General features: G+C 42.9%; 3 protein-coding genes across 4 annotated transcripts in view; 2 read left to right on the plus strand and 1 right to left on the minus strand.

The window, feature by feature from the left end:
* Window positions 1-38,095: 38,095 nt before the first annotated feature.
* Window positions 38,096-66,396, minus strand: LOC130123224 (uncharacterized). Its single transcript, XM_056292357.1, has 6 exons — window positions 66,368-66,396; window positions 62,410-62,506; window positions 55,659-55,803; window positions 52,655-53,067; window positions 49,357-49,585; window positions 38,096-38,377 (listed from the first exon to the last, which is right to left on the minus strand). The coding sequence occupies exons 2-6, from the start codon at window positions 62,497-62,499 to the stop codon at window positions 38,256-38,258; spliced, it is 999 nt and encodes a 332-aa protein (XP_056148332.1). The 5' UTR covers window positions 62,500-62,506; window positions 66,368-66,396; the 3' UTR covers window positions 38,096-38,255.
* A 324-nt stretch (window positions 66,397-66,720) lies between these two features.
* Window positions 66,721-116,270, plus strand: prkn (parkin RBR E3 ubiquitin protein ligase). Of its 2 annotated transcripts, none has more exons than XM_056292069.1 (12): window positions 66,721-66,940; window positions 76,903-77,066; window positions 90,387-90,654; window positions 90,842-90,960; window positions 91,770-91,853; window positions 92,903-93,018; window positions 93,107-93,243; window positions 98,714-98,775; window positions 110,804-110,953; window positions 111,587-111,673; window positions 115,493-115,610; window positions 115,868-116,270. In XM_056292069.1, exons 1-12 carry the CDS (start codon window positions 66,934-66,936, stop codon window positions 115,975-115,977), a joined length of 1,422 nt encoding a protein of 473 aa, XP_056148044.1. In that variant the 5' UTR covers window positions 66,721-66,933; the 3' UTR covers window positions 115,978-116,270. The 2 variants fall into 2 exon arrangements, with proteins under 2 accessions (XP_056148044.1, XP_056148045.1); XM_056292070.1 differs by having other exon boundaries at window positions 90,387-90,606.
* A 24,269-nt stretch (window positions 116,271-140,539) lies between these two features.
* The window catches only part of ubr2 (ubiquitin protein ligase E3 component n-recognin 2), a 63,794-nt gene continuing 60,154 nt past the window's right edge, over window positions 140,540-144,179 (plus strand). Inside the window, exon 1 of the mRNA XM_056292399.1 lies at window positions 140,540-140,623. Coding sequence (XP_056148374.1) covers window positions 140,540-140,623 — 84 coding nt within the window. The remainder of the gene's footprint in view (window positions 140,624-144,179) is intronic.

Below are 144,179 nucleotides of genomic sequence, written 5' to 3' on the forward strand. Positions count from 1 at the left end.
CAGGCCTCCCCTGCTTAGTAACGGTTACTAACGTAGGATTGGACAGTGGCTGTTCTAGGGCGGGGCTTAGCGAAGGGTCAATTGTGCTATCAAATAATCTTTAAATTAATCCTCAGACAGCATCCTCGCATCCTAAACTGCACCGAGTCGATTTTCCGTTTACCAGAACATTAAGGTCTCCCCCGCCCCGCAAAAAAATTCACCTTTTTAAAGTAATATGCTATCTGTCATTGATATATCTATATCTGTAACAATCTTACTTTTTTATTGGATACAGGCAGTACCCGGATTACTAACGAGTTCCGTTTTTGAGTCTGTAAACCGAATTTGTATGTAAGCCGGAACTTTTATGTTCAGTTCACATCTAGCGTCAATTCGTCAAATGTTTGTCTTAGTATATAGTATATATTTTACCTAAAACATCTAACTATAGTATTGTAGCGAATTAGAGGAGCAACCATAGAAACTGCCGCAGCCGGGACGCGACTCCGTATTTTCTGAACTGCGGGAGACATCGCTAACCGCTCGACTAAAGGGTCCGACTTATTAATCAAGCGCCAACGTGTCTTCTTATCCATGCACGTAACACTACCCCCGTCCTTCGGGAAAGCGCGTCCGCGCGTCCGCGCTTTCCCGAAGGACGGGGGTAGTGTTACGTGCATGGATAAGTAGGTACGTTGGCCATTTTCTAACGGGTCGGTCCCTTTAGTCGAGCGGTTAGCGATGTCTCCCGCAGTTCAGAAAACACGAGTTCACGCCTCGGCTGCGACAGTTCCTGTGGTTTCTCCCTAAAATCGCTACAGTATTGCGGCGAATTCTACTAGAGTGTTTCTGCTCTAGGTTCATTCGCATATTACCCACAATGCAACTGAGGTGTTGATGTTCTGGTTATGTTGTGGGATATTGAACATGTTAAAAACGGACATATCTGTTACAGATAGCGGTGATGTGGCAGAGGGTAATGGGGACGTTATGAGAGAAGTTGTAGAGGAGCTCAAGCAGGAGTCGTGACAACTTTCTCTTTCGGCTACACAACGTGCACCATTTATTCCTTCCACCATTACAACGACAAAAAACCCGCGCAGCGGAAGTGTGTCACTGTAAACCCGAACCGAGGAAACAGCAGCTGTAAACTAACGTTCCTACTAGCTCAATAAGGGGAAATATGTAGCCCCATAACCACTACACACGTCCCCCCAGAATTCGCCTTAATACGAAAAGTCAGTGTGGCGAGAGGGGCGGATCTCTCTGCCCCAACGGCTCCGCTGAACAGGAGCTGGGGGCTGGTTAACCGCAGGCAAATCAGCAGAGTCCTCACAGCTGGACCGGGGAAAGGGAGGGGCTGGGGAAGCAGGGGGCGGCTCGCCGGGGGACGGGGGCAGAGCCGGGGGGCGCCCCCGCCGTGGGGGCAGGGCAAGACCAACAGGGCGGTCTAAGTCCAGGTGAGCAGGCTTGAGTTGAGGCGGTCCACAGAAACCCGCTCCAGCCTGCTGCCAACCTCCACCACAAAGTGCTTATCTCCAGTGTCCTGTACCCGAAATGGGCCGTCGTAGGGTGGCTGCAGGGGCCCGCGTGAGCGTCGTGACGGATGAAAACATACTCCGCCGACCGCAGCTCCGTGGGGACATAGGACTGAGAGCCGCCATGCTGAGAAGTGGGGACCGGTGCAAAAGCCCTGGCTTCCTCCTGCAGCGCAGTCCGTTGGCATCTGGCGGACAAGGGAGCTGTGGCGGTCGGAAGGAAATCCCCCGGGACCCGAAGTGGCTGTCCGTAGACCAGTTCGGCGGATGAGGACTGGAGGTCCTCCTTGGGAGCCGTCCTGAGCCCAAGCATGATTGGCCCAAGGCAGTTTGTCGATCCAGCGGTCGTCCTTGAGGGTAGCCCGCAATGCGGCCTTCATCGAGCGATGGAACCTCTCGACCAATCCATTCGCCTGAGGGTGATATGCTGTGGTGCGATGGAGCCTCCCCCCTAAACCTGCGGCGATCTCCTCCCATAGCGCTGACGTGAACTGCGGCCCTCTGTCCGAGGAGAGGTCAGATGGGGTGCCAAAGCGGGCGACCCAGGTTCCGATCAACGCTCGGGCAACCGCAGACGCTGTCGTGGACGAAAGCGGGACGGCCTCTGGCCATCGCGTGGTCCTGTCGACCATGGTGAGCATGTATGTGAAACCACGGGAGGGGGGTAGGGGGCCCACCAGGTCCACATTCACGTAGTCGAACCTCCTCTCAGGTACCGTGAAAGATATCAGGGGCGCTTTGACGTGCCGGTGCACTTTGGAGCGTTGGCACTCCACACAGGTGTCAGCCCAGTCCCTCACATCCTTTTTGAGTCCATGCCAGACAAAATTTGCTGCCACCAACCTCTGTGAAGGCTTTCTGCCAGGGTGAGACAGCCCACGGACTGCGTCGAAGACCCGTCACCTCCAAGCAGTCGGAACGACTGGTCGGGGCTGACCCGTAGAGACGTCGCACAGGAGCGTGGCGCCGGCGTCGTCGAAAGCCACATCCTCCAACTGCAGCCCTGTGTCGGCGGTCCTGCATGCCTGCACTCCTGAGTCGGCGGCCTGCTCAGCCGCCATCTGGCTGTAGTCGAGTCCCAAATGAGCGGCACCAGCGATGGCCCGGGAGAGACAGTCAGCGACCGGGTTGGACTTCCCAGCGACATGCCTCACGTTGGTGGTAAACTCTGAGATGTAGGCCAACTGTCGCTGCTGGCGGGCTGACCACGGCTCTGCCACCTTGGCCATCGCGAACACCAGCGGTTTGTGATGGACGAAAGCCGTGAACTGACGGCCCTCCAGTAGGAAACGAAAGTGTCTAACAGTGAGGAAAAGGCCAAGCAGCTCACGATCAAAGGTGCTGTATTTGCGCTCTCTCAGGTTCTACTGCCGGCTGAAGAAGGCAAGCGGCTGCCACGCACCGCTCACCCACTGCTCGTAAACCGCGCCGACAGCGTAGTCCGAAGCATCCGTCGTGATGGCAATGGGCGCTCCAGACACAGGGTGTGCCAGCATCGCCGCGTCAGCCAGGGCGGCCTTCACATCCTTAAAAGCCGTGTCCCTCTCTGCAGACCAGTCCACAGCGTGTTTGGGGGCTGTGCCCTTCAGAGCCTCATATAGGGGGCGGAGGAGATCGGCAGCCCGGGGATAAACCGGTGGTAGAATGACACCATGCCAATGAACTCCCGGAGGGACTGGGCCGTGTGTGGGCGTGGAAAGTCTGCGACGGCCTCCACCTTAGATGGAAGGAGGGCCGCCCCGTCCTTGGTGACCCGGTGGTCCAGGAAGTCGATGGTGCTCAGACCAAACTGGCATTTGGCCGGGTTAACTATCAACCCGTGCAGGCTTAGTCTCTCGAAAAGGGCTCTGAGGTGGGACAAGTGCTTGGACACGGAGGTGCTAGCGACCAGGATGTCATCCAGGTACACAAAGAGGAAAGGCAGGTCCCGCAACACTGAGTCCATGAGGCGTTGGAAGGACTGCGCGGCGTTCTTAAGCCCAAACGGCATGCGCAGAAACTCGAACAGTCCGAACGGAGTTGTCACAGCCGTTTTGGGGACATCAGCGGGATGGACGGGCACCTGGTGGTATCCACGGACGAGGTCCACCTTGGAAAAGATCACTTTCCCAGCCAGGTGGGCGGAGAAATCTTGGATATGAGGGACCGGGTAGCGGTCCGGTGTTGTTGCGTCATTGAGCCGACGGTAGTCACCACATGGACGCCACCCACCGCCAGGCTTAGGCACTATGTGGAGGGGTGAAGCCCACGGGCTGCTGGAGCGACGGATGATGCCGAGGCGCTCCATGTTCTCAAACTCCGCCTTGGCGACAGAGAGCTTGGTCGGGTCGAGGCGCCGAGCTCGGGCGTGCACCGGCGGGCCGGTGGTGACGATGTGGTGCTCAACCCCATGTTTGGTCGTAGATGACGAGAATGTGGGCTGAGTGAGGTCAGGGAACTCGGAGAGAAGATGGAGAAACACGTCCTCATTGGAGAACATGCTGGACAGCCTGACGGAGCCTGTATCGCTGAGTGCACACGCGTGTGAAGCAAAGGTGACGGCGTCAATCAGGCGTCGATTCCTGACGTCCACCAGCAGCCCATGAGCACAAAGGAAATCTGCACCGAGGAGGGGAAATGCCACGTCGGCGGTGACAAAATCCCAGCTGAACCGCTATCCGTTAAAACACATGTCAATGTGCCTCGTGCCGTACGTACGGATAGAGCTGCCGTTGGCAGCTTCCATGGGAGGGCCGTGAGCGCCCGACAGGGCGTCCACACTCGATGCAGGTACGACACTCCTCTGCGCCCCAGTGTCGCATAGGAAACGCCGCCCCGAGATGAAGTCTTGCAGGAAAAGTAGCTTGTTGTCCTCCACGCCGACGCCCATGGCCACTAGTGAGCGCCGGCCTTGGCGTTTCCCGACGAGCTGAAATTGCACGGGGAGGTGCACTTTTTCGCCTTGCCCCCGAACTTTGCATAGTAAAAGCACAGGCCGGGCTCCTGTCGCCGACCTGGGGTTGCCGCGGCGACCACCATGGAGTCACCAGGTGGTGGCGTGTGGGGGTGGGCAGGGGTGAGCGCGGACGCGCAGTGCTGCTGTTGGCTGGCCAGGAAGAATTTGTCAGCTTCTTCAGCTAGCTTGCGGCAATCGGTAATGCTGGTGTTAGCCAAAGCGGTCCGCGCCTGAGCAGGCAGTTGTCGCAGAAACAGTTGGACAAAGAGGAAATCAGGTGTGTGCGCCGGTCCCAGCAGATTCAGCATTTTGTCCATGAGCTCGGATGGCTTGCTGTCACCCAAGCCTTGCAGAGAAGAGACGGTGGGCCCTCTTGGCGTCGGAAAGTTCAAAAATCTTCAAGAGGTGGTCTTTGAGCCCCTTGTATTTGTCTGCCGCCGGAGGATTTGTAAGGAGACTCACCACTCTAGTTTCGAGTCGAACATCCGAGCGCCGATACCACGTAGTAGTATTTAGTAGCATCATCCGTTATTTTGCGGATAGCAAACTGCGCTTCCGCCTGGGCGAACCATGTCGTTGCCGATGACTCCCCGAACTCTGTCAATTTGAGAGAAACCGCGTTGATTTCGTCAACCATGTTCGTTCGAAAGATTGTCTCTGATAACTACCAAGAGACAAACGTAGGGGTCACCAGTGTAGAGGAGCTCAAGCAGTAGTCGTGCACCATTTATTCCTTCCACCATTACAACAACAAAAAACCCGCGCAGCGGAAGTGTGTCACTGTAAACCCGAACCGAGGAAACAGCAGCTGTAAACTAACGTTCCTACTAGCTCAATAAGGGGAATTATGTAGCCCCATAACCACTACAAAGTTGTATTAGACAACATGCTATTTACCACCATGAGGGTAAAGAGTAGGCAAATAGATAGGGTCGCTTCGGTGGCCAAGAAAAGGGTGGAGCTAAGATCCATACAAACTTGTGTCTGTTTTGACTTGCTTGACTTGCGGTCATTAAAAGCTTACTTGTTAACTCCGAAAGGTTGGCTAAGACGTCCATTATTTAACCACGTCGCAGTATTTATAATTGAGAGAAAGACATTTCTTACATTTCAAACTCCGCACCTAACATTGTCCCCGGAGCGGGTCGTTTGACGCCAGCAAAGAGCCCGTTCGAGGCTAGCCTCACCAGGTAAGTGAAAAAACTTTCGTTTCAATCGCGATCGTTTTCCTTTTCTTCAATGCATCACCATCCCTTGCATCAGATATACACGTTGAAGCCATAATTACAAGGGTAAACACATGAAAATTGTAATTCAAAACACAACGCACACAACAATGTTTACGCGATTCGACTGAAAATGGCGACGACGGCGTGGCATGGTTCTCCCTCGGGTCGACGAACCGCCTAAAACACGCAGTGTTTTGAGTAGTTTGTCCGTTCGTTAGTACGAACCATTGTGCGTATCTTGATCTTTAAAAATAGCAGGCTTTGCGGAGGTCGGTTTGTAAGTAAGGGCGTTTGTAAGTCGGGCGTTTGTAACCCAGAGACTACCTGTATTTTATGCAAGATGACCTTTTACTTCCTACAGCCACCACTACACTATTTACCATGCTAAACCGGTACCAGTATCTTAACATTTTGTTCCAATGTCACCTGAATATCTATCCCCATGCAGCACATCTGCTTTGAACTTACAGCATCTTTAAGCAGAAACCTGTTGGTCAGTTTCATCAAATTAGAGGAAGGTAGTACACATGACAATACATAGAATATTCTCTAGCGATCACGGATGAATAGGCTCGGTAGCCCTTGGCTAACGGGTCGGACCCTTTAGTCGACTGATTAACATTGTCGCCCGCGGTGCAAGAGATCCAAGTTCGCGTCCCGGCTGTGACGGTCCGGCCGTGACGGTCCGGCCGGGCTGCAACCCCCCCCCCCCCCCCCCGTATTCGCTACATTGATGTCAGAAGTGGGATGGTGAGTGTAATGATCTGTGCCCTCTGGCTATGTTAACTTATAACATTAATAAAGCAAGGACGACTTCTCTCGTGCTGGGTGTTTATTCACCGACCGGATTCCCACTGACGTTGTTACGTACATCACGTGACTTTGTTGTGGCGCTACGGAAAGCCGTAAGGGACATTAGCAAATCAAATATTACTAGCAAATATTACATCTCCCTTTTTCTGAAAAGTGCTGCTTTCTCTGCAGAGATACAGACCACGTTGAGCATGTTTATAAGCGAATACAATCTTAATAAGAAAGAATATGAAAGTGGAACTCTTATATAACTGGACTGCAACAAAGTAGTGTAAAACATTTCCTTCACTGTCTAAATGTGACACCGTAATAACATTTCATCTTTTTTTTTTCATTTCATTACTGGTAACTGCAAACAGCAGGTAGGTACACAAGGTAAGTGAACGCTGTAAATATTTCTTTTCAAAACATAGCAGGTATAGTACAGGTTGGTGTAAAATTCTCTTTTTTAACATTCATAAGTCAAGGATTTGTCTTGGTTTGATCGTGCGACCTGACCTCGTGGTGTAACCAGGCTGTGTGTCTGGTTGTCGCTGATTGTTCGTGTCTGGAGGTTCAGCATGCTCTTGCTGATGGGCTTGTGTGTTGTTGTTAGCGCTGGTAACAGTCTGCTGTGAAGTGTGTGTGTGCGTAGTGTGAGTGTTCACTCTGCTTTGTCGCAGGTGTTGACGGTTGCGTTGGTAGATCTGACCTTCTTTGGTTTGGATGTGGTAGCTCCTGTCTGTGTTCGCTGGTCTTTCCACAGTTGCAGGTCTCCAGGATCCATCCTCCTGCCGGAAGCGGATTGGTGTGCCTGCGGGCAGGTGGGGCAGAGGTTTGGCTGTTCGGTTGTAGTATGCCTGCTGGCGCTGTTGACATACCTCTCTCCTTTTGTGAACATCCTCCTGACTGGCGATCTGTGGCTGCAGGTGTTTTGCTGTTGATGGGAGAATGGACCGCAGCCTCCGACTCATCAGTAGCTGTGCCGGTGATTTCAGGTTGTCCACCGGTGTGTTGCGATACTCCAGTAAGCTCATGTAGGGGTCTTTGTTCTCAGCTTTGGCTTTGTCCAGGATGCGTTTGGCCGTCTGGACAGTCTTCTCGGAGAGGCCGTTGCTCTGTGGGTAGTGGGGGCTTGTGGTGGTGTGTGAGAAACCCCATGTCTGTGAGAAGTTGCGGAACTCACCAGAGCTGTAGCACGGACCGTTGTCGCTGATGATAGTCTCGGGGATTCCGTGTCGAGCCATTGCTGCTTTCAGCTTCATGATGACGGCAGATGAGGTGCAGCTGTAAAGTCTTTCTAGCTCGAAGAATCTGGAGTAGTAGTCCACAGTGACTATGAAGTCCTGTGAGTTCCATGTGAATAGGTCTGTGCCTATCACTTGCCACGGCCGCTCGGGTATGGCGTGTGACATCATTGGTTCCTTTGCATTTGCGCTGCGCCGTTCTTGGCATATGCTGCAGTCTGCTACCGCATCCTCGATCTGTTTCCCCATGCCAGGCCAGAACAGTAAGTCTCTTGCTCGGCATTTGCTTTTTTCCACGCCAAGGTGGCTGGCATGGATGCGCTGTATCATGTCCTTGCGAAGCTTTTGGGGGACAATGATTCTCTCACCTTTGAACAGGATACCGTCCATTTCTGAGATTTCTGCTCTGTGGTTCCAGTATTCCTGGATGCTGGGCGGGCACTTTTTCTTTGTGTCTGGCCAGCCAGTGAGTGTGGCTCGTCTGAGTGCGGTGAGCTGTGGATCTTGCGCTGTTTCCTGCTTGATTTCTGTGAGTCTTGTGTCGCTCACAGGGATGTTGCTGAGGACTGTGTGCACTTGGGCCTCCATCCCTTCCTGTAGGTCACTGTCGTGGTGTTCTATTGACTTGCGTGACAGTGTGTCGGCCACCGGTATGTCCTTACCGGGGCGGTGGATGATTTGGATGTCGTATTTTTGGAGCGCCAGGATCATCCGTTGCAGCCGGGGTGGTGCTGCTGCCAGTGGCTTTTTTAGTATTGCCTCCAGAGGCTTGTGGTCTGACTCCACAATCACTTTTCGTCCATACATGTACTCGTGGAACCTCTTGCAGCCGAAGACCACAGCGTAGAGCTCCTTCTCTATCTGTGCGTAGTTTTCTTCAGTGCTGTTGAGTGACTTGGACGCATAGGCAATTGGTTTGCCATCTTGGAGCATGACAGCCCCAAGGCCACTTTTGGATGCATCCACTTGGAGTCGCAGCTCTTTCTGCGGGTCGAAATATGAGAGTACTGGACCTGGGTGCTGTGTAATGAGATTCTTCATCTCTTGGAACGCCTTGTCGTGGACTGCATCCCACACAAACTCACTGTCCTGTTTCAGAAGCTGTCTGAGGGGTGAGTTTATCTGTGAGAGGTGTGGAGCAAATCTGGCGAGGTAGTTGATCATGCCGAGGACTGTCTCCAGCTCTGCTTTGTTCTGTGGGGGTTGCATGTCCTTGACCGCCTTCACCTTGTGTGGGTCTGGTTTGATGCCTTCGTGTGAGAGCGTGTGGCCGAAGTAGCTTACCTCGGACACGCATATGTGACACTTGTCGGGGTTGAGCCTCACCCCTCGCTCCCTTGTGCGCTTCAGCATCGCTCTGAGACGCTGGTCATGTTCCTCTTTAGTCTTGCCGAACACTAGTATATCGTCCACTATGGCCGTCACACCGTCCAATCCTTCATATGTTTCATCCACGCGTCTCTGGAACTCGTCTTGAGCGGACACGATTCCGAATGGCAGTCTGAGGAAACGATACCTGCCAAACACTGTGTTAAATGTCGTCAACATTGAGGATTCAGTGCTCAGTTTGATGGCCCAATAGCCTGACCGCGCGTCTAACACGCTAAAGTACTCAGCTCCAGCAAGCTTTGTGGTGGCGTCCTCCAGCGTGGGGAGGGGGTAGTGAGGTCGTTGTATCACTTTGTTAAGAGCTCTGGGGTCTAAACACACTCTAAGTTTGCCTGTCTTTGGCTTCTCAACAATGACGAGTGCGTTCACCCATTCTGTGGGTTCTGTTACCTTACAGATTATGCCGCCTTTCTCCATGCTGTCAAGCTCGTCCCTCAGTTTGCTGCGTAGGGCGATGGGGATTCTGCGTGGCGGGCAGACGACCGGCGTTGCATCTGGTGTGACGCGGAAGGTGCACTCGCCTGGGAACTCTCCTATTCCCTGGAAAACATCTGCATACTCATCCATTATGCTCTGTGATGTGACATTGTTTTCCTCGCTCACAGCCATCACTATTTTTACCAAGTTTAGGTCACGGCATGTTTTCATTGCCATGACTGGTGGGGCGTTTGTGTCAATGACGTAAAAGTCCAGCATCATTGCATTGTCTCTGTACTTACATTTGAGTTTGCATGTGCCTTTCACGCTCAGCGCGCCTCCTCCATATTCAGTGAGTCTGTGTATTGCTGGTTTTAGTGTCACATTTTTGAACAGCGCCTGGAACAGGTTGGTGGGAATAGTATTGGCCTGTGCCCCAGTGTCTAGTTTAAACTTTACCTTCTGTGGAGGTGTGCCAATTCCAACCTCTACGTAAGCCTGCTCGTTGCTTTTTCCGTTGTTCTCTATTGAGATGCAGTCTATGTACAGCTCTGTCTGTTCTCCCACAGCGGTGCTCTCCACTGTAATGTTGTCGAAGTACAGTTCTTCCTGTTCTCTGTCAGTGGTGCACTCTTCTGGGTTCTCTCCGACGGCATGTACTGTGCCGCGGTAGTACTTTGTCTGTCCCTGGGAGCTAGACTTGCATACTTTAGCAAAATGATTGAGCTTCTTGCATTTAATGCATTGTTTACCCTTAGCTGGGCAAGTGGCTTTAGCGCCGTGTAGCCCTCCACAATAGCTACACGCCCTAGCGGCGGTGCTAACGTTACCCTCCCTTTGTCTGAAGTTAGCGTTAGCTGCTTTGGGTGCGTTCGGTTTGTAAGTCTTTCTGCCTATTGCGTGCACCGTTTCATGTGTGCTGCCCTGGCCCATAGACTTTAGCTGTTGCTTTGCTAGCTCGTGTGAGCGGGCTACATCTATGGCCTTTTCTAGCGTTAGCTCAGCTCCCTGGCTAAGTAGCTTTTCTCTCACTCTGGGTGAGTTGGTGGCAAACACGATGCGGTCCCTGACCATCTCGTCGGCATTTGGGTAGCCACAGTCTTTGACTAGGAGCTTTAGCTCAGTTACAAATCGTTCGAAGGATTCACTCTCTCCCTGCATCTTTTCATGAAATTTATATCTGGCATAAATCGGGTTTGCTTTGGGGGTGATGTACTCAGTGTACTTATCGTAGTACGTTTCTAGCTTCTTGGCTTGTTCTCCGCTGAGTGTCCAAGTGTTGTGCACATCGCGCCCTTTTTCCCCTATCCAGAGCAGGAGGTAGCTGCATTTCTCCTCTTCATTCTTCCCGCGCAGGGGGCCCGTGAACATTAGCTCCGTTGTTTGTCGAAATCGTCTCCATGCTTCAGGTAAGTTCGCCGATTCCCAGTCCATCCGTGGAGCTGGAACGCCGTACGAATCCATATTGGGTATTTAAACTCCGCTACTCTGACACCATGTAATGATCTGTGCCCTCTGGCTATGTTAACTTATAACATTAATAAAGCAAGGACGACTTCTCTCGTGCTGGGTGTTTATTCACCGACCGGATTCCCACTGACGTTGTTACGTACATCACGTGACTTTGTTGTGGCGCTACGGAAAGCCGTAAGGGACATTAGCAAATCAAATATTACTAGCAAATATTACAGTGAGATCGTGAAGGACCGTGAGGCCATCGGAAGCGTTTCCCGAAGGAGGGGGGTAGTGTAACGTACACGAATAAAAGTAGACACATTAGCCCTTGGCTAACGGTTCGGACCCTTAAGTCGACTGGTTAAAGTTGTCCCCGGCTGTGACGGTCCAGCCGGGGACGCCCTTCCCGAAGGAAGGGGGCAATGTAACGATCACGAATGAATAGGCTCGGTAGCCCGTGGCTAACGGGTCAGACCCTTTAGTCAACTGGTTAACATTGTCGCCTGCAGTGCGGAATACACGAGTTCGCGTCCCAGCTGTGACAGTCCAGCCGGGCTGCCCCCCGAATTCACTACAATACATACACACGTATACCATCATCATCATCATCGGTGATCACTTGTGGTCAAGTATGACTGTCCACCTTCTAGGTCCTTGTGGGTCTTGTCACAGCCGGGCTCGTAGGCTGCGACAAAGATGGAAGACCAGACGAGTTTGCAATTTTGCCCAAGCACATTTATTTACAAAAATTATAGAGAACAACTAAATAAACGTGGTAGTCAGTAATCAGCTCATGAGCAAAAACATGACGAGCCTCCGCCCCGACCAAGAGCCTGCAAGACAAAAATAACACAAAACCACAGGCGCCCCTAGTGGAGCGGAGGGGTCGTCACAGTCTTCAGGTGGGCGTAGAGGCCGATCCTGGAGCAACATATCTTGGAGCAATGTAGGGAAGGGTGTGAAGAAGTGGTTGAGGATATGGTTTGGGTGTCTCTGGTATTTGCTCCTTTCTGAGTCTGGATTTGTTTTCAGCAGCGCGTGTTACGGGTCTAGATAGATCGATGCCATCGGCTATCCACTAGTTTACCTTAGATACATATGACCCGCGCTCAGGAACATGTTACATCACTTTGAATATACTTGGCTGCACTGAGCAACTCGTGTGTGTGTCATTCTTTATAAGATAGCCTACTGAAACATGGTGCCAGAAGTCGGAGAACTTATTTCTTATTTTACTAGCTCGCATGTTTAAGTTTGTAGGCCTGAGTAGGTCACATGTCGGAGGATTCCGATTCAGAGCAAAGTACTTCTGCTGAAGACGTTGTCACAGAGGAGCTAACGCTAGCATTACCGGCGCCGATAGCATCACATACAATGGCAGCTAACGTGAATATTCCACCACCGTCCCCGATGAGCTTCACAGGCGATTGGAGTGTCAATTGGGACATTTTTCGGGCCGAATATGAAGACTACGTCCTCGTCACGGGCATACTTGGCAAGGACAAGAAAATACAAGCGGCTACTCTAAGAAGTGTGATGGGAAGTGAATGCAGGCATATTTACTGCCACAATCTGAACCTCTCAGAAGATGATCAAGGGGATCCTGACGCCATACTGAGAGAGTTGGGGAAATACTTCAAGCCAGCAAAAAACACAATATACGAGAGGTACATTTTCGGGAGTTGCAAGCAGGAGGAAGGAGAATCGTTTGATACCTTTGTGACGAGACTGAGAGAGAGGGCAGCAACCTGTGAGTATGGACAGTTGAAAGATGAAATGATCCGTGATAAGATAGTCCTGGGAGTTGCAAGCGAGGCCGTTAGGCGCAGGCTGTTGAGAGAGAAGGATTTGAACATGGTCACAGCTATTGACATGTGTCGCGCAGCAGAGCAAACTGACATCCGTATGAGAGCAATGGAGTTTGCAACAACACCGCAGCCGGAGGCAGTGCATGCCGTTGCTAGGCAACCCAGACAAAACCAATGGAAACAGAGCAATCCACCCAGAACAGCAGGAGATGCAGGCAATTGCAAATATTGTGGCAGCTCGCATTCAAGGGGCAGAGAGCATTGCCCGGCCTTCGGGAAACAATGTAGGTCATGTGGGACACTTAATCACTTTTCTAAAGTGTGCTTAAAGAGCAAAAAGGGGCATGCTGAGGGCAAGGTAAACTGTGTGGAATACACAGAAGAACCCCCAGAGCATAGTAATGATGCAGATGATCTGTACATGTTTGAGTCAATCGGCGCAGTGCACACCAAAGGAAAGAAGTGGTTTGTGACTCTGAAACTCCACGACAAGCCACAACAATGTCAGCTGGACTCTGGAGCCACCTGCAATGTAATGGGCTTTCAAGACAAGAAAAGGCTGGCCCCAAACACACCTCTCCGCCCGAGTGACACCAGACTGAAGCTGTATTCAGGGGAAACACTGAGCTCTATGGGCACCTTTGAGACTGACTGTACTGTGAGAGGCCAAACACACAAGCTCTCATTCGAAATAGTGAGGACCAGCCAACATCCTCTTCTGTCAGGCTCCACCTGTGAACGCTTAGGGCTCATGCATTTCACAATTCCAGAGGATGTGCTCAAAATGGAACACACACAACCAGGAGCCCTAACTAAAGAACAGCTTATCAACAGATACAGTGACGTGTTCAACTCCCCTGTGGAATCCGTGCCTGGGGAGGTCCATTTTGACCTTGATCCTAGTGTTGCTGCAGTACAGAGTGCCCCTCGCAATGTCCCAATCGCAATGAAAGCAGCAGTCAAAGCCCAGCTGGACAAGTACGAGGCTGACGGCCACCTTGTGCCTGTCACAGATCCTACAGATTGGATCAGCAACATGGTGATTGTTAAAAAACCGGAGAAGCCGAGAATATGCATTGACCCTAAACCATTGAACAAAGCCCTAAAGCGCTCTCACTACATCATGCCTACCTTGGAGGACATTTTGTATAAATTGCCCAAGGCCAGAGTCTTCACGTTAGTGGACGCTCGGGATGCATTCCTGCAATGCAAACTGGACTATGAGAGTAGCCTCATGACCACGTTCTGGACCCCCTGGGGGAGGAAGCGGTGGCTCAAGCTACCATTTGGAGTATCGGTGGCGCCCGAGGTATATCAGCACAAGCAGCACGAGCTCCTCGCCGGTCTGAAGGGCGTTGAGCCCATTGCAGACGATATCCTGGTCGTCGGCTGCGGGGACACAGACAAGGAGGCTGGGGACAACCACGACGTCAAGCTTGCGGCGTTGATGGAACGCTGCCACGAGGTCAAGCTTCGCCTCGGCCTGAAGAAGTTGCAGTTCAAGGTGGCTGAGGTGCAGTTTCATGGCCACATTCTCTCATCTGCTGGACTGAAGCCCGATCCAGAGAAGGTGAGAGCCATTATTGACATGCCGAACCCAACAGATGCCAAGGGCGTGCAGCGTCTCATTGGCTTCGCTAACTATTTAGCCAAGTTCATGCCTCATCTATCTACTGTCTGCGAGCCGTTGCGACGCCTGTTGGACAAGGACACACCCTGGCACTGGCTGCCTAAGCACGAGGCGGCGGTTCATGAGCTTAAGGCGCTGGCGACAGCCATGCCCGTCCTGCGCTACTATGATGTAACTAAGCCAATCGCAATCCAGAGCGACGCCAGCCAGAGTGGTCTCGGTTGTTGTCTCATGCAGGAAGGTCAGCCCATTGCAATTGCCTCGAGGGCTCTTACCCCCACCGAAAAAAACTATGCACAAATTGAGAAGGAGTGTCTCAGTATCGTCTTCGCCTGCCAGAGGTTTCACCATTATCTATATGGCCACGACCCAATCACAGCAGAGACGGACCATAAGCCTCTGATCTCTATTTTCAGCAAGCCACTTCTCAATGCGCCCAAGAGACTCCAGAGCATGCTCATGACTCTGCAGAACTACGACCTGAGGGTAATCTACAAACCAGGCCCAGAGATGTTCATAAGCGACACGCTCAGCAGAGCTACGGCTGGATGCTTCGGCAGAGGGACTGCATATCAGCGACACGCTATCTGCTCTCTGCAACAAGAGCAGGAAGACATACAGCACGTGAACCAGGCAGAGTACCTGAATGTGACTAACCAGCGGCTGGAACAGATCAGACGACACACCGACAGAGATGAATGCTTACAGGCACTGAAGAACACTGTTCTCGTGGGCTGGCCAGATGTAAAGGAGGAAGCGCCCCTCATCGCTAGGGAGTACTGGCCCTTCAGGGATGAAATCAGTGTGCAGAACGGAGTTCTGTTCCGGGGGCAAAAAGTCATCATCCCAAAGTCACTCCGCCCAGAAATGTTGACGCGCATACATTCAAGTCACATAGGGGGTGATGCATGCTACCGACACGCTCAAGAGACATTGTACTGGCCCAACATGCAGTCAGAGATAAAGGACTTTGTAAGCAACTGCTCGACCTGCAATGTGTACGCCCACAATCAGCAAAAGGAGACCATGCTCTCTCACGAAGTACCAACCAGGCCATGGCAGGTCTTGAGCATGGACCTATTCAGCTTCAGATAGGAAGACTATCTCCTAATAGTCGACCACTATTCCGATTTTTGGGAGATTGAGCTTCTACCCGACATGTCTGCAGAGACAGTCATCAAGCGATGTAAGGCACAGTTCGCCCGACATGGTCAGCCAGAGAAGGTTATTACAGACAACGGCCCTCAGTTCACAGCTCAGTTCACACGGTTCGCTTCTGAGTGGGAATTTGAGCACGTGACCTCCTCTCCCAGACACCCGAAAGCGAATGGCAAGGCCGAGTCGGCCGTGAAGATTGTAAAAAATCTTCTGCGCAAGGCCGCGCATGATGGTGAAGACCCCTGGAAAGCCGTGCTTCACTGGAGGAATACACCTACGGAAAACATGGACAGCAGCCCAGCACAACGCCTCATGTCCCGCCGGTTGAAGACGTCCATCCCGGCGGCAAGCAAGCTCCTGGAACCAGCTGTTGTCGTGGGCGTCACTGAAAAGCTGCGCCACAGGAAGCAACTCGCCAAATCCTTCTATGACAGATCTGCCCGTGAATTGCCGGCACTTGAAATTGGGGAAGTCGTACGGATGAAGCCCCTGCCAGGTGATAACACTGGCCGCTGGAGAGTCGGAACTTGTCTCCGCAGGGTTGCGCCGAGGTCTTATCTTGTGGACATTGATGGCTCCCTGTACCGTCGTAACAGGATCGATCTCAGAGTGGCTGAGCCAGCTGCACGAGCCGCGCACGATCCTGTTGAACCCGCTGCGGCACACACACCGGACGGGGATCCAGCTACAGAAACTGTCATTGAGACCCCTCAGACTGTGTTCGAGCCGAGCCCCATCAGGTCCATGCCCAAGGCGCCATCTACTCCTGTTGGCGCTCCGCGTTCGGATGGACACACTTACACAAGGGTTGGACGGCTGTCTAAACCTCCACTGAAACTCACTATGTAATCTGAATAATGTTGATGGTTGCTATGTGGGAGAGAGGGGGAAAAGAGGAGAAATGTTATCATACGCTACTGTGGTTATTACACTGGTATGGGATATGAAGAGATTTACTGCTGTTGCACTGTTATTGGTTGTTCGTATATGAAAGTAATTTTATTTTGCACTAACTTCATGTGTATGTGTTTATACTTGGAAAAGGAGGATGTTACGGGTCTAGATAGATCGATGCCATCGGCTATCCACTAGTTTACCTTAGATACACATGACCTGCGCTCAGGAACATGTTACATCACTTTGAATATACTTGGCTGCACTGAGCAACTCGTGTGTGTGTCATTCTTTATAAGATAGCCTACTGAAACAGCGCGGTGGAGGTCATGGTTGTGGCATGCAGCACCCTCATGGGCAGCCAGTCTCCAGGCCTCCCTGTTTTTTGCTGCTTGTCCTCAGGTGTTAAGGTCGATGCCAAACCTTTTGGTGTGGGAATTGATCTTATCTTTATATCGCTTCTTTTGTCCTCCTGGGGCATGGCATCCTGTCACAAGCTGAGAGTGAAGGACTTGTTTCAGGAGGTGAGATTCAGACATGCGGAGGACATGGCCAGTCCATCTCAGCTGATGTAGTGTGATGGTGGCAGTTATAGTAGGGATGTTGGCCTCCTCAAGAACACTGAAGTTGGTGAGCTTATCGTCCCAGCTGATCTTAAGGATCTTCCTGAGGCACCACTGTTGGCATGCCTTGAGTGCTTTCAGCTGCTTGCTATATGTGGTGCATGTTTGTGACCTATAGAGTAGGATGGGCAGCACTACCGCTTTGTACCCCAGAATTTTTGTTCTGACCTGAAGGTCGCAGTATTCAAAAACCCCTTTTCTCAATATTTAGAAGGCCTGCCTGGCACAACTGAGATGATTGTGTATTTTGATGTCAATGTTGGTTTTAGAAGAGAGAAGGCTGCCATATCAGTTCCCATGTCTATGGGAACTGTCCCACATTTTCAAGTCTGGTGTTGTCTACAAAGATCGATGGGGGCAGAGCAGGCATATTTCTGTTGGGTGGGGGTCAGGTCAAGCTGCTTGTATGCCTTTGAAAAGGTGTCCAGTATGCTCTGTAGTTCCTTTTCTAAGAGGGACACTAAGGCGTTGTTATTGGCATACTGCAGCTCAGTGATGGATGTGGTGGTGGTTTTACTTTTAGCCCTGAATCTGTTAATGTTCAGAAGACTCCCATCAGTTCTGTACATGATTTTGACTCCCTGAGGCAGATTGGGACCCGTGAGGTGGGGGATGGTGGCAATGAAGACGGAAACAGAATTGGGGCAATGACAGCTATGTTTAACTCCAGTGTGGACCTTGAAGGACTAACCCTAACCCTCTCCATAACTGCTGAGTACTTTGGCTAAATATTACCTTGTGGTAGCCATAGTACTCTGATATATTTGTCAGGGCTGCCTATTTTTGACAGAACTAGCCAGAGGGCCTGGACGTTTATGGAATCAAAGGGTTTGGTTATGTCTATAAAGGCCATGTACAATTTTTTTTTTTGGTGTTAGCGAGTGGTAAAAATCCTGTCCATGATGTCTCTGTTAGGACGAAAACCGCTCTGTTGGTCAAGACACTATCCACAGCTTTCCTTGTGGTGGAAAGCAGGGAAATGCCACGGTCGTTTCTGCACTCAGCTTTGTCCCCTTATCCTAGAGGATAAATTCTGAGTCTCATCACCAGCCAGTCAGACTAGCATGGTCTAGTCAGAAAGGCACGAACTGAGGAAGCCTCTTGGATGAGAGGCGAAACGTCTTCATGGATATATACTAAGTCCAGTTGCACTTGATTCAACTCCTTTGGATAACCATGACCTGGATGAATGAGAACATTCACAGACTTTGTCCCCTTTCTTAAAGATAGACACAATGGGTGCATCTCTAAGTTGCGCAGGGGTTTCCTCTTTTTCCCATATTTTAAGTAGCAGGGCATGGATATATCTGAGGAGTGTAGGTCCACCTGGCCTCAGTACTTCTGCCAGTATTCCATCAGGACCAGTAGCTTTGTTGATTTTCATCTTCCTGGTGGCATCCTGGACTGCTCTTAGACTAGGTGGTGCTGCCATGTCCAATTCCCTGACCTTGCACTGGACGGCTGACTTTGCTCTTGCATGGGCAGCTTGTTTATTTTGGCAATTGATGTCATTCTGCGAGATGGTAAAGGCTTGCCTCTTGATGTTGATTAACTGTTAGATTTCCAGGTCATTCTCATCAAACCAATCTTGGCGGTTCTCCATCTTATGTCCAAGAGTGGTTTTACAGGTGCCAGGGATACAGTCCTGACCATATCCCAGTGGCTTTCACTAGATATTGCTTGGGGATTGATGTACTGAGCTTGACCTGGAACTGTTGGAGAGAGGAGGTATCAGTCAGTAAATCGAGGCTGTGCTTTGGGTGGCTGTGCTTTTTCTGCACCCTTCATTTCCAGTGAAGATGGATGGACAGGGTGGAATGGATAGGGTGGTGATCAGTCCAGCAGTCATCTGCACTGATCATCACTCTGGTGTTAAGTACCTCTCTTCGGTCTCTTTGATGGACAATAATGTAGTCAATGAGGTGCTAAATGTTAGAGTGAGGGTGCTTCCAGTTTGTTTTAAATTTGTTCTTCTAGTGGAAGAGTGTGTTGGTGATGGTTAGGCTGTGTTCTGAGCATGTTGTTAACAGTAGGATGTCATTGCAGTTTGTGTTTCCAACTCCTTCCTGGCCAATTATGCCTCTCTGCACGTTGTAATTCCATCCCACTCTGGGATTGAAATCTCCAAACAGGATTAGTTTATCCTCCTTGGGTATTGTCCAGGTTGGCATGGACGATCTGCTTTACTTTATCTTGTGAGTCAACTGCTGGAGTGTATGCACTGATGACAGTGATTCTTTGGTTATTTACAAGCACCAGTCATATTATCAGGCATTCATGGATGCCCAAAGGAAGCTCAGCAAGGTGGCAAATGAGGCTGTTTTTCATGGCAAAGCCAATAACGTGGCTCCTCAGCTCCTCAGCTGCTTTTCCTTTCCAGAAGAAAGTGTAACTACCCTTCTCCTCTTTCAGCTGCCCTTGGTTCGCCAGTCGGGTTTCAGAGAGTGCGGCGATATCAGGTCAAGCCAAGTCAATTTTATTTGTATAAAATAAAATTGTCACATTATCACAAATTTGCCTCAGTGGGCTTTACAGCAATATAACATCCTATCCTTAGACTCTCGCATTGGATAAAGAACAACTCCCTTAAAAAAACCTTTAACAGGGAGAAAAAATAGGAAGAAACCTCAGGGAGAACAACAGAGGTGGGATCTCGCTACCAAGATGGACAGACATGCAATGGATGTTGTGTGTACACAGTTTACAGAATACAACATTGAAAGAGGATAACAGAATTATAATGGAATTATAAGATATATGAAAAATAGGACGAGGAGGATGCCAAGCAGTGTCCAGATGCCACTGGAACGACCAAGGACTTGAACCACGCGACCAACATCACCATGTAGACCTGGTAGAAGGACAGACTACACATGCAAACAGGACAGACCCGCATCACACCTTTCACATACATGGGAGAAGAGACAAGAACAAAGAGTCCCACATCGGAGCGAGAGGAGGATACAACATTGAAACAGGATAACAAAATTATATGGTTTTATAAGATACATAAAAATGTGATGAGGAGGATGCCAAACAGTGTCCAGGTGGTCACCATGGAGATCACGGGAGTAGGACAGACTACACATGCACATTGGGGAGACTCACATCACACCATTCACATACACAGGAGAAGAGAAAGGAGAAGACATCATTCAGAGGGAGAGAAAAAAACATGTGAGAGAACAGTTTGCAATAGTCAATAATCTACTATAATTTCGTCAGGAGAACAGTGCTTGGTAAATTCATTGAGACAGAAATTGATCCACAATGCAGTGCAGGTCGTAAAGTACTCAATTTAAAGGCAGCTAATTGTAGGTTAAGGCAAAAAAGAAAAAAGAAAATAAAAAAAGGCTTGATAGGAAAAGGCCCTGCCACCAGCTGACTTCTTTTTAACTTTGGGTACACAGGAGCCATGTATTTTGAGAATGGAAAGCTCGAGATGGAATGAACGGTTTAAGGAGAACAGACAGATATGTTAGGGCAAGTCCATTTAGGATTTTATAAGTCAGCAGAAGCATCTTGAAGTCTGATCTAACATGGATAGGAAGCCAATTAAGGGAGGCAAGAATTGGTGCAATATGGTCAAATTTTCTAGTTTTAGTTAGGATTCTTGGCTGCAGCAATTTGAACCATCTGAAGACTGTTAGTACTAGCATTGGCAGTCCTGAAAACAGAACATTACAATAATCAATTCTGGATGAAACAAATGCATGTATTAGAGTCTCTGCATCAGCCATAGACAGGAAAGACTGAATTTTAGCTATGTTATGTAAGTGAAAAAAGGCAGTCTTGGTGATTTCTTTAATGCACTTATCAAAGGAAAGGCTAGGATCAAACGTAACACCAAGAAATCTAGTGACATCCAATTTTCACAGCAGCCAAGCAGGCCTCTAAATTAGTCATTTGAATCAGCCCTTATAGGCATATACGGCTGAGTATCATCTGCACAGCATTCGTTCATTCATCTTCAGCCGCTTCTCCGGGGTCGGGTCGCAGTGGCAGCAAGCTAAATAGGGCACTCTAGACGTCCCTCTCCCCAGTAACGTCCTCCAGCTCCTCCTGGGGATCCCAAGGCATTCCACGGCCAGGAACGCCAATATATGATGCAAATGGGATCCGCATAGCAATCAAAATGTGTTCCACAACTGCATATAATTTGGCCAAGAGGTGAAATATAAATAGAGAAAAGTAGAGAACCAAGAACCGAGCCTTGAGATACTCCATATTTAACATCAGAGAATTTCGATGTGATATTATTATACCAAGTCCAGTTGCACTTGATTCAACTCCTTTGGATAACCATGACCTGGATGAATGAGAACATTCACAGACATATTATTATAGCAGACACAATGTGTTCTTCCAGATAAGTAGGACTGAAGTCAAGAGAGAGCTAAGCCAGAGACACCAAAATTACAATTTATTATGTCTAATAGTATACAGTGATCAGTGGTGTCAAAGGTTGCACTGAGGTCCAGCAGTAGAAGCACAGAGGTGGAGTCAGAGTCCATAGCAAGTAGAAGATCGTTAACCACGCTGGCCAGATTAGTTTCAGTGGAGTGACAGGCCCTGAAAGCTGATTGAAAGGGTTCATACTGATAGTTTTCTTCTATATGGATCAGAAGTTGTTGATACACAGCTCTCTTTAGTACTTTAGAAAATAATGGAAGATTAGAGACTGGTCAATCGCTGGATTGATTTTCCATAAGGGTTATTATGTTCTAGTCTCTAGAATATACAAATTTCTGTTGCTAACTGCAAGGTGGTGACGCTGCTGGATGTGGTGGTCCAGACAGGAAGTATGAGGCAGACTATGTTTAGGGCACTGAAACATAGTCTCTCCAACTCAGGTGGGGAGAGAGGATCCTAAATAGGGCTGCTCAGTCATGGGTGCAGCAGCCAAGAAGCCCCTCTGCCTTAGTCCCAGAGCTTAGCAACTGATCATACACCCTCCACTTGTGTGCCATGTTGTGGCTAGGGGCTGCCAAACTTCACTGTCCTGCCCCCGTCACCTCTTCCTGATCACCACAGGGCTTTGACCCATGATGTTTATGGGTTGATTCCCTGGCGGGAGGATGCCTACAAATAACAGCTTTTTACATGGAGAGGCTAATGCGCCTGCAGTTACCACATGATCCTTGGCAGGAGGTTGCCAGAGTCCAATGGCATAGAGAACTAAGACGATTGGGGACCACCCTCTGTTGTAGCCTTCATCTGCCATCACTACCATTGTGACCTGGAGACATCTCCTGCCAGTTCCGCCGTTGAGGTCTTTGTTGGATCGCACTTCATCTGGAACCTCCCCTTTGACCTATCTGCCTTGGGTGACCCTACCAGGAGTCAAGCTCCAGACAGCATAGCTCTTGGGATCATTAATACATGTATGCTTCTCCACCACGGCAAGGTGGCGATCCAGCAGAAGACATGCATACATACATGCAAACATAGATTACATACATACCGACTGTATACTGTGCATACACACATATATTAAAACATATGCATATGCACATACACTATATTCTTACACATACATACACACATACAAACAAACATGCATACATTCATTCATTTCATACATTACATAAATACATACATACATACTTACTTCTATACATATGTACACATGCTTTTGTGTGTGTGTGTGTGTGTGTGTGTGTGTGTGTGTGTGTGTGTGTGTGTGCATTTGCGCGCATTTGTGTATGTGCATGTGTGTTGACATGCGACTTGGGACAGGGTACAGATATAATTTAGGAAGAGTAAGAAGGGTTGGCGTAGGAAGGACAGGGAATAGTATTCATCAAAACATGAACCTGGACCGCCATCTGTGGTTATTGCTCCATTCATATTCATGAAACACCCACTCACACACATTGTCCTTAACAGTAGACTTTAACCTGTGTAACATTTATCTAAAATATGTTTTTATAAACCTGACACACATTCAGATTACTCTTTATACAGCAGCACCTAGTCTTCTGTTATTTTCTATTTAGAGACTAAGAGCTTCAGCTCAAATCATTAACATTATTAAAGATAAACACTCCCCATAGTCTCCTGGATCTTGTCTTGATGCATGCTCAATAATCCAAGTAAGGAAATCAAAGAAAGTTGAATCAGTTACTCTGGACACAACGTTTATTGAGAGAAACGTTTTATCAATCATCTAAGTGATGAAAGTAGCATATTGTTTTCGGTCGTTATGCCACTGTATTGTTTATAAGGGTGAGGATACCTGAAGTCAACTGAGACTGAAGAGGTCACTTAGATGAGTGATGAAACATTTCTCTCAATAAACACAGTGTCCAGATGAACTGATTCAACTTTCTGTGATATCTTAGACCTTCTGTCCTCTCTCTGTCTCTCTTTCACACACACACACACACACACACACGGAACCTCCTAACCAGTCTTCTTGAGTCCCCTGAAAGCTGAAGGGCTAGAGCTCCACCTACTGGTCAAATTGATTTCTGCCTCAGTCAGGCGCTGGCTTTTTAACTGGGGTACACGTGGTCCTCCGGGACTGTAGTCAAGACCACCTAGGTCCGGACCAAGACTTTAATCTCAAACTTTCATATTAACTAATGTCTGTTTCATTACTATCTATCATAGTATCACAGTTTTACCGACTATGACAAAACAGTAATGACTCAGCTGACTTAGTTCATGAAAGCCTTTGCTTCTGAAAACGATTGGATTTCAAAACACGCTGTCGGTACGATTTTACCCGCAAAAAACAAACAAACAAACAAACAAACAAACAAACAAACAAACAAACAAATAATTACCGTGATAGGATCTGACGCTTATCTCTGTCAGCAGTCACTGGTCCTGCGGGGAAGATAAGGCGGAACTTCCTCTCTGCTGGGCCAATCAGAGACAAGCATTAAACCTGCTCAACTAGCGAAAGGCTGTAATCTAACGGATGGTGGAAATCTTTGAGATTGTCATTTTAAGGTTTCGAGTTTATCTTTGACCATTGGGACCAGAACTTGATTAGACTGACACCAGAACAGTATAAGACCAATTAAACAGCATGACTGTGATTGTAGTAGTCTACCATCATAGTAAAATGTATTTATTATTTATTTTGGATTATTTCATTTTTCCTCCAACAAGGAAGGAACGTGTCAGATTCCGATTTTCCTATAGGAGGGTTTCCGTGCAACGTCATCACAGAGATGCGTGCGCAAGTAGGGGGCAGAAAACAGCTACAGCGTAGAGATTTTAACCAAGATAGAGTTCAGATACAGCAGAGATGACGCGCAGTTGTTGTGCAATAAACTGCACAAACCACCAAAAGGATGGGTGGAAAATGTTGAACATTCCAAAGGGGTCGTTGAACATTTTTCATTGTTGAACCGCTTTGGTAGCGCTCAAAAGATTATGCATCTCATAATAATGGAAATCTCAGAATATGTTGAAGGTCTAAGCAAGGAAGACAGAAAGCATTACGAGTCGAAACTTACGCTAAAACACTGGAGAAAAACATCCCGATCCGTTTATGCTGAAGCTCAGTGGAGACGGGATGTCACGAAGTTGCCAAACATCGGCTGGAGGGATGTGACTAAATACCTCATAGACACACCAAGTATATTTACGAAAGAATCAGCGAAGGCATACAAGTCGATTACTTTGTTGGTGGACATGTCTGTAATGTCCAAAAGCAGATCATTACAAGCTACAGTCTGCGACTGTGTTCTAGCCTACGTACGCCCCCTGCTGATAGGAGGATATGGTAGCCAGCTATGTAGTCAGGCACTCATGTTCGTTCAGGAAGCCGCCTGCCGTGTATCCTGTGAGACTTCACTAAAATCATCGTTCACGCCAGTCGTTGTTTGTCCATTTATTGATGTTATGAGAAGCACAAAACATCACACTGGCGACGAGGATCAAACCTGTGCGACGAAGGAAAATTCCGTCGAGAAAAAAAAAATAGAAGAGGAAATCGCCGAGTGAGTTGCTAAGCTAAGCTAACAAGGACACAAGCTAACTCCCAAATAACGTTACCATGTCGCTTGCAGGCAACGTAGCTGTCCTTCCCTTTGATACTGAAAGCGATCCCAGATCTATTGGATGCTAGGCTAAAAGCATTGCTGTTGCACTTAGCAGGAGAACGAGTGCATGATATCTATGAATACTATGGCAGTCGAGGCAGAGAAGTATGCAGATGCAAAACAGAAGCTTACAGGATATTTTTCACCCAAAAAGAATGTTCAGTATCAAGTCTACATATTCAGAAAAGCAGTGCAGCAACCAGGAGAAAATTTGGTTAGCTACCACACCAGGCTACGCATGCTAACAAATAACTGTGAGTTTACAAACATTGATTCTGAAATAAAAGCACAACTAATACAGAGCTGCACACCATCCAGGCTTCGCAGGAAGGTGCTGAGAGAGCCCAACATAACACTAAATGGACTCTGGACCATGGGAGAACTCTAGAACTGTCTGAAATGCAGGCTGCAGACAAAGAACGGGGTACCGTTGCGACAGTGAATGCGGTGCATGAGAAGGCTCAAAACAAGCCATCAGCTGGAAATGTACGCCCAATGAGAGATAAACCAAACAACCGGTGTAGGAATTGTTGAGGCAAATACCCACACGAAGAGGACTGCCCAGCTAAAGGCAAGCTATGCAGAGCATGTGGTAAACAAAACCACTTTGCAAGATAGTGCCGCTCAAAACTCAGAGGTAAGGAAACAAAACAATATAAAGACAACAGTAAACAACAGAACGCGTGTCAGAGAGTACACTATTTGACCAGCACTACTCCCAGTGAAAGTAACAAGCCAGGTTCATCTAGCAGCATTGATGAATGTGTGTTCGTAGTAAACAAAGACTGCAAAACTACCACAGACCAACATTAAGATAAACATCCTCAGTGTGCCAGCCTTGATAGACTCGGGGGCCACAGCAAACATCATCAGTGAAGCAACATTAAACAAATTAAAGCCACGCCCACGACTCAGGATAGCTTACAACCAAGCCCCACCCCTCTACCTGAGAATGGAATTTGGGTTGGCTATCATTTTAGAACATGCCAATTAAAACAAAGGAAAACATAAATTGACATAATGCAGCTAATCAAGTTAGGCTGTTAGACTGACTACACGTGCTTGGTCATGTACATGTTAAGCAAACTACGCTCATTTGCACAAACTCTAACCTTTTAACTGTAAAGATTATGACTTTTCTGTTTTATCCTTCCATATTGTTGACATTGTCATCTCTGAGGGCAGGAATACCAGCTCAACTAGACGCATTTCACGGATAAAAATCGCGCGTGCACGTCATCGGTGTTGCTGTAACCGGAATAGCGGTTTCTTTATTTTGCGCGTGCTCTTTTATAGACCACAGGTCAACACAACAGCGCCCTCTATTGACATCAGTATAAGAGCACATACACATAACCTTGGTTTAGCCAATATTGTAACAACCCCACTTGCTCTATACTGTATACATCAGTCACAAAACATAGACTAGTCACAACACAATATGTCTGGTAGGTTACATACAGTAGGTTACTTTAGACTTTTTTTTCCTTTTGTTCTTGTAGGTTTCAGAGCTGTCTGCATTGTCTTTGATTGCACAAACCCAATGACCCACCACTGCCTTTTTTACCTTCTGGCAGTGTGGTCAGTGTGAAAGTATCATTTTCCATAAGAGAATCGAGTTCCTCCTTCATAGCACCAGCCAACATTTCTGACTTTGTTGAGCTCATGGCTTCTTTGAAGGTTTGTGGTACATTACAGCCCACTGTAGCCCCATATACAAGAATGTTATCCATGAAGACCTCAACACCCTCCAGCCCTTGCAGGGTCTCCATCATCTTCCTCTGGAAGATTTTGGGCGTGCTCGTAATTCCGAATGGTAACTGCTTGACGTTGAATCTGCCAAATGGTGTAATGAAGGTCATGAGCTTACAGCTGCCTGGATGCAGCGGTATCTGGAAGAACCCACCGATGGCATCGAGTGAAGAAAGACTGTGGCCCCGCTTAGTTTTGCTGTAATCTCATCAGTAGTAGGCAGGATATACTGTTCTCTCTTCACAGCCTCCTTCAACCTCTTGAGATCAACACAGATGTGGGCTTTACCTCTGCACGTCTTCAAGACTGGCACCATGGGTGCACACCAGTCGGTGAGGTGTGTCACCCTCTCGATGATTCCATTTCTCTCCATCTTCAGGAGCTCATCCTTTACCTTTTTCAGCAAAGGGAGAGGTACGTGCCGTGCTGTGTGTACAGCATATGGCTGAACATTGTCTTTCAGCTGTATTCTCACAGGTTCAGTCTTTAATGTCCCATGCTCACCATATGCCTGTAGGTGTCCTCTGTTGAGCATCGTTTCAGCCACTCTCCTCACCAGATTCATCTTTACAGACATTGGCCTGCTGAGTAAGTTGTTTACAGTGCGCCTGCAGATGACATATGCTATGAGTGGATGAGTCTTTCCTTTGTTGGACACAGTGCTCTGGATCTGTCCTATGCACTGCAGCTTGCTGCCTGGGCTATCCAGTGGAATATCTGCAGGCTCGAGTGGTCTTTTGGGGATGAGTGAGCGGGTAGGTCTCCTCGTGGATGATGTTAACATCAGCTCCTGTGTCAATTTGAATTCAACTGGTGTGGAGCCCACCAGCAACTCGATGGCCCATTGCTCTGATGACCCATCTGCTTTACTCACAGCTCCAAGAAAGTAAGACTGCAGCTGCTCTGTTTGCTCTGTAACATCACTCACTGCTTTCCTGTTCCTACACACTCTACTCCAATGTCCTACCTTGTTGCACGTATTGCATTTGGATTTTCTAGCCGGGCAGTTTTCAACTTTACTGTGCTGCGGTTTCCCACACTTTCCACATTGTCCAATGTCCATTATTTCCCCCTTTTGGCTTACCGTGGTGTTTGGTGTATTTGCTGCGTTTGTGAGTGACTTCTTGTAACACCCCAGTTGCCTCTCCTTGCATTCTGACTTGCGAAGCAACCTCTTCAGACTGCCTGACCGTCTCTATGGTCAGCGCTAGCGTCGAGTCCTTCGTCAGCTGCAACTTCACAGAGACATCTTTGTTGAGTATTCCAACAACAATTCCGTCACGGATATTCTCATCTCTGCTCGCGCCGAAGTCACAATGCTCCTACAGTTCATACAAAGCCCTGATAAAAGTCTCATCTTTCTCTCCCGGTCTTTGCATGTGCTGATGGAAACATGCACGTTCGTGTATTACATTCCTTCTCGGCACAAAGTACTCATCAAACTTTCCAAGCACCCTATCAAAGTCATTTCTATGTCCCTCATCGGTAAATGCAAACGATTGGTAGATGTTCTCCAACTTGCTGCTGACCTGCAAGGCTGCTAACCTGCAAGACGCCATCTTCTTTGTTTAGCTTAGTGGCGGTTCTGAATTTCACAAAACGCTGTTCCAACCCAGCAAACATGCCTCTTTGGGGCCCATGTGAGGCCACTGCGGGCAGGAACAGAGGGCCCACTGTGGGCAGCCCACTGTGGGCCCCGTTACCGGCATGAAATGCGGGGCACATGTGGGCCCCACACTAAAGGCCCTTGGTGGGGCCCCAGTGGTGTGGGCTGCCCACACTAAGCAGAGTGGGCCCTGAGTGGGACCCATTGTGGGCCTGCAGCATGCCCATAGTATGCCCACACTTTGGGCTGGGAGCAGTGGTCCCACACAGGCCCATAGTGCCCCATGTGTACCTGGTATGCTAGTGACATTTATTGACAGCCAGCTCAAACAAAAAAATTAAGAAAATATAAATTATACGAAGAAAGAATTTATTGAAAATTGGAAACAATTGGAACTGAAAAACAAAGCTATATACCAAATTAAATGCTTTTATAAAACAGAACAACAAACATAGAACCACATTTGAACACAATAAGGACATTAAATCTAAAAAAACAAAACAGACATTAAATCTATTTATTTTTTGCTCCTTCTGCTCCTTCCTCCATCTCTATCCCTGGCATTTCTGAGCCACATTTTGATGGCAGCTGACTTAGTATTGGGACACAGCCACTATCTCATCCCTCATGCACACCTTACACTACTGATTCCAGTGATATCCACACCCCACACCTTGTTAACGTTCAGTTAAGCATTCAATTAATTTGCTTTTGTTAAATAAACTGCTTTTGTCATACCGTTAATATGGTGTCTCCTACATTTTTCATGGCACAGAAACCAGGTTGTGATATTTGATAAATTGTTCAGTTTCCGTTACTTTCTTTCTAGAAAAAGCCAGAAAGATTACAGCAGCACCAAACAGCCCTGCACATACTCAAGAGCCTTGCCGTTTCCTACCATAGCAGCACGGCTGCCATAATGCTTACATTGGAAAAACTGGAGACAAGGGCAACCACTCACTTTCTTAAAGTAGATTTGATGCCTGTGTGTTATCATCTGCTGCCCTATATTACTACCCTTCCCTTTGACACCCCAGCTAAAGTTGAAATGCCAATTTGAATTTTTTTTTTAAATTAATCGGGGCTTGGATCAACCTATACAGGGTTAAAACACTAGTGTTCTTTCTCTTAACTATAATGTGAAACAGCTGCGACAAACCAAAAAGTTGAGACGGTACTTGTCTTGTTGGATGGGCAGTTTTAGTTAAGTATGAGATGGACCGGTTATACCTTGGACAACTTGTTTACATTTTACTGTCATTTTTGCAGAGGTCTGACTATGCAGCATTGGGCATGGACGGTAAATAAAAAGTTTGAGTACCACTTACCCTAAAGCAGTTGTAATCTTAAAACGTTTTAACTGTACTGTCAACAGGGGGTTGACCTCAAAGGTCACTGCTGTGGGCCCCACATGGGCTAACCCACAGAGGGCTCATGTGGGCTTACTGTGGGCAAGACCACAGTGGGTTGCCCACAGAAAACCCTCATGGGGAACTCAAAGAGCAAAACTGCTGTGGGCCCCGCATGGGCTGACCCACATGGGGCACATATGGGCTTACTGTGGGCAAGAGCACAGTTGGGCTTGCCCACAATAAGCCCACATAGGGGCCTCAAAGGGCAAAACTGCTGGGGGCCCCACATGGGGCCCATGTGGGATTAGTGCAGGTTTGCCCCTGCCCACATTGCCCCATAATAAACCCACACCTACCCACAGTGGGCCCACACGGGCATGTTTGCTGGGAATGCGGCTACTCGCCTGGCTTATCGAAGGAAAAGTTTGTCGGGAGATTGAATTTAGCCACGACTCCTCTCGTTGTTTACTTCTGAAACCATGTAAATAATTATGTTGGAGGCTTTATTTAGCTTTTGCCGGTTTGAATGAATCATCATCAGGCAACATACCAACACCCATGTAGCTACATTCTCCCGAAACTCCCCGAGGTCGCTTAGTCCCCGCGTTTTCCTGTATTACGTATATCACACAGTATATGCGCAAGCACATTTGACTACCATATATGACAATCCAAACTAACACATCCATCCATCCATTATCCGAACTGCTTAACATCCAAACTATAAATTTTTTTAAAAAAAAATCACTGTCCAAGGGAACGAACGCCAGCCAGGATGACTGTCGTAACCACCAGTCTGCATGGGCTAGCAAGTAGCTTAGCCTGCCCCACTTCCGCGTCCTGTCAGAATGCCCTTGATGTTTCCTCCTCGGGCGCAACTACAGGCAAGGGCCATGGTCCCCGGGCCCACCGGACGAATTAGACCAAGCTATCCCAGCCGATTCAGTGCCAGCTCTCCCAGGCGGGCGGTGGCCTCGACACACCTCTCTGCACTCCTCACGACGACATCAAAAACACCAGAGTCAACGCCAGACCGCCTTCGGTGTTCTCGGAACTGCCGGTCTGCATGGGCTAGCAGTTACCAGGCACGGCGTTATGGGTGGGCCTGAGGGTCCTAGGCCCGCCCACTTTTCACTAGGCCCACCCTACAATTTTCCTACCCAAAAAAATATATTATTATTTTTTACAAATTTTCATTTAGTCATAAATGATTCGAAATCAGCCAATAATCGCATGATTTTGTGCTAAAAATAGTTTTATAAACACAATTTTATATGTTGATGTTCATGCGTAAGCAAGTTCATGAGACATGTGATGTGATGTTCGACGCCGGCGGGATAGGCTAGGCTAGTTCCAACTGCCATACCATGAAATGCCTTTGCAATGCAGCCGACTTTGTTGCTAGATGGTCTGAGGCTGAGCCATGTAAAAAAGAAAGGCCGATGTTAATTACTACAGGATGCCTACTCGGTGACGACAATAAATTGTTTAATGCATCTTCTCTATGTGCCTTTATGAAATCGAAAAAAAACCCGGTGTTAATGAAATCATCTAGCATAGCCCATTGTCTTGTGATCATAGAGATTTGTAGACTGTGATTGATAGTGATTGATATTGAACTCTAGTAGCATGTCTTTACATGACAGATAACGTTATGAGCGAGTTCTGAATACTGGCTCGCTGCTCTGCTCGCGTTACTCAGGCGTCCCAATTCAATTCATTTAAACCTCCTTCCCAAAGGGGACTTTGCATGCCCTACGCAACGCTGTAATACCAAACTGCACCACTCTAGGTAGCGCGTAGGGTGGGTATTAGGACAGGGCCTTTGATTGGGCTGTGGTTGCTTGGTCGGTCAGTGATATAATTATAGTTAAAAATGGTCACTCACCGGCTTTCAACGTTGGCAAGTGATGGTACTACTGCTGTTCAAGCAATATATATTTTGCACTGAGTAATTTTTAACATTTTGGCTCATTTTGTCAATGTTGCATGAATTATGAGGGTTTTTTTGTGATTACATTTGTTATTCTATCTAGCTCGATTTTGGTCTCAAAATGCACCAAATTGATGCATTTAAATTTTCAATATTGAAAAATTTTCCTCCGGGGGACCATGCCCCCGGACCCCCTTAGGGAATTCCAGGCCCATCCAAAACTGAAATCCTGGAGCCGTGCCTGGTTTAGCCTGTGCCACTTTCCCAGCCGATCCAGCGCCAGTTCTCCCAGTCATCAAACGAAGACAAAACTTAGACGTAGAGTGGAAACAGACACTGCATGGACGCTACTGGGTGATGCCGCCGCAAATGTGATTTCGCGCCGCCGTCTTCCGACATCGGCACTGGGTGAAGCTGCTGCAAACGCGAATTCGATCAGCCATTTTCCCACACCGGAAGCGAGTCCCAAAATTGTTCACAAAAACAAAACAGGCACGAGTATCCTCCCATTTGGGATGGAGATATGTTCTGAAAATTTGTTGGAATGGTGTAACTTTTTGTTTATATATATATATATATATACATATATATATATATATATATATATATATATATATATATATATATATATATATATATGTAGCGCCTCCAGTGCAAACTAGGGGTAGCAGTAAAGGCGCTAACATCTAATTAGGTTCGGTGAGGGGTTTGCATTGACTAACTCACGAGAGGAGTTGATGTGTAGTTGAACAGTTGACAATTTTATTGCCTCACAAAAGCAAAATATACACAACGCAGACTTTTACATAAAAGAATTGAAATAAAACAAAATAGAGCTCTTTAAAGTAAATAAAATGATAAACCAAAGAAAACCTCATTCAAATCACAACCCTCAATTAGTGTTATTGTCACGTATCAGGAAAGAACCCAAAAGCAGACGGGACAACCAGGTAAGGGAAGAATCAAGTCTTTATTGAAGTAACCGATCTCAGGGGTAGAGCAGGAGTCGGCTCAGTGGCAGGTAGGCAGGCAGGCAGGCAGAAGTCCATGAAAGGCGACGTTCCAGCGAAGACTGGACCACAGCGGAGGCTTTTTAAGGGTGATGATCGCGTTGATGTCAAGGGAGAGCGGCTGACTGCTTTGATGGCCAGCTGGTGTCAGGGGCGAACGCTTTGATGTCAAGGGCGAGAGGCTGTGACAGCGAACGCTTTGATGTCAAGGCAAGTCAAGGGAGAGAGGCTGTGACATGGGGGGTCAGCAGGTGTCAGGGGCGAACGCTTTGATGTCAAGGGCGAGAGGCTGTGACAGCGAACGTTTTGATGTCAAGGGAGAGAGGCTGTGACAGGGGGGGGTCAGCAGGTGTCAGGGGCGAACGCTTTGATGTCAAGGACGAGAGGCTATGACCGCGAACGCTCTGATGTCAAGGGCGAGAGGCTGTGACAGTTATAGCAATTTGAGATGAAAGAAAAATTCAGTTCCTGATCCGTGAGTGTATTGAATATACTTCAACGATGTCTATTTCTACCCTGGTAGAGGAAATAGGCTAGTGTGTATGAGTCCTTATCTCGTGTCTGGATGAATGATTCAGGCTTGTCAGGCGTTTCCTGGGACAGATCCTACGGTAGGCCACCGCTTCTATGATCGTCCACAGTCTCACTGGCCTGGGCTCGCCATCACAATCTTCCAAATTCTATCTGGTAGTTATAAAAACCCAATCTACACAAATAGTGCAGAATAGTAAGTATTTCATTCTATATCTGTTTCTAAAATTAGATCTCATTAATTTCTTTTAATTTGGAACATCTTACAATATGCTTTCCATTAATTTGTATATGAACTGCAATATCATTACTTAATCACTACATGTATATAATTCTGTTACACAAAATCAGTGCAATCACAGTGTAGCCTTAATACAAACCATTTAAGTGCTCTAACCACTTAAACCAAATGGCTTTAACGTCAACAGGATAAGTGCCACGCATCTTTAATGCTACACAATTCCCCAATGCTTCATTGACTAAGCTAGCGCTTAGCACTAGCTAACTATTGGTGTGAGCTATCTTCTAAAACATTCAACATGACACAATGATACAGTATGCAGCAAAGTGAGTTCTAAACATTAACATTCTCATAACTATGATACAATACGTACCAAAGTACAGGCTACTCAAACATTAGACATTCTTATCACCCCGACTGGTTTTATGAAGAGTATCTTAACAGCTATATGATCCAGCGTTATCTTTTCCCTTCAGTGGTTAGCAATAAGCTAGCACAAAAACGTGCTTTACTCACCGGAGTTCCAAATACTTAAAACTCGACAGACCTTCGTCTCGTAAGCTCACAGATGAGATTCTGATTATACGTAACACTTTTCAGAATCAAAAAATATAAATACTCTAACTTTCTGAGGCTATGTATAATGAAATTCAGTCGTCGGTTCAAGAGCACAGTTGACCTTTCGCAAAGTACCGCCCCAGAATGGTGCTTGTCCAATCCTACCTTAGTGTAAACTACTAATAAGACACGTTAGCCCCTAGCTAACGGGTCTGACCCTTTAGCCGAGCGGGTTAGTGATGTCGCCTTGTGGCGCAGTACACTCGTATCGAATCCCGCACCGGGCAAAAAAATAACCGGTTACATTGGTGGCAGCGGTGGGATCCGGAAGTGTGCAGATCCTCAGAAGTCTCTTCGGAGCGCGGAATGACAAAGCGCGAGGGCGCGGTTCCGGGGAGGGTGACGACTGTAAACTACTAATAAGACACGTTAGCCCCTAGCTAACGGATCTGACCCTTTAGCCGAACGGTTAGTGATGTCGCCTTGTGGTGCAGTACACCCCGTATCGAATCCTGCACCGGGCAAAAAAATAACCGGTTACATTAGCAACGGTCCGTCAAGCTTTCAAACACACAACAAAATGCTGAAACGGTGTGCCTAGGGGATCTGCAAATCGGATACTAGATATCTGAAAAGTTTGGAGGGGGTGTAATTTTCTTTTCCTTCCCGAAACCCAGAACGCAAGAAGCGCAATGTCGGCAATAGATTTCGCAGTATAGCAGACCCCATGGCCAGCTTAATCCATCCAAAATCAACAAAAATACCTGTCTGCTCCAAGCTAAGCTTGCTACTATCTATTATTGATAGCTAATACAGCTAACGTATTATTACTGTTACTTTTACCCACACAATGCGCTGATTTCTTCCTTCGTGTTTTGGTGTTTTCCGGCTACTTCCTGGATAGTTCTGAAATGCTTGACGGGCATAGCAACAGTAACCAAGGGGGGCGGGACTTTGCGAAAGGTCAATTTCCAGGATGATCACAAAAAAAAAGACGACTGCGTGTAGCAGTCTCTACCCTAGCGAGTTGCATAGTGCGCCCCTTAAGGAGCGGCATATCACTACACTGCTAAATCAATGAATATTAGTAGCCCTATATGTCATATGAGTTACACCTATCTATCTATCTATCTATCTATCTATCTATCTATCTATCTATCTATCTATATATATATATATATATATATATATTGTAACGTGCATGGATAAGTAGACACGCTGGTCCTTAACTTACGGGTCGGACCCTTTAGTCGACTGGTTAACGTTGTCGCATGCGGAGCGGGAGATACGGGTTCGCGTCCCGGCTGTGACGACGGTTCCCGAACTGCCCCCCGAATTCGCTACATTGGTTAGTGTAACGTGCATGGATAAGTAGACACGTTGGTCCTTGGCTAAAGGGTCGGACCCTTTAGTCGACTGGTTAACGTTGTCGCTTGCTGAGTGGGAGATACGGGTTCGCGTCTCACAGACTGTCTCCTGAATTTGCTATAATATCTATATAATCCAGTGAGTCAAGTAAATTATTTATGAGACAGTACAAGCCTGTTTCATGCCATAAGCAATCATCAGCTGTCAATAAAGATACCTCGTTATCTATACATATTCTAGCGGATTGGGGGGGGGGGCAGCTGGGACGCGAACCCGGCTCTCCCGCACCACGAGCGACAACGTTAGCCAGTCGACTGAAGGGTCTGACCTGTTAGCAAAGGGCTACCGAGCCTATTCATCCGTGATCGTTACATGGCCCCCTTCCTTCGAGATTCGCGTCCCCGCGAATCGCCACAGCCAGGACGCGAACCTGGGGCTCCCGCACCGCAGGCGACTACGTTAACCGGTCGGCTAAAGGGTCCGACCCCTTAGTCGACTGGTTAACGTTGTCGCCCCCGGTGTGGGAGATCTGAGTTCGTGTCCCGGCTGTGACGGTCTGGACGAGTTGCCCCCCGAATTCGTTACTATATATATGCATGTGTGTTTGCCTTTGTGTAACATTGGTTTTAAACAATCTAACAGTTGTTTTGAAAAAGTTCGTTTAGTTTTGTTTTTTTTACAGAAATTCAGAATAAGGAAATGTTTTAAGCTTTAGTTGTTTTGACTGGACTGTAACATTTGCGGTGGTTTTGACATTTCATTCACATGTAATTGAAAACTTATTGTGTGTGTGTGTCAAGTCAGCAATATGTGGCAAATTCTCAAACGAATCCAAAATAATAAGTTTCGCACATTTTACATATATCTGACTGTGACCCAAGTATGTATTCCCATAATAATGGAAAAAGAAAACAAAGTGGCACTTTTTAAACAAAGACCGGTTACACTTCATAGTCAAACACGACATCCATTATCATAACAAAATAAAATGAAAAACACAAAAGGCCACATATTGCTGACTTGACACACACACTAAAAGTTTTCAATTACAAGTGAATCAAATTTCAAAAACATATAATTATTTTGGCCAAAGAAAAACATTTAATGAAAAACACTTAATGTTTTTCTTTGTGTTCGAGATGCTACAGCAGTTTGAGGATGCTCTGGTTCAGTACGATGAACTGGATGCTTTCTTTACCCAGTATGTCATTAACTTTGGAGCTGGAGGTACTGAGCCCAGTGTTCTCTGATTCACTCTCTCAATGTATATAATTTACAAATGTGGATCAATACAAGTTAAGAATGGGTGTAGAAAAGAAAAAAAAAATATTTTCTATTGAATTTATCAATGCTGTTCTCACAATGAGGTCTGATTTTAGCTTTTTTTGCTGTTTTACTCTTAAAATCATTATATCATTTGATTGTGTTACAAGAACTAAATGGCCTGTGTGTTGCTGTAAAGCCCACTGAGGGAAATTTGTGATATTGGGCTATACAAATAAAATTGACTTGACTTGACTTAATGCAGTGGAAAGAAAAATGATTATATTCTTGATTAGCTTTTTGTAGGTCTGTGAAACAACACCATTTATTGAACAAACAAATCTGAATTGGCAGAACAAAGAATTAAAGGTGATGACCATTAACATAACAAACTAATATTAGTTGGAACAACAATATAATATTAGTTGGGGTAATCACATGGGACATCAAAGAGAAACCTCAAAAATCTTACTGCGTAAGGTTGCTTTGAAATTATTAATATACTCAACTTTTCTTTTTGTACAGTGTACCGAATAAACTCGTGTAAACATCTTAATCCGACTGTTGTCTTATTTGGAATAAAAGGTTTTAATCAGGTTGTTGTGCTCATTGTTCAAGGCGTTGTGTCACTCAGACATAGTCCACCGCTGTGATTGGATCATCCACAGTGAAGGCAGGGCAATGTCATCCTGGGCCTCCAATCAGAGAGAAGCTTGTGGTTTTGTTCAACCAATGTGATCAACTGGTGTGAATATTCTGGATTGTGAGCCTAAACTTAATTTCTCTCTCTCTCTCTCTCTCTCTCTCTCTCTCTCTCTCTCTCTCTCTCTCTCTCTCTCTCTCTCTCTCTCTCTCTCTCTCTCTCTCTCTCTCTCTCTCTCTCTCTCTCTCTCTCTCTCTCTCTCACACACACACACACACACACACACACAATCAGATAGAAGCTTGTGGTCTTTTTCAATCAATGTGATCAACTGGAGGGATTGTTCTGGATTGTGAACCTAATCTTAAATCTCTCTCTCTCTCTCTCTCTCTCTCTCTCTCTCTCTCTCTCTCTCTCTCTCTCTCTCTCTCTCTCTCTCTCTCTCTCTCTCTCTCTCTCTCTCTCTCTCTCTCTCTCTCTCTCTCTCTCTCTCTCTCTCTCTCACACACACACACACACACACACACAATCAGAGAGAAGCTTGTGGTCTTGTTCAATCAATGATCAACTGGAGGGATTGTTCTGGATTGTGAGCCTAATCTTAAATGTCTCCCCCCCCCTCTCTCTCTCTCACAGACACACACACACACACACACACACACACACACAATAAATGCTAAATACAGGAAATATACGAATCCATAAATGTGTATAATTCTGACAGGTCTGTCATGAGATCATATTAAACTATAATGGGATCTGCCAGTCAGGTCCAGCCCAGTTTGCAAAGTTCTGACAAGGAACCCGGGTCTGGTGGTGGGTGGGGCTGACTGGATGTTAGTCACGGGAACTTGGGCTCACGGTTGGCTCTCCTCATGTGGAAGCGGATCTCCGAGAGTTTCGAGTTTATCCCGGTACCAATCACCCCCTTCCGAGCCAGAGGGAAGCGGGACAGGGTGGCGTCTGCACAGGAGAGAGAGGGGGGGGGGGGTTAGGGCAAAGTAGAGCAATGATTTTATGAATTAATAATAACTCCTTCAAAATGCTGAATTTCTCTCATGAGTAACAGCAAAGTCTCTCTACAGATGCTGGTTCACTCGGCTGCCATCTTGGAAATGCTGCCGGGCAGTAAGCTCTTGAATAAGACAAGACCTCTATCTTTTACAATGGGGAGTTGTCTATATCTTGAAATCTGAGACACAGAGGGGAACAGTCAGGGCCCTCTAGATATATATTAAAAAAATGTTTAAAAAGTCATCAGTTCTCATTTTGATTTTCAAAACTCTAGGAAATAAACCCTTCAAACCTGCATATTCAGCTTGCTTTGGAATGTAAAGGGTTAAATGAAAGAAGTCCCTTTGTCTCACGATCAGAATTTTGCTGCCTCTGCTGTTGCTAGGAGGAAAATGGTATGTTTCTGCTCTGTGATTGGTGGTCCAGCTATAACGTTACAGAGGTCCAAGCAATAGAGTCATTTCAAGTGACATTAAAATTGACAATTATATCTTCCCTCTAAATGGGTGGGCTTTGTTATCGCTTACTGTATGACAAGATCCGCCCGCTGTGGGGGGACACAATTTAAAAAAAAATTTTTATTGACACATTCAAAAAAACATACAATGACTCACAGAGGAAACATAAGCCATATAACACATCACAATATTTCCACCATCAAAACAAATGCTGACAGAATACACGAACAAAACAAAACAAAACGGGATCTACGAAAGGTACATATACAAGTATATAAACAAAATTCATTTCTAAATCACTGGGCAAAGAAGCAAAATGCTTAAACCATGGGGACACGAATCAAAACAACAATAAACAAGATATAGCCCCATAAATCTTGCCATTTTGTTAAAATACATTCTTTTAAGAGATAAGAAAAATAATTTGAAATCATTTATGAACCAAACAAAAGAGGGCTTACTATTTCTCCATTTACTACAATGAATATGATATTTACCCAAAAGAATAATGATATTAATCATATCAGAAATAGAGGAGTTTAGGTTATCCATGTAAAACAAAATATGAGAAATGTCAAAGAAAGGAATGTCATTTACCTTAAGTGATATCCAATTTTTTAAACTGACCCAACATCTTTTAGACACAGAGCAATAGAAGAACATGTGCTCTAAAGTTTCGTCTGTTGCATTACAAAATGTACACGGATCCACTTCAAATTTAAACCTTTTCTTAAGAAAATATGCAACTGGGTAGACCTTATGAATTATTTTAAAGTGAATTTCTTTTACCGTTGGGGAAATGGGCCATTTAATAAATTTAGAATGTGCTTTCACCATAATAGACAAGGTCTCCACATTAGGACCATGTACATATGGTTCTCTATTACAATCACGAAATTCTTTGGATTTCAGAATAGCACCGATCACCTTATTATTACATTTGTTATCACATAAAGTACAATTGTTAATCACTAAATTTGGCAATACCAATTTAACATTTGAGTACATTAAGGTGTTTTGGATTAACTGAATCAGTGGTAAAGGGATTGCTTTGCAAATCCTACTGTACTCCCTGTGAGTACAAGTTAAATTGTATTTATTTAAAAAGGCCATATAGTCCAAAAGGTTGCCATTGCAATCCAATAGATCAGTTACGAACAAAATCCCTTCATCATACCAGTTACTCTTAAAATATTGATATCTTATTTATTGTAACCACTCTATTGTTCCATAAAGTTGAACCATGAGGAGATAAATTATGGCTAAATATCATTTTCCAAAAGTGAAGAATTTGTCTATGGAAATTTAACAACTTGATAGGAATCTTTCCTACCTCAAAATCACATTTTTAAAACAAAATCAAGCCCACCAATTTTTTTAAACAAGGACCTTGGTATGTGAAACCAAATAGAAGTTGGCTGTGTCAAGTATGCTTTTAGCCATTTAAGCTTAAGAGTTCCAACCAGTGATTCAAATTCTAAAGCTTTTATACCACCCTTATCATATTCTTTAACTAGCTGTGATCTTTTATATAATGGGTTTTATTTTTCCATATGAATTGGAATATAACTGAGTTGGCTTTTTTAATATTATTGGAAGAAACATATAGGGAGTGACACGGATAAACTAATTTGGAGACACCTTCAGCTTTAGATAAGATGACTCTGCCAAAAATAGAAAGATCTCTGGTTAGCCAGTGACTGAGAGATTTCTTCATAGCAGTATGCGATTAGAAATATTAATGTCATCTCTTCTAATGATATTTTTTTAGAAATTGTTATTCGTAGATATTTAACTTCAGACTCAACTCTAATTGAAGCAATTTGAGAATCTGTGCATGCATGAATGGGAAGTAGTTCACATGTTTTAATATTAAGGGATAATATCGATGCATTAGAGAATAATGAAATTGTGTAAAGGGCTTTCTTTACAATAGAATCGTTTCTTAAGAAAATTAATGTGTCATCTGCGAATTGACTCATTCAGAATTCCTTGTCAAAAATAGAAAGACCTTGAATTTCGTGATTGTTATTAATAAGAATTGTTAGTAATTGAGTGGTCAAAATAAACAATTTTGGTGATATTGGGCACCCTTGACAAATACCACATTTGACCTTGAATCTAGGGATCATTCCAGGGTTCAAAGATACAGAACTATGTACTATGTCAGTGTAAAACATCTCAATTACATTGCAAAAGTTTTCTCCAAAACCCAGAAAGTGTAGTGCTTCCAGTAAAAATGAATGTTCGATGGTATGAAATGCCTTATAAAAATCAAGAAATAACACAAAACTATCTGTATCTATTAAGTCTCAACAATCAAGCATATCAAGTAAGAGCCTATTATGGTTATGTATACTGCTATCTTTTATAAAGGCTGATAGACATTCATCGACTATTTGTGTTCAGCCCTCGTTTAATCGATTAGCACAAACGTGCCAATAGTTTGTAATCGTTACCTAATAAGGTTATCGGTCTCCAATTGTCTAATGAAAGTTTATCTTTGTTGGGTTTTGGGATTAGGGTGATAATACCTTTCTTCATAGTGGGAGAAAGTTTTTTTTGCTGAAATACATTCTAAAAAGGCATTATAGAGCAGTTCTCTTATATCTCTCCAAAAAAAAAGAGTGTCAAACTCCACGGTTAAACCGTCAAGTCCTGGTGACTTCCCAGTAGACTTCCCAGAATTGCTCTATCCAACTCTTCAATCTTAAGCTTATCCTCCATATGTTGTTTAAATTCATCATTCATCATTTTATCAAATTCTCTTAATTTTTTCAAAAAGCAATGGACAATTGTCCTTGGAAAAGTTGGATTTGTACAGGTTACTATAGAAAGCTCTTATTTCTTCATTTACTTGGTCTTGATTTTCAATAGTAACACCATTTATAAGGAACTTTTGAATTTTCCTTTTGGTTTGTCTTTGTTTTTCCAGACTAAAGAAATATGACGAATTTTTCCCTCTTCTTCAATCCATTGAACTCTTGAACGAATAAATGCCCCCTTTGCATTTTCCAAATATATATTATCCAATTGGGATTGGAGATTGTTTAATTTAGCTTGTTCCTCCAATGACAATTCAGTTTTATAACATGATCTGTTAATATCACTTACAATGTATCGCTGTTTCTGCTTTTTAAGTTTAGAAGAACATTTACTTATTTAATTGCAAGCTGTCTAACTTTAAATTTGAACCACTCCCATTCACTCAAGGAGGACATTTCCAGTTCAGCAATTTATTTAACCAGTTGTTTGGCTTCTGTGCAAAAATCTACATTTTCCAAAAGGTTATAATTTAATTTCCAGATAGAGCTAAGGTTAGACTCATTCCTACACAACAAAAAGGACAACGAGATTATGCAATGATTAATTAGAGGTGAAGCAGAGATTTCACACTTAGAGACCTCATTGACTAAATTATTTGAGATCAACCAATAATCTATCCTTGAACACTGGCCATTATTAGATGCATTAAACCAGGTATATTGTGTAGTCGTGGGATTTTTCATTCTCCAGTCAGTCAAACTTGCTTTTGTGACCAGTTCAACTATGATTTCATCATAATTATGACATTGTCCCCTTGATGGAAGACGGTCAAACCAGAGACCAGGAACCATATTAAAGTCTCCCCCCATTATGATTTTATCAGTTGTGTAAGACACTTTCCATTCCTCCAACAACTTACTAAGGGATGCAAATAAATTTTTGTTCTGGGTTTTTACACATAACCAAATATAGTTTACCTCATTCATTTTCAACACCAGCATTAGCCAATGACTATTAATATCACGTCTGAACTTAATTACACTTCCAGGGAACCGGTTTAACAATATCATTACGCCAGCCGAATGTGATGTCCCATGACTTAAGAAAACTGAGTCTTTCCCATTGCTGTTTCCATAATTTTGCTTCTGTTTCAACTGAATGAGTTTTTTTGCAAGAACACACAATTTGTCCTTTGCTCCTTACAAAAAAGAAAAGTTACCTTACGCTTCACATTATTTTTCAACCCCCTAGTATTTAACGATATAAAAGAAAACATTTAACTAGTCAGGAACCTTTAAGAAATGCGCAAAAGATTTAACGATGCGCAGGAATCAGTAATTTAGTCCTTATCAGACATGTTTAGTGCAATAACCTTAAGTTTCATTTGAACAAAATGAACAATCTAACAATATCAGCATGTACCCGTTTAGAACAAAGGCACCCTAAAAACATTTATTCAGTGTCTACTCGTCGGTTGTCAATCACTGCGTAACCTACCTCCAGGAAAGCTCTTTCCCTTTCTCCTTGCACCCTGAACTAACGGCCACAGTTTGCTACAAGCCTCCCGATCTTCTTTGGAGAAATCTTCTTTGAAGCGTATGTGCATCTCGCTGCAAACTCTCGCATCTCTCGATCTCTTCCAGACGTCATCCCGCACGGTTCTCATCCCGAATTGGACTATAATTGGCCTCGGTGTGTTGTTAGAGGTAGCAGCGCTGCCCTTTGCTCCCGGGCGGTGAACAGTATCCACCGTCTCGCGCAGCCGGTCTGTAGACAACTCTTGTGAAAATCGTAATGACAATTTCTCTTGTGTCTTCTCCATCTTTCTCTGGTAAACCAATCAGCCTCAAATTCCTTCGTCTTATGTAGCGAGCTTGTTCCATACGTGCATTCCTTAGCGTCTTGTTTTCTTTCTGCAGCTCACTGATTTCCTTTCGAAGCACAGCGATTCCCTCCTTGTTCTCTTTAGTTGCCACTGTGTTGGCTTCAATGCGTTTTTCAGAAGTTGTCTTTTCATCCATCTTTTGGGTCAGAGCTTGCGCTGCACGGAGAATCGCTGCGGCTGTACTGTCATCCACCTTCATGTTATCACCTTGCGCTTTGAATTTCTTGGGTTTCGGACTTTTAATTGGCGTGTGAGTCCAATTTATTTTTTCTTCCTTAGAAGTCTCTTCATCCACATAAATTTCTTCTACGTTGCCGTCATCGCGCACCTCGCGAAGAGCTGTTAGGTTGTACTTGTGGTCCGTCATACTAACAAACTCGTTGTTTCCTTTGTTCCAAAGTCTTCGGTACTTCAATATAAATTATTTTTTCAAGGTATTTTGATACTGTTATCTTAGTTAAACAATATTAGGTTACTGCTCGTAAAGGACCATATGACAAAAGGACTCTGACAAAAGTTTCAAGGACTCTATGACAAAAGTTTAGCCGGAGCCTGCAAGAAGTGGGAAGTCGGATGTGGGTATTTGTTCTGGTCGCTGCATTAGCGCCTCCTCTGGACGGTCGGGGAGCTCTCAGGATCGGCAGAGAGGGGGTGGAGCAGCGACTGGGACGGCTCAAAAAGAGTGAGGTAATTGGCCAGGTACAATAGGGGAGAAAAAGGGGGAAAATTGAAAAAAAAAACTGCTACTCACTCCACCATCTTGAATCCTCTGGGGGACACGAATCACAAGCTAGCAAAAAAAAAGAAAAGCCAGTTAACTTGTTAGCTAGCTAGTTAGCCTGTGGGTTCTTGGGTAAGATGGCGGACTGAGCAGGTGTACTTGCCAGAGCTTATGCAAAAGTTCCTCAATAGTATTAAATAATCCCCTCAAAGAAGTTTTGGATTACGAGTCTAAAAATGCCAAACAAAGAAAATGAAGTGAAATCTAGGAAAAAGGATAAAGATATGACAACGAAGCTAGCAACAAGGATGATGTATCGGACGCGCTTCTACTTCATGACTACGTGATGGAGGCTACTAAAGTGTCGACGAGCTAGAAGATTCCCCATTAAGCATACCATCTAAGGGCTCCCATGTTCGGAAATGGGTAAAGCCAAATGAGGAATCTGCACTTGAGCCCGTTCTGACTGCAATAACACCCTGGACACCAGATTTGATAAACAAGAAAAAAAGTTGGAAGATACCAATACTCATAAGGAGAATAGTACAATTGGCAGCCTGGCTACAGCATTGGAATTCAATGCGGCGGAACTCAAAGAATGCAAAATTAAAGTAACTGCTTTAGAAGAGAAAGTGGCAGCTCTGGAAAAAGAAAACACCGGCCTTAAAGAAAGATCGGACGAACACGAAAGGTACAGCAGGCGGTGGAATCTGAGAATAAAAGGCATGAAATAAACGGTAAATTAAAAGACAAGGGAGGAGGTGATTAACCTAGTCAAGAAGGTTGCACCGCAATAGGCACAGAACATGGATGAGATAGTAGAGACTGTTCATCGGGAGAAAGGAGGAGAGAAGAGAACGCGCCAGGTCATTATCAAATTTGTCAAACATCAACACAGAGTTGAGATTTGGAGAATGACGAAGGAGTCGGAAATATGCTGGAAAGCGGGAGTTCGCTTTACTGAAGACTTAGCCATGGCAGATAAACAGGCTAGAGAAGCTCTTTGGCCTCAGATACAAGAAGCGAGAAAGGCTGGGAAGAAAGCATACTATCGCGGACCCTTTGGATTCATTGATGGGCAACGGATCTAGTTGACAGAGTGAACATTGATATATAATCCTACCGGTAAAAACATTAAACAAATGATGGAAGAGGGTGGATTTTTTTTCTTCCCCAGAGGAACTTCTGAGTGGAGGATACATTTAGAAAGGTTGGTTCTTTTCATGTTCTTTTCATTGTTCCTAACAAAGCGTTGTGAGGTTAAACTTGTATTTTTCCCATTCTATATGTTTTCTCTAAAATCAGAGATTTCTTTTCTATCGTTAAATGCAAGAGGTCTTAAGGACAATGTAAAATGCAAGGCTATTTTTTTGTTTTGTGAAGGTCTTAAAGCACACTGCATACACAGTAAAATCCTGAGTGTTAATTTAACATCCTGAGTGTTAATTTAACTCTGAGAGTGTACAAATGGATCCTTTCGGGTCCATTTGTACACTCTCAGAGTTAAATTAACACTCGGTTTTTTTACTGTATATTTTTGCAAGAGACTTATTCATGTGAAGAGGACACTATATTTTGGAAGAACTAGTAGGGAGACGAAGTTCTTTTTTTCTCATGGCAGTAATCGATCTGGGGGTGTGGCCATATGTTTTTTTTTATAGATTCCCTGGGGAGGTAGTAACATTCAAACGTGATAAGGATGGTAATTGGATTGTTGTGGTTGTAAATTTAGAGGGGTAATTTACAATTTTGATTAATATCTATGGATATGATAACATTGGTCAAAACAAAATATTATTAGGCGCTCTCACAGAAATTATTGCTGAATATAAGCAAACTTATGGTATAGGATTTACTTTAATAGGTGGAGATTTTAATATGGCACCGGATGAGTGGTTAGATAGATGTTCATTTTTTCATAATGATTACCATTACACCACTGTATTGAAGGAATTCACGAATGTCAATTATTTTATTGATATTTGGACAGAAAAAACCCCACATAGGAGACAATTCTCTTGGATAAAACCCAATGGGAGATCAAGATCCAGAATAAATCTTTGGCTGGTGACTCCAGAAATCACAAATTCTGTGACTAACGTCACAATGTCTGCTGCTCCATTGACAGACCATTGTGTAATTGAAATAGCTCTGAAACCAGATAGTAATCATAAATGTCGAAAAAATTATTGGAAGTTCAGTGCTGATCTGTTAAATTTAGAAGAATATGTTAAGGAAGTAAAGGCATTAATGGTGGAAATTAAAAGTGATACAGAAATAGATAATGTAGGAAATGGGAATATGTAAAATAAAAGGTCAGGGGTCATCAATTAAACTCAGATGTCAACAGCAAAGGGAATATGAATATAAATTGATTTAAGAAATCAAGGAATGTTGTAGAAAAATTGAGTTATCAGATGAAAACAAAGCAAATATATTGAGTTTACAAGCCAGATTGGATAACTTGTTCATCCAAAAGGCACAAGGAGCTTATGTTAGATCCAGAGCTAAATGGATAGAACAAGGGGAAAAGAACGAGTCTTGTTTTTATGGACTGGAAAGGAGGAGACAAGAAAGAAATACAATAAATGTTTTGATGATCAATAATAGAGAATGTTCTGACACAAAGGTAATTTCTGAAGAAATTCATCAATTCGATTCCAAATTATACTCCTCGTCCTATTTAGCTGAGGATTCATTATAATTTCTTGAAAGTATTAAACATTATATTCCCGAAGTTGATTTGGCATTTAAAGAAGTGTGTAATTCTGAGATTAGAATGAAGGAAGTAGATGAAGCTATTAAGCAAATGTCAGTATAGGTAAAGCTCCTGGTCAAGATGGTCTAACCTCAAACGTTTATAAAATGTTCTGGGAAAATATAAAATAAGTGTTATTTAATGCCCTAAAAGAATGTATTGAAAACAATAATTTAATGTCGACAATGAAGCAAGGCATTATTACTTTGTTACCTAAACCGGGTAAGGACAAAAGATTTATTGATAACCTGAGACCAATAATTTTATTGAATGTGGATTACAAGTTATTTACTCATATTATTGCCAATCGGATTAAAGTAGGTATAGGACAGATAATAAGTGAAACTCAGTTGGGATTTCTTAAAGATAGGTCTGTACATAATAACAACATTAGGCTGGTTCTTGGTTTACTAGATTATAATTATTTGATTGAAGACAATGGTTTCAAAATGTTTTTAGATTTTGACAAAGCCTTTGATTTAGTTGAACATCCATTTATAATAAAGTCTTTAGAATATTTTGGTTATGGGCCAAAATGTATAAAGGTAATTAATATGATGTATAATGGCATTAATAGCTCAGTTTCTCTTCCTAAAGGAACATCTAAAAGATTTGAGGTTAAACAAGGGATTCGACAGGATTGTTCTTGCTCCCCTTTATTCATTTATTTTAGTTGCAGAATTGCTGGCTATTTGTATAAAAAATTTGTCTAGACATTGAGCCTTTAAATGTGCTAGGCAATCATCTGGTCATCATTACTCAGCTGGCAGATGATACTACCATCTTCCCCAAGGGGTCAGAACAGATCCCTCTGATAATCAAGAAAATAGATGAGTTTTCTAAAGCATCTGGACTACATTTAAATTTAAAAAAAATGTGAACTAATTGCTATACATGACCATCCACTAATAGATTTGTATGATATTCCAGTAAAAAATTAAGTAAAATACTTGGGAGTGGCTATAACAAAAGATCGTAAAACTAGAGAAGAACTAAATATATCTTCGGACATATTTTGATTATTAAAATTGAAACATCTATAATTATGTACCCAGCTTTTTCATTAGCCATTCCTGACAATTTAATTAAATCAATTAATTAAACAAATTTCAACTTTATTTGGAAAAACAAACATCATTATATTAGAAAAGAGGATGTGGTAAAACCATTAGAAAGGGGGCTTAAATGTGATTGACTATGAGGCAATGAAAGAAATGATAAAATCAAAATGGTTACAACAATTCAAACAAAATAATAATGGATTCTGGTTTAATATACCTTCTAAAATATTTAATAAGTGCGGTGGGATAGATTTTCTGTTAAGATGTGATTTCTGTATTGCCAAACTACCTATTAAGTTGTCTAGATTTCATCAGCAGGCTCTCTTATCTTGGAAACTGGGTTATAAGCAAAGTTTCATGCCACACGGCTCGCCGATCTGGAATAACAGATGTATCTTATTTAAAAGAAAATCTTTGTTATTATGATTGGGTGGAGAGAGGTATTTGGTCTGTTTTACATTTGATGGATTCAAGAGGAAATCTTCTAGAGTACAATGAATTCAGTGGTAAATTCAATGTGACGTATACAAAAAACAAGAACAATACTCAGTGGTTATCAAGGCAATCCCACAAGTAATGCTGAATAATGATAAAAGGGATGTTGCCTTATGACGTGTTATTACCACAGATGCTGTCACGTTACATAGACAATCTCGATTTTACGGAGAAAAAATGCACAGACAAAATTGTAAGGGGTGCCCTTACGTCCGTACTCTTTCCTCTAACATTAAAAAGAAAACCATTAAAAAAAATCTACTAAAAGATTATCCTAAAGAGATTATAGTGGCCCACATGTATAATAGAAAATATGGCCCGAATATGCCAAATCAAATGTGAGCCTTTTTTTGGCAAAGATGCGGTGCTCTCGGCAACATGTAATCTGGATGTGACCCTGAAGTGGCCTGTGTGGTAAATGGTGAATATGGCCCAAATATCACAAAACAAATGTGGGCCTCCTTTGGCAAATATGTGGCACATGCGGCATTGCTATGGCTTGGTTCAGGCCCAGATCTGGCAAACAGGAGTGGACCACCCAAGAGCCATCATTCCACGCGGTATGTGGGCCGGATGGAAGTGTCAGTGTGGGATGGGTCTGGGCCACAGCAATTTTGCTATCTGGGTTGCGAATGGTGGATTTTCTTGGACTGGACAAAGGTGCCTTATGTTGTTAGTGCTGCCGTCTTTAGTGTTTCAAATTGTCCTATTCTAAACTGATAGTGTACTGTCTCCTTTATAATTTAAACTGTAACACCTCCTCCTGTTGTTATGTGCTACCTACTAAAGATGGCGTTGATTTTGTGGGGGTCCAGGGCGCTGCGTTGTGGATGGAAGGCCGCTCTGCGGCTCCGTCCCCCTCTCAGATTGCTGTTCATCAGGGTGTCCATATCAAACACGCCCAGCAACAGTGTCCGGGCCATGGCGGTGGCAGACTGCGCCTGATTGGCTGCGTTCCAGGAGCGCATGTCACAGAGGACGCCGGAGCCGGGGAAGACCTCGACAAAGTTGACCTGCAGAGAGACAGGGGACGTCATGTATTCACTCAGATTTGGTTGTATAAATGGTTGACCCAGTGGTTATTATCCCGGATATTAGTTTTTGACCGGACATTCCAGTTTTCAAATGATTTCTCCAGGTTCAGTCAGAGAAGTCAACCAGACGTCTAATCGTGTGGTGTTTTTTTTCTCCAAAACCAACAATTAGAATGCTGGTCAGTGTAAGCAAATGTCATTTAAAGTCATCTTTCTTTCATGCAGGTAAGGAGTGAATGATTAGTTATTGATTAGCACACAGATTACCAACAATGATTTCTTTCGGTATATGCGCATTCGAGGCATATGGTGTTCAAACATATCGCAGAAATTGGATCCTGTTTCTGCTGGAATAATTTATGTTATTTTCTAAAAGTGGTGGTTGTTGATAATATTTGGATTAGGGCTGTCACGATATAAGATTTTCACTACATGATTATCATGGCCAAAAGAATTCATGATAACAATATTAGCACGATATCTTTAAAAAAAACTTTAAAAAAAAAAATAATGCTATAAGTCAAATTAATCTTTAACTTCATTGTGAGTTTTGTCTCTTTTTTTGGCAAATGAATTACACTCAAAATACGAGTGTCGAGAAGTGGAGAGAGTCTGTAACCATAACTATACAAAAGTGTACAAAAAGAAAATTTACACTTAATGGATAGTGAAAAGGCAACCAGATGAACTGATGCACAAAAGATCCTGTGTGTGTGTATGTGTGTGTGTGTGTGTGGGGGGGGGGGTGTTGGGAAAGGAAGACAAAGTGAGAACGGAAAGAAACGGAAATGATTTAAGGATGCTTAAATTTACACAGTATTATGTGTATTATTAACATGATATCAGTATTTCATTTTTTATATATCATGGTTATCGTCAATACCAGTATATTGCAACATCCCTAATTTGGATTTGATTCTAATTTTTAGCAGTGCTTAGAAATTAAATATCTGTAATTGTGAGAACACACACACACACACCTTTGAAGTAAAAGTACACACCTCCAGGACATCATGTTGTAAATCTCATGTGATAAGGAACAGTTCCGCTTGGTTGTGCTCCATGACCAATATATCGAAAACAAAATAAATATGAAATTTTGGGATAAAACTACTACTACTACTACTACTACTACTACTACTACTACTTTTGGCTGCTCCCGTTAGGGGTCGCCACAGTGGATCATCCATTTCCATCTCTTCCTGTTCTCTGCATCTTCCTCTTTTCCTCTTCCCTGGCAGCTCCATATTCAGCATCATTCTCCCAATATACACAGCATCTCTCCTCCGCACGTGTCCAAACCATCTCAATCTTGCCTGTCTTGCTTTGTCTCCAAACCGTCCAACCTGTGCTGTCCCTCTAATATAATTGTTCCTAATCCTGTCCTTCTTTGTCACTCCCAATGAAAGTCTTAGCATCTTCAACTCTGCCACCTCCAGCTCCACCTCCTGTCTTTTCGTCAGTACCACTGTCTCCAAACCATACAACATAACTGGTCTCAACAACCATCTTGTAAACCTTCCCTTTAACTCTTGCGGGTACCCTTCTGTCGCAAATCACTCCTGACACTCTTCTCCACCCACTCCACCCTGCCTGCACTCTCTTCTTCACCTCTCTTCTGCACTCCCCATTACTTTGAACAGTTGACCCCAAGTATTTAAACTCATCCACCTTCGTCACCTCTACTCCTTGCATCCTCACCATTCCGCTGTCCTCCCTCTCATTCACACATATGTATTCTGTCTTGCTCCTACTGACTTTCATTCCTCTTCTCTCCAGTGCATACCTCCAACTCTCCAGGCTCCCCTCAACCTGCTCCCTACTCTCACTAAGATCACAATGTCATCCGCAAACAATATAGTCCACGGAGACTCCTGCCTGATCTCATCCGTCAACCTGTCCATCACCATTGCAAACAAGACAGGGATCAGAGCCGATCCTTGATGTAATCCCACCTCCACCTTGAACCCATCCATCATGCCTACCACATAACTCACCACTGTCACATTTTCAAATTTTGTCATTGTCAAATTTTGGGCTAAAACCATTACATAAATTAAATGTAGAACTAGGGATGGGTATCTTTAATATTTTAACGGTACTACTACCCTTACCGATACTGCTTATCGATCCAGTACTTTAACGGTACTCTTATCGATTCTTTTTGTTACTTCTGTAAGAGGAAAAAACAAAACAAATTAAGAACAGAATTACATTGCTTTATTTTCTCATGTCTGGACAGAGTGTTGCTTTTAATCATTAATCCATGTTTGTATAATTTAGTTAACTCTGTGTGGGTTCTAGGCTGCTAGCATACATAACATACCTGAGGTGGATGGGCCAACGAGCGATGGACTACGAGCTAGGCCGTCAAAGACAGCATTTCTCCGCCTGTATTTGATGCACTTTAGCTGGATGTTTCTAAAGATTGCATGTTTCCACTCTTACATGCAAAAGACATGTTGCACTTGTGGCAACCAGCATTGTCAGCATCGACTAGTGTGTGTCTGTGAGAGAGAGAGCAGGAGAGAGCGAGAGAGCTGGCCCCGTCCCTCGGCTCACATATACGACAGGCTCCAAGAAAGAGACCTCTCTTCTGGACTGGGAATAGTGAAAATGCATCATAGACAAATATCTTAATCTTATCGCAAATTAGAAACAGAGTTGGTGAGATAAAAGGTTTAAGACAGTGTTTGTGTAGCCTAAATAAATAAGAAATTTATTTTCTTAATTTCTCCAATACCGATAGCAGAACCGTTAACATCGGAGCGTATCAATGCTATGGTCTAATAAGTTAGCACTGGTGCCTGTTTAATACTGGGTTTCAGTACCCATCCCTATGTAGAACTAATAAAAAATATATTTTATTGTACTGGAATAGCTGTTTGACTAAAGGAAGGGTTTAAATGAATCAACACCACCACCTGGAAGGTGAACGTGAGGGGAAAGGACTACATATAACTAAATGAAAGTGATCTGATTAAAAAAATGGAGACTGTAATCTGCTAAAGTAAACGGAGGAAAAAAACCACATGATTAGCTTATTACATGGGAGTTGGCATCGCCGTTAGCACAGCTGCTCTCTGAGCATCTCCTCCTCATTTCGGCCAGGTCGGTCTGGCTGCACATAGGCACCTCCCCCCCAATATCACCCCCCAGCCCCATGTCTCCTCCTGTCACCTCCTCTTCGCCCGAGCTGATGGGCGCACCGTAGTCTGACATGTCTCCATTCAGGTCCTCGTGTCCCAGTGCTGAGTGGTTGGGCAGGGGGTAGGAGTGGGTGTGGCCAGGGGGGCTGTAGTCCCCACCCTGAGAGGAGTGATTGGTCATGGGTTGATGATGCTGGTAGGAGGTGTAGTCATCTCCTCTCCCTATTGCCATGGAGATGGAGGTTGGAGAGGCATGGGGATGGTTGGCCTGGCCCAGGGTCTGCCACATGGTGGATAGCAGACCAGGGATCTCTTGGAAATGGAGGAAGAATAAGAAAAGAAAGTAAACAGAGTCAGATGTCAAAAGTTGACAGATGGCAGCCTGCCGGTCACTTCGTCCAAACTCCAAACTTTATTTAAACGAGACAAACTCATGTGGTGAGAAGCTGCTGCTTTGCCACCGAACCAGGAAGAACACATGCTGTAATTTTACAATTGTCATTTGATTCACTTTCTGCAATTCTAAGGATGAAATTCACATTTAGGATGAAAGCTTGTGGGGTTTGTGGCTGTGTCAATTTTCATTTGACTGGTTGTCTGTAGGAAGAGATGATTTATCAAATCCACTGATTCCCGTCTACCTTCAGGGAATTACTAGAATGTCACCTGGATTTGTAATTTGGATCACAAACGATCCCATCAGGCCCTTTTCATTCACACTTGCTATTTCTGTGGATACTATGTAATACATAGTATGTAATATGTAATTTCTCTTGCACACTATGTAAAGAAAACCAGCGGTTAGAAAGATGGAAAGTCTTTCTGTTGTCATTGAAAACAATATATACAAAAAAAATCCATCAAAGGCATAATTTTAACAGCTCAGACAGATCAGAACAAGTTATTTGGTCACTGTCATATTGATAACTGTTGTGACATTTTAATGTGATGGGAGAAGTTAACATCAGAGTTTGATGAGTAAAGATCAACCTATAGAATGAGAAACAACACATTTAAAGGATAATGCAGTTTTTTTTAGAGTTAGGCTCTCGGTCCTGTGATCAATATCTACAAAATGAAGCTGGTGAGTAAAATAATATAATTTATATGGAAAAAAATTAAAATAAAGCCGAGTTTATTTAAAAACAGAATTATCCTAGGGCATCCAGGTAGGGTAGCAGTCTAGTCCGTCACCTACTAACACGGGGATCACCGGTTCGAATCCCTGTGTTACCTCCGGCTTGTTCGGGCGTCCCTACATGCACAATTGGCCGTGTCTGCAGGTGGGAAGCCAGATATGGGTATGTGTCCTGGTCGCTGCACTAGTGCCTCCTCTGGTTGGTCAGGGAGGAGAAACTGGGGGGAATAGCATGATCCTCCCATGCGCTACGTCCCTCTGGTGAAACTCCTCACTGTCAGGTGAAAAGAAGCGGCTGGCGACCCAACATCTATCGGAGAAGGCATGTCTGCAGCCCTCCCTGATTCAGTAGAGGGGTTGGAGCAGCGACTGGGATGGCTCAGAAGAGTGGGGTAATTGGCTAGATACAATTGGGGAGAAACGGGGGAAAATCCCCCCAAAAAAAAAAAAAACAGAATTATCCTTTAACTGTTTACTGATGGCAGGATGAGGTTTCTCCCTGGACGGTGCTGTCTAACCGAAGGATTGTCTGTATACTTGGATATTTCTGACTGATGGCCCATCTAATGTAGTTGTAATGTGACTTGTTTACATCTTGTATTAATAAGATTTTCTGATCCAGAAAAGGTATCTGGACAGAAACTCTACGATAATGTCAGGTGTAAATGGGGTCATTCTCCATAAACATGTTATACCTGATTCATTTATTTTTTTATCTATTTAAAAAAAAAATTGGGATTTCCCCCCCCTTTTTCTCCCTAATTGCTTTTTTTCCCTCCCCTGTTGTATCCGGCCAATTACCCCACTCTTCTGAGCTGTCCCAGTAGCTGATCCACCCCCTCTGCTGATCCGGGGTGGGCTGCAGACATGCCTCCTCCGATACATGTGGAGTCGCCAGCCGCTTCTTTTCACCTGACAGTGAGGAGTTTCTTCAAGTGGATGTAGCATGTGGGAGGATCACGCTATTCCCCCCAGTTCCCCCTCTCCCCCGAACAGGCGACCCGACCAACCAGAGGAGGTGCTAGTGCAGTAAGCAGGACACACCCACATCCTGCTTTCCACCCACAGACACAGCCAATTGTGTCTGTAGGGACGCCCGACCAAGCCGAAGGCCACATGGGGTTGTTATCCGGCGATTCTCGTGTTGGCAGGCAATGGAATAGACCAGCAAACCACCTGGATGCCCCTTTCCCCCCAACTGTATCTGGCCAATTACCCCATTCTTCCGAGCTGTCCTGGTTGCTGCTCCACCCCCTTTACCAATCCGAGGAGGGCTGCAGACTACCACATGCCTCCTCCGATACATGTGGAGTTGCCAGTCGCTTCTTTTCACCTGACAGTGAGGAGTTTTGCCAGGGGGACGTAGCGCATGGGAGGATCACGCTATTTCCCTCAGTTCCCCCCCATGAACAGATGCCCCGATTGACCAGAGGAGTCGCTAGTGCAGCGACCAGGACACATACCTACAGCCAGCTTCCCACCCACAGACATGGCCAATTGTGTCTTTAGGGACGCCCGACCAAGCTGGAGGTAACACAGGGATTCGATCCGGTGATCTCCATGTTGGTAGGCAACAGAATAGACCGCCACGCTACCTGGATGCCCCCATACCTAATTTATTTAATCCAGGATTTCTTCTTTTGACTGTCTCTGTGTCTTACTGAGAAAGACCTCAACAGGAAATGACATCACTGATGGACATGAGGGCTGCTGTATGGATCAGTATCAGATCAGTCTAACAAATAAAAATCTGTCTATGGCTCACCATTAACCAGCATGTTTCTCAGCCTCTGGTTCTCGGCTCCCATCACGGCCTTCTCTCTCTCCAGCTCTCGGACTCGTGAGCGGAGGAACTGAAGCTCGGCCGTCTGGGATGAAGTCAGAGAAATGCCGGACTCCACCTTCACCGTCTGAGGACACACCGGAGATTCAGTTAACAGACTGCTTTATTAAAGAGAAACTAAACTAAACCCTAGACCATTTTAGTGACATCTCTAGGTTAAAAACCATGTAAAGGTTAAAAACCTGGCAGGCTCGTCATGGTACTCTGTGATGTTAGCATAGCAGGATAAACACAGCTGCAGCTAATAACATTAATAATGGATCTGTTGTATGTAGGTGTGCCAAAGAACCAGTATTGACAGCTGTTAGTGTCTGTCTACCAATGTTTTTATGTGTGAACACAAGACATGTGGAAAAGATGGTTTTTGGTCCCATCTGGACCACTTCCACGTGTGGTTCTAAATCAGAAACATGTCTGATAGGTGACTTGAGACTGAATGATAAAGTCTGAATTTATGTGGATTTTATGTCACTCTACAGCTCACTGTCATCATCTCTGTGTTGGTGGGTTTAATATGAAGTTCAGTGGTTTGACCAGAATAGAACAAGATGGAGACATCTGAAATCGGTGCTGGAGAAGTCTCTGATTTCGGGTCTCTGTGGAAACTAAACTCGAGGACACATCTCAGTGTTTAGACAGTGGGTTGGTGGCAGTTTTCAGTCTGCAGTGTGAATGCAGTCGGAGTCTGAAAGTGATTCTGAACTGTTTGGTCCACAGTGTGAACAGGACAGGAAGGACAGGGACTGGAAGTGAAGGAGAACGAGGACAAGTATCAGAATACTAACATTAATCTAACACAGACTACAAAACTAAATTATTCAACTACTATTAACTATATTCAATAATATTCATTTGCTCAGGATTTACAATGTGTTAAAAATAAATATAATAAGGATTCAAATCTTGTGTACCGCTCAGTAAATAAAAAAAAATTACAAATGAGACATATTGCATCAGAATGGCATTAAAACGCATTTTCCCCCTATTCCGACTGGAAGTCGAGAAACTAAACGTTCACTGCTGAAAGAACTGGACAGGGAAGGTTGTGGTGTCAAGTCCATCTTGTTAGCATTCATTACAGGTGTATGTGTGTGTGTGTGTATGTGTATGTGTATGTGCAAACGTGCGCGCTGTAAGCACATGTACCAGTGATAGTGCCATGCTTTATTCATTGAGCTACACAGGACTCAGCCCTACATGTCTGATTTTACATAAGTCACCGCCAGCCATTATGAGACGCATTGTCAATGTCATTGAAAGCTTCACTGTGAACTGTGTCATGTCATGTAATCACATGAAAATCTCATTAGAAAAGAATCCACGCCATTCCAACCCTATCATGGAATAGAAATACTTGTTGTTCTCAATGTGGCAGCAAACCCAGACAGCTCATTATGTCACATTTCATGAGGTTTCACCAGCTTACGAAGCTGTCCTGTCAAAATAGCCAGCAGGAATGAGGTGGTCCCTCAGGGAAAGGCAAAAATAGGGCCAGCATTAAATTCTGCCAATTGCTCATTGATATGCTAATTGAATTGGGTTTGGTCAAATGTTTGTCTGCCAGCTGGCTTCCTGAACACTGCGTCCAACTTGAGGAGATGCAGAACCGTAAAGTCGACCTTAATAAATAAAACCCCCTTAATGAAGGTGGAACCCAGTTGAATAACTTACACATTATAACAGCAGTGTAACACGGCTACGACACCACTTATGAACATGTACTGTTCAAAGTTTATACAGACACTGTTTTGGTAGACTGCCTACAGTGTCCCTGTTGAAGATCATGTAGTAGATCATATATATATAAAATAAATATATATATATATATATATATATATATACACACACACACACACACACACACACACACACACACAGAGCGAGAGAGAGAGAGAGAGAGAGAGAGAGAGAGAGAGAGAGAGAGAGAGAGAGAGAGAGAGGATAAAATACTGCATCTCCTTTGTACAGCCTTCTACACGATGTGTACTATAAGCATATATCAATCAAAAACAAAAAACAAGTTTAAAATAGAAAATAATATGAAATAATGATGATGAATGAATGAATGATGATTTATTTTGAACATGTAATAAGCAGGATATAACACAGATAAGCCATTGCCAATAATCTGAAGTGATCAGCAAATCCACACATTAAACTCAGCTAACAAATCTCAGTATGCATCAGATTATTTGTTACATGTTTGAAAAGCAGTAGGAGGAAGTATACACTTATTTTTTCCTACCCCTTCTCTCCTACTCTTAAGTTAATTCAGCTACTATACATTTCAAACTCAATTCCCACTGTACTGTATAGTTCAAATTCAATGCAAGTTGTGCTGCACAATACAAACTCAACTACTGTGAACAAAAAGAGAAAAAAAACATCAAAAACACACGAGAGAAAGAGAAAAAAGAAAAACACATGCTAATGTCATGTATCAGGAATAAATAAATCTCAATGCTACGTACAACCCAAATATCCACTCAGTGTCCTAGGAAAAAAAATGAGAGCTATATAAAACTTAGTTAACACAACTCTTCATCATCCCTATACCTCTTGAAAATCAGACCTTTGAACTCCTTGAACTGCGTAATATTTGTACTTTGTTTGAGTTCCATGCTCAAACTGTTCCACAATTTTACCCAACAGATTGAATTGCCCATAATCTTCAAAGTTGTACGAACACATAATTTCTTAAAGTTTAACTTCTCTCTCAAATTACATTCCCCTTCTCTATCTGAGAATAGTTTTTTGTAATTACTCAGTAGTAGATTGTTTCTTGCTTTGAACATTATTTGTGCTGTGTTAAATTCTACAAAATCCCAGAACTTCAAGGCACTTGATTTTAAAAATAGCTTGTTGGTGTGTTCACGATTATTTTATTAATAATTATACTTAATTAATACGGTATTCTACATCATTAATTATCCTTATGGCTCTTTTTTGTAGTATTCATAAGGGTTGTAGGTTGGTTTTGTAGGTGTTAACCCATACCTCCACACAGTAGCTCAGATATGGTAAAATAAATGCACAATACAGAGTGTGCAATGATTTATGATGCAGAATGTGACTTGCTTTTCCCATGACTGCAATGCTCCTTGCCAGCTTTGCTCGCACATATGTTATGTGAGGTTTCCAGCAGATTTTGTGGTCTAGTATCACATCCCCGCGACCCTATGAGCAGGATAAGTGGTTCGGATAATGGATGGATGGATGGATGGATACTCATATACTTTGGTGTTTATTTTATAATTTCCAAACAACATAAACTTTGTTTTGCCCAGATTTAAGGATAATTTGTTTTTGTCAAACCACCATTTTAATTTTTCCATTTCTATTGTGGTCACCTACAAAAGCTGCTGTAAATTCTCACCAGAACAAAATATATTCATGTCATCCACAAATAAAACAAATTTCAATGTTTTTGATATCTTGCATATATCATTTAAGTACAGAATGAACAGTTCTGGACCTAAAACCGACCCCTGGGGTACACCACAAGTAATATCCATGCATGACGATTTATAATAATAATAATAACAAACTTTATTTGCATAGCACCTTTCATACATAAAATGCAGCTCAAAGTGCATTACATTAAAAACAAGAGAAACAATAAAACTCAACAACAATACAGATAAAACACACACGCACGCACACACGCATGGGATGAGGCTATAATAGCCAGTCTGCTCGCAAGTAGTCTGTTAAGGACTGTTTGTGTCAGCCTCTCTGTCTTAAAAGAAAAAAAGAGAAATGGGGATACATTCATCTGTATGTACAAATTTGTGTATAAATGTATGCAATAATACATACATAATGGTATGTTCGCCTAGCTTTACAAACTGCTGCCTGTTACTTAAATAGCTGCTTAGCCAATTCTGCACCACCCCTCTGATACCATACCTTTCCAATTTATCTATTAGTCTATTGTGATCAGTAGTGTCAAAAGCTTTTTTTTAGGTCTATAAATATTCCCACAGCAAACTTTTTTTGGTCTATGCAATTAGTTATTTCTTCAATGATCACCAGAGATGTCGATCTGCTTGGTCGAAAACAGTACTGGCTATCAGTCATCAGATTGGGTTTCTCAATGAATTTGTCTAGCAGCAAATAGTTTTTCCAATTTTTTGGAGAATTGTGACAATAATGAAATTGGTCTGTAGTTCTTAAATTAATGTCTATCGCTTTTGCTGTTTTCATTTTGCTTGGAACTTTACCAGATTGAAAGGACAGTTTTACAGATGTGGGTTAGTGGTTTTGCAATACCTTCGATTACTTTCTCAGCTATTGTCATATCAATATCATTCTAGTCAGTAGAATTTTTTTGTTCTCACATTTGTTTACAATGTCCATGATTTCCTTCTCTTCTACCACTCTAAGAAAAAACTGAACTTGGATTTCCTTCCCCATAATCACCATCATTCTCCTCTGTGATTGATTGTGTGTCATTGATTTTTTTTTTCCTGCCAGTTTTGGGCCCACATTTACAAAGAATCTGTTGAAGCCATTGACCACATCTTCCATGTTATTCATAATCTTATCACTATCTGTAAAGTATTGAGGGCAGCTTGGGCTTCTAGATCTGTTTCTAATACTGCTGTTCAACACATTCCATATACCTTTGGTGTTGTTTTTATTGGTCTCTAATTCTTTGTTGTAGTATTCCTTCTTGCATAAACTCATAATGTTATTTAGCTTATTTTTATATTTTCTGTATTTTATTTCTGCTTCAATGGTTCTGTGCTTTATGAATTCTTTATAGAGCTCATATTTTTATGAAAAGCGTTACGTAGTCCCTTTGCGATCCATGGACTATCTTTATATTTATGTTTACTGTTGAATTGGTCTATCGGGCAATTTTTGTCAGAAGGATTGAAATATGTTTAGGAATGAATCATAAGCATTGTCAGTGTCTTTTTCTTTGTATACTGTACTCCAGTTTTGTGTTATTAATTCATTTGTGAATGCATTCATGGATTCCTCTGTTCTTACGCTTATATATTTAATGTTGTTGGGAACTTTGTTCTTCCTAAAATTATTGTCATAGACTGTAAAAAATGGTAGATGGTCACTGATTTCATTTAATAAAAGCCCACTCTCAGTGTGGCTGTCTATAATGTTTGTGAATATATTGTCTATTAAGGTGGCACAGTGTGGTGTGATTTTAGGATTTCAACCCAAACTATATATTGTATTATGAACTCTTTAGTCTTTTTGAGCTTATTTGGATTTAAGGGGTCTATATTGAAATCCCCACATATGTACATATTCTTTTGTACTGATTTTGAATACGTTTCTTCTATCCAGTCCTTAAATATTTCAATATTTGATCCTGGTAATCTGTATATACAATTTATGATTACATTCTTCTTTTTTTCCATACAGATTTCAATTGTGATACATTCCAGCACATCATCAACAGCTGTTGACATAACTTCTACCACCATTTAATTGAGGCTGTTGCTCATACAAAGAAACCCCCCCCCTTCCATTTTTGTTCCTCCTGTTCTTGTAAGACAATTCACATCCAGTTACCTCAAAGTCAATGCCTTTCTCAGGGCTAATCTATGTTTCAGACATAGCTATTATGTTGAAGGGATTCTGGAAGGTATTTTGATATTCTTTGATGTTTTGGAAGTTGGCATATAGGCTTCTGCTGTTCACATGGATAATTGAAATTCTATGATCTGAGTTTACCATTGTGTTAAATTGATCATCAGTGTAGTATAGACAGCTGTTGTTGATGTTGAAGAAATTGTTTTCTGGGTTGATATAATTTTCCGTATCCTTTGATTTGTGTTCGGAATATCTTAATGTCTTTAATTCCTTTTTTCATGTTCTCTAATCCTCGCTGTTAGCTGACCATAGATATCTTCAGCTAGAGATGAAAGACTACTGTCTGGTCTTGTCATGGTTGTGTATAATGTTTTCTTTGCATGTTTTTATTGATTGGTGTGTTGAACCCTGTTGTGTTGTTTAGTATATGTATGTAAATATATTTCCCATACAAGTGCTGATCACTGTAAATATATGAATGGTGTTCTAAGTGATGAAACAACAGTGTCATCCCTTTTTCTTAATGCGAGAATTAAAACTGGAGTCATGACGTGTTGTTCTTTTCTAAAGTTTGATCTCAGATTAACGTGTCATTTTGTCTCCCCTCCAAAATAACTGGGCCATGTTTCAGAAACCTTCACCTCATGCATATTGAGAAAATGAATGAATTAATGTGAAAAAAGATGAGAATGCACGGAGCTTTATTCTCCAAGAGGCGAAAAGCTGTTGATGGGGTAAATTAATGTTTGTATCATTAATCCAGACTGTCATGGGGAGGTTGTGCCTGTTTACAGGTTTGGGCCTGCGAGGGGCACCATGTTGGATGAAGCAGTGTTAATGGCAGGTGATAATTTGGATCTTTTCAGGTGATTTGCAGGTGGTGACACGCTGCACATGACAGATGATCGTCTGCTCCCCAGGCTTTAGAGGAGCACGTAGGACACAACAGAATAGAATCCCTTTATCTTTCCAAAAGAAATGTCATTTGTAGTAGCCAGTTTGAAGCAGATAAACAAAATATGACACTAAATTTCCAAATACAATATAGTAAAGTATACTAATACTATTATGCTTGTACACTAAAATGTCTGTATAGTAATTTATACTGTACCACAATTAAACTAATACTTTTCTTCTTCTTCTTCTTTGGGCTTGTTCCCTGTTTCCCAGGGGTCGCCACAGCAGTTTTGATAGTTTCCATCGGTACCCTGTGAGGGCACAGCACCGATGGTGGTCTTGTCAATCCGTATAATGATTTGGCAAAATTTTACATCGGATGCCCTTCCTGACACAACCACTAGCCCTACAAACGGGGGCACAGGTAAATTAAAATAATATTTTTATACTATACAAAATATACACTAATACTTTATTATATTATACAATTACTATTAAATTACACCAATTTACTAGACTATAAATAGAAATGTTATATATATATATATATATAAATATATATATATATATACACTCACTGGCCAATTTATTAGGTACACCTTGCTAGTACCGGGTTGGACCCCCTTTTGCCTTCAGAACCTCCTTAATCCTTCGTGGCATAGATTCAACAAGGTACTGGAAACATTCCTCAGAGAGTTTGGTCCATATTGACATGATAGCATCACGTAGTTGCTGCAGATTTGTCGGCTGCACATCCATGATGCGAATCTCCCGGTCCGCCACATCCCAAAGGTGCTCTATTGGATTGAGATCTGGTGACTGTGGAGGCCATTTGAGTACAGTGAACTCATTGTCATGTTCAAGAAACCAGTCTGAGACGATTCGAGCTTTATGACATGGCGCGTTATCCTGCTGGAAGTAGCCATCAGAAGATGGGAACACTGTGGTCATAAAGGGATGGAAATGGCCAGCAACAATACTCAGGTAGGCTGTGGCGTTGACACGATGCTCAATTGGTACTAAGGGGCCCAAAGTGTGCCAAGAAAATATCCCCCACACCATTACACCACCACCACCAGCCTGAACCGTTGATACAAGGCAGGATGGATCCATGCTTTCATGTTGTTGACGCCAAATTCTGAGCCTACCATCCAAATGTCGCAGCAGAAATCGAGACTCATCAGACCAGGTAACGTTTTTCCAATCTTCTATTGTCCAATTTTGGTGAGCCTGTGCGAATTGTAGCCTCAGTTTCCTGTTCTTAGCTGACAGGAGTGGCACCCGGTGTGGTCTTCTGCTGCTGTAGCCCATCTGCCTCAAGGTTCGACGTGTTGTGTGTTCAGAGATGCTCTTCTGCATACCTCGGTTGTAATGAGTGGTTATTTGAATTACTGTTGCCTTTCTTTCAGCTCGAACCAGTCTGGCCATTCTCCTCTGACCTCTGGCATCAACAAGGCATTTTTGCCCACAGAACTGCCGCTCACTGGATATTTTCTCTTTTTCGGACCATTCTCTGTAAACCCTAGAGATAGTTGTGTGTGAAAATCCCAGTAGATCAGCAGTTTCTGAAATACTCAGACCAGCCCCTCTGGCACCAACAACCATGCCACGTTCAAAGTCACTTAAATCACCTTTCTTCCCCATTCTGATGCTTGGTTTGAACTGCAGCAGATCGTCTTGACCATGTCTACATGCCTAAATGCACTGAGTTGCTGCCATGTGATTGGCTGATTAGAAATTTGCGTTAACGAGCAGTTGGACAGGTGTGCCTAATAAAGTGGCCGGTGAGTGTATATATACACTACCGTTCAAAAGTTTGGGATCACCCAAACAATTTTGTGTTTTCCATGAAAAGTCACATTTATTCACCACCATATGTTGTGAAATGAATAGAAAATAGAGTCAAGACATTGACAAGGTTAGAAATAATGATTTGTATTTGAAATAAGATTTTTTTTACATCAAACTTTGCTTTCGTCAAAGAATCCTCCATTTGCAGCAATTACAGCATTGCAGACCTTTGGCATTCTAGCTGTTAATTTGTTGAGGTAATCTGGAGAAATTGCACCCCACGCTTCCAGAAGCAGCTCCCACAAGTTGGATTGGTTGGATGGGCACTTCTTTGAGCAGATTGAGTTTCTGGAGCATCACATTTGTGGGGTCAATTAAACGCTCAAAATGGCCAGAAAAAGAGAACTTTCATCTGAAACTCGACAGTCTATTCTTGTTCTTAGAAATGAAGGCTATTCCATGCGAGAAATTGCTAAGAAATTGAAGATTTCCTACACCGGTGTGTACTACTCCCTTCAGAGGACAGCACAAACAGGCTCTAACCAGAGTAGAAAAAGAAGTGGGAGGCCGCGTTGCACAACTGAGCAAGAAGATAAGTACATTAGAGTCTCTAGTTTGAGAAACAGACGCCTCACAGGTCCCCAACTGGCATCTTCATTAAATAGTACCTGTTAGAGCCTGTTTGTGCTGTCCTCTGAAGGGAGTAGTACACACCGGTGTAGGAAATCTTCAATTTCTTAGCAATTTCTCGCATGGAATAGCCTTCATTTCTACGAACAAGAATAGACTGTCGAGTTTCAGATGAAAGTTCTCTTTTTCTGGCCATTTTGAGCGTTTAATTGACCCCACAAATGTGATGCTCCAGAAACTCAATCTGCTCAAAGAAGTGCCCATCCAACCAATCCAACTTGTGGGAGCTGCTTCTGGAAGCGTGGGGTGCAATTTCTCCAGATTACCTCAACAAATTAACAGCTAGAATGCCAAAGGTCTGCAATGCTGTAATTGCTGCAAATGGAGGATTCTTTGACGAAAGCAAAGTTTGATGTAAAAAAAATCTTATTTCAAATACAAATCATTATTTCTAACCTTGTCAATGTCTTGACTCTATTTTCTATTCATTTCACAACATATGGTGGTGAATAAGTGTGACTTTTCATGGAAAACACGAAATTGTTTGGGTGATCCCAAACTTTTGAACGGTAGTGTATATATCCACACACACACACACACACACACACACACACACACACACACACACACACACACACACACACACACACACACACACACACACAGATAAATACATCATTTAAGATCATTTGTGTTGTTAGCTGTTAAGCAATTTTTAGTAAGAATAGATAAAAACCTGAAGCATTCGCCCTGATAAAAGTCTCAAAACATGCAGATGGAATTAAACTGGTGGAGTTCTTGTCATTCTTTCTTTTTTTTAAACTGAACAAAGGGACAATATTGATAATACATCATGTACATGCAAATGAGTATATCATTAACTAGTTATACGTATGACTATTATTACACAATCTGGGGTCTGTACACTTCCTTAACGCTGACAGAAAAATATCAATGTTCATCTTAAATTTGAAAATAAAGGTTTTCAGTAACACTTTCTATGAAACTTGCATCTATAACGCCCTATAAACATCTATAACGCCCTATAAGCATCTATTGCATCTATAACGCCCATACTTTCCTATAATGTGTATTACAATAACTAAAGGCTATGGCTGAAGACTGTGAAATAGCACTGAAGTCTCATTATACATCTCTACAAAACTTCAGCAAAACAAGTTGGCTATGATGCATTATGACATTTGACAGATAAACAGGCTAATGATGACAAATTTATAATGCATAAATCCGTTTTAAATTGACATAATGTATCATAAAGGTGATTATGAGGTGTTGTGAGGGCATATACATGGTTATAATGAATCTTATAATGACTTATAGCTATACTTATAGGGCGTTATAGATGCAAGCTTCATAGAAAGTGTTACCAGGTTTTCTTTTAGAGAATGTGTATTCATATATATGCAATATTTGGCTATGTACAAATGAATGACATGGACAATTGTGGGGATCCAGTTAAACTTGGTAAAACCACAAAGATTTTTTTTCCTCGTTTAAGGTGAAGTCAAAAGAAATCTTGCTTTTTAACAAAGCAAATAAAATCAACGTTAAATATTTTCAAGTAGCTGCACTACAAAAAGACCACAGACTCATCCGAATAATGACAAAATGAACATTCGGGTAAAACATTTGCATTATATTTTGATATGACAAGATTAGCAGGATGCACATGTGGGTCATTTTCACAGATATTTAAATAACTGTGCAAACAAAAACAAAAACAATCTTACTCTGTTGGTGTGCTGCAGAAAACACTCCTGCTTCCTCCCTCCTTCACTTTTACTGACCGGCAAATCGGACGTGATGTCTCCCTGCTGCATGGTCCAGAACTACAAACACACACCGGAAACCGGCTACGTTAAAAAATCATGTTATCATTAAAACATCGACCGAAAATGTTACAGTCAGGGTACTGTCACGACTCGAGTCTGGCTGCACAAAACAAAGAAGAACGTAAAGAATTCATTAAAATTTATATACAACTCCATTTCCGGTACTCTGTGTTTAGTTTCCGGTGTAATGTGAAGCCGTGTGTCGCGATATTGTTTCTCCGTTTCTCTTCCGGCTCTTCTATTTCGCTGATGGAAAGACATGGGCCATGTCGGATGAATTAAACTTGTATGTGCGTTTTACCGTCGCTGTCGTCATTAAATAGGAGAAGTGACGTTATCGTGTAAGCGGTTAGGACTTCATTACCCACAATCCCGAGCGCCTTCCAAACGTAAACACATGGACATTTACCCCGGTGACATGACATGAAGCTGCGGTGCTAAAGGACACTGGACAGACAGCCGACATGAGAGGTATGACGACAACTTGCTAAAGACTAAAGACAGATAAGAACGCCACAACGCGCCTGATGTAGCGTCTAGCAAGAAACTGCGTTACCTGTGTGTGTGTGTGCGTGTGTGCGTGTAAATGCAGAATTTTGTTAACGAAAGTCGGAATTAAAGTCGCACTTGGAACAAATCTTTAAAATTACATATTGATAAAATATGTTAAGTGTGATTTATGTAATCTAATGGGCCACTTAAATTTGATAAATTTAAAAAGTATCTTAGGTTAAACTTTATTTATCGTTTATATTTTTTGTTCAGTGTGTGTGTGTGTGTGCATGCGCATATAAACTTTGTTAAAAGAAACAATCAATGGTAGAGAAAGTGGTCAACAAATAAGGCGCAAAATAATCCAGTGAGTCAAGTAAATTCTTTATGAGACAGTACAAGCCTGTTTCAATTTGACAGCTGATGATTGCTTATGGCATGAAACAGGCAACAGCCTCAATTACAAGCTGGTAGAAGTTATGTCAACAGCTGTTGATGATGTGCTGGAAACTATTACAAATGTATGGAAAAAAGAAGAATGTAATCATAACTTGTATATAAAGATCACTGGGGTAAAATATTGAAATATTTAAGGACTGGACAGAAGAAATGTGATCAAAATCACCACGAAAGAACATGTTCATATTGTAGCGAATTCGGGGGACAACGCTACAATATGTTGGGATTTCAATACAGACCCGTTGAATCCAAATAAGCACAAAAAGACAGAACAGTTCATGAGTCAAGTCAAGTTTATTTATATAGCACATTTAAAACAACCATAGTTGAACCAAAGTGCTGCATAAGCTTAAAATGCAACATAAAATAGGTGACACGTGAATATAAAAATTTCTTTAAAGAAAACAATAAAATAAAGAATATAAAATATAAACAATAAAACATAAGAGTAAAGGTATATTTGCACAATAAAATCATGGCGTCAAGCTCAACTTGAATTGAATGCCAGTGAGAAAAGGTAGGTCTTTAACAAAGATTTAAAAGTCTCTAGGGTCTGAGCAGATCTTATGTGTACTGATAGGTTGTTCCAGAGATCAGGGGCAGCCACTGCAAAGGCTCTGTCACCCCTATTCTTACGCCTGGATCTCGGAACATGTAAGAGCATCTGGTTTGTTGACCTGAGTGCTCTGACTGGTGTATGATGACGTATTAGCTCAGCGAAATAAGGTGGTGCCAGCCCATTTAAAGACTTAAAAACAAGTAATAAAATCTTAAACTGGATCCTAAAACAGATAGGAAGCCATTGAAGGGAGGCCAGTGCAGGCGTTATGTGATCACGTCGTTTCTTTCCTGTCAGAATGTGAGCAGCTGCATTTTGTACAAGCTGCAGGCGACAAAGTGACGACTGAGCTACACCAACATACAATGAATTACAATAATCCAAACAAGAGGTAATAAATGCATGAATTACCCTTTCAAGATCATTTGGAGGGAGATAAGCCTTTACTTTTCCAAGAAGTCGTAATTGAAAAAAACTTGTTTCGACGGCTGAGCTTATTTGTTTATCAAAGTTAAAAGAGCTGTCAAAAATCACACCAAGATTCCTAACAGAAGAGTGACTATAGGAAGCTAAAGGGTCAAGAGCGCTATCATAACCATCCAGAAGATCACAATGTATAGTTCGGGTTTATATCCTAAAATCACTAGACCTAGCAGAATCACACCACACTGTGTCACCTTAATAGACAATATATTCACAAACATTATAGAAGGCAATGCTGAAAGTGGCCTTTTGATAAATGACATCAGTGACCCTCTACCAGTTTTTACAGTCTATAACAATGATTTTAGGAAGAACAAAGTTCCCAATAACATTAAATATATTAGAGTAAGAACAGAGGAATCCATGAATGCATTCACAAATGAATTATAACACATAACTGGAATATAGTATATAAAGAAAAACACTGGCAAAGCTTATGATTCATTTCTAAACATATTTCAATCCTTATATGACAAAAATTGCCCAATAGACCGATTCAACAGTAAACAGAAATATGAATATAGTTCATGGATCACAAAGGGACTACGTAACGATTGTCTAAAAAAATAAGCTCTATAAAGAATTCATAAAGCACAGAACCATTGAATCAGAAATAAAATACAAAAAAATATCTAACTACCATTATGAGGATATACAAGAAGGAATACTACAACAAAGAATTAGAGATCAATAAAAAAACACCGAAGGTATATGGAATATGTTGAATAGTAGTATTAGAAATTGATCTAGAAGCCCAAGCTGCCCTCAGGTAATGATAACACTATATAAATAACATGGAAGATGTGGTCAATGGCTTCAACAGATTCTTTGTAAATGTGGGCCCAAAACTGGCAGAAAAAAACAATCAGTGACGCGCAAACAATGACAGAGGGGAATGATAGTGATTATGGGGACAGAAATACAAGTTCAATTTTTTTCTTAGAGCGGTAGAAGAGAAGGAAATCATGGACATTGTAAACAAATGTGAGAACAAAAAAATCTACTGACTGGAATGATATTGATACGACAACAGTTAAGAAGGAAGTAATCGACGGTATTGCAAACCACTAACCCACATCTGTAAAATGTCCTTTCAATCTGGTAAAGTTCCACGCAAAATGAAAATTGTAAAAGTCATGCCCTTATATAAAACTATAGATAGACACCAAAATTTGTGTCTAGCTTATTATTGTGTTAATATTACATTATTATTGTCTTAACAGGACATTATTGCCACATTATTGTGACAATAATGAAATCAGTCTGTAGTTTGAAACTACAAACTACAGACCGATTTCATTATTGTCACAATTCTCCAAAATATTGGAAAAACTATTTGCTGCTAAACTAGACAAATTCATTGAGAAACACAATCTGATGACCAGTAACCGGTACGGGTTTCGACCAAACAGATCCACATATCTGGCACTAATTGAATTAATTGAAGAAATAACTAGTTGCATAGACCAAAAAAAGTTTGCTGTGGGAATATTTATGGATCTAAAAAAAAGAAGCTTTTGACACTATTGATCACAATATGTTGATAGATAAATTGGAAAGGTATGGTATCAGAGGGGTGGTGCAGAATTGACTAAGAAGCTATTTATGTAACAGGCAGCAGTTTGTAAAGATAGATGAACATAAATCGCCATGCATGGATATTACTTGTGGTGTACCCCAGGGGTTGGTTTTAGGTCCAAAACTGTTCATTCTGTACTTAAGTGATATATGCAAGATATCAAAAATATTGAAATTTGTTTTATTTGCAGATGACATGAATATATTTTGTTCTGGCGAGAATTTACAGCAGCTTTTGAAGGTGATGACAATAGAAATGGAAACATTAAAACAGTGGTTTGACAAAAACAAATTATCCTTAAATCTGGACAAAACAACATTAATGTTGTTTGGAAATCATAAAATAAACATCAAAGTAAAAATAGTGATTGACAATGTCCAATTAGAAAGAGTATCCATCCATCCATCCATCCATCCATTATCCAAACTGCTTATCCTGCTCTCAGGGTAGCGAGGATGCTGGAGCCAATCCCAGCAGTCACTGGGTAGCAGGGGGGAGACACCTGGGACAGGCCACCAGTCCATAACAGAGAAAGTATATGAAAATAAATTCCTGTGTGTGATACTAGACCACGAAATCTGCTGGAAACCTCACATAACATATATGTGAGCAAAGCTGGCAAGGAGCATTGTAGTCATCAGAAAAGCAAGACACATTCTGGATCATAAATCATTGTACACTCTGTATTGTTAATTTATTTATTACATTGACTCTCTTTCAACCTTCAAATCCCATCTCAAAACGCACCTTTTCGAACTGGCATATTCAGTCCGAGCCACGCTTCATTTGATTTTTTTTGCAGATGATAGTTTTATACTTATCTGTTGTATTAACTTTTTATTGTCTACCCTGCTTTGTTTTGATTTTATGCTGTCTGATACAGTGCTGCCTGTTTCTTTAACTGTGTTCTGTAAGGTGTCCTTGAGTGCTCTGAAAGGTGCCCACAAATAAAATGTATTATTATTGTTATTTCTTTCACGTTTCCTGTTTTACATCCTGTAGAGCCGGTTCCAAACTATGGACCTGAGGCACTATAGAGCAGATGTCACTTGATTGACAGTACTCATCGTAATATGTGGGCTGTTCCGAGTAGGGCGATCTTCTGGATTGCACAGATGTTGATGTTTCCTGGGATATGGTTGGTGAACTTTTCCATTCCCTTCTTCATGAGTCCTAGAGCTCCGATGACCACAGGTGTTGTTTCGTCTTCATTCCTCACATCCTGTTGATTTCAATCTCCAGGTCTTTGTACTTGGTCAGCTTCTCTTTGACTTTCACTGAGGTGTTTTTTTCAGATGGTATTGCCATGTCGATGAGCATGCACCTCTTTTGCTTCCTGTCCTTGATAACGATGTCAGGCTTGTTGGCTTTTATCTCTCTGTCAGTGTGGATGGGCATGTCCCAGAGGATGGTGACATCATTGTTTTCAGTGACGTGACCATTTTTGGCTGATGTTCGTACCACTTCTCAGATCTTCCAGTGCAGGTATGCTGCTGTGTTGTTGTGCCTCTACATGTACTCGGTTTTGCCAGTTCCGGGCAGCCTGAGACAATGTGTTCGATGGTTTCTTTGTACATTGCACAGATTCTGCATTTTGGGTCTGTTCCATCTTTGATGATGCAATGGTGATAAGATCTGGTTGCCAGGCTCTGGTCTTGTGCAGCGATTATCAGGCCCTCCATCTCTGCTTTCAGCCCGGTACTCCTCAGCCACTGGTGTGTCTTTTGTTGGTCCAGGCTGCGTCTTTCATTCTTTTTGGGTATTTCCCGTACATTGCTTTGTCCTACCAGGTTTTTTGCAGTTGCCACTGGCCATGGTGTTTTGCCTTCTGCTTCACTCGTTTGGCATAGGTGGTAGTTGCCTCATTTTATGTTGGTGGGGTTTCTGGGACATCAAGCTCTTTTCTTGAATTGTGCAGCTTCTTTATTGATGGAGTAGATCTGATGTCAGGTATGCATCTAGCTTGATAGTGGTAGTCTTGCGGGTCAGTTCGAGTTGGACTAGGCCTCATCCTCCTGAAGCTCTTGGTAGGTACAGCCTGTCGACATCTGCTTTTGGGTGGTGCATCTTCTCCATGTTCAGCATCTTTCTTGTTTGGTGTCTAGTCTCTTGATATCGTTCAGTTTCCAGTTGATGATGTTGAAGCTGTACGTCACTACAGGTATCACTAGGGTGTTGATAGCTTCAATTTTGTTAGCCGCATTGAGTTCCTTCTTCAGTACCATACATACTCTCCTGTGGTACTCTTTCCGGATCTTCTCCTTCATGGTTGAGTGTTGTATGCCGTCTCCTTCGTTCACTCCTAGGTACTTGTATGTGCTGTCTTGGTCTAGCTCTTTGATTACTGTGTCAGTGTCAAGGTCTAAGTCTGCATCCTTGGTAAGTCTTCCTTTCTTGAAAGTGGCTTTGGCACATTTGTCGATTCCGAATTCCATCTTGATGTCGTCGCTGAAGGTCTTGACGATGGTGAGTAGACCCTTCTGCTGATTGTCGTCCTTGGTAAACGTCTTGAGGTCGTCAATGTAGAACAGGTGGGTCAGTTTGCCATTCTGTGATTTGTACCCATAGCTGCTGTTGTTCAGTAGATTGCTCAGTGGCGCTAGTGCAAGACAAAAGAGCAGTGGTGATAGTGAGTCCCCTTGGAAGATTCCGCTTCTGATGTTGATCAGTCTCGATGTTAACGACCCCTCTGCATGATGGAGATTCAGGGTGGTCTTCCTTCATGCTCTCCGTGATGAATTTGACAGTTGTTGGGCAGACTCTGTAGATCTTGAGGCTCTTCTCTATCCAGGAGTGTGGCATGCTGTCAAATGCCTTCCTGTAGTCAATCCATGCTGTTGACAAGTTCTTTTTCTTCGATTATTATTATTATTATTATCATGTACTGTGTGGAGGTATGGGGTAACACCTACAAAACCAACCTACAACCATTATGTATACTACAAAAAAACAGCCATAAGGATAGTTCATAATGTAGGATATGGTGAACACACCAACAAGCTACTATGTTTAAAGGAAAGGTACAGTATTCTTTTAAATAGAGATATTAGAGAGAAGAGTTGAGGCAGTGTAAAGAGGAGGTTTGATTTGAGATGCCTCCCAACCTTTTATTGGCTGTTCAGTGGGTGACGCTGGCTGTTGAACAGCTCAGTCTGTGTTACCATGGTTACAAATTAAAGCCCTAGTAAAGCAGGAAAAAGCCGTACTTTGCATAATCTGACAAAATCTGTATGAAATTTGTACTAGTCTCTCTCTAACACACACGCGCGCATGTGTGCGCGCGCACACACGCACACACGCATGCATGGGATGAGGCTATAACAGCCAGTCTGCTCGCAAGTACTCTGTTAAGGACTGTTTGTGTCAGCCTCTCTGTCTTAAAAGAAAAAAGAAATGGGGCCACATTCATCTGTATGTACAAATTTGTATATAAATGTATGCAATAATACGTACATAATGGTATGTATGAATTCACGAATGCCATTATGTATGTATGTATGTATGTATGTATGTATGTATGTATGTATGTATGTATGTATGTATGTATGTATGCATGCATGCATGCATGCATGCATGCATGCATGCATGCATGCATGCATATATAATCAAATTCACACATAGCCTGCAGATAGAAAGATGAATACTTACACACATACAAACATACATACATACATACATAAATAATAGCATGCATGCACACACACGCATACATACATGTATCTTTCACACATAGATACATTTATACATTCAAGAATAGATAGAAAGATAGACACATACATCTGTACATACGTACACACACACACACACACACACACACACACACACACATATATAACTTTGTTAAACAAAACACTCAACGGAAGGGAAAGTGCTCAACAATTAAGGAGCAAAATAAGTCAGTTAGTCACAAGACAGCTGATGATTGCTTGTAGCATGAAACAGGCTTGTACTGTGTCATAGAGAATTTACTTGACTAACTGGATTATACACACACACACACACACACAAACTCACACACGCACACGTTGAAAAGCATGTCGTGCTTTGTACCACTTTGCTTGTTTTTCTGTTTTCGCCACTGTGGTTGTTGTGGTCTTCAATCTTGTATTTCTGCTGAACTTTTCTTTGACAAGATCATTTAATCGTTCACTGCTGCCAAAACACCAAGCAGCTGTTTTTTTATAAACCTTCTCTTGCAAACTGCCAAGTCAAACTCCCAAGGGTGTCTTCCACTCAAATATAGATGGGTGTTTGGGTCTATTCAGTCATCCATGTGGTTTCCATTACTCATTCAGAAGTCAGCTGAAAAGCTTGTCAGTCTCTGTGGAATCTACTTTGAGTTATTTAAAGATGTTGGCTGATCTTTGATATTTGTCATTGCTATTATCTTCAATCAGTCTGCAGATTCATAGCAACCACCTCCACGTCATGGGACCGGGATGTAGTATTTGGTACCTGCATCCCAAGGTGGTTCGAAATTTGAGTACACAGATCCACTGGCAGAAGCGAGTGATGACCGGCCCAGGTTCAAGAATTGATCATGGCCCCATGATCAATATCCATCCATCCATCCATCCATTGTCCAAACCGCTTATCCTCCTCTCAGTGTCACTGGGATGCTGGAGCCTATTCCAATATCTAAATATCAAATATTAATGCAAATTGAATGACTCTTAATTGACTGACTGGCTGAAGGTCTGACATAGTAGTAGTGTAAGAGACAGAGCTGGCAGCAGCTTCTTCTGAATGACAAACCCTCTGTTGACTAAAGCACAAATCCAGTTTTGGAAGCTTATCTCACTCTCTCGTCCACATGCTTTGTTTTCTTTTCTGTGCATCACTTTTGTGTTTGTATCCTGAAGACATCATGCTCCTCCTCACTTACAGAATTTATGGTGTCTCTCACCTTGCTGGCTTACCTTCGCAGCCAAGGCAGCTGATAGAATAAACACTCATGGATGAAGGATCACATGGACAACTCTGGACAACCGGGGGCCCTAGGCAACATTTTCTCCTTACTTTGACTGGAGCCGAAAACTTCCATCCATCCATTATCAAAAATGCTTATCCCGCTCTCAGGGTTGCGGGAATGCTGGAGCCTATTCCAGCAGTCATTGGGCGGGAGGCGGGGAGACACCCTGGACAGGCTGCCAGGCCATCACACCCCCCCCCCCACACACACACACACACACACATTCACACCTAGGGACAATTTAGTATGGCCGATTCACCTGACCTACATATCTTTGGACTGTGGGAGGAAGCCGGAGCACCCGCAGGAAACCCACACAGACATGGGGAGAACATGCAAACTCCACACAGGCTGACCCCCAAGGTTGGACTACCCCGGGGCTCGAATCCAGGACCTTCTTGCTGGGAGGCAACCACACTAACCACTGCGCCACTGTGCCAATAAAGAATATCTGTATCAATTCCTTCATTTACAATGAATGATTCCATGACACATAGAATCCTGACCTCTGCTCTGTCTTCATTTTCTTCATTTTTCTTTTTGCAGTGCTGGAGGAATACGTTCATGATCTTAATGCAAACAGCACTTAACGTCATTGTTTCTCCAATGATGTCTTCTCACCAGAAGTCACCATGCAGCCTAAGCCATCATCAGAGACCCATCAACTGAGAATAGAATAAATTCATTACTTTAATATTTCTATGGAAAATGTTATTTCTTTTCATTATGAGGCCAAAGTCTGCTGGGAAAGTGGCATAACCCCATAGCATTATTCTACTGCTCATCAACTGTCACATGCGTACCCCCCCCCCACACACACACACACTCACACTGAATATGCAATTGCCTAGGGCCCTGCGAATCCTTTTTTTTTTTCAATCAGTTGCTCTGACCCAGTACAAGGGGCCCCCTCCTCACTGGATAGATCATGTCAGTGGATGGATTTGATTGGGACAGGTACTGCAGTAGCTGTGCAATTAGTCATTATGGTGTGAAAGTATGATATATACTAGGTCCCAGACTGCTGCCGCATGAGATAATAATATATACAACTTGTAATGGTACCTTGTAAAGTAGTTGCATGGAGCCAGTGCTCAAAGCTCAACTTGCAGTTTTCACGACTCCCCTACAAGCTGGGGGCCTGGGTGTAACAAAACCACCTGCACCCTCAGAAAATTCACCCCTGCACAGATCCTTCATAGAACCACTACTGGTACTTTTGCTGAGAGTAGATATGTGTTCTGAGGCTATGAGTGTGGTCAATCTTCACAGGACGTCATGGACAGTCTGGCTGTAGAAAGAGGGATTTATCTGTATCTGCTGTCAGGTGGCAGACCTGTGAAACGCTGTCTACTTTGCATTACTGTGTGCTTTGTGTGTGATGGCATACACACATCACTACATGCATTATACAACATATATCATATTCCTACATACATGACACCCTTTTTTTTCTTGTAGAGGGGATGTTCAGACTGGACAGTAGACTCTCTCTCTCTCTCACACACACACACACACACACACACACACACACACACACACACACTTTTGTACTGGGCTCCATATTTCGTATTCCACAGCAAACAATTCATGAATTTTAATATTCTGCCATAGCCAGAGAGAATAGACCAGGCAGATTAGATAAACTCACACACACACACACACACACACACACACACACACACACACACACACACACACACACACACACACACACATATATATGTGCACTGTCGGCATTTTGCAATATCTGTCATTTTGATGTAGACAAATATCAAATCCATCTCTCTGTCTCGCTTTCATTCTGTTGGTCTGTCCGTCTTTTGTCTATCTGTTTTTCCATTTCTCTATCTGTCTTTGTCTGTCTCTCTGTCTTATCTGTCTGTCAGTCAATGTGAAGTTTAACGGTGGTCCAGGTATAGAGGTGGATCTGGTGGAGGAGGCGAGTGTTGCTGATCTGAAGGAGCATGTGGGGAGACAGCATGGCGTCAGCCCCGACCAGCTGAAGGTTTTGTTTGCTGGCCGAGAGCTGCAGAACAACATCACGCTGCAGGTGAGGTCAAAGGTCAACTCCCAGTTGCCTGAATGCACGATAAATGTGATGACACAAAGCAAAGAACATGGCAACCTAATGGCAGTAGAGCAGCAGCTCAGAAACACAACTTTCGCATAAACAGCCAACCATGCCTTAAACGTTTCTTATGAGCTCTCACTATGACAAGTTACCAAGCCAGCTTGCATTTATTTTACATTTACTATCCCTTTAACACACACATCTACTAGAGGTCACAACTATAGTCTCTGTCTCTGTCTGTCTCTCTCTCTCTCTGTCTCTCTCTCTGCACTGCATGCTGGGAGTTTGGTGGTAGAGAGCGTGGTGAGTTTGGCGGGAGAATCTGTGACTTTTACTCGATTTTTTTTCCTACTGTGTTTATTGTATGATTGTTTTGTAGTTGTGGTTGTTCTTATTGTGGTTTGGTGTGCGTTTGGTCATTGTTTTTGGCGAACGGTGAGTCGTGCTTCTTTCCGGGTATGGCGTCCCTTGAGACGCCATCCCTGTCTTTGAGGCGCGGCGTGAGGATAGCACCATGGCCCGGTACCATGGTGGAGCAGGTGCTGTTGGTGGTAGGAGATCAGGTGGGGCATGGAAACATCTCGATTGCCTCATGAATGAATAAAGCGGTGGTTGTGTTTTTGAAGGAACAGGGTTTGGTCAACTGACTGATCGAAAACGGCTTGCTCGTAAACAATGAGTTTATACTCGTTTCCCCACTGGCGGTGCCTTCCACCCGGATCACCATGTCCGGAATCCCTCCTTTTATTTCCAACGAGGCGCTGGCGCAAGAACTGAGCTGCTTCAGGAAGCTTGCAAGTGGATTCCGGACGGTGAATCTTGGTTGTGAAGACACCAGATTGATGCATATTCAGTCTCTGCAGAGACAAGTGTTTATGTATTTGGACTCTCCAACTCAAACATCGAACATCTCTTTCTGTGTTAAGCATGAGGAGGGTTTCTATATGGTATATACTAGCTCCAGGAGTATGAAGTGTTTTGAGTGTGGAGATGTGGGTCACAAGTGGATTGCTTGTCCGTGTAGACAGCATGCAGTGGGGTCTGCTGTGGCTGATGTGTGTGACAGCGGGATTGCCGCCATGTTCCCGGACAGCCAGATTGCAGTGAAATTTACCTGTGGTGAGAACAAGTGTGCCTGTGTCTGTACTTTTGGGCTTGCGCCGCACTTTAAAAGAATCTTACTGTCAGAAGTGTCCCAACAAAAGGCATATGTAGTGCTGTTTGACAAAAGCCTAAACCACCATTTGCAGTCCAAACAAATGGATTTACATGTGAGGCGGTGGGATGGAGCAGAAGTAAAGACTAAAGACGACACGTTGAGTTCCAGACTTTGCATATTCCGTCTCTAGTTTTATGAGTGGAAGTTAATTTTGGAAGATTTATTTAATTTATTTATGTTATGTCTTTTTTTATATTGACAACTCATGTACTGATCAGTAGTTAGCACTGGCATTCCTACCCACCCCAATGCACTATTTCTCTCTGTTTATCTCTGACAGAAAATGTGATGGCATTTTTATCTTTTGAGACATTGACAAAAATGTTAAACCGTTGGAATTACAATATGAGAAAATTCAACTAAGTGTGCCTGTCTGGTGTTTTTTGTTTTTGTTTTAGAGAGGCACCATACATTTCAGATGTAAGCCTAATTTTACTTAGTGTTACGATAATTAGTTTTCGGTGGTCCCATTGAGATAAAATAATTTCTTTTGGTCATGTAAATTCAGTAAAAGGTTTTGGAGAAGTCATGGAAAATCATTGGTGAAAAAGTGTAAGAACCCTGGCCTTAGTAACAGCAGTAAGCAGACATAAAAGACTGGATGTGGTTTTTCTACAAGAAACACACAGTGACGGCACAAATGAAATAGACTGAGGCTTATGGTGGACAGGGCAGCATATCCTTAGCCATGGGACACATTTTAGTGCAGGAGTTGCCATTTTATTTTCTTCTGCCTTAAATACGAACATCTTCTAAGTTTAATTTTTATTAATGTTTATGCACTAAACAATGGCTCTAAGCGTGAAGGACTTTTTAAGATCTTGCAAAACAAATTGAGTGGCATTAATTCAGGAGGGTGTATTGTATTGTGTGGAGACTGGAATTGATGCACTGACTTTACTTTAGATAGGACTGGAGAGGAGCCAAACCTTCAGTCATCCTCTGTCCTATCCCATGTCTTAAAGAAAAGTGATTTGGTTGATGTGTGAAGGATGAAACACCCTTCAGTTAGACAGTACACTTGGGCCAAAATATCAGATGGCAGAGTTAGTGCAGCTAGATTGGAGAGGTCTTACGTGTCTAGCTCATTTATAGCTCGAGTTGTTAATTGTCAGATCCACCCGGTTGCTTTCACAGACCATCATATAGTTTTAATGGAGCTGATCTTATCTCTCACCAGAAAACCCTTTTTTTTGGCATTTTAACATTAAATTATTACATGATCACAATTTATATGAAATTTTCAAATTGTTTTGGAATTGTTGGAGATCTAAGAAAGACGATTTTCTTCCTCTTACTCAATGGTGGGAGGTAGGAAAGACCCAAATCAGGGTTTTTTTTTTGCCAGCAGTACACATATAATTCCACAGCCGACATTAAGAGGGCTGCACAGGAGTTAGAAGATGAGATAAGAGACCTGGAAGATGTTTCCATTTTACAGCTTCATCAGCAGAATAATAATCTCTAACACTAAAAGACAGCAGCCGAACTCCTTCCTGCGAGAGAGAGCTAAAGGAGCTTTAGTCTGTGCACACTTCACCAGACTCCAAGACATGGATGCACCAACTGCTTCTTTAATTTAGAGAAGTCAGTGTTTAAAAAAACAAAACAAAAAAACAAACAAAACACAAAAAACAAATGATGTGTCTTTGTCTCCCTGATGGAAAGGTGACCACGGATTCCGCTGAGATGAGGAAACATGCAGTGGACTTCTTGCAGGTGTGCAGTTCTCTCTCTGCTCTCTAAGAGGGGAGATTTAGCCCTTTTAAAAAACTGGAGACCAGTAGCTCTTTTGTGTACAGACTATAAAATCCTCTTCAGACTTTTATCTAATAGACTGAAATTGGATTGGTGCGGATCAATCCTATTGTGTTCCAAACAGATAGATAATTTGTTTTTAATGAGAGATGTGTTTGATGTATGTAAATTGGGGGGGGGGGGGGGTTCCTGTCCTGGATAAAGCTGTTGTATAGTGGTGCGTGTTGTGTCATGAAGGTGGGAGGAGGGTTAAGCTGTTCTGGGCCAGTAAGGAGAGGGATTAGGTAGGGGTGCCCCATGTCTGGCCAGCTTTACAGCATTGCCATTGAGCCTCTCCTATGTAGGTTGAGGAGCAAGCTGAGGGGTCTCGCTCTGCCAGAGCTAGCTCAACACCCTTCTGCTGTTGTATCAGCATACGCTGATGATGTTAATGTGTTTTTCCAGGGCGAGGGAGATGTCCGGGAATTGAAAGAAAGGCTGGCCTTATGTGAAAAGGCTTCTTCAGCCAAAATTAACTGGGGAAAAAGTGAGGCTTGTTTGGTGGGTCGGTGGGACTTGGGGAGTACTCCTAGTCTTCATGGGAACCTTAGGTGGGGAGAAAGAGGTATTAAAGTCCTAGGAGTATATTTAGGAAGTGAGGACTTTCAGAGGCAGAACTAGGAGGGAGTGCTGAAGAAGGTGGAAGCCAGGTTGTCTAAATGGAATTAGATGCTACGCCAGCTGTCCTACAGGGGAAGAGCTCTGATAGTTAATAACCTGGTCACCTCGTCTCTATGGTACAGACTCATTGTTTTGGTGCCACCACCAGACCTTGCAGAAGAGATGCAGAAGCTCCTGGTGAATTTTTTTCTGATCTGGTCAGCACTGGTTGAGAGCATTAGCCCTGTGTCTCCCTGTGGCAGAGGGAGGACAAGGACTTATAGACATTCGATCCAGAAGTGTGGCCTTCAGACTACAGATGGCACAGAAGCTGCTCTATGGCTGTGGTCACTGCTGGTTTGCTCCTTCTTGGCTGCTTCTTCAGAAAGCTGGTCAGGTTGGGTTGGATAAACAGCTTTTTTTACTGAGAACATCTGAAGCTGACCTAACTGGACTCATACCTTTTTATAACTCGGCGGTTGAAGACTGGCAGATGCTGAAGGTCACACGAACTCCTGACCCTAGACCAGGAATGTGGCTTTTTGAAGAGCGGCTGTTTCACAATGACTTCCTTGCGAATACTACCTTCTCCTCTGCTACAGTATGGACTAAGTTTGTTGAGGCTGGCATTACCAAACTGGGCCTTCTCACAAAAACATCCTTGGAAGCACTTGGTGTTATCATCAACATCAGGTACTCCAGAGTGCTGAAGAGGGTTGTGGAGGAAGTCTGGGAGTCCCTGTCTGGGCCACTGAGGGCGTTTGCCGAAAATTGCGCTCTAGCTGACCAATGGGATGATGACAATGAGTATGGTTTTCCCTCCCTGATCATCAGTCCTGCCTTTTAAGTGTGGTGAGGGGGCAGCGGACTACTTCTCTCTCTGAATACACCAGTGCTGGGTAGTTTCAGCTCTTGTGGGAAGAAGCAGTTTTGCTACAGCTGTGTGAAGGTACTCAACCTTTGCTCTCTGACTGAAGTCAGGGAGTCGAGGTGGATTGAGGTTTTTGCTTCAGACTGTAACCCTAAAGGCAGGTGGAGGGTCCTGTATAAGCTTCCTGTTGAGAAACAGATGGCTGACCTCCAGTGGAGGATTATACATGGGGCAATAGCTACAAACAGACACAGAGCTCACTTGGATCCAAGCACTGGGGAGGACTGTCATTTCTGCACACAGAGGGAAACGTTAGAGCATTTAGTGGTCTCTTATCCTAGATTAGTGGTCTTATTTAGGGTACTGCAGGAATGGGTGGAAGCTTTGGGTGAGGATTTCTTTGTCCCTGTGTTTGTTTTTGGGCCCAAATACAAGGCAAGAAAAGGGTGCTTCTGGTCCTGGTGAATTTTCTGTTTGGAACTGTTAAGCTAACGATCTGGAAGATCAGTAAGAATCAGATGCTAGGTCAGGGCTGGGCTCATGTGGTGCAGAGTATGAAGGGTCTGGTGGTGGCTCATCTGAGGATAGAACACGCTTTCTACACCCTGACCAGTAACCTGACCAGTAAGCATTGAGGAAGCGGTGCCCACTCAAATAGTCCAGGTGTATCCAAACCAGAAGCCACGGATAAACAGTTCCATTCGGTCTGCTCTTGCAGCACGAGACACCGCCTTTGCCACGGGACATGAAGCGGAGAAGAAGAAAGCCTTCTATGATCTCCGGAAAGTGATCAAAGCAGCCAAATGAGAATACAGCAGGAAAATCGAGGAACAACTAAATGCTAACGACCCACATAGCATGTGGCAGAGATTACCCACAATATCAGACTTCAAAAGGAGACCCAGCATCTTAGCCAATGCCGCTGCCTCCCTCCTGGGCGAGCTTAATAGTTTTTTTCATTCGGTTTGAGATTTTTGACACCAACCTCCTGGGGGAAGACTCCACTGCTGCCGATATGGACAGCGCACTGGCCATCGCCGAGTCTGATGTGCGTAGGTCATTCATGTGCGTGAACACCCGCAAAGCAGCCGGCCCGGATGGCATTCCGGGCTGGGTGATCAGAGCGTGCACAGTGCAGCTGGTGGGTGTCTTCACGGATATTTTCAACCTCTCCTTTTCCCTGTGTGTAGTCCCCTCCTGCTTTAAATCATCAGTCATTGTACCAGTGCCGAAGAAGACAAAGGTAACATGCTTGAATGATTGGCACCCTGTTGCTCTCACTCCCATAGTGAGTAAATGCTTTGAGAGGCTTGTTAAGGGACTAATCTGTAGCATGTTACTGCCCACCCTTGACCCCCACCAATTTGTCTACCGACAAAATAGATCCACTGATGATGCAATAGCCATTACATTCCATACCATCCTCACCCACCAGGAGAAAAGGAACTCCTATGTGAGAATGCTGTTTGTAGACTACAGCTCAGCATTCAACACCATAGTCCCCTCCAGACTCTACACGAAAATCAGGGACTTAGGAATGTGCCCCAGCCTGTGCAGCTGGATTCTGAACTTCCTGTCAAGCCAGTGCCAGGTGGTGAGGATGGGCTCCAACACCTTTGCCCCTCTGACCCTCAATACAGGAGCCCCCCAGGGCTGCGCCCTGAGTCCCCTCCTCTACTCCCTGTACACCCATGACTGCGTGGCCACACATAGCTCCAACTTGGTGATAAAGTTTGCTGACGACACGATGGTGATGGGCCTGATCATCGATGATGACAAGATGGCATACAGGAGAGAGGTTAACAATCTAACAAAGTGGTGCCAGGAGAATAACCTCTCTCTCAGTGTTGACAAAACCAAGGAGCTGATTGTGGACTACAAGAAGAAAGGGGGGAGGCTGGACCCCATCACCATCAACAGGACTGCTGTAGAGAGGGTCAAGAGCTTCAAGTTCCTTGATGTCCACATTACCAAGGACCTCACTTGGAATAAACACACCAGCCATGTGGTGAAAAAAGGTACAGCAAAGCCTCTTGTCACCTCAGGCGACTGAAGAAGTTCAGCATGGGGCCCAGGATTCTACGGGCCTTCTACAGAGGCACAATGGAGAGCATCCTGACTGGATGCATCACTGCCTGGCATGGGAACTGTACTGCCCACAACCGCAAAACACTGCAGAGGGTTATGCGGACGGCCCAGGACATCAGTGGATGTGAGTTTTCCTCCATCCAGGACATATACAATAGACGTTATGTCAGCAAAGCCCGTAGGATTATCAAAGATCCCAGCCACCCCAACTACGGACTGTTCGAGCTGCTACCATCAGGTAAGTGGCACCACAGCCTCAAAGCCCAGACCAGTAGGCTCCGAAATAGCTTTTTCCACCAAGCAACGAGGCTTTTGAACAAAGAACATTAAAAGACACTAAGCCTGGTGCCGGACTGGTGGTACTGACCTGTGGTCTTCAACACACACACACACACACACAGATGTAGCTTGGCATACACAGACACGCATGGATATGCAGACAACTACGCACACACACACACACACACACACACACACACACACACACACACACACACACACACACACACACACACACACACACAAACACACACACACACACACACACACACACACGTGTGCACATTTATTGGGACTGGGCCTACACACACACAGCACCTTGCATACATCACACACTATTATTGTTGCTGTTTTTTTTGGTTTTTTTTTGTGGTTCTGTTTTGTTGTTGTTCAGTTACTGTTGTTGCTGCAGTGCTTAGGAGCCGAAACTCATGAATTGTACACTCTTGTGTGTGTGTGTGTGTGTGTGTGTGTGTGTGTGTGTGTGTGTGTGTGTGTGTGTGTGTGTGTGTGTGTGTGTGTGTGTGTGTGTGTGTATTTTGATTGAGCCACAGTAAGGATGCATGAGATTTTGTTTTTTTTAGCTTACCAGTTTAATGTTGACATGATGGGAATGGAGGATTTTTATACTAACATGTACAAATGAGATAAATGGTAAACATGATAAATGGGCTGTAGTCATACAGCGCTTTTCTAGTCTACCAACCACTCAAAGTGCTTTACAATGGATGCCTCTCATTCACCCATTCAATTTTTACCACAATTTACATTCACACACATTCATACACTGATGGTGGAGGCTGCCATGCAAGGCACCAACCTGCTCATCAGGATCAGTTAGGGGTTCAATGTCTTGCTCAGTGACATTTTGACACGCTCTCTGGTGGAGCTGGGGATCGAACCAATGACCTTTACAATACAGTACACTACGATTTTGTACAATTTAATACGATTACTTAGTACGATACAAATCCCTAATTTTGGGGCTTTATAGTGAGTGTTAGTCCCTCATGCTGTGGCAAGCAGATACATATTTAGCTGCCAGCAGAGATGTCCCTTCACGTAGGAGAATTGACAGTGTCTCTTCTTGAGTTAATGTTAGGAAGTTTTTTATTTTCTTGGCCATTTCCCAGTAGTGGAAACCTTTTACTGAAGAGAACTTCTCACAGTGGAGGGGGAGGTGCATCTCTATCGCTACCTGCCCTCTCGAGCAGAGACCACATACACACTTCTCTCTGGGCAGCCATGTCTGTCTGTATCTTCCTGTTTCTACTGCCAGTTGGAGGTCACTGAGCCTGTATTTGATCAGGATCAGTCTCTGATTCATACCTCTGACACAGTGGAGCTATTCAGCCAATGTATAGTCTCTTTTTAGTCAAATAACAATTTCATCTACTTTGGGTTTTGTTTCATTTCTCCAATGTTCTAAATATAGAGCTTTTGACTGATTCATAATTTGTTTTATTCTGTTGTGTTGTGTTGAATCAGTGCTGATGGGGGTCTGGTTGGTTGGCTTCATCATCAGCTGAATGAGGGGGCTGTTTTCAGGGTCCAGTTCTTAGGTTTTTAGTGCTTCGAATGGAAGTGTGTCTTTTTTACTTGAATTTAGATGTGTCCAAAATATTATTGCCCATTTTTGTATGTTTAACGGTAATGGGTAACATGACAGTTCTGCTCAGCAGGCGTTATTTGGTGTTTTCCTTTGAACATATAGAGTTCTTCAACAGAATTCAGTGTGGAGGCTCTCTATTGGGTGTTTGTCCAATGAGTCATACTCCAGTCTACTGAGCGGGCCCCAGATCTCCCTTCCATATAAAGCTATTGGTAAAATTACCTTGTCAAATATTTTTGTCCAGATTCTAATTGGAATGTTAATTTTGAATAACTAGGTTTTTAATCATAATGCCATGCGTGCTTTTTCTTTGAGTGCACTTATTGCCATATTGAAATTTCCTGATGCAGATATGGTCAGACCAAGGTAAGTATATTTTTTGTGTGTTTAATTAAAGTGTTATTCAAAGTAAACTGGTATTTGTTTTCAAGTTATTTCGTTTTTTTGGGGGGGGGTTGTTTGTTTTTTGTTGTGGTTGGGTTTTTTTTTTAAGCTCATGATTTCAGTTTTCTTAAAATTTACTTGCAAGGCCCAGTTATGGTAGTATTGTTCCAGGATGGTCAGGTTATGTTGAAGACCATCTCTGGTTGGAGACAACAGAATAAAGTCATCTGCATAAAGCAGGTATCTAAGAGTGTGAGGCTCGGAGCTGCTGAAAAGGTCCAACTGGTCTGCAAGTTCATTTATATACAGGTTGAATGATGTAGGGCTTTAACAGCATCCTTACATCACATCGGCGTCCTTGAGTAAAATACTATGTTCTTTGATTGTTAATTTTCGCAGCACACTGGTTATGCTTGTACATACATTTGATAAGATCATATACTTTACCACCTATTCCACTTTGAAGGATTTTGAAGAAAAGTCCTTCATGCCAAATGGGATCGAGGCCTTTTTTAAAATTGATGAAACAAGCAAATATTTCCCTCCCTTTTTTGATGGACATGTTTATTAATTAAACTGTGTAAGGTGTATATGATCGGAGGTTTGGTAATTTGGAAGAAAGACAGTTTGACATTTCCTACAGTTAAGGTCAAAATTATTAGCCCCCTTTATGAAATCCAACAAAACCCTTAACTTTTCCATGGAAATGACCATAACTAAAAGTGTTTATAGTTTAATTGCTTCCAAAAGAACAAAGACAAAATCTCCACTAAGCTTGATTAAGATATTTTACTGATGCGCTGAATTGAAACAAGAGAAAACAAAAATGACAAGGCCAAAATTATTAGCACTCTGACAATTAGTAGTCAATAGTGTAACCTTTCTGACTCACAACTGACAACAGCCTCTTATGGTAGTTCTTAACTAGGTTGGCACATGTCCATTGAGGGATCTAAGCCCATTCTTCCATGGCAAATTGTTCCAGCTCATCCAAATTGTGTGGTTTTTGAGCATGGACATTAACCTTGAGCTCCTGCCACAAGATTCTCAATAGGATTGAGATCTGGGCTCTGAGAGGGCCACCCCAGGACCTTGATTTTGGTGTCCTTCAAAAAGTGTTGGACCAACTTGGATGTATGCTTCAGGTCATTGTCTTGCTGGAAGACCCAGCAGCGACCTAAAGCTAGACTGGCAGCAGATTTCTTTACATTGTCCTTCAAAATGTCAACATAATCTTCTTTCTTCAGGATCCCATGCACCTGAACAAGGTTTCCTGTGCCTGAAGCAGCAAAACAGCCCCACAGCCATTATGCTCCCACCACCATGTTTAACTGTGGCAACTGTGTTTTTGGGGGTGGAAGGCCTCTCCCTTCCTTTGCCAAACAAAAGCAACATCCATGTGCCCAAACAGCTCAAGTTCACTTTCATCAGACCAAAGGACAGACTTCCAAAACTCATGCCCATGTTTCAAATGTTCACGGGCAAACTCCAGTCTGGCTTTGATGTGCCGCTGTGTGAGCAATGGAGTTTTTCTTGGACGATGACCTCGAAGCCCACCATGATGAAGAGCCCTCACAACAGTCTTCCTTGAAACATCAAGTCCAGAAGAGGCCAGTTCAGTAACAATCATCTTGGCAGAGATCCGGGGATTGTTGTTGACATCTCTGACTATTTTCAACTCCAAAGTTTTTGAAATCTTGCCCTTTCGACCACGCCCAGGTTTGTTTCTAATAGAGTTTGTCTCCTTGTGCTTTGCAATGATGAAATGTACAGCTGTTCTAGACACTGTGAAATGCTTGGAAATGGCAGTATAGCCTTCCCCCTTAAGATGAGCATCCACTATCTTCTTTCTGAGTTCCAGACTGATTTCTTTATTTTTTGGCATGATGAAATTACTTCTTACCAAGAATTTAAGTGTTCAAGTGCCACTAGCCCTGTTCGTTAGAGTCCCTTAAGTAAAGTTCAATGCTGACTGATTGCTCAGTTGTGGTTTGAAAGCTGATTGATTGGTCAGGTGTGTTTTGAAAGCAAAAAATCACATGGGGGCTAATAATTTTGACGACCTCAATTTTCACTACATTTGGTATAAAGCAAACCTGAAGATTTATTTTACATTCCAAAATGTACCAAATAGGGGCCTTAACATTGATGAATGTTTTACTATGTACAGTTTTATGAATGATGCAAACATTGGGCAGAATTTTAGGGAAAAGTTCCATAGTTCCTTGGAGGCTAATAATTTTGACCTTAACTGTAAGTTTTTTTTTCTTTGAATAAAGGCTATTATCCTGGAGTTAAAGATAGTACAGAATATTTTCCCAAGGTTGCTGCGGACTCAGATCCCTCTGTAGTTATTAGGGCCTTATTTATATCCTTTTTTATAGATTGTGGTGATCAGCCCCTGGTTCCAGATATCAGGAAAGCAGTCAGCATCATGTTGAACCGTTTAATAACTGCAGTATGCAACTCAGGGTACTGTTCTTCAGCATTTCATTTTTGATGCCATCTGTGCCACAAGCTTTTTTTTAATTAACAGTTTTCAGTTTGTCTGCCAACTCTTTTTGTGTAGTTGGGTAATCTAATGGATTTTGGTTATTTTTGGTGGCTGATTCAAGGTTGTCTAGCTTTGTTTTAATTTCAGTTTGATTTGGGTTCAGATCTTCGGGTGGGATACTTTTATAGAGGTCATTAAAATAGACTGAAGAGGTCACGTAGATGAGTGATGAAACGTTTCTCCCAATAAACATTGTGTCCAGATGAACTGATTCAGCTTTCTGTGATTTTTTTTACCTGGATTATTGAACATGCATAAAGTCATTTAAATAGTTTCCCCAAATGTCTGCATCTTGTATTGCCAATTTTTGTAGCTTTGTAGTTTCTAAACTGTTCGTCATGTCCAACAACTGACTCTGATCTACTGCATTTTCAATCTCCTGAGGCGTTTTGCTGGTGTAGTGGAATTTCTGTTGTCTAGTGATCTGTTTATACTGTTGTAGAGCTTCAAAATATTCATGTAGTAGTGTTGGGTCCTGTTGCTGTCTGTGTTTTTGGTTTGATAGCTGTCTTAAGTGTTTTCTCATTTCTTTTCATTCACTGTTAAACTATTTTTTTCAGAGGTTTGTGTTTACAGTTTCGATGATGGGGTTTCTTTGTTTTCCCAGGCTTTGCATTTAAGCTTTTTTGAAGCTTTTTTGAAGATATAGTTAATGTCTTTTTTCTCTTTCGGAGCGATAGCCACGAACAGACACAGAGTGCACCTGGATCCTGATCACATGGAGGCATGTCTGTTTTGTTCACAGTGTGAAACTTTTAACACATTTATTTTATTTGTCCAGGGTCTTAGGTAGGTGGGTGCATTTGATTTGTTAAGGGGTTGGTTTTTGGGCTTGGGGGTGGCTTTTTCTTTTCAGGTGTTTGTATATGATCCCAAATACCTAGCCAGGGCGAAAGGTACACAAACAATTATAAATGTTATATCAGCTACTGCCAAATTAGACATTTGGCTGAGCTGTAAGAACCAGGCTTGGGCGATGGGCTGTGTGGACCCTGCGCAGGTTCTTAAAGGACTGCTGAAGGCTCGGTTCAGGGTGGAGTATGCCTACTACAAAATGGTAGAAAATTTAGAGGCTTTCAGCCTTAAATGGGCAACAGGGGGAGTATTCTGCTCAGTGGGAGATAATGAAGACCTACTTTCCTCTTTCTACTTTGTGCAACAAGGGTGAGTCCTGGCTGTATATTTGGCTTAAGTTTTATTTATTATGTAAATTGTGTAAACACAACATCTATTGCACATTGTACATCTTGGGAGAGAGATCCCTTCTCTGTTGCTCTCCCTGAGGTTTCTTCCTATTTTTTCTCCGTTGAAGGGTTTTTTTCCGATGAGAGGGTCTAAGGAAAGGATGTTGTGTTGCTGTAAAGCCCCCTGAGGCAAATTTGTTTTTGTGATGTTGGGCTATGCAAATAGAGTTGACTTGAGTTTGAAAACCTGTTTGTTGTTATAAATACTTTGTTTTAAATGACTTAATGAGACTTTTCTGAAACTTTTTTCATTTTACGAGTTGGATTAAAATAAGAAGAATATGTTTGAATATCAGCTGTTGGACTGGAAGGTAAACTGAATAAATGTGCTTTTGAAAATCAAAATCTCTCTCTCTCTCTCTCTCTCTCTCTCTCTCTCTCTCTCTCTCTCTCTCTCTCTCTCTCTCTCTCTCTCTCTCTCTCTCTCTCTCTCTTTCTCTTTCTCTCTCTCTTTCTCTCTCTCTCTCTGTCTCTCTCTCTCTCTCTCTTTCTCTCTCTCTTTCTCTCTCTCTCTCTCTTTCTGTCTCTCTCTCTCTCTCTCTCTCTCTCTCTCTCTCTCTCTCTCTCTCTCTCTCTCTCTCTCTCTCTCTCTCTCTCTCTCTCTCTCTCTCTCTCTCTCTCTCTCTCTCTCTCTCTCTCTCACCTATCCAGGGTTGTGACCTCCCGGAGCAGAGTACAGTGCACGTTGTACTTCCCCCTCCTGGTTGTGTGTTTCAGCTCCGTCTGCAGGAGCGTCTGCGTGTTGGCAGGGAGGACAGTTTGACCAGACTGGACCTCAGTAACTCACGTCTCTCCTCTTCCTCATCTGGCCTGGCTGTCATTCTGGAGAAGAGCACCACAGAGGGAGAGACCAGCGAAGAGGAGTCCACATGTATGTGTGTGTGTGTGTGTGTGTTCTGGCTAGTGATGTGTGGTTCAGGTAAAGTGAAGGTGGTGTTTTTGGCATTTTTTTCTGTTTGATTGAAGGTTAAGTTGTTTTGTGTGGTCAAAGCAGGATCAATGTTAAATCAAAAGTCACTTATTTGTTTCATAGTTGGTTTATTCACAGCAGTTTATGAATGATTTTGCATGTGTGTGCTTGCGTGTATATGTGTGTGTCTGTCCAGGCCGGCGTTCAGACAGTAGTTTCTATGTGTATTGTAAGAGTGTGTGTCGGGCCATCAGACCAGGAAAACTGCGTGTTCGATGTCGAAGATGCAGACAGACGACCTTCATCCTCAGTAGAGTGAGACAACTTGTCTATCCCTGTCTCTACTGTCTGTTTCTGTCTGTCGCTACACTCTCTCTCGTTCCATTTCTACTGTCTGGCTCTATCCCTGTTTCTACGGTCTGTCTCAATCTCTGTCTCTATCCCCGTCTCTACTGTCTGTCTCTATCCATCTCTACTGTCTGTCTCTACTTTGTCTCTATCCCTGTCTCTATCCTTGTCTCTACTGTCTGTCCCTGTCTCTGCATTCTGTCTCCATCTTTGTCTCTACTGTCTTTCTCTCTGTCTCTACTGTATGTCTCTATCTTTGATTCTACTGTCTGTCTCTGTCTCTATCCCTGTCTCTACTGTCTGTCTCTAAGCTCTGTCTCTACTCTCTGTCTCTATCCCTGTCTTTACTGTCTTGTTGCTAGCTCTGTCTCTACTGTCTGTTTCTGTCGCTATCTCTATCTCCCTCTATCCCTGTCTCTACTGTCTGTCTCTAGCTCTGTCTCACTTGTCTGTCTCTATCTCTGTCTCTATTGTGTCTCTTGCTCTGTTTCTACTCTCTGTCTCTGTCCCTGTCTCTGCTATCTGGTTCTATTTCTGTCTCTACTGTCTGTCTCTATCCATTACTCTACCATCTGTCTCTAGCTCTGTCTCTACTGTCTGTCTCTTGCTCTGTCTCTACTGTCTGTCTCTATCCCTGTCTCTATCGTCTGTCTCTAGCTCTGTTTCTACTGTCTGTCTTTTCCTGTTGGTACCATTGGTCTCTATTACTCTTTGTGTTTGGCAGGTCATCATCTACTGTTCTACTGTTCTCCCCCCTCCCCCTTTCTCTCACTCAGGGGCCGTCCTGTTGGGATGACATACTGCTCCAAGGTCGTATCCATGGTGTCTGTCAGTCAGAGGGTTGTCATGGTAACATTGCGGTAAGGGGTGGAGCCAATACCGGTCCTGTTCTAAAAGAGTAGAGCTACATAATAATAATAATAATAACAATAACAACAACAATAATAATAATAATAATAGATCACATTTATATAGCACTTTATTTAGATATCCAAAGTGCTTCACATTGAAGGGGGGGAAACATTGATTTGTCTTTGATCTATGTGTATTGGTCCTTTTGTAAAGACAGCTGTTTTAGTAATAAACATACACACTTCAACATGAGAAGAAAGGGTTTATGGGTAAATGTTGTTCGTCAAAACACAGTTGCAGACACCGCCGCCTACTGCCCTGTGTATGTTAGAGCAAACATGTTGCATAGCTGCTGTCTTTATTCATCTTCTGTGTCTCTAATCATCCAATTGACTGTCTGTTCATCTTATTGACTGTTCATCTTCTTAAGTCACCATCAGTGTAATCCAATGGTTCTCAATCTGGTCGTCAGGTACCAGCAGTACTGGTGATTTAAGTTCCTTACATTCACCTGTTGTTCCAGTTTTCAGCCTCCACTCAGGGAGGTTTTTAAACCTGGAACAACAGCTGAATGAATGTATTGAACTAAAACAAGCAGTACTGCTGGTTCCTGAAGATCTGATTGAGAACCACTGGTCTATTCAAAACACTACTGATCTGTTTATAACGTGGATTCATATCACTTCATATTTACACACTCTGTCATGTTCTTTTGTTTGTATCCTTGCTTTCCATTGCCAATTTCTTCTTCTGTTCCTTTGTATTCTGTTTCAGTAAACAACGCATGGCCATCCAGGACAAACAGAACACATACAAATATGTTAGCAAATAGTCATGTGGACATCGGTGATGATTTGAGAAATTATGGAACAAGATACCGAAAATAATTTTTAAAGACCGAGTTTAGGACTAATTATCTTGCAATGAAAGTTTACCTCACTTATGACATATGAGTACAGGTCAACTATTTCTATGCAATGTGACCCGTTTTTGTATTCCTGGTCTATATGTGGTAGTTGTATGTAAAGTGACAGATGTATGGCTGATCTCTGTGCAGGAGTTTTATCTGAAATGTGCGGTCCACCCCACATCAGATGATGACCTCTCTGTGGCCCTGGACCTCATCATGACCAACGTCAGATCCGTGCCATGTATTGCCTGCACTGACGTCATGTAAGACACATCACAAATCAATAAAAACAAAAAAGACACCATCAAATGCCACATAACTGTCTGTCTGACTGTCTGTCTGTCCATCCAGGAGTCCAGTCCTGGTGTTCCAGTGTGCAGAGCGTCATGTGATCTGTCTGGAATGTTTCCATAGATACTGTGAAACTCGTCTTAATGAGCGACAATTTATTCACCACCCTGTGATTGGATACTCTTTGCCCTGTGCAGGTAACACTGTCTGTGTGTGTGTGTGTGTGTGTGTGTGTGTGTGTGTGTGTGTGTGTGTTTGTTGAAGACCACAGGTCAGTACCACCAGTCCAGCACCAGGCTTAGTGTCTTTTAATGTTCTTCGTTCAAAAGCCTGGTTACTTGGTGGAAAAAGCTATTTCGGAGCCTACTGGTCCGGGCTTTGAGGCTGTGGTACCGCTTACCTGATGGTAGCAGCTGGAACAGTCCGTAGTTGGGGTGGCTGGGGTGTTTGATAATCCTACGGGCTTTGCTGACATAACGTCTATTTTATATGTCCTGGATGGAGGGAAACTTGCATCCACTGATGTCCTGGGCCATCTGCGCACGTATGTGCGCATGTGTTCATTTATAAATAAATAAAGCCCTTTGTCAGTTCAATATTAAATCAGATCGGATCAGATCAGTATCGTTCATTAGTAGAACAAGATTAATATTCCTTGCAGGGACTTACAGCTTTTTTTATTCATATTCACATCAACTCTAACTCAGAAAGTACTCTGACTGTAATCTAGTTTTATAAATACAGGCAGACAGACAGACAGACAGACAGTTTATTCTAGGTACAGAAACAGAAAATAACAGCTTAAAACTCTGTGCAGAAAAAAATGTAAATCTGTTTTTATAATTGGAGGAGACTCCAGCACAACACCACACAGGACATATATGACAACTTATATGCATGGACGGATTAATGCACGGGCCGACGGGGCCAGGGCCCCAGGGCCCCGCCCTTCTGGGGGCCCCCAAGATTAGCGAAATTACGTCCTCTGAAATACGCCCAATGATTACCCCTTCTATAAATAATCATTACAAGAGGTAATGTCGATTACCAGGGTTTATATAAGACATGATTTCACTACAATTCTCAATCATGGCGGGTCTGACCCTTTAGTCGAGCGGTTAGCGATATCTCCTGCGGTGCGGGCGATGCGGGTTCGCTTCCCAGCCACGGCAGTTCCTGTGGTTGCGTTGTCCCCCGAATTCGCTACAATATTTTTTTCCAATGGTATGCCAAAAATATTCCTGTATTATTTCAAATATGGATTCATTAGCACCTATGTACAATTTAATGTTATAGGCTACACATAAAAACAAAAACAAAAATCATTAGGGTGATTCAAGGGTGATTCAAGACCCCTCCGTTTCGCGTCGTGGTCCTGCATCACCCTGTCGGGATTTATTTCGTAATAATAACCGGCTCACTGTACATTATCCCTTACATAGTCAATGCATTCTGGGAGGTAACGTTAACGTGACGTTTGCGCGCCTTACTAGTTAGTGCTGGTGACGGGTGAAATAATAATAACAACAACAACAATAATAATAATAATAATGTAACGTTTTGTAGGTCCTTTAATAATATCACATGCGTTGCGTTGTTTCCGGTGATTACTGTAAGTCACATGACTAATCAAAACTGCTTGGTGAAATTGCATTCAGACTCTCTGGTGTTGTTATCGGGGGGCCCCGTGAATTATTGTGCCCCGGGCCCCAGATTGGTTTAATCCGTCCCTGCTTAAATGTCATATAACTTTGTTAAAAGAAACACTCAACGATAGGAAAAGTGCTCAACAAATAAGGAGCAAAATAAAGAATTACTGGAAGATAGATGTAGGAAAACTAACTTTAATTCATAGCAGTACAAGCCTGTTTTGTGTGTCATGCACTCATCAGCTGCCAAGTTGGCCAGCTTGGCAGCCGATGAGTATGTCTCAGATATAAGCATCTATTTTGTAATTATAAATAAATTATGCCAATAGACAATTACCATTAACCTTGTATGCAACCTCCCCCTCCCCCCCTCCTGGACTGTTAGCGATCACGTTTTTGAATTTTTGAATGTCGGCACCTCCCACATCCCCATTGGACGTTGTGCACGTGATGTGCATGACGAGGCAGTTAAAATTTCCTTGAATCACTGGATTATTTTGCTCCTCATTTGTTGCGCACGTTCCCTACCGTTGAGTATTTCATTTAATGAAGATATATATATATACACACACACACACACACACAACACACATATGACCTGACATGTCATAATGTGATTTCTGAATGCTGATCATGTCATCTGACCCTCAAGGCTGTTCAACCCAGACACACACACACACACACACACACACACACACACACACACACACACACACACACAGTCAACGACAACACTGAGGATGAAAGGGAGGGCCAGTATGCACGCACACACACACACACACACACACACACAAAAGCCAAGTTGACAATATACATACCAACAAGAGACTGATATACGTACGTGTGTGAATGTGTACATACGTACACCGATCAGCCAAAACATCAAAACTACCTGCCTAATATTGTGTAGAGTCCTCTCGTGCTGCCAAAACAACTCTAACCCGTCGAGGCATGGACTCCACAAGACCTCTGAAGGTGTCCTCTGAAATCTGGCACCAAGATGTTAAGAGCAGATCCTTTAAGTCCTGTAAATTGCAGGGTGGGGCCTCCATGGATCGCACTTGTTTTTCCAGCACATCCCACTGACACTCGATCGGATTGAGATCTGGGGAATTTGGAGGCCAGGGCAACACCTTGAACTCTTTGTCATGTTCCTCAAACCATTCCTGTTTACGTCCCATGCTTCCCCCCCCCCGGAGCCTCTGCTTCCGCTTGTGATAGCGCACCATGGTACTGTTCTGCCCGCTGACTCCCTCTGCTGGCCTAGCCTGTCATTGACCCTCTCACCAGGAGTTTTCCTCATACAGGCTATTATTAGGCACCGTGCCCCTCATCCACATGACGTACCTAATAGTAGAAACAGCAACAACCAAATACCTGGAGCAAATGTCTGCAATTTGCGTCCTATTTGTTGTACTCCCATTGGTTTAAACTCTGCTTTGACACCAAACAATTTTGGCCTCTTGAATGTGAGATCTCTGGGTAATAAGTCGTTTATTATTAATGATTTTATTGTTTCTAGTAATCTGGACTTTTTTTATGATTACTGAGACATGGCTGTGCCCAGGGTACACTGTTCCCCTGATAGAGGCTAGCCCCCCTGATTTTGCATATTTTCATATTCCCAGGTGGAGGGGGTGGCCTAGCTGTTTTTTATAAGTTAGGTCTTGAGTAACATCCTGTTCATTTTCAGTAATTTTAACTCATTTGCAGCTTTGTTTTTCTTTTAATCACTGGCCCTCCCTCTTTACTCTGCATCCTAATTTATAGCCCCCCAAATTCAGTTAGTTTTATCTCTGAGTTTTCTGACCCTTTATCTATTGTCATTTTGGAAAATATTGTCATCGCTCATCTAAGTGACGTTATGCAACTGTATTGTTTATAAGGCCGAAGGACACCTGCTGTCAGCTGAGATTGAAAAAGTCACTTAGATGAGTGATGAAACGTTTCTCTCATTAAACATTGTCTCCAGATGAACTGATTCAAATTTCTGAGATTTCCTTACCTGGATTATTGAGCATGCATCAAGACATTCCTGACTAATTTTTCTAGTGTGGCAGGGTGCATTATCCTGCGGAAAGAGGCCACTGTCATCAGGGAATACCATTGCTATGAAGGGGGTGTACCTGGTCTGCAATAATGTTTAGGTAGGTGGTACATGCCAAAGTAACATCCACAAGAATACCAGGACACAAGGTTTCCCAGCAGAACATTGTCCAGAGCATCACACTGCCTCCCCCAGCTTGCCTTCTTCCCGTAGTGCATCCTGGTGACTTCTCTTCCCCAGGTAAACGACGCACACGCACCAGGCTGTTCACATGATGTAAAAGAAAATGTGATTCATCAGACCAGACCACTTTCTTCCATTACTCGATGGTCCAGTTGTGACGCTCACATGCCCATTATAGCCATTTTTGACAGTGGACAGGGGTCATCATGGGCACTCTGACCGGTCTGTGGCTACACAGCCCAATACGCAGCAAGCTGTGATGCACTGTGTGTTCTGACACCTGTCTATCACAGCCAGCATTAACTTTTTCACCAATTTGAGCTACAGTAGCTCTTCTGTGGGATCAGACCAGATGGGCTAGCCTTCGCTTCCCACGCACATCAGTGACCCTTGGGTGCCCATGACCCTGTTGCCAGTTCACCGGTTGTCCTTGCTTGGACCAGTTTTGGTAGGTACTGACCACCACATACCAGGAACGCTTCACAAGAGCTGCCGTTTTGGAGATGCTCTGACCCAGTTGTCTAGCCATCACAATTTGGCCCTTGTCAAAGTGGCTCATATCCTTGTGCTTGCCCATTTTTCCTGCTTCCAACACATCAACTTCAAGAGCTGACTGTTCACTTGTGGCCTAATATGTCCTACCCCTTGACAGGTGACACTGTAACAAGATAATCGATGTTATTCACTTCACCTGTCAGTGGTTTTAATGTTTGTCTGATCAGTGTGTGTGTGTGCGCGTGCGTGCACGCGCGCGATGTATTTCCTCTGTCAACGCTGGATTTACATGGTGAACTTTTACACAACTGCTTAAGTTGCATGCAGCCTCATTTCCCTGCAGTTTCATGAAGCAGTGTAAAATAAATCCTAAGTCATGTGCAACTCACTTGATTAAATGAGTTTATTCCATTAGATGGTTCTCATCTTGTTGCTAGATAAGAAGTTGCTAGATAATAATCTGGAACGTGTTACATTTGTGTGTTTTTTATTTTGATTTGTTTTCTTGCCGGATGATAATTTCCAACAAGTTGTGTAAGTTTTTGTTTGTTTTGCTTTTTTCTTTTGGCATTAGTTGCTTTGTTTCGTTAATGATTTTGGTGTGAAATATGACTGTAAGGCGAGGCTAACTCAGGAAGAGAGCTATCTATACACCAATGCTTGCAGAATCGCTAGAGTAAGAAACGTGATTTAAAATGCTGGAGGGGTGTGGGTGGAAGACTGGCAGCTATTCAGGAAAACCAGCGGATCTTGTCCCATTGTGAGCCTGCAGTTTTTTTTGTGTTTTTTTTCTCCATTTCGGTGAAGCTCCGTTGTGTTGAAATCATCAAAATGTTTTCCCTCAACAGTCATTAGTTTGACATAGGTGTTGGACATTTTATCAGCATTTTGATTATGTGGTGCGTGAAATGAGTTTTATGAAGCTGAAAACGAGTTCAGAGTTGAACTTTTGCAACTGTAGCAGCTCAGTTTCAAACAAATCTCAAGTGTTTTGCAGAGGACTAAACATCATGCAACTGTACTACAATCTAGTTTCTCCTAAAGTCAAGCCATCGTAAAAGTCATGAATACACACACACACACACACACACACACACACTATTGTCTGTGTATTATCCATATGTGTGTGTATGTGTGTGCGCACACATGCGTGTGTGTGTGTGAGAGAGAGAGAGAGACAATAACGTAACAAAATCTAATAGAGTTGTATGTGGGTAATATCTGTGTGTGTGTGTGTGTGTGTGTGTGTGTGTGTGTGTGTGTGTGTGTGTGTGTGTGTGTGTGTGTGTGTAGTTGGGTGTCCAGACTCTCTCATTAAAGAGGTGCATCATTTCCGGATTCTCAGTGATAGACAGGTGAGACACACACACAGAAACTGTGATTCCTTATTCTGTTCTTCTCTGCTGAAAGAGCCCAACAAACCAAAATTAGGAATGACATCCTTTTCTTTTGTCAAAAGTCATGTCACAATGATTTTTTTCTTTTCAGTAATCTGACTTCTATAGAAGCAGGTTGTTAAATGACACACAATGTATCCACTGCCTTTCTATGGCGAATCAGTTCATCTGGACACAACGTTTATTGACAGAAACATTTCATCACTCAACTAAGTGACCTCTTCAGTCTCAACTGACTGCAGGTATCCCCACCCTTATAAACAATGATTGTTGATGTTTATCGCAAACCAGCACATACTGATCAGTACTTAAGGTTTGACTCTCATCATCCGCTGGAGCACAAACTAGGAGTCATCAGGACATTGTACCACCTAGCTGACAATGTCCCCACCAACACAGCAGCAGAGGAAGGAGGGAAATCCCACATTAAACAGGCCCTGGTTAAGTATGGTTATCCTAACTGGGTTTTTGTCAACGCTAGGAAGACGCCCAAACAGTGCACCAGCCAATCGAAGAGAGGAGAAGGACAACAGCTGTCTAAGCGTAAACCAGTGTGACTGTGTATGTGATGGGAGTGTTGGAACTGTTAAGACGCGTATTTTCAAAACACCGTGTCTCAGTTGCTTTTAAACCCCAAAACACAATGCACCAGAAATTGGTCCACCCCAAGTATCGAGTCCCCCAGCACAAACAGCAATATAGTGTACGCTGTTAAGTGCCAGGAGGATTGCCATGACTTGTAAATCGGGGAAACTAAACAGATGCTGGCCAAGAGGATGGCACAACACAGAAGCGCTAACACATCAGGCCAGGACTCTGTAGTCTACACCCATCTACAGGCCAGTGGCCACTCTTTCAAGGATGAGGATGTGCACATCCTTGATAGGGAGAAACACTGGTTTGAACGGGGATTCAAAGAGGCCATCTATGTTAAGAGGGAGTGACCGACCCTGGACGGGGGGGGGGGGGGGGGGCTAAGGGCCCAGACACACCAAACCGACATCAGAGAACTAGTGGCGACGAAGACTGACAGGTCACCTCATGTCGCCTGCGTCTGGGCCAAAGAGTAGCACTTGAACGCACCACAAAGACTACAGCCAAAGGCCAACTAGCATGGTCTCATTTGTGTATTTCAAACGCTTTGCAAAATGGACACCTTTGATGTGGAAGAATATTGCAGAAGACTTTCAAGCTGTGGTGAGCGCTTCAGGTTGAAGAAGGAACAGTTGGGGGCTGGCTGTAGCCCAATATTATGAGATAGTCACTGGGTCTACATTAAAAGTGAATGAGGCTGCGCAGCTAATTGGGGATCGCCTAAATCTATCTGATCCAGAGAAGGAAGAGGCAGCCAGGCTCAAGCGAGAAGAGGAGAATATGAAGGTGAAAATGGAGAGAATTGTGCAAGAAAGGGAGCTGCTCCGGGTTAAATTTAAAAGAGGAGGAGCAAAAGACTGAGCAAGCCCGCCTGACACTAGAAAAAGACAAAAGTGCTGTCTCAGGACCCTGCTTTGCTGCAGGTCCCAGAAAGTCATTTGAATCCACTAGCTGTCTGAGGCTACGTTCAGTGCAACCGAAGTGGGTGTTTTCTTTGAAGCCTTTGAGAGGATTGCTGAAGAGATGAAATGGCCACGGAACAAGTGGACATTGCTGATTCAGGGGAGTTTGAAAGGGAGAGCTCAAGAAGCATTATGCCACTTTAGATGCCACGCAAAGTAAGGATTATGGTGTGGTAAAGAAAAATGTGCAAGCGGCGTATGAGTTAGTTCCAGAAGCGTACCGCTAGCAGTTCCGGTCCCTAAAAAGGAAAAGTGATGAATCATTTCTGGAGTTAGCTAAGAGACTGGAGTTGGTGTTCGGCAGGTGGCTGGCCTCTACTGGGACCGCCACTTTTGAAGGCGTCTGTGCAGTTGTGCGAATGGAACAGTTTAAAAGTGTGTACCCCAGCCCCTAGAAATATATCTTAATGAGCGGGACGAGAAATATCTCAGAAAAGCAGCCACATTAGCCAACCAGTATGAGCTAACACACCGTAGCATGTCTGATAGAGAAAGATCTTTCAGACAAGATAGGGAAGCTAAACGAGATCTTGGTGCGGCAGGGAAAAATGCTTCTGGCTTTAAGAAGTTTTCTGACTGACCCCAGCGGGTCCAGATTAAGTCTGAATGTATCTCTCCTCCTCATGAGTCAAGAAGAGTTGAGCGACCTCCTTGAACTGAGGTTTATTGCTTTTATTGTAATAAAAAAACAGTCACACGAAGTCTGTTTGCCAGAGGTTGCAGCACAAGTAGGCAAATAAACCCGTAGCTTGTGTAGGTGTTTTGCCTCAAGTACTAGAAACTAGTGGGTTTGTGGGTCTGTCTGAGGAGGAAGTACAAAAATATTGCATGGGTTTTGTATCTCAAAGTACAGTTGAAGTGTCTGGGGATGGTCCGGAGGTCCCAGTTAAGGTGCTTAGAGATTCTGGAGCACCTCATTCACTACTTCTGAAAGAAGTGTTGGATTTACCACCTTCCATTACCGCTGGGGTGTCGGTTGTGATCAAAGCAGTTGGTGACCTTTATGTTCCCACTCCTAAGCACAGATTTTTTTGTGAAAACGGAGGTGGTCACTAGGGTAGTGGCTGTGGGAGTTATAGACACCCTCCTAGTGAAAAGTATTACCTTCCTTTTAGGTAATGACCTGGCAGGCACTTGGTAGCACCCAAGTGACCCCGAAGACGTTCCGGCAGAGGTAGTTCAGAGTGAAAGTGTTACCCCTATTGTGCAGGAACAGCCATGTGAAGCACCACAAACTGTAACCTTAGAGCACCCTGAAGTTTTCACGGCTTGTGCCGTGACCAGATCTGGGTCATGGTCCCAGGAGCTGCGGGAGGCTCAGGTAAAGGAACCTCCTGTCGACCTGTCTAACACATTTTTGGCCCAGTTGGCTGGAATGGAGGAAGGCGGCCAGTTTACTAAAGAAGCTCTGATTAAAGCTCAGTGTAAGCAGCCCTCTATAGTGGCCCTCAGGAAGACAGGTATGTCATTCGAAGAAAGCCAAGAGGTAAGCACAGGGTACTATTTACATCATGATGTTCTAATGCAGTCCCAGGGTGCAATAGAGCGGTGCCATCAAACACTCAAGACTATGATAAAAGCCTAATGCATGGAGTGCCCCAAGGACTGGGATATGGCTATGCCTTTTCTGTTATTTGCCATTAGGGATGCCACTAATGAGTACAGGTTTCAGTCCATTTGATTTAGTCTATGGACATGAGGTCCGAGGACCACGCAAGATGATGGAGAGATTGCTCCAGTCAGCTCCTCAGAATGACACACTGCAGTATGTAGCCACATTTAAAGATAGACTGCAGTCAGCTTGTGCAGTGGCTAGACAGAATCTGCAGGCAGTGAAGGGCAAAATGAAACAGCACTATGACAAGAAAGCAGTACAGCGCACCTTTGCAGAGGGTGATAAATTGTTGGTATTGTTGACAATGAATCGGCCTAAGTTAGGGCTAAAATTTCGTGGCCCCTATACTGTGGTCAGGCATGTGGATGAGTACAACTACGTCGTTAGCACCCCAGAGTGTAGGCAGAAAACAAGGTTATGCCACATTAACCTGCTCAAACCCTACTTTATGCGGGATGCTGAAAGCCCTGTGTGTCTGGTAGTAACCATGGAGGGTGGTGAGCCTGATTTGGGGGTGGGGGGGCAGACAGTCCCAAACCCCTGGAACCAGTATCTGCTCGCTTACTCAATTTGGGGATTACTAGACAATCTTAGCCAGCACTTAGAGTACCTACAGCCTGAACTTGTACAAGACATCATGAAACTTCTAAAAAAGTACCCAGTTTTATTCAGGGACACCCCCGGTCTCACCAACCTAGTCTCCCATGAAGCAGATGCAGGGGATGTGGCTCTTATTAAGGAGAATCCTTATCGAATTCCACCCTACAGGCAAGATGCTGTTAAGGCTCAGCTGCAGTACATGTTAGAGATTGGGACTACTGAGAAGGAGACAAGTGTATTGTTCTCCCCTGGTACCAGTTCTTAAGCCAGATAATATTGTGCGTCCATGTGTCGATTTCATAAAGGTCAATAGTGTGACTAAGACAGATGCTTATCCCATCCCTTGGTAAGAGGATTGCATTGATCGAATTGGTCAGGCCAGCTTCGTATCCAAGTTTGATCTTCTAAAAGTATACTGGCAGGTGCCTGACTCACCAAGTGAAGCAAGTGTTGGCTTTTTGTACTGCTGATCAGTTATACCTGTGTCGAGTGTTACCTTTCGGCATGAAAAACGCCTCAGCAACCTTCCAAAAGTTGATGAACACTATTACAGCCAGGTTATTCAATGTGGTAACCTACATTGGGGATGTTGTTGTGTATAGCTCATCATAGACGGATCACATTGTGCATATTGATCAGCTTTTTGAGAGATTGGAAGCCGCTGGACTGGTTGTGAATCTCCCTAAGTACGAGTTTGGAAAGGGCCAAGTCACTTACCTAGGCCACTTAGTAGGAAGAGGATCAGTGAGATCTAGACAGGCTAAGGCACAGGCAATTGTGGATCTCCCGACTCTCAAAACAAAAAGGCAGTTAATGCACTTACTCAGGATAAGAGGATTTTACCGGCATTTTGTACCCAACTTCGCCGATGTGGTAGCTCCCCTAACCAACCTCTTGAAGAAAGGCGTAAAGTTTGTGGGGACACCTGAGTGTCAAAGTGCAGTAGAAAAAGTGAGAACTATCTTGTCATGCGAACCGGTGTTAAAAGCCCCTGATTTCTCTGTTCCATTCAGGCTGTCAACTGATGCTTCAGACCTAAGAATTGGAGCTGTCCTTCTGCAAGCAGATTCACAAGGAATCGAGAAGCCCATAGCCTATTAATCTAAAAAGTTGAACCGTCATTAGCGGCACAATCCAACCATCGCAAAGGAGGCATTAGCCCTGGTATTAGCCATACAGCACTTTGAGATATACGTGGCAGGTAGTCAGGAGTGTTTGGTTTATACAGACCATAACCCCCTTGTCTTCATTGAGAAGTTTAAAGGGAAGAACCAGAGGCTATTTAGGTGGAGTTTGGTGTTACAACCCTACAACCTCATGATCCAACACCTGCTGGGGAAGCAATGTCACGGCGGACACTTTGTTCAGAGGGTGAACCTCGCAGGCAGTGTCCAGGATAGTTTGGTGAAGGAAAACTGCTCTCATAAAGGCAGGGGGCCAGTTTATTAAGGCGATGACCGATAGGACTAGCGGTCTTTGAACAGAGTTCATTACCTATACTGTCGTTATATACGGGCCTTTGTGCCATAGATAAGACAGCTAATAATGGTAAACTTCACCTAATCTCTTCATGTAAATATTTATGTGTGTGTGTGTGTGTGTGCGTGTATATATATAAATAGCGTTTTTTTCCGAAACCGACCATCAATGGTGTTATAAGTGCTCAACTAATGAGGAGCGGAACATCAACACAGATACAGGAAATAAGAAGTTTTAATACATTGCAGTACAGGCCTGTTTCGTGCGATGTGCACTCATCAGCTGCGCGCACGAAACAGGCCTGTACTGCAATTTATTAAAACTTTTTTTCCTGTATCTGTGTTATATATATATATATATATATATATATATACACACTACCGTTCAAAAGTTTGGGATCACCCAAACAATTTCGTGTTTTCCATGAAAAGTCACACTTATTCACCACCATATGTTGTGAAATGAATAGAAAATAGAGTCAAGACATTGACAAGGTTAGAAATAATGATTTGTATTTGAAATAAGATTTTTTTTACATCAAACTTTGCTTTCGTCAAAGAATCCTCCATTTGCAGCAATTACAGCATTGCAGACCTTTGGCATTCTAGCTGTTAATTTGTTGAGGTAATCTGGAGAAATTGCACCCCGCGCTTCCAGAAGCAGCTCCCACAAGTTGGATTGGTTGGATGGGCACTTCTTTGAGCAGATTGAGTTTCTGGAGCATCACATTTGTGGGGTCAATTAAACGCTCAAAATGGCCAGAAAAAGAGAACTTTCATCTGAAACTCGACAGTCTATTCTTGTTCTTAGAAATGAAGGCTATTCCATGCGAGAAATTGCTAAGAAATTGAAGATTTCCTACACCGGTGTGTACTACTCCCTTCAGAGGACAGCACAAACAGGCTCTAACAGGTACTATTTAATGAAGATGCCAGTTGGGGACCTGTGAGGCGTCTGTTTCTCAAACTAGAGACTCTAATGTACTTATCTTCTTGCTCAGTTGTGCAATGCGGCCTCCCACTTCTTTTTCTACTCTGGTTAGAGCCTGTTTGTGCTGTCCTCTGAAGGGAGTAGTACACACCGGTGTGATGCTCCAGAAACTCAATCTGCTCAAAGAAGTGCCCATCCAACCAATCCAACATGTGGGAGCTGCTTCTGGAAGCGTGGGGTGCAATTTCTCCAGATTACCTCAACAAATTAACAGCTAGAATGCCAAAGGTCTGCAATGCTGTAATTGCTGCAAATGGAGGATTCTTTGACGAAAGCAAAGTTTGATGTAAAAAAAATCTTATTTCAAATACAAATCATTATTTCTAACCTTGTCAGTGTCTTGACTCTATTTTCTATTCATTTCACAACATATGGTGGTGAATAAGTGTGACTTTTCATGGAAAACACAAAATTGTTTGGGTGATCCCAAACTTTTGAACGGTAGTGTATATATATATATATATATATATATATATATATATATATATATATATATATATATATATATATACACTTAGCACAAAAAGTAAGGAAATTTGTGTTTGGTAAATTATTTCTTTATTTTAACAATAGTTCTTGGCAATAAATCGTATACTGTTGGAAAGCCTGTTTATTTCCCTTTTAAATGGTGCCACATTTGTAAGGAATGTGCATTTGTGGGATGAGCAGCAGAGCTGAGTATGTGGGTTGCACCCATGAAAAATTTGCCAAATCTTCTCTGCCAATGCCAAACAGCTTATTTGGCTGTTGCTATTGACTCTTGTTTTGAGCTTCTGGTACCCCGGGTGCTGACTATCAGGTGCCTGATATAAGATTTATTGCCAAGAAGCATTGTTACAACAAAGAAATAATCTACCAAACACAAATTTCCTTACTTTTTGTGCTAAGTATATATATATATATATATATATATATATATATCAACAAGGATACAGGAAAAAAGATTTTAATGCATAGCAGTACAGGCCTGTTTCGTGCGTCTCGCACTCATCAGCTGCTAATGTTTTTTTTCACTAAGAATCATACCGTTACATTGCCCAGCGTCACGCCCCTAATGTCGGTTGGACAGCGACCAATCAGATGGGGAAACATTCAAATTATAACAGCCAATGGGATAGGTACTTATGATGCACAGCATCCAATGGAGGGGTAGAAAACATTACAACCAATGGGACTGGGGTTTGTCTTGAAAAGCATTTAGGGGCCAGGGTACTGTTGAAATGGCGTGCATTAAAAATATAACAAGGTAACATGTGAATTATATATTGGGGTGGTGTTGGGGCACAGTTGGGAGGACAGGTAGTTAAAATATATATATATACATAGTATATATATATATTTAAAAACATATTTGAAATAGCATATTTTTAAAAAATCCATATTTAAAATAGCATATTTAAAATTGGCATATTTAAAAAAAAGCATATGTAAAAAACCTAATAAATGTCATATGTGTATCATCTAATGGGGAGGGGAGATAATAAAGACGTTTTACTTATAGTTACAAAGGGGATATTTTTTTCAGTGTCTACAACTGGTGGCCAATTCGTTTCTATTATTCAAGGTGGACATATCAGGTCTGCAAATAATAAAATACTTTTCTGCCAAGCACAGGTTACATCTCTTACCCCTAACTGAATATAAATTACCCATATAATTTTGTCATAGTAATTTTTATTATTATTGATTTGTATGGTGCTCATTATTGATTTGTATTTGGTGCCTAAAGTACAGTCCTGATTGATATTAACAGCGAATTACACTTCCTTTTGTTATGTGACCTTTATTTGAAAAACTCTGGTCTCCCATGATGCTGTGCGCTGCTGCGAGAAAACGGCAGAACGCTCACGTTCGCTATACACAGAACGAATTCACAACTTATAATTCATTGATCATCATCATTTATTTAGCACCTAGCTGGAAGGCGAACAGGTACGAGTGCCAATTGACTGTTTGATTCGAATTTCGTTATGTTTTTATTTACAATGTGTTCTTTGTGATTTGGATATCGCTAATGATAAGCTAATGCTAGCTAGTGCTATGCACCCCGTACTGGTGGCTAGCTATGGGGGAAACGTGGTTGCACAAATAATTGAATGATTGTTTTATGTATATGCGTTCAGCTCTTACGGTGGTTCTATGGTGTGTCTACGGTGTGACTAGTAAAATGCTGCAATAAATGGTCTGATACCGCACCACGGACCCATCAGTCGTTATTGGAGTGCATCGTCTGAATAAAGTCCGGCTGGAATGCTACACTGAATATGCACTACTCTTTGAAAGGATTTCCCACGAGACAGAATAACTGATATTCTTGTCTACCAATGACCAAATGTGGCGGCTTAAGGCCGTTGCATTTTTCGCATGCTCATTTCTGAAGCTACTTATATGGCCGTTAAACCTAATTTTAAAAGGGCCCTCTGCTAATCCCACGTAAGTGTCTACATTGTGGTTATATTTTCTTGTCACTGATGCCTGGTAGATGACTCCCTCTATCTGGCATTTTCCTTCTAGAGGACACGATGTCACCCGGCATTTGCAGTTGGAGGTGTTTGGTTGTGGTGAGGGGGTCTGTGCCTTGGCCATGATGCTTATGTTGTGGGATGAAATAACCTGTTGGACATTTGGCATGCAGCTGTAGCTCATTTTGACAGTGTTTTTGTTGAATATTTTTCTCAATTGGTGGTCTGGGGTAAATCACTCATCCAAAAGTTTGAAAAATTGTTTTCCAATATTAGAGGCCACGGTGTCGCTGTAGGGAGGATTGGTGTTGTTATAAGTGCTCAACTAACGAGGAGTGGAATATCAATACTGATACAGGGAAAAAAACTTTTTTTCTTGTATCAGTATTGATATATACTATAGTGTTAGATTTGTCTCTAAAAGACTCTTGTAGTTAAGGTCTCCAGTAGGCAATTTTGTAGTTCTAGGTTTAATGAAGGAAGACCAGGAATTTTTAAGAAAATATATGAAAGGCTTTATTATAAAAAGGTGAGAAAAAAAATCTTTGTATATGTATCTTTTGGGTTGTTGGTTTTTTTTGGGGGGGGGTTTCCCCCAAAAGGGGGAGGGACTGTTACGGATATGATTTGGGGTCTTTCTTTCCCTTTCCATTCTATCTTTTGTGCAGAGCTGATTGTAAACATGAGATGCCAGAGCTATGCTTATTACTGTGTTGTGTGCTGTGTAACACCTGGGAGATAAAAAAAAAACCAACTACAAATCCCAGTGCAGCAGGTTTCCTGAGTGTGGCGTCACGTCCTGCCCATTCATTTGGCAGGAATGGCTGATTGATAATTGACCTTTTGCAAAGTCCTGCTCCCCCCTTAGTTACTGTTGCTATGTCCGTCACACTTTTCAGAACCATCCAGGAAGTAGCCGGAAAACCCCAAAACATGAAGGAAGAAATCAGCGCATTCCAGAGAAAATAATTGATGTATTTTGGAGTAATTCATCCTTAATATCATTCCGTGAAAGGCAGAAGGGGATACAGTATGCAGGAGGGATACATTCAGAATATTAAAAGTAAAACTGACTTGCGTGGACTCCGGGCTGCCGGGTGCGACTGTAATTGAGGGTAAAGCTTACTGGTCGCAATCAAAGAATGAGAAACCCCATTACCTAATTCTGAAATACATTGTGGACCACTTGTGGTCTTGCACTGTAGGGTAAGTTAAATATTTCAGCTATTATTGGAATATTTTTCATAATCCATTGTCAACACTGTATTCTAGTGTTGACTTTGGCCAAGGTACCCCATGGCGTTCTTTTATCCAGGCTTCTTCGGGGGTTCTATATGGGCTCCTGGGGGTTGGAGGTTCGGCCAGGGACATGCCCTGGGGTCGGGGAACTGCCCCATGATTATTTTTTTTTACCTTTGGACCAGAACCGGTATTTCAACAAAATAAGGCAAACAAGATGCCTCCGCGGCTGGGATGACTTTGCTGAACGGCTGGTCCCCGCCTTGAGCTCACAGAGGGGGAGAAACGTTTAAAATAGGCCGGATATGAGGAGATCAGACTGGCCAGAGACCATCCCAGCCGACCCTCCCCGCGGGTCTTTATGCTCTGAAATGAAAGGCAGAACCTGGCTAACCTGTGACTACCATAACAAAGTTATGTTAGTGGGCTAGCTATCATTAGCTAAAATTGAATTCGGTTTCTCTGGTCACAGACTAAGTTGGTTGCGTTCATCAGGTACATTAATAATGTTATTTTGTTAGTCAGTAATGCGTTGATATGTTGATAATGGTAATAATCATTGTGTGGATGAAAGTAACAGTAATAATATGTTAGCTATATTAGCTATCGATAATAGGTAATAAGTAGCAAGCTTAGCTTGGAGCAGACAAAGGTATTTTTGTTGATTTTGGATGGATTAAGCTGGCCATGGGGTCTGCTATACTGTTAAATCCATTGCTGACATTGCACTTCTTGCATTTTGGGTTTCGCGAAGGGAAAGCAAATTACACCCCCTCCAAACTTTTCAGATATCTGGTATCTGTCTGATTTGCAGATCCCATAGGCACACCGTTTCAGCACTTTGCTGTCTGTTTGAAAGCTTGACGAACCTCCCTCACATAGAAACCATTGCTAAGGTAGGATTGGACAAGCACCTTTCTGGGGCGGTACTTGGTGAAAGGTCAATTGGTCACCACCGGCCGGCACATGAAGTTAGAGCAGTGTTTCCCAACCCAGTCCTCAAAGAACCCCTATCCTGTAGATTTTCTTTGCAACCCTGAATAGGTACCTGTTTGTAGTTATTCAACCAATCAGCAATGAATTATGTCAGATGTTGCACACCTTGCATAATTAAGTGCTATGAGATGATTGGTTGAGTAAGTACAAGCAGGGCTACCTACTATGCAGGGTTACAATGAAAATCTGCAGGATAGGGATTCCTTGAGGACTGGGTTGGGAAATGCTGAGTTAGAAAACCGTATGGCACACACTCAACAGAAGGAACAGCATTTCTACGCCGCTCTCAACTACAAACAAAACTTGGAACACCATCTAAAACGAACAAGACTGGCTGCTCACGGAAGCTGGGCTTGCATTCTTCGGACCACTGAGAGGAGATGTCCTCGCCGGATCCCGAACCGGTTTATGGCTGCAGTGATGGTATCAGCTGTGTTTGGTTTTCTCTCCATTTCACGTTGTGCTACTGCAGTGACAAGCAAGCTCCAGTTGTGTGCTTCTCGTGGCTGTACCATAACACCTGCAGTCAGTTGAGACTGAAGAGGTCACTTAGATGAGTGATGAATCCTTCATCTCAATAAACGTTGTATCCAGTTAAACTGATTCAACTTTCTGTGATCTTCTTATCTGGATTATTGAGCATGCATCAAGACACCTTGTGTGGTTTGGTTTGTTGTTATTTATGTCTGAACATGAGAGGGTAGCACTGATCTAGAATGACACAAACTTGGTCAGTAAGTCAGCACAAATGTAAAGCTGCTGGATGTTGAGTTTGAATACTTATACATATGTAAGTATAAAGATTTGTTTTCAGACTGAGTGGTGAATAAAATGTGGAGTTTACTGAGCAATGATCAAAGTAAAATAAAGTGCTTGTTTTTTTATTTTCTGTCAGCGACATGATTATCATGGTAAAACCTTTACACTTTCCTAAACATATATATAGGTGGAGGTGTGTTATACATCTGTTTTCTCTCTTTCCCTTTCAATCATCCTCTCTCTCTCTCTCTCTCTCCCTGTCACTCACTTCCATCGTCTGTCTGTCTCAGTATGAGCGCTACCATAGTTACGGAGCAGAGGAGTGTGTGTTTGCGATGGGGGGTGTCTTTTGTCCAGCCCCCGGCTGTGGTGCCGGCCTTCTCCCAGAGGAGGACAGCAGGAGAATCCAGTGTGAGAGGAGCAATGGACTAGGCTGTGGGGTGGGACATACACACACTCTCTCTCACTCTCTCTCTCTCTCTCTCTCTCTCTCTCTCTCTCTCTCTCTCTCTCTCTCTCTCTCTCTCTCTCTCTCTCTCTCTCATAAGGCAGGAAGGGACCAGTCAGGCCCTGATTTCACTTTATCATATTAATTAAAGCTCATTACAGCCTCATGCGGTGACACATGGGTGAGGTGGGCAGGAGAGCGAAAGAGTAACACTAGTGAACGGGTGATCAGGAGAGGTCAGGGGTCAGAAATCCTAATCAGATTTAGGTCTGTATCTCTGTCTTTCACACACCCAGCTGGTTGTCAGTGTGTCTGGTCTGATGGTTGGTTGTATTGGGTGAATGTGATATTACTGAGATGATTCTATTGATAGTAAATGTATCAGTGTGTTATCAAAACGATCCAAGTCTTACATTACATATAATATGTAACTGCACTGCAAGTAGTTAATTAAATGGAATTAGAATTGATTTTTAAATTAGATCATGGTACACTGTAAGTAATGTGATATATTATGATACATGATGTTGTAAAGATCACGACTTAAAGATTATGGACATTATTATGATCATCTGATACTTATGGCTTTCATCATCTTATGTTCTACTCTGCCTTGTGTGCGTAGTTTGTCTTTTGTAGAAATTGTCGAGAGGAGTACCATGAAGGGGCGTGTCAAGTGCAATTGGCTCCGCCCACATGTGGAACCTCACAGGTGAGAGAGCCAGTCGGTGTCCTCGGGGTCTACCAACATGATAATGTGGGGGTTGCTTTAAAGTCTACTAAATAATTTTAAAAGTATTTCAAAATATGGGCGCCTCCATAGCTGAATGGTGACAGCGCATACCACATGGCCACATGGGTGCAGCCATCGCCAGTTCGATTCCAGTTGGCGACCTTTGTTGCATGTCATACCCTCTCTCTCTCTCCCATTTCCTGTCTGCCTCTAAACTATCGCTGTCTAATAAAGGTAAAGAAGTATTTCAAAATGTATCAGAATCATGTTAATTGGCCGTGTAGGTTTGCACATACATGGACTTTGACTCCGGTTTCATGACTCTGTGTACTTAACATAGAATAACAACACTACAACACAACAATCTTCAGATATATACACAAGGAATGACTTATACAAGTGAAATAAGAGGTGCTAAAAGTGCAATGGTGCAGAGAATATATCAGAGATGCTGAAATAGATGTAGTAAATAAAACACTTAAAAGTATTTTATTCCAGTTTAGAAACAAACAGCATAAATCTGTGAACAGAAAGATGGAGATGAGAGAAGAGAATGAGAAACAGAGGGAGAGAGACAGCAGGAGAGGGAGAGAGAGAGGAGGGGGTGGTCTTAGATCAGACAAACCAACCACTACGCTACTCCCCCCCCCCCCCCCCCAAACAGGCTCCCCAACCGTCCAGAGGAGGCACTAGTACAGCAACCAGGACACATACCCACATCCGGCTTGCCACCTGGACATATACCCACATCCGGCTTGCCACCTGCAGACACCGCCAATTGTGTCGCTAGGGACGCCCAACCAAGCCAGAGGTAACACGGGGATTCGATCCAGCGAGCCCCGTGTCGGTAGGCAACGGAATATACCTCCGCCGGACCCGGACAACCAATAATAACCAAATTTTAAGCCAGTATGAAGATTGCCTAACAATTCTTGCTCATCTTTCAATCCAGACGTGTGTGGCTAAGTGACACCGCTCCATCACACACAGTTGAAACCAGCGAGCTTCAAATCCATCATTGCACAACGGGTCAATTTTCAACGTAATGCAGGACACAAGCACCTAAAAGATATAATAATAAACTTTATTTATATCGCACCTTTCTAAACAGCGTTACAAGGTGCCTTACACAACAGGATAAAATAATGCACATAGTCAAGATAAAACAACAAAATACTATAAAAATATAGGACATAATGCCAGATCTGCTCCACAGAACAAGGTAAAATACAGTCAGGATAAAAAATCACAGGAGCATAATTAAAACACAGAGAATTAGAGCCGATAAAACAAGGATTATGATGAAAACAAAATACAGTGAAAGAAAAAGATATAAAAAAATAAAATTATAAAAATGAATGTAAAATTATATGCTATAAACAATATAAAAGTGTATGGTATGGTATGTGGTGAAAAGTCAAATAATGTTCAGACTATCTTGTAGTAATTCATCAAACACCCCTATGAGACGTGTAAGAGATTAATGACACACATGTGGTTTATAAAACGGTGTGTGATAGAATGTGTCTTGTGTTCAGGCGGGTCGAAGGTCAAACTGAGGCTCTCAGGAAAAACACTTGACAGGAAGGATCTGAAAACATGTCATCACATCAATATCTTATAGAAATATATGAGAGGTCAAATATCAATTCCGTCCTGCACACCACCGTTTACTGAGACGGAAAATGTGCTGCAATACTGAATGATCCTGTCTGTCTGTCTCTCTACCTCCCTCTCACCCTTTTGTCTCTGTCTTTCTAAGCTTTGTGTGTCATCTCACCTCTATTATACAGCAGTATTACTCTCACAGAATTCCATGACGTTATAAACTATGCCGTCTGCGCCATTAGTTCATACTGCCTCCTGCTGTTGTGAAGGCGGAACAGCACATGCATTTATTCCATGGCCTGGCGGTCTGTCCAGGGTGTCTCCCTGCCTGCCGCCCAATCACTGCTGGGGATAGGCTCCAGCATCCCCGCGACCCTGACAGCAGGATAAGTGGTTTGGGTAATGGATGGATGGATGGATCATAGAGCGGCTTCAGATGAACCGCTTCATACACTCACCGGCCACTTTATTAGGCACACCTGTCCAACTGCTCGTTAACGCAAATTTCTAATCAGCCAATCACATGGCAGCAACTCAGTGCATTTAGGCATGTAGACATGGTCAAGACGATCTGCTGCAGTTCAAACCAAGCATCAGAATGGGGAAGAAAGGTGATTTAAGTGACTTTGAACGTGGCATGGTTGTTGGTGCCAGAGGGGCTGGTCTGAGTATTTCAGAAACTGCTGATCTACTGGGATTTTCACGCACAACCATCTCTAGGGTTTACAGAGAATGGTCCGAAAAAGAGAAAATATCCAGTGAGTGGCAGTTCTGTGGGCAAAAATGCCTTATTGATGCCAAGAGGTCAGAGGAGAATGGCCAGACTGGTTCGAGCTGATAGAAAGGCAACAGTAACTCAAATAACCACTCATTACAACCGAGGTATGCAGAAGAGCATCTCTGAACACACAACACGTCGAACCTTGAGGCAGATGGGCTACAGCAGCAGAAGACCACACCGGGTGCCACTCCTGTCAGCTAAGAACAGGAAACTGAGGCTACAATTCGCACAGGCTCACCAAAATTGGACAATAGAAGATTGGAAAAACGTTGCCTGGTCTGATGAGTCTCGATTTCTGCTGCGACATTTGGATGGTAGGCTCAGAATTTGGCGTCAACAACATGAAAGCATGGATCCATCCTGCCTTGTATCAACGGTTCAGGCTGGTGGTGGTGGTGTAATGGTGTGGGGGATATTTTCTTGGCACACTTTGGGCCCCTTAGTACCAATTGAGCATCGTGTCAACGCCACAGCCTACCTGAGTATTGTTGCTGGCCATTTCCATCCCTTTATGACCACAGTGTTCCCATCTTCTGATGGCTACTTCCAGCAGGATAACGCGCCATGTCATAAAGCTCGAATCGTCTCAGACTGGTTTCTTGAACATGACAATGAGTTCACTGTACTCAAATGGCCTCCACAGTCACCAGATCTCAATCCAATAGAGCACCTTTGGGATGTGGTGGACCGGGAGAGTCGCATCATGGATGTGCAGCCGACAAATCTGCAGCAACTACGTGATGCTATCATGTCAATATGGACCAAACTCTCTGAGGAATGTTTCCAGTACCTTGTTGAATCTATGCCACGAAGGATTAAGGAGGTTCTGAAGGCAAAAGGGGGTCCAACCCGGTACTAGCAAGGTGTACCTAATAAATTGGCCAGTGAGTGTATGCTGGTCATCCCTCCACATCAGACAGTGAAGTTGTTCATATCTTTTCCGCATGGCTAAAATCAAGAGCAGGACCAGCAGCTATGTGTCGCAGAGAGGCCTGAGATTATAAGCAGGAAGTCTTTGTAATCGCCATGTGAAGAGTCAAACAAACATGGATAAGGACAGACACTCAGGGGATTTTCTCTTGAAGCTGTTCACTGTGGTTGGTCAACAACCAACATGACGGCTGAAGTTGTTTGTGTGAGGAATGAACTGATAGAATTTGCAGACGACATGAAACACCGGCCACACCATACCTGGTCAGTCACTGATGCCGCCCCTCATGGCCTGGCCATCAGAAATGAGCTTTCCAATGACGTTTGATGGTCTGTACAGTCCTGTCCTCTCTTTTAATAGTCATATGACTTCCTACCAGCAGGTGTCAGGGTTGGTTTCACAGCCAGTCAGAGTGTGAGAATCACTTCCTGTCAGCTTCTCTTGTCTGGTTGTCTGAATTCTCCTCCCTACTCCTTAGGGTTATGTGGTGGATGAGGAGGCAGCGCTGAGGGCCAGATGGGAGCGAGACTCCCAGCAGACGATCCAGGAGACCACCAGACCCTGTCCCCAATGTAGAGTCCCTGTGGAGAAAAATGGTACATACAGACACACAAATGCAAATACACACACATTTATACACACACATTCGATGATAAAACTTGTAAATGTAGGTAGAGTTGTAATATGATGTAATGTTCTCTCTTTTTTTCTTTCTTTGTCAATCTTTCTCTCACTCCCTTCCCTTCTATCTCTCCCTATCTGTCCATCTGTGTGTGTGTGTGTGTGTGTGTGTGTGTGTGTGTGTGTGTGTGTGTGTGTGTGTGTGTGTGTGTGTGTGTGTGTGTGTGTGAAGGTGGTTGTATGCACATGCAGTGTCCCAGGTCTCAGTGCAGGTTTGAATGGTGTTGGCTGTGTGGTGTCCAGTGGAACAGGGAGTGTATGGGAAACCACTGGTTTGGCTGAGAGAGAGCATATGATTCTGGGAAGACTCATTGCTCCAAATCACTTCCTGTTAGATTTCTGTTTCATCGGCTCAACTTCTTTTTAACAGGACAATCTTTTTTTCTGTTGTGTTTCTGTACATTGGAAACAGCAGTACTTAGTTTCATTGTAAAGAAATGGAGATAAACTGGTTTAACTGTCTGTTGAATACACACCTTGAAACAATCATAGAATAAAAACCAGTTTTTATCTGTATGTATGTGTATGTATTTGTGTGTGTGTGTGTGTGTGTGTGTGTGTGTGTGTGTGTCAGTCTAAATAAATACAGCAAAGGAACTCTTAGTGTTGAGATCCCTCCATTCATTATCCAAACTGCTTTATCCTGCTCTCAGCGTTGTGGGGATGCTGAAGCCTATCCCAGCGGTCATTGGCGGCAGGCGGGCAGACACCCTGGACAGGCCAACAGGCCATCACGGGCCGATACCCACAGAAATAAATCTAGGGACAATTTATATGGCCGATTCACCTGATCTACATGTCTTTAGACTGTGGGGAAAACCGGAGCACCCGGAGGAAACACACACAGACACAGGGAGAACATGCAGAGGATGATCCCCAAGTTTGGAATACCCCGGGGCTCAAACCCAGGACTGCTGTGAGGCGACCGTGCTAACCACTGTGCCACCGTGCCGCCCAGTGTTGGATCATCCGTTTCCATCTCTTCCTGTTCTCTGCATCCTCCTGTCTACCCAGCCATCTGAATGTCCTCTGTCACCACATCCGGCTCTCACCTCCACACTCCTACCCTTCTTCCTCTCCCGCTGCTTCTTCACATGCCTTCCCCCTGTCCTTCTGCTTCACCCAACAGTAGCATAGTTTCCACCGGCACCCTGCTGGCCAACAGCACCGGTGGTGGTCGTTGGTAACCCAGGCCTCGACAGATCTGGTATGGAAATCTGATTTATGATCCGCATATTTTATTTGGCAAAGATTTTACACTGAATGCCCTTCCTGGCGCAATCCTCCCCATTTATCCGGGCTTGGGACCGGCACTAAGAATGCATTGGCTTGTGCATCCTCAGTGTTCATTGGAACTTGAATATTGTTAATTTATTCTCTGTATTCTATACCTCCTTCATCCACATCAGAGTGACAGACAGCTGGAGTCTATCCAAGCATGCAACTTGGCAGGAAGCAGGGATACATTCTGGATAGTTCATCAGTCTATCATATAACACATATATACACACACACACACACACACACTAATACATCATTCATCTCCACTGACAATTTAGAGACTGCTGAACAGATATTGAGACTGATATTTTCTAGTTTAAAAGGTAGAATTCAGTTTTTATAATTCTCATTTTAAAAGTGCTCTCCCTAGTTCAGCTTCTATGATTCTGATTGCTGATCAGATACTCATTTACGTACAGCCAGTCAGACCAAGTCATCAAAATATGAAACCCCACCCACCCTCACCACCATCCCTTTCATATACTTGTCACTCAGAGTTTAGACTATGAATATTACTGAGGACTAGGCTACTTCTTCTCTCTTCTCCTCTCCCATCTTCTCCCCTTATCTTGTCTTGATCTTAAGTCAACTCTTAACTTTCTTCTATACATAGATAGAAAGATATAAACTTAGCACAAAAAGTAAGGAAATTTGTGTTAAGTAGATTATTTCTTTGTTGTAACAATGCTTCTTGGCAATAAATCTTATATCGGGCACCTGATTGTCAGCACCCGGGGTACCAGAAGCTCAAAACAAGAGTCAATAGCAGCAGCAAAATAAGCTGTTTGGCATTGGCAGAGAAGATTTGGCAAATTTTTCATGGGCGCAACCCACATACTCAGCTCTGCTGCTCATCCCACAAATGCATGTTCCTTACAAATGTGGCCCCATTTAAAAGGTAAATAAACAGGTTTTCCAACGGTATAAGATTTATTACCAAGAAGCATTGTTACAACAAAGAAATAATCTGCAAAACACAAATTTCCTTACTTTTTGTGCAAAGTATATATACACACAAGAGATACAGACAGAAATTCAAACACAAAAATACACACAAAGACACACACATAAAACTACAATAGAATCAAAAATACAAAATATACATGTCCTCTAACAGGTTAACAGGTTTATACCATTTCCAGGATAAACACACACACACAAACACACACACACACACACACACACACACACACACACAGGGAGGTCAGAGATCATTCCAACACAGTCCTGCGGGGCTGATGATAGGCCATGGCTGTGGATACTAATAATAATAATTAATAATGATGTATTTTATTTAAAGGCGCCTTTCATCACACTAAAGGTCATCTTACAACAAATACAGTAAAAGCAGTAAAAACATTATTGCAGTCAACAACAAAACATGCAATAATAGCATACATCAGCAGGAGATAAAAGATGAAGTTGGTGCTGTTAAAGTGAGTATGCTAGTTTCAAAAGGTGGGTTTTAAGAGCAATTCTGAGTTTTGTAGTGGAGTCCAGTGTGCAAATGTGACGGAGAATGGTGTTCCAGAGTTTAGGTGCAGCATAGGAGAAAGCCCTGGCACCCATTGTGCTGAGGTTGATGGCTGGTAGTGCCAATAGACCTGCTGGTAAAGACCGCAGGGAGCAAGATGGAGTGTAAGTCTGAAGGAGGTCTGTGAGGTAAGCAGGGGATAGATTATGAAGAGCTTTGAATGTTGATAATATAATTTTCAAGTTAATCTGCTGTGACACAGGAAGCTAGTGTAATTCAATCAGTAGGGGAGAGACATGGTCAGTGGACTTTGAGTGTGTAATAATCCGTGCTGCAGAATTCTGGATGAGTTGAAGTCGGTGAATAAGTTTGCTGGGCATGCCTGCCAGGATCGCATTACAGTAGTCAATGCATGATGTGACCAAAGCATTGACTAAGACTTCCGTAGAGTGTTGTGTTAAAGCGGGCATAGTCTGGAGTTGTTCGCAGATGGAAAAAAGCAATCCGAGAGACATTGTTTATATGACTGGAAAAGGAAAGGGTACTTACTATCTAGGATAACACCAAGGCTCTTAGCCTGAGAGCAGACAGCTGTGGTAGCTCCAGCAATGGAGAGTGAGCAAATATTTGTTTTTGAGAGTGTAGATACTAGACTCTGTGGTGGCTGAGTTGAAGATGCTAAGATATTCATTGGGAGTGACGAAGAAGGACAGGATTATGAATAAACATTTTTGAGGGACAGCTCAGTTTGGACGGTTTGGAGACAAAACGAGAGGCAAGATTGAGATGGTTTGGACATGCGGAAGAGAGATGCTGGCTATATTGGGAGAAGGATGCTGAATATGGAGCTGCCAGGGGAGAGGAAAAGATGAAGGCCAAAGAGGAGGTTTATGGATGTGGTGAGGGAGGACATGCAGGTGGCTGGCATGACAGAAGAAGATGCAGAGGACAGGAAGAGATGGAAACGGATGACCTGTGATGGTGACCTATAATGGGAGCAGCCGAAAGTAGTAGTTGTAGCAGAGAGTGTAGATATTATACCTCTCTGTTTTAAAATTACTCTGAATTTGCTCATTTCTGAATTAATCCAGTAAAAATTAGCTGTTTTCTGGATGAGGTGAATCATCGCATACCAAGAACAAAGGCCTGGATGAGGATGACAAGGACGACAAAGGTGATCATGACATCACAGATGGAGGGTTCAAATGCCACATCATCATCACCAGCCGTCACTCGGGGTTGAGTGTGACTGCCCTCCCTTTATGTCCTTGTGGGTATCCTTGCGGGAGGACAGCTGTGCGTGACAGCTTTTTACGTGGAGTGGCTGATGCACCTGCAGTCACCACATGGTCCTTGGCAGGGGGTGGCCAGAGTCCAATGGCATGGAGAACCAAGACAATTTGGGACCACCCTCTGTTGCAGCCTTCATCCGCCTTCACTGCTGTTGTGACCTGGAGACATCTTCCGCCAGTTCCGCCGTTGAGGTCTTTCTTGGTTCACGCTTTGTCTGGAACCCCCCCCCCCCTGACCTTTCCACCTTGAGTGACTTTACCAGGAGCCAAGCTCCAGATGACATAACTCTTGGGATCATTGGTAGACACAAGCTTCTCTCCCACGACAAAGTGGTGATCCAGGAGAAGAAATGCCACCATCTGAACAGGAAGCTACTGGTTCACTTCAGACAGCTGGCCGCTAGTGGCCGTGACACAGACCAGGTGGGACATATTATGGGATGGCTCAATGGGAAGGCTCAGAAAAGATTCTGGATTACTGTCTGATACAAAGACCAGACTCGCAATTGGTTGCTAGGATATGACCCTTTTTTTGGGGGGGGGGGGGGGTTGAGCATCGTTGACCCAGAATTTGATCCTGAACAGCAACTCTGTATGTGTGTGTGTGTGTGTGTGTGTGGGGGGGGTTGACATCCAGTATTTGAGTGATGTAATCTCAGAAGGAGCAGATCCAAACAACACAAAGAAACATATGCAAGCAGTCCTACATGAGGTACAACCTCATCTACACCTCCTCTACTTCTCTGTTCCCACTTCTCATCACTCAATTGGCGAAACTTGATTTATATTTTCATGTTTTTACATTTGGTTCAGAAATAGAATGTAATGTTTTTTATATAAGAGCAGAGTTAAGATAGGGAGAATAACTGTATATTACCTAATGAAAGACATGCACAGCGTAAACTGACGCTGAATTAGCTGATGGACGGTTGGAGGTGTGTTTATGTATGGTCAAAGGTAAGGTTGGACTCAGTGAATGCGTATAATAAAAAGTAACAAAAAAAAAAAATTAACAACCAAAATGCTGATGCACCAGCCAATCGAAGAGAGAAGGACAACAGCTGTATCAGCGTAAACCAGTGGTGATTCCATACGTGGCGGGAGAGTCAGAACAGTTGAGATGTGTATTTTCGTTTCTTTTTTTCCCCCTTTTTCTGCTCAATTGTACCCGTCCTATTACTCCTCTCTTCGAGCCATCCCGGTCACTGCTCCACCCAATCTGCCGATTCGGGGAGGGCTGCAGACTACCACATGCCTCCTCCGATACATGTGGAGTCACCTGTCTTTTGTTTTCACCCAACAGTGAGGAGTTTTGCCAGGGGGATGTAGCGCATGGGAGGATCACGCTATTCCCCCCAGTACCCCCCCCCGAACAGGCACCCCGACCGACCAGAGGAGGTGCTAGTGCAGCAACCAGGACACATACCCACATCTGGCTTCCCACCCGCAGACACGACCACTTGTGTCTGTAGGGACGCCCAGCCAAGCCGGAGGTAACCTGGGAATTCAAACCGGCATTCCCAGCGTTGGTGGGCAATGGAATTGACTGCTACGCTACCTGGACGCCCTAAGAAGCGTATTTCTTTTCTAAACACTACGTCTCAGTTGCTTTCAAACCCCAAAACACACTGCGCCAGAAATTGGACCACCCCAAGGATCTGGTCCCCAGGCACAAACATAGCAATATAGTGTACGCTGTTAAGTCCAGGAGTATTACCATGACTTGTACATTGAGGAAACCAAACAGATGCAGGCCAAGAGGACGGCACAACACAGAAGAGCTAACCTGTCAGGCCAGGACTCTGCAGTCTACACCCATCTACAGGCCAGTGACCACTATTTCAAGGATGAGGATGTGCATATCCTTGATAGGGAGGAACGCTGGTTTGAACGGGGAGTCAAAGAGGCCATCTATGTGAAGAGGGAACGACCATCCCTGAACCGGGGGTGGGGGGCTAAGAGTACATCTGTTGCCATTTTACAATGCTGATTGCAAATGTAACCTGCACGACAGGGGAATGGGCCTATGCTTGCACAGGGACGGTTTACAGTCTAATGTCTAAGTTCAGTGGAGATTGGTGTAGGTTTTTTTTCTAGACCAGATTCTAGTACTCACCCCAAAGACAACACACACACTCGTGGGTATAGTTTACAATAAAAAAACAATTTATTTCAACAGTTCAAAGTAAAGTTATTTCAATAGCAATACTAAATTAGATGTGTTATATATATATATATATATGTATGTATATATATATATATATATATATATATTACTCTATTATACTTTTTAAAAGTTCTTCCTAATATTCTATTTATTGTCTATATCTATCTATATTCTATTTTATACCCTTCTAATATATTACTTATGCAGCCATATTCTACACTAACAAATTAAAGAAAATAATCCAAAATAAAGTATGAGTGCACTCAAAGAAAATAATAAAGAAAAGAAAAGGGGGAATGATTCAGTCTTCCAATCTGTGCAAGGTGCAATGTCCAGATCCTACCACAATCACAGGGGCAGGTTAATGTAGAGGCGATGATGATGAATCCAAATCCAGGGCAATGATGGGGGCAATCCAAAGGGGGTATCCAAGGGTTCCAAAAGGGTGTAGCAAGGGGGGTTGTTCGGGTACTAAAAAAAACAGTCTGCACAAAATTGTACAGATTCCTTATTAATTGCAATCTCTATCAAACAATTACAAAAAAAATAAAAATACCCAAATCTAGAGTCAATTCTCAGAATTAAATCATTTCCTACATATAACTAATATGCGGCTGAATGACAACAGCCTATTGCTGTAAGAACAGTTAAAAACAATGTCATCGCAGCCAGGCTGCGGCACTATCTACGTGAATTCACGTCTAGCTGGCTGCTATGGGTTCCATGGATGCCATGTAGCCCGAGTTGGCTCGGTGGCTAGTGGCAACTGGAGCTTACAGTTTTTTTTAACAACAAGCATATTATTATATTAAAATGTCTAACATTCCTACATCAAATAAACCCTATGGACCGGGTGTCCTGACTGGTTTTAAAGCTCTGAATCATATGGGAACTGTTAAGGATCATAGATATACGTTTTAACTGGGTTAGCTTAGCTTAGCAACCAATGGAAAATTGTCAGTCTTTAGATTTCAAGATTTTAAACTCTTATCTCACCAGGATTCCAGCAGCGTACAAAACACAAGCGAAAAGAGTCTTCCTTCTTCCTTCAACAGGAGATCATCTGTCTTTGGATAAAATCAAGATATCCTACGTAAATGGCTATGATTACATGGAACACAGAAAGCTGTTTACTTTTTAGCTTTGGCTAGCGGCTCACCAAGGAAGCTTCGTGGGAGGGATCTTTTTTGTCGTAGTTCAAATGTCCTGTAGCTCAAATATCCGTAGTTCAAATATCAATAATTCAAGTATCCATAGTCAAAGTTGTCCGTATTTCTAAATATCCGTATTTCTCTTCTCTATTGTCGACGGTTGTTTGTATGGTTTAAACTCTGTAGCTAGTGTGCATCCTAGAGGCTACTCGTGGAACTTACATACGTCACAGGGTACATGTAATCATGTGGGTTACACAAACATTCCCAAATCCTCTGTGAATAGTACACATGGCCATTGTAACTCTAGTTAATGGTCACGGCAATTTGCATATGAAACTGATCGTTGGTTTGGTCGTTATGCCACTTATTGTTTATAAGGGTGGGGATACCTGCAGTCAGTTGAGACTGAAGAGGTCACTTAGATGAGGGATGAAACGTTTCCATCAATAAGTGTTGGGTCCAGATGAACTCATTCAACTTTCTGTGATTTTCTTGCTTGGATTATTGGGCATACATAAAGACATTAACAAACCAATATAATCAACACAAAAACTGCCTGTGATTTAAAAAAAAAGAAGCCTAGAAGCTTTTTGTTAGCCCTTGAAAATTAAGACAAATTTAGACCTCGGGTCTAAATGAAGGCTCTTCCAATCCTGAGACCATAAGAATTAAAAGGGTCATTATACGAAAACTTGCCATTTTGTGTCCCTCGAACAAAGCTTGCTCTGTAAATCCGAATAAACAATAAATCCTTTTATAGTTTAGCTTCCACGTCTTGTAACATAAAAATAAATTAATAGTTCAATTAATGTGTTTTTTTCTTTTGTTTTTAAAGAGTTTAAACAGTTATTTTGGTGCTTACACCTTGTCCCTCAGGATGATTTTACCAATTTTACTAGCTATTTAGGCCAAAAAAAAGTTAAACTATCAAAAAAAACTTAAACTTATATGAAGTATCAAGTGTCATTTCATAAGCCATGAATGGGCTTTATTCTTAATATGTCCAAAATGTTGGGGAAAAAAAAAACAATTTAGTCAGGTCCCCATGTTGATGTCAATCCTGTTACTTTTAATGAAAACACTCCCTCAGAGGTAAAGGACTGTTCCAAAAGTTGCATCATTTCCAGGAAGTGAAGTCATCTTCCTTTTATGGAGTTGATGGTGGAAAGACAAATAAGTGTCCTCTTTTTTTAATGAGTTTTCTTTGAGTTATGTAATGTCTGACGGGGACAAGCTCATTGTGTCAGCTCTGTTACCACAAAAGCTTATGTTAAGTTATTTGGTTGAAATGTTTAATGTACATATATAACAGTTAAACCTGTCATGAATGCACACCATGTGGTGTCATGACATTTACCACATAATGGTTGCAAATAACATTTCTCGTCAACCCTCTTATTGTCAGCCCTGTTACCATTTTACGGTAACAGGGTGGACGAGAGTATATGCTTTTGTGTGTACATGAAAATATCATTTTCTTACCAGTAGTATTTACATAATATACACATTTTGCAGGTTTCATCCCTAAGTATCATGGGTTTCTCTTTATTCTACTGATAGGAAGGCTACAGTGTGTTGAGATTACTGACCTATACTGAGCTACAGTATATTAATACACCATCAGTATAGTGGGTTTTAGAAATGGGCTTTATAAATCAAATTCATCATTCTTTTTATTCTAAGTTACTACATGAAATAGGTTACTGTTAGTGATAAAGTGATTTATGTATTTGTATTTTATAATTTTGTTAGGATGCCTCTTTCTGCAGTCCAAAGGAGTTGAATCAAGTGCAACTGGACTTGGTATATATCCCTTTTCACGGATATATACCAAGTCCAGTTGCACTTGATTCAACTCCTTTGGATAACCATGACCTGGATGAATGAGAACATTCACAGATATCTCTTTCTGCAGCTGAGCATCTGCAGCTGAGTAGTAAGGAGTGCATGTACGGAGAGTGTCCCACATGCAAACTGAAAAGCTTCCCTCTGGCTCCTGTTCATGATGCCTCAGTGTGTGTTACATACACACTGTGGGTAATGGAGAACAGAGAGAAGACCATGCCACAAGAAAATGAGGCTGTGTCATTCAAAGTGATAGCAAAAAAAAAAAAAAAAACCCAAATTGAAAGCTCTTTATAGGAGCTCATTGAGCATTTCACTTGTCTGCTGCATAACTTCAAGAAGCACATGTTCAACATCAAGCAGCAGTTCTTATTCTTCAGACAACTAAAGAGAAGTCTGTCCTTGCAGCACGAATGCATTATACATATACATGTGGACTTGTCAGAAAACTTCTCATGCAAGTATAGTGCTGAGATCCAGGCTGTGCATTTTGATGCCTTGCACCAACAGGCAACAATACACACAGGTGTGTTATATGTTGGTGAAGATGCAAGCCCTCTCTGCTTTTGCACCATCTCACAATCCAAGCAAAAAGGTCCCCCAGCAACCTGGGAACATCTTAAGCCAGTACTGGACTACGTACAAACCCATCATCCATCTGTGTCTGTGGTCTACTTCTTCAGTGATGGCCCTTGTACTCAGTGCAGGCAGAAGGGTAATTTCTTTCTGCTCAGGACTGAATTGAGCAAGAGAGGCTTTGGCACCTCTCTTTTAAGCCCCATATACAGAGTCTGGTGAAAAAGTTGAAGTTGAAGTCAGGTTTTTATTTTAGGAACAAGTCTTGTTTTTCTCTCAATGCCAGGTGAAGACTAGTTGAAGTAAGATTCTTGCCTGTTCTTGACTATGGTGACTTACTGTACATGAACACATCAGGCCATTGTCTCCATATGTTAGACACTGTGTATAATGGAGTGTTACGGTTTGTTACAAACTGTAGAGCTCTCACTCATCACTGTGTCCTTTACTCCAAAGTTAATTGGCCTGCTCCATCAACATGGCGACTTAGTCACAGGTATGTTTTTATCTGTAAGGCCATTCTGGGTACCCTCCCCTATTATTTATCTATCTTTCTGTCCATAAAACATGGCACTTATGGGTTACGGGGTCAGGACACCTTGCAAATGACTGTTCCTAAAGTTCGGACTAAGCTGGGCAGAAGGCCTTTATGTTTTCTGCACCAGCTGCCTGCAATAGCCTGCAGAATAGACTTAAACTCCAGAACTTGGTTACTCTATCCAAATTTAAAGGTATGTTTAAGTGTATGGAATCTGAGTCAATTGGAAATAGTAAATGTTTCCGTTGATAACTGGTTTGTATCTTTTCCCTTCATTTGTATGCTATTTTGCACTTTGAGCTATTCTGTTGTCTTCATGTGAGTGTGTGCTGAAACTGATGTATTGCTGCCATTCTTGGCCAGGTCTCCCTTGTAAAAGAGATTTTAATCTTAATGGGACTAACCTAGTTAAATAAAGGTAAATGAAATGAGAGTGGCACCTGGAATTTCTTTGAAGCGAGCCATGGGAAGGGAGCTCCTGATGGTGTTGGGGGAGTGTTAAAAAGACTGGCAGATCAGCTTATGAGTCAAAGGCATGACATCCCTGATACCGCCACACTCTACTGAGCGCTACTGACAACTGGCACCACAGTGAAGCTCTTTATGTGGAAACTGAGAACATTGTGGATGGATACTGTAACATGCCAGCAAACATCCCATCAGTCCCAGGGACAATGCAAATACAACAGGTGGTCACCAACAGAGAAGGTCACTTGATCTCCAGGGACATCAGCTGTCTGTGTGCCACATTGAAGAACCTGTCCTGCACATGTTTCAACATTCGCCACTTCACCTTCCCTCCACTGTCAGAGGACCCTCAAATGATCCAGGCTGAGGAACCTCAAGCAACCCGCTCAGACCTCAACTAACCCAGTCCGATGAGCACCTGACAGAAGAACTGGGACCCCAGGAGATCAACTAGAGTATGATGAGATTTATAGGACAATGGTGTGTCCTAACAAAACTCAGCCACTGAGGATGCACAAGCCAGTGCATTCTTAGTGCTGGTCCCAAGCCCGGATAGATAGGAAGGGTTGCGCCAGGAAGGGCATCCGACTTAAAATCTTTGCCAAATCAAATATGTGGATCATAAATAAGATTTCCATACTGGATCGGTCAAGGCCCAGGTTACTAATGACCGCCACCAGTACTGTTGGGCAGCAGGGTGCTGGTGGAAACTATGCTACTGTTGGGCGAAGGAGAAGGAGGGGGAAGGCATGCCCAGAAGCAGCGAGAGAGGAGGAAGGGTAGGAGTGTGGAGGTGAGAGTCGGAACTTTTAATGATGGCACTATGACTGGTAAAGGGAGAGTGTGCTGTTATAAGACGGTATTTATTTTATTTTATTGCATTATGTGCCATTCTGTTCATTATGTGACCACTGGAGTATGCTTCATTGTTTGCTTTTGAGATTTTCGTTGTCGGTCCATTTGCGCCGTCTGGTGGCAGAAAGTGGGAACTGTGTACAATAGGAAAACGTTCCCATGATCCTCTACGACGGAGCGCAGTTCATTCAGTAGAAAGCTGGGAAAGTGTTCAGTCATAACGTGCTCCTGTTAGACATCGTCGATCATCATACATCTTGTACCTACACGTTGCATTGTTGGTATGTATCTTGTTGTTGATTTAGATATGCATCTGATTGTTCTTGGTAAACGTTATTATCCCTCCATTTTGATGTTTCAGACTGTTAAAATAGACATGTTGTCTGGCTGTAGCTTTCGTTGCTGGCAAGCTGGCTCGCGTGGCGTCATTTTATAGTTCACTAAAAACGGAGGATGATACAGATAAATAGCTGTGTTTATATACATAATTCATGTACAATTCATAAAGTCATAAGTTGCAATTCATAAATGAGAGTTAGTAGGTTAAAAGGAGAAAGGCTATGTCATTCATAATAGTTTGTTTCATGTCGATTCATTTGCAAGTATTTACAGTTGTATTTACAATTTGCATTCTATGTATTCATACAGTTTCACCTGATCCTGTCTATCATTAAACCTGTGGAATCAAGAAGTTTCTTTAGAGTCTTTGATAGAGGGAATTGAGTTTAGCTGGCTGCCAAGCTATGATCTGGGGGCAGCACAGAGAGAGCTGGCTGATATGATGGAAAGAAGAAAGGTAGGCATACTGTCTGTGTAAGAGACCAGGAGGAAGGGGAGTAAGGCCAGGAGCATCGGAGGTGGGTTCAAACTCTTCTACCATGGTGCAAATGGGAGGAGAAATGGGGTAGGCGTAATTCTGAAGGAAGAGTATGTCAAGAGTGTGCTGGAGGTGAAGAGAGTGTCAGAGTGATGAGTATGAAGCTGGAAGTTGAAGGTGTATTGCTGAATGTTATCAGTGCATATGCCCCGCAAGTTGGGTGTGAGATGGAAGAGAAAGAATAATTCTGGAGTGAGTTGGATGAAGTGGTGGAGAGTATACTCAAGGAGGAGAGAGTGGTGATTGGAGTGGACTTCAATGGGCATGTTGGGGGAGGGAACAGAGGTGATGAGGAGGTGATGGGTTGGTATGGTGTCAAGGAGAGAAATGTGGAAGGGCAGATGGTGGTGGATTTTGCGAAAAGGATGGAAATGGCTGTGGTGAATACATATTTCAAGAAGAGGGAGGTACACAGTCATTTGTCATCATCTTGTATGCTAAAACTTCTCGAAAAATCTATCTCCAAAATATTCTGATTAGTCATGTTGAACTAAAGGTTTATGAATGTCCCATTATAACCCCATTACACACATAACTGTAACTTAAACAAGCAGTATTTGTGTCTGTTTAAGTCGGAGAGTACTGCTGGCGTCATGTGTAGCTGCCGCTTCTCCCTCTCATAGCCCCCCTCCCTTCCCATCCACCCCTGTATGTCTGTGTTTTGTTTATCTGTTGTCTTATTTCACTGCCATTTATTGTAAAGCGACTTTGAGTGTTAGAAAAGCGCTATGTAAGTTTGATTTATTATTATTATTATTATAACCAATATGGTAACTGCTGTCAACCGTAAATGTCAGCCCTGTTACTTGTATAATATTCTAATATAATTTAAAAAATGAAAAGACAAATGTAAAATCAACTCAATTTATATGTTAAGTAAAAGAGACCAGTAAACCCCTCAAAGAAATTGGGGTATTATTTTTGTTTCCATAACTTTGATTGAACTTTTTCTTAAAATAGAAGATGCTGCGTAAGTGCCAATTGTAAATGAAAATATTCATCCATGGAAAAAGTAAACTGCTCAATATTATGACTTTACAAACACACGTAGTGTAACAAGGGGAATTATATTTCATAGTATATCAGATTTGTTCTCAACATGGATTTAAAACCTTTTCAAACAGTATTTGATATGTTAGTGAAAGGGTTGATGAAAAACACATGTATGTTGATTATATGTGAAAAAAAATAAGATAGCCTGAGATGGCACGGCACATTTTTCTGAAAGGTAAGGATCTATTTCATCCAAAAAGGGGTTTAAAGACTTTTAAAACAGTACTTGGAAATCAGACATTAAGAATGGGAAATGGCACGTTTTCATATAGTAATGACTCAAAACATTCTCATGGGGAGGCTTAGTCCTTGTTTTAGGAATAAAGAAGTCTGCCTGCAGATCATCATCAGCATCAACAGACTGCGTGTGTGTAGATCTTCAGGGCATGGAGTGTGGCTGTATTGCGGTTCCTCCTGGACAGAGGTTCTGACCTACACAGCAGATGGTTTTGAGGTCACAGCTCTGCCCGTAGTTGCCGCCCTCGGCTACCAGGAAATGGTTGAGTTCCTGTTAGGCAAAAAAGGTACCATGTGTGTGTGTGTATTTCCATTCAGACGTATATGTTCGTGAAAGGTGCATTCATCTGTTCAGCAAAATCATTAGCGTTCTACTGGCGTTAAAAGTTAAAACATGTTAGAATAGAATAGAATATTCTTTATTAGTAATTTTGTACATACATACATACAAATGAAATGTACTCTCTGCATTTAACCCATCCTAGCTGTGTAGCTAGGAACAGTGGGCAGCCGCTGTGCAGCACCTGGGGACCAACTCCAGTTATTTCTTCCCATTGCCTTGGCCAGGGGCACATGTGAGGCTGCACCCTAGATGATGACACTATTTGGTGCTCTATAGTGTCCCTTCGCAAGATTTTCTGTTGTTCGGTGGCACAGTGTAGCTGAGACGGCCGCAGAGGAATCCTGTTGCTTTTTGCCAGAGCTGCTGCCAAGTTGACAAACGGAGCTGCCGGTTGCCGGAACCGCTGCCGAGTTGACTGAGCGGAGCCGCCATGGTTTACCCTTTCCGGGTACTGACAGCTGGGTAGACTGTGCCCGGGGATTTGAATTCAGAGTTACCTTCTCCTAGCCTTTGTCTAAAGAGACATCAACCCACAAGGCAGCAGCTGGATTTGAAATCAGAGTTCCCTTCTCCTATCCCAATGTGTTTGCTGGACTGGGCACCATGGGAAGTACCATACAGGCATGCAGGAGGACCAGATCTATCAGTAGGGACGTCGTCCTTAGCCAAAGGGCCCTTGCTGAGGTAAGGTGCTACCCCTCTACAGCCTGCGGTTGCAGTGTAGCGTCTTACCCAGGACCTTCTATTGTTCAACATCTATTGAGCTGATTTGTGTTGTCGTTGAGTTGTGTGGTGTTTTATTGTTCTGTGCTGTGTTGTTTTTGTCTTTTTGAGATGATGTGTGACTGATTGTGTATGGATGTGTAGGGAGTGTATGGGTGTGTGTGAATACGTATAGGCGTGTATGGGTGTGAATGGCGGCGACATGGTGGCGCAGTGGTTAGCGCAGTCGCCTCACAGTAAGAAGGTCCTGGGTTCGAGCCCCGGGGTAGTCCAACCTTGGTGGGTCATCCCAGGTTGTCCTCTGTGTGGAGTTTGCATGTTCTCCCTGTGTCTGCGTGGGTTTCCTCCGGGGGCTCCGGTTTCCTCCCATAGTCCAAAGACATGTAGGTCAGGTGAATTGGCCATACTAAATTTTCCCTAGGAATTAATGTGTGTGTGTGTGTGTGTGTGTGTGTGTGTGTGTGTGTGTGTGTGTGTGTGTGTGTGTGTGTGTGTGTGTGTGTGTGTGTGTGTGTGTGTGTGTGTCAGTCAGCCCTCTGATGGCCTGGCGGCCTGTCCAGGGTGTCCCCCCGCCTGCCGCCCAGTGACTGCTGAAATAGGCTCCAGCATCCCTGAGAGCAGGATAAGCGGTTAAGATAATGGATGGATGGTGTGAATGGGTGGTTGGAAAGTATTTTAATAGGGTTTTCTGTCAGCTGAGATTGATGCTTGGACCCAGCGTGACTGCCAGACTCCACTCCACTGCCAAGAAAGACACCATCGGTGCCATCAGGCTGCGGGTCCGGGCAGGCGCTGCCATCAATACCCGTGACTACAAACACAGAACAGCCCTGCAGCTAGCAGCTAACAGGGATACCAGTCAGATTCCACCAGCCAGTCACTCAGGACAACTCTCAAACATGGATAAACAAGTTTATTTCATTGCATGAGAAGGATGTGTGGATTTTAGCTGTTGTGGATGAATGGCTGTTTGTACATACAGACTTTATAGAGAACAATTCCTTCATACAATTCATAGGAGCAGCTCTAAACAGCTGATGAGCAACATAAACTGATTATTTCAATGTTAACAAGTGATTTTTTTATTTTGTTTATGAAACCCCCAGGAAACCAGCCATCACTCAGTAACAATGTGCTTTACAATTTAAATGAAAAAAAAAACTGATTCCAAACAAGGACAAAAGAAAAATACAACCATAAAATTTAGAACAATATAAACGGACAGACCAAGGACACAAAGAAGAGAGGGTGAAACGAGTTTTAGCTGTTAATGATTGGACAATAGGGGCAGGTCAAACAGGAAGGGAAATTTTGGGATAATAGGTTCTTTTTCTGGGAGCCAATCAGAAAACTGACAGACACCATCTGGAGGCGGGACAAAGACAAATCACTGAAATCAAACTCGACAGTGTTAACAGTCCAGAGAATTAACAGACATGAATAGTTCTTCAGAAATATTGTTTGTAATATAAAAAAATTCCTGAAGTGTAATATGACTAATTGATTTCTTGATATGATGAGTGGCCATCATAACAAAACCAGTACCCCCCCCCCCGCCTTCTTTATAGACCCACAAAATCACCAATTGCACATTGCTCTGTCCTAGAAACAAACTAGCGTTCTCCAGTGCAGAGTAACAGTCTAAAATTGATTTTTGATGATTGCCAACATGTCTGGTTACAGACGCCTTTTCAGACGCACCATGACTTCCACCAAGGCGTTGCAGTTTTTACAGGCGTTGGACAGCGGGGATTTTAAATTGTTTGAAAATTAGTATTAAAGATGTTAAAATTTTCATTTTGGTGTCAGTCGTTTCTTAACAGACATACTAACATATGCAATGCATTAATATCTCAATTCGGTATTTATCTTGACAGACTCTATTGCTACTTTCGGCTGCTCCCGTTAGGGGTCGCCACAATGGATCATCTCTTCCTGTCCTCTCCCAGATAGCAAAATTGCTGTGGCCCGGACCCATCCCACAGCCCACACTTCCATCCGACCCACATACCGTGTGGAATGATGGCACTTGGGCAGTCAGCTCCTGTTTTCCAGATCTGGGCCAGAATCAAGTCATAGCAATGCCGCATGTGCCACATATTTGCCAAAGGTGACCCATATTTGTTTTGTGATATTTAGGCCATATTCACCATTTACCACACAGGCCACTTCAGGGTCACATCCAGATTACATGTTGCCGAGAGCACCGCATCTGTCAAAAAAAGGCCCACATTTGATTTGGCGTATTTGGGACATATTTGCTATTATACATGTGGGCCACTTCAGGCTCACATCCATTTTGTCAGGGTCAGAAGAAGGCCATCAGTGCCGCATCATTGCCTGAAGTGGCCCACATCCGGATGCTATGTGGGCTGCATCTTCCTCTGTCACACCAGCCACCTGCATGTACTCCCTCACCACATCCATAAACCTCCTCTTTGGCCTTCCTCTTTTCCTCTTCCCTGGCAGCTCCATATTCAGCATCCTTCTCCCAATATACACAGCATCTCTCCTCCACATATGTCCAAACCGTCTCAATCTTGCCTCTCTTGCCTTGTCTCCAAACCGTCCAACCTGAGCTGTCCCTCTAAAATACTCATTCCTAATCCTGTCCTGGGTATGACATTAAACTGCAACCGTAGGGTCATCGGCGACTAAACCGGCACCCCCACTTCAACCCTTGAGTTGTTGTGAGGAGGCTGTGTGGACACCCAGCAGGACTAAAAACAAAACCTGTCAAAGGACGGATGAGTTCCTCTGTGAAGCAATGGCCATCCATACCTGGAGAGGAGATGGGGCCCACCAGGTACTCCCCCTACTGAAACACAATGATGACTCAACCAAACTCAATCACCATACCGGGTCAGTCGAAGCCTGGGTTCACAACAGCTGCGTCCTTCACCAACCTTGCTTGGGGTGAAGTCGAAAAATATGTTACTGAGGAAGAAAAAAGGCAAACTACAAAGCTAAAGATACAGAAATCTGAGTTCATCACAGCGACCTGGAATGTAAGAACATTGAACACACTTGGGAAATTACAAGAACTCTGCCACAAAATGGAAAGGTACAATTGGAATGTATTGAGCATTGCAGAGATGAGATGGAAAGACATGGAAGAGAATGTCACTGACAAAGGTCATAAGGTCTGGCACAGTGGTAACAGTCTCAAACATGTCCGAGGTGTTGGATTTATGGCGCACAAAGACACAGTCAATTCAGTACTAGAATGCTCACCAACCTCTGACAGGATCATCACTCTGCGACTAAAAGCTCAACCTTGCAACATCGTGAAGGACAGCTACTCCAAGGACCTCTGGTATAGACCACCATTAATGCCTTTAAAGTATAGTAAAGCTCTCTATATTTATGTTGTTTTCTGTGGAAAGGTCTCACTTTGTCTTGACCCAATTCTCTCCAAATATGAAATTATTTCAATTTTAACTGAAGCTCACAGCTCATCAGTGTCACATCTGCTTCCACCGTACTTAGAATGAAGGAGGGGTGTGACCAGAAAGGAAGCTAAAACTAGATGTACAAGCATAGAGCAGAAATCAAACAATTACAGTGTTGTTCCATCCATTATCCAAACTGCTTATCCTGCTCAGGGTTGCTAGAGCCTATCCCAGCAGGTGGGGGAGACATCCTGGACAGGCCACCAGTCCATCACAGCCCCACCACCACCACCACAACAACAACACACACACACACACACACACAATTTGGTGTTGCAGATTCACCTGACCTACCTGTCTTTGGACTGTGGGAATAAACCAGCGCACCCAGAGGAAACCCACGCAGACATAGGGGAGAACATGCAAACGCCACACAGAGGATGACCCCCAAGGTTGGACTACCCCGGGGCTCGAACCCAGGACCTTCTTGCTGTGCGGCAACCACGCTAACCACTGCACCACCATGCTGCTAAAGTGTTGTTAAAAAGTTGAAATTAAATTAAAATATAAAAGATTCTGTTGATAACAGAAAACCCATTTATTTAACATAATACTTGTGATTATCACAATATGAATAAAGAGAAAACAGGAGGAATGTTTCTGTTGTTGTGAAACTTATCTCATCGCCTAACTTGTTAGATACTAGAGATGTTAACAGTGTACTTAAAAATATTATTCAACAACTCTAATGTACAAGTAAAGTTTACTATTCTTAATTTTTCTTTTTGCAAGTAGAACAAAAGTAAAATCAGAGTATACCTAGATTATTTTTAGTTTAAAAGAGGTAGTATACTTAAAGTGCACTGAAGTAAAGGTATTTTTTAAACAACGCTGTCCAAATGCTCTCTTCCGTGTTAGTGATGTTTGTTTGAATGTGGTCTACAGTGGACACACAGCTTTAATCTGTATGGATGACACAGTTGGGCGGACTGTTGTCTGTTTTGGGAACATTTTTTGACTGACTGGTTTACTGTCTGCTCTTCACGACATTTGGGGTCCACTTGACTGACTTCTTCATCCTGGCCAGCCTGCTGCATGCCTCCAGTCTGCGCCTCTTTGTGGTCACCATCATCTTCCTTTGACTCAGGCCGATGAAGCATGTCAGGGCCTTCAGGTACTGGAGCGGATCTATTTAACTATCAATCTGTCTGTCTGTCTGTCTGTCTGTCTGTCTGTCAATGGGTGTATGAATTACCTCAAATTAAAGTTTAACGGCTTCTAGTCTCTCAAAGGATCATCTATTTTACACTGTTGCCATGGCGACAGCTGAAGTCATCATGGCGTCTAACAGGATGTCTTTAAGAGACAGCTGGTTAGCACTGAGCATTATAATGGTAGCCATTGGTTTTTCAAGTAATGGCTTTTTAACATCATCCTACCCTCAAACCTAATCCTAACCCAGAACAAAAAAAAACAAAACAAAACACACACACACACACACACACACACACACACACACACACACACACATATGAACCTTTGTTGTGTTAACATATGACCTACTGGAAGACTCGGGTAACCCAAACAAAGGAAGCAAGTCTGAGCTTGGGTCCCATATGTCTGTTGGCCATTAGGTAGACAGGGCTATGCCTAACACCTGCTCTCTGGCCTTACTGTCATCTGGTAGTAAATGAGAAGTTTGAAGGTGATTTAAAGGTTCGTTTTTTGAAACTGGGGAAAGTGAATAGATATAAGATGCCCATGAACTCTTAAAGGAGCGGTTCACTCTTTCTAAAGCCGAACTTCATAAAACAATGCTTATCAGTTAGAGTCATAGAGACTTCACTGATGGCTTCAGTATTTAGATTCATTCTAGTGAATATCATGTTTTCCTATCGCATTGTATTTTTTAACAGGTTTGTTAATGTAAAGTCAACCAAAATATCAGAACTGTTGTAGTGAAATGTGTATGAAGCCCCTTGAGAAACTCTCTTCCTCTTTGTCAACAAAATTAAACCGTTTCAGAAAACCAATCAGCTTCTGGTATTAAATTAAATAATCTAATACTATTTGATTGGACAGTCAATGAATTGTCCTTATGAGTCTGTTTTTGAATCGTTGCCTTGCAACATTATGCTAGTTAGCAAGCTAGCTAGCGATCAAAAAAGAGTCGTGAATTCAAACTGCTGAAAATTTTCTGTGTTCAGAGGGGGACGCTAACACAGTTATAACAAATCAAATGATACTTCTAAAGATGAAAAACTGACTCTTAACGTTATTATTACACTATGAAACATGTCTGAATTAGAGCCATTGGACTGGAACTTTTTGCTGAAGCTTCTTGTTGGCCTTTAACAGTCTAATGTGAAATTGTTTAAGCCTTCAAAACCCATGACATGGGGCAGCATGGTGGCCCAGTGGTTAGCACTGTTGCCACCCAGCAAGAAGGTCCTGGGTTCGAACCCCAGGCCGCACCAGTTCTTTTCTGTGTGGTGTTTGCATCTTCTCCCTGTGTCTGCGTGGGTTTCTTCCGGATGCTCCGGTTTCCCCTCACCATCAAAAAGACATGTATGTTAAGGTTCATATTCCTGTCTGTTCCCCTGAACAAGGCAATGGAAAGAAGAACTGGAGTTGGTCCCCAGGTGCAGCAGCTGCCCACAGCTCCTATACAATAGGATGAGTTAAATGCAGAGAATAAATTCATTGTAAGAATACAATTCGTTGTAAGAATACAAAGTTGAATAAAGTGGCTTTCACATGTCTCCTTTTGGAAAACAGGAAGTACACACACTTTAGGGATGTAGATTTAAAGACTGTAGTGAATATCAATGCATACAACTATGTCGTACCAATTGCTGGTGTCTTCTCCAGGGTGATGGGACCCTTCATCGTCATGTTGGGGAAGATCTTTGGGGATGTGATGCATTTTCTGTTCCTATATGCTGCGATCTTCATCCCATACACTTGTACATTCTGGATCATATTTGAAGATGAGGGACGGTGGTTGTCGACATGTGTTGTGATGACATAGGCATTGATTTAGAGACACTGTTCTTAATTTTTTTAAAGATACTTTTTTTTGGTATTTTACACCTTTGTTGGATAGCGGCAGTGGAGGCAGACAGGAAATGGGGGAGGGAGACGGGTATGACTTGCAATAGGGGCCCCCAGCTGGATTCAAACCGGCAACATTGTGAGCATATTGTAGCGAATTCGGGGGACAACGCAACCACAAGAACTGCCCCGCCCGGAACCGAACCCGTATCGCCCGCACCGCAGGAGACATAGCTAACCGCTCGACTAAAGGGTCAGACCCGCGAGCCAGCGGCCAGCGTGTCTTCTTATCCATGCACGTTACATTATGGTAAGCGGTGGTCAAAGTGCTCAACTTCGTTACTTGAGTCAAAGTATAGATACTCCTGGTCAAATATTACTCCAATACAAGTGAAAGTTGTTCAGTCAAATTTTTATTTGAGTTAAAGTACTGGAGTACTTGCTTTTAAAAATACTTAAGTATTCAAAAGTACATTTTCTTTTTAATGTCAATGCATTGTTGCCACAATGCATTTACAGAACCTAATGACTCTAATGACCTAATGAACCTAATAACAACTGTTGAATGCACTGACTTGCTTGTAGAACCTGTAGAATAAAAAGCTTGTAGAATATGCTACACAGTCTATAGAAACACAATTAAATCGACAGGACAGCCATTGTTGTTTTAATTTTTTTATTTAACACAACAATAAAACAATTTGATAAAACAACCAACCTACCTTAAAATCCCAGTTACACACCTCCCAGTTACAAACTGCCCAACAGCAACACTGCTTTAAGCAAGACAAAAACAAAAAAACAAAAAACAAAAACAAACAAACAAAAAAACTTCAATAAAGATTGTATTAATTCACAACCAAACAAAACTTTCAGACAGTGAAGTATTGGTTAATTATGACGTAACATCCACCCAAGTTTAAAGCCCAAAAGAAAGGTGCTTCTGCTGTCAATGCAAACAATTTGTTGTGGCTGATTTTTACTGTACTGTCCATCTCACAGGTCTCTAGTGGTGACAAGTGGGAAAAATTCTCAATCTGGTCAAACTAGTCAAACTTGAAGAAGTTCTTATTCAGCGTCAGTAGAAGCTGGTTTTCAAAGTTGTGTGAATTAATTATTCAATTCTTCCTTTTCTTGGCTGAAGATCAATCCAGCTGCACTAAAAAGCCTTTCACAAGCAGCAGAGGCTGGCAGGGCTGTGTTTAGCTTGAACGACAGGCTGGATACAGCTGGGTAAGATGTCCGTACCTTCAACTGTACATGTCAGGTATGCGTCCAGTTGTCTGGTCATGTCCTGTGTGTGTAAATGCTTCATATTAGAAAAGAAATCCTCTTAATCAGAAGCACTTAAGGAGTTGCTTGAGGAGTTGTCAGCAGGCCGCAGCAGAGGCTCACCATGTTCGGGAAAATTTTCCTTGGTGTAACTGAGGCCTAAATTAGAAAAAGATTGTAGATTTTTTATTATTATCTTTTTTGTCATCATCATAATGATCATGATTAAGCAAGTAAGTATGCAAGTATACAAGTTCAGTGTTTAAAAAAGCGAAAATGAGAAATGGACCATGGAACATTTAGTGATAGTTTTTTTCTTACGTAGTTTGAGGACATCTTCATCATGGGTCCAGGATAATTTTAAATGTTGGATGTTTCGTTTCGTTTATTGTTTATTTGACAGGGACAACGCACAATTTTACAATTGCACCAGAGTTAGCTGGCAGCTAATTTGCATCTGCAGTCCCTGGGCAGACAAACAAACAATTAATACAGAAGTAAAAACATAAAAATACATAAGAAAACTATTGAACAGGCAGACAAAGAACAATCAAGACAAAATAATAACATGACAATACATCAGAAAACCAATCTCAAAAGTTATAAATACAATCCGATATATCTAAAACAGTGGATATAAATAGCAATCTGGCCAATATGACAACAACATAATAGATATGGATTTCATCTATTCAGCAACAATAAATAAACAAAAAACCCTGAGTGAAATCTAAAGTATGTGCAAAATATTAAAGCAAGGACATTTATTTGTGATTACATGTTTGTGCTGATTTAACCAAAGCTTAAGACTCTTTTTAAACCCCGCAAAGTGTGTGTACCCAAAATTAAAAAGAAGTCATCTGATGGCAGGGCCTTATCCTATCGGGCCCTGTTCTTATGGAATAACCTGCCTGCTGCCATCAGACAATCAGAGCCTGTTGAGTCCTTTACATCCAAACTTAAAACTCATCATTTTGCCTTAGCTTACAATTAGTTGCCTTTAAATTGAATGCTTCACAACCTGTACTGCATGGCGGGTCGGTTTCTGTCTCAATGAATTTACCAAGCACTCTTCTGACGGTGAGATTATAGCATATAGATTATGGACTCGGCAAACTATTGAAAACTGTTCTCTTCTCTCTCATGTCTTTTCTCTCTTTCTGGATAATGTCTTCTCCTTTCTCTTCATCTGTGTGTGTGAATGGTGTGATGTGCGTCTCCTTTGTGTGCACGTGCAGGCTGTCTTCCTCCCAGGTCTCCATGGTGATGGTGGTCACAACCTGGACACTGCTTGGCATCCCCCTCATCACATTTTCTTTTTATACATCTTATAAATACATATAATTTTGTTATCCTGTTTTAATGTTATATCTTGCTCTCACTAAGATGTGTGATTAATTTTTTTTAACATGGTGATGCTGGTTGATTGGCTCAGGTCCTGGGCTGTTCCGGTGGCATCTGGACACTGCTTGGCATCCTCCTCATCATATTCTTCACATATTCTATAATTCCATTATAATTCTGTTATCCTCTTTCAGTGTTATATTCTGTAAATTGTGTAAACGCAACATCCATTGCACATTGTACATCTTGGTAGAAAGATGTTTCTTCTTATTTTTCCTCCCTGTTAAAGTTTTTTTTTCTTTTAAGGGAGTACGGGATGTTGTATTGCTGAAAGCCCCTGAGGCAAAATTGTAAGTTGTGATATTGGGCTATACAAATACATTGATTTGACTTGGTTAAAAAAAAGGGGGTGGGGGACTGTAATTCAAATGAATCCTTAACATTGTCAAATAAAATCAACCACGTTGCATATATTGTACAGTGTACCTATACTGGTACGCTCTGTCATGTCCATCTACCTGAGGTATGTATATAAGTAACATTTATTTCAGAATCTCTGAAATATTCTCTGCACCATTGCACTTTATTGCCTCTTATTTCCCCTGTATATAGTCCATCCTTTTTTATATAGCTGAAGATTGTTGCGTTGTTGTGTTGTTGTTCTATGTTAAGTACACTAGTACACTGAGAGCCACGAAATCGGAGTCAAATTCCGTGTTTGTGCAAATTTGCATGGCCAAGAAATCTGAACTGGAGTGACAGAATGCTGACCAATCGGCGCTCTCGTGGAACGGTCGTAGCTGCTGTAGGGCGTGGTTTGTGTTTATTAGTGACGGGGGCGGTGCACGCACACTCTAGTCTATTTCCGGTTCCGTTTACAGTAGGCGATAGAGGTAAAGATGGCGGCGGCCGAGTCCGATCGCGATGCACCGTCCGCTCTATGTTCTGAATTTCTGAATTTCTCCGCTAAAGACACGGCTTTGGTAAGCGGCAGCTCATTATTCCATGTCTGCTTGTTGTGACACGACCCGTCACATAGAGAAAAGGAATCGGTTGATATGTTTACATTGTTTTTATTATTTCTCTATCGCCACTTGTTTTTGGACTGAAGCGACGCCCCTTAGCTTGACAAGCTACACTAAGCTAAGCTAACGGTAGCTGCTTTCTTAAAAAGGATTTTTCCATCTGCACTCATGTCATCCATTGATCAATCAATCAGTCAATCAGACTTAATATACATAGTATATTTTGTTCATTAAAATGCATTGCGGTGCGCTTTACATTAACACTACATGGAAGTGCACCGATAAAAAGAAGGTAACGATAAAGGAAGAAAAATATATAAGATTAAAATGGAGTGAGGAAAAATGACATCAGTCAAATTGAAATTTATTAAATTGGAACAGGCATAATATTCTGTTGACCATAGTTGGTTAACAGCATATTAGGAGTTAATAAATAAAAGCAGAAGGAGTTACCCAAGGTGTCAGCACCATTATAAAGATGTGTTTTAATAGAATTTGCTGTTGTGGTGTCTGTTATCAGTTTCTAATTGGAGACTATTCCATAGTTTAGGACTAAATTCACATAACACAGCTATACCATGAAGTTGGTCTTCTTGGATTAGTTAAAAGAAGAGTGTTGATTTTAGGGCCCTGCCAGGAACATATTAATCCACCCTGTCATTTATGTAGTCAGGAGCAAATCCATTAAAAGATTTATGACTAGATAAAACAAGTCAATGACAAGTAAATAAATGATTTGTTCGGTATCTTAATGCATGCTCAATAATCCAGGTAAGAAAATCACAGAAAGTTGAATTCAACTTTCTGTGATTAGTTCAGTATATTTGGTTGTCAAACAAGTTATGACATATACACCAGTGTTTCTCAGTATATCCACCTTTGTTTAATGTAAGAAATTATACGGAACATGACATCAGTTTCTTGGCTTATTCTTTTACAAATGTTCTACTGTCAGATCTGGCAAATAAAGTTAGCTCCAGTGTTAACATTGGCAACCTCAGTTAGTTGCTTGGTTTTCATGTCTACCAGGCAGAGGGATTATTTGTTTGTTATTCCACTTATTTCTTCTGTTTTTTCTCTTTTGTTTGTCATTTGTTTTCTTTTCTTTCATTCTTTTCTTTTTGGTGTGAGTCTGCAAGTGCTAGAAGCTGCTGTGTTCCAGAGTCAAATTCCTCGTGTGCATAGGCACACTTGGCTAATAAAGCTGGTTCTGATTCTGATGGTTGTTCATTGTTTTCAGTTGGCGGTTGCTTATTAGTTGAGTCTGTTTACAGCCCCTTTGAGTGTTTTTTTCCCTGACTGTCACAATATGCATGTAGTTGCTGTTGTGCCTGTCTGTTATATAGGTATGTTTACTTTGTGTGAAATGAATAAAAACATGTTACTTCATAACGTTGCTTAGTGACCCACAAGCCAAGAATATGCCTTCGCTTCTTACTATCAGCCTCCCAGCTGGCCTATTCCACTGCAGCACAAACTTTTGTCTGTTAAGCCTGATCCGGAGATAAAGTGCTAACCAACTATTTGGTGATTCTCCATCTGAATGTGGTAATTCTAGTGGAATTTATCAACAAAATCCACATCATCTGTCTGTAGCTGAAATATGCAATACTGTCTTGGCTGGAATATTTATTTCCACAGATATCTGAGTCTGATTTGGCAATGAACACACTGTTATATGAGTTAATCTGAGTGTTGGCTCCATGTGCCCTTTCAGATCCTTATCAAGGTTAGTGGGTCACTAAGACACACCGGGCTCCATGCAACATGTTTACAAAGGCTTCCTGTGACAGGATAATCTGTACCACACACCGTCTAAAATGGTAATGCTAACACTTGTCCTAAAGTAGTGAGCACCACACCCTCTAGCAGCTCCTGTTTGTCTGGTTGTCTCTGCAGGTGCTAATGAGGATTAGCTGTGTGAGGGCTGAGGCATTGACTGGCAGTTTGTCCAGGAAAAGTTTGCGTTGAGCCCATCAGACTACATGCTGCTGTTTTATGCTGTAGTACATAGTCTTACCAGCTCTGCTAATGGATCATTTCTTTTTCTTTTTTTCCTGACCTGATTTTTCTTGCAGCTGATCAGATGAAACCAGTTTGTTTTTGTTTATTGATAAATTAACAGGAGCTATGGGGACAATTTGGTCTGCACTTGCATTAAAACATATCTTGTTTAGATCTTGCTAACTCAATATTTTGTGATGTCTCCCATGTTTCTGACTATTGTCAGGACAAAGCGCCATCAATGAAAGCTGAGGAGCATCATCTGCTCTCACCAGGAATTCAGTGTTTTGAGTGTGCAACTCGATGATCATTGTAACCGTTAAGTTACATCACCTCTTGTACTTGTTGAACAGCTTGTGTACTTTACAGTGAGGACAATGTCTAATGGGATTGAATTGAATAGTTCAACTCAAGTCAAGGGAAAATTTTTATATCCCAATATCAAAGTATGTTCTCTTGAATATGTGGGACATAGTAGCCAAGGTGACTGTTGAAATGAATGCTGTCTCTATGAACCTCGGAATGGGCTCCTATTAGCTTATAGCCTACTATTTTTCATCTATTTATTATTTGGGGCTCAGCTCTAAGTCCCTGTATCGCTAATTGTTAGCTTGGTGTAGGGGGTCTATAGATGCATGCTGCCTATCTCTGGCTGGTTGGCTGGGCGTTTAGCTACCTCTGCCTGGACTGGATGAGCTAGTAATAAGACACCTGTGTGCAGACTGCAGTTATACTACCACATAGAGCATTTTGTGTGTGTGTGTGTGTGTGTGTGTGTGTGTGTGTGTGTGTGTGTGTGTGTGTGTGTGTGTGTGTGTGTGTGTGTGTGTGTGTGTGTGTGTGTGTGTGTGTGTGTGTGCGTGCGTGCGTGCGTGCGTGCGTGCGTGCGTGCGTGCGTGCGTGCGCGCGCGCGTGGGGGCATGCCTACAGGTCTACATGTATGCAGTGCTCTGCTAGTTTGACATTGACATCCACTGTGCCACCCTTCACATTTCACACAGCAGACAGGGATGGCCCTCCTCCTAAACACATCTACATCACAGTAACTGTCTCCCAAGTATTGAAGAGTCAGAGCTAATAGAGTAAATTAAATCAACTTTCACAGAGTTGAATCATTAATCATTAATTTAGTTTTTTGCCTCACAGTGTGTAAGAGACCCTGCCTTTTCTATCCATGTGCTCTGTGGGCGTCAATCTGCTCTCTGGTGGAGATGCAGTACTGTCTCCATTTACAGGCTCTGGCTTTTTTCAGTGTCTGCTGACACTGGTCACATGTGCAGGCTGCTAGGTGGCCAAATCAACCATATGAGGACATTTATCCAGCCTGTCTGTGTGCCTGGAAATATTTTCACATCTTCTAGTGTTGAGCTAGAAACACAGATTATTATAAATTGTTTCTAATGCCCTTACAGATGACCATAGTAATGAAACCCTGCTAATCTTAGAGGTATTTTTGTTTTTCACCAACACTACTTCATACATTCTTACTTGGTTAAACTGGTGTGAGGTT

Source organism: Lampris incognitus, chromosome 13, assembly GCF_029633865.1.
Source record: "Lampris incognitus isolate fLamInc1 chromosome 13, fLamInc1.hap2, whole genome shotgun sequence".
NCBI classification, from domain to species: domain Eukaryota; kingdom Metazoa; phylum Chordata; class Actinopteri; order Lampriformes; family Lampridae; genus Lampris; species Lampris incognitus.

Excerpts from the sequence above, each read along its gene's own strand:
- prkn (XM_056292069.1), top strand. Across the intron at positions 90,655-90,841 it reads GCTAGTGATGTGTGGTTCAG|GCCGGCGTTCAGACAGTAGT; the intron begins GTAAAGTGAAGG and ends GTGTCTGTCCAG. Across the intron at positions 115,611-115,867 it reads AGTCCCTGTGGAGAAAAATG|GTGGTTGTATGCACATGCAG; the intron begins GTACATACAGAC and ends GTGTGTGTGAAG.
- LOC130123224 (XM_056292357.1), bottom strand. The coding sequence starts at position 62,499 with ATGGAAACTATCAAAACTGCTGTGGCGACCCCTGGGAAACAGGGAACA. Across the intron at positions 49,586-52,654 it reads ACGGCGATGCCAACTCCCAT|GTCAACTTTGTCGAGGTCTT; the intron begins GTAATAAGCTAA and ends GTCTCTCTGCAG. Across the intron at positions 38,378-49,356 it reads CAAAATCAACGCCATCTTTA|ACGCCACCCTGTCCCGCTTC; the intron begins GTAGGTAGCACA and ends TCTCCTGTGCAG.